Genomic DNA, 144,179 nt, shown 5'->3' on the forward strand with positions numbered 1-144,179 from the left:
ACAGCATCCAAGAAGAAATCTAGCCTGCTGGCACCTTGATTTTTGCCTGGTAAGATCCATACCAGACTCCTGACCTATGAGCTATTAGGTAATAAATTTGTGCTTAATTAAGTTGCTACATTTGTGATAATTTGTTACAGTAGTAATAGAAAACTAATATGGATTCTGATCACTCCATTTGCTTTAGAGACTCTGGGGAATCAGACCATACTACCGAAAGCTCTATTAGGAGGACCCCCTGGGCATCAGGGGAGGAAACTGTGGGCCTAATCCTCAGGTTAAGTATGTTAGCACCCCCACACAAAGAGGGAGGAGAGGAAATATAGCATAGGAGAAGGCAGAGATACTAGGCTGATAAAATATGTGCCTCATTTTGTGTCACTGAGCAATCATTACCAAGGAGCACATTTGCTGTGCTACCCTTGGGCTCTGGCAATCATGTTCAAAATTCCTAATTCAGCATTTGCAAGGAAAAAGCAGCCAAGCTGAGCCTTAGGGACCTAGAAAGCAGTCATCCATGATGAAGAAACTTCTCTCCAATGGCAAAGTTTCTGAGAGCGAGGGAAACTAGTGACAGGAAGAGAAAGCAATGAGAGTGTTGAATGAGAACCACAGGGACAGTAACACTGACAGGCCTAGAAAGATCTGGGCTTCTGTAGCAGCAAAGTTAGAGCAGCCACGGGAAAAGAACTTGAAGTCCCCAGAACCCTTGAAGGGAAAGTGGAAAGAAAGGAAAGAGTCAGGGTCCCACTGAGAATTCTGTGGAGGGGGCAGAGAAAATCAAGGAACGATGACTGGAATTTTTATACAACCCCTCAGTGCCCCCCAAAACTCCCTAGCCCAAATATATGGGTTACCACACACACTAGTTTATATTTACAGAAACTTAGAATATTCTAAATGATATCACGTCCTTTTTTTCCAACGATGTCCTTGCGTTCAGGATGACGCATTAGAGGCCCTCTCAAGGTCCATCATTCAAGGCTCTGTTAATAATGGTTTTATGCTGCCAGGGCAAGTCAGGCAGGATCCCAGCTTTCGACCCATTTGTGGGGATTTGATACAATGAGGAGAAGGCCTACGTACTTGTGGCAGGATGATTTTCCACTCTCAGGTTACCTGGCTTCAGATGTCTTCTGAAGAGAATTCATCAGGGAGTTATTTAGTCATAAATCTCTGAAGAAAGTACTTGAGAAAAAGACACAGAATTTATAAAATGAAGATCTTCAGAAATATTTTCTTCATTCAAAGAAAATAGTATTTGTTACTAAAGCATCCCAGCCAGCTTTCTCTCTTAGGTAAATCCTAATTTTATTTTCTTTCTTTTTTGTGATGTGCTACAATTATACTTAAAGTGAATGGTTATGTCATATGAAACAATATACTATATTTGAAAAATCCTAAGAATTTTGAATTCTTCATTTAACTTTTAAATTTTTTAAGTGTATTTATTTATTTTGAGAGAGACAGAGACAGTGTGAGCAGGGGAGGGGCAGAGAGAGAGAGAGAGAGAGAGAGAGAGAGAGAGAGAGAGAGAGAATCCCAAGCAAGCTCTGCACTGTCAGCACAGAGCCCAATAAGGGACTCTAACTCATGAAACCGTGAGATCATGACTGAGCTAAAACAGAGAGTTGGATGCTTAACCTACTGAGCCACCCAGGGGCCCTGAATTACTCATTTAACTTTTAAAAAGTACTAGAATCCTACCTAAAGACACTTCTAGCTATTTGGACTTAGATGTTGATGGGCCAAGAACAAAACAACAAAGAAATTAACAATAGTAATTGCAGCAAAAACTCGTTAGGGCCAGTGCTTACTATATGCTGAGGAATCATAAGGAATGCATAATGAGTTAAAACCATATTTTAAAAAGTCATAGCCTGGAGCTTTTATCCATGTAGTCTTTGGTTTATTTACTCATATGTAGCTACAATATCTTTATCCACTAATGACTCAATTGAGCTGATCTCAGATAATCTATGAAACGGGGACTAGTTGACCTCTTGATACCCAATGGAAGAAAACATTCTAGTTCATATTTCATACAGTAGTCTGAGCTTGGGAAATTTTAAAGACAACTGGAAAGCGTTTTTTCTCTAAAGCTATATTTAGTTTTGTTTATCTTCCTTGCTGCTTAATTGCAATGTGAACATAAGATAGTCTGATTTCTGATTTACCAATCTACATCTACTAAACAGAAAACAATGGCATGTCCTTTCTAACCTCCAGGGTTTTCTGCGCTGGGAAGGACAGTTAATTGCAACCATACAAATTACCCCATTGTAAAGAGAAGTGCACTGCCTTTCTTTAATCATTAGGATTAATTTTTCTTCATAATTCTCAGAAATAGCAATCCATAAGATTAATAATATAGAGTTACCCCATGCGGGTTTTTCTGTCCTTTGTTTTTCTTAACAAATAAGGGCAAGAATTTGAAGTAATATTAAGTAAGTGTTACTCATTAAACTCATGCACTCAATACAGTTGAACAAAACAAATAATTTTGTGGCTAAATCCTGATTGTCTATAAATCATTTTGATTCCTGGGTTTATAAGAAATCCTTCTATATTCTCAGGAAACTGGACTCTTTTTTTTTTAATTTTTTTAATGTTTATTTATTATTGAGAGACAGAGAGACACAGAGCATGAGCAGGGGAGGGGCAGAGTGAGGGAGACATAGAATCCAAAGCAGGCTCCAGGCTCTGAGCTGTCAGCACAGAGCCCAATACAGGGCTCAAACTCACAAACCACAATTTCATGACCTGAGCCGAAGTCGAAGTCGGACGCTTAACCGACTGAGCCACCCAAGCGCCCCAGGAAATTGGACTTTTAAAATATTTTTAGGAATTGTGTTCTTCTTACTAGTCAGGTGGGGTTTTTTTAATGTTTATTTTATTTATTTGTTTGTTTATTTATTTTTGAGAGAGACAGAGACAGCGCCAGCAGGGGAGGGCAGAGAGAGAGGGAGACAGAATCCAAGGCAGGCTCCAGGCTCCGAGCTGTCAGCACAGAGCCAGATGTGGGGCTTGAACTCAGGAACAACAAGTTCATGACCTGAGCTGAAGTCAGACACTTAACTGACTGAGCCATCCAGGCTCCCTACTAGTCAGTCTTAAAAAAAAACAAAACAAAACAAAACAAAACAAAAAAAAAAAACACAGAACAAAAACCAGGAATATAGTTTCCACGAAATCGTCTCTATTTGCTTTGCTTGAGTAATGGTAAACAAATGTCTAAGATAACTCAGAGAATTTAAGAGGTGGAAAGAATCTTGACATCATCTGCTCTGTGCTGTCTTCCTTCACCTCTCAGCCCTGCTCTGTGGGTGAGAAAGATGTCTGCTTTGCTCTCCACTGAACCCCATTTCAGAAAAGAAAGTTGAGGCCCAGAGAGTGGTGACCATTATCACTCCACTAGCCATTAAGACAACAGGACTCCTAGTTTCCTGTGCAGTTTTCATTTCCTGCACCCAGAGTCCCTGGAGGATGTGAAGGGTCAGAACAGTGATTCAAATATTGATGTTGATATCCTGTTAGGGCTATAAGGAATGCAGTCATGTAATCCTGCTTCCATATTTTCTAGATGAAAAATATGAGACCCAGACAGATTTTGATTTGTCTGAGGTCATATGCATTGTCAGAGGAAAAGCAGAACTGAGTGGTGTCGCTCCCCCACTCCCTCCATCTCAGAAGTGAACAAACTCTCTGTAGTGGGACCTGGCAAAGTAAGGCCAACTTCTGGGGACTTGATGGCTCTTTCACCTCTTTGTCTCTCTTAGATGAGTCGTGCCTCCAAATGAAGTGAGTAAAACTATTTCAGAATGAAGATTCTCAAGATATTCCTAAATTCCTTGAGCTAATAACAGTGGCCATATAATTGACCTTTCAAAGAAAACACACTAACCTACCTTTTACTTCTCCCTTCTTGTTGTACATCAAGGAACAGAGCCATTTTATGCCCTAATTTGGGGTTGAGCGTCATGATTACATTGTAGATACTCCAATAAAAAATAGAGGTTAGCAGGTGCCACTGACGCATGTTCTAATATGTTACTTTTTAGCTAAAAAAGAAAACATGTACTAGGGAAGGAGCAAGCAGTGCTTAATGGATCAAGAGAAAGAAACCATTGCTTTAGTTGCGTTTGTTACTTAACCTATTTGTAATGGACTGAATGTCTGTTTCCTCCAAAATTCCTATGTCAGTATCAATGTAATGGTATTAAGAGATGGTGCCTTTGGAAGGCAATTGGGTCATGAGGACATCTCACAAATGGACGAATGCCATTATACAAGGGACCCACAGAGCTTTCTTGCCTTCTTCACCATGTGAGGATACAGCAGAAAGAAAGCTGTCTGTGAACCAGGAAGTAAGCCCTCACCAGTCCTCGAATCTGCTGGCACCTTGATCTTGGATTTCCAAGTCTTTGGAACTGTGAGAAACAAATGTAGTCTATGGTATTTTTATCATAGCAGCCCAAACTAAGACACCTGAAGTCTACATTTTCAATAGAAAGAACCGTGAAATCCATATTAGCAGACTCTCAGACGTGCCAGGGCATTTGGAGACGATGGTGAGAAGAGCACTGAGTGGGTGTGATGGTGGTAGCTTTCCAACTGTGTGCTGAAAACAAATCTTGTCACAGCAGAGCCCTTGAAACTCCCTCTCACATTCACTTGATACTCCAGTCTAAGTATGTGTCTGCCACAATGCCTCTGAAAATTTTAACTCTTTCTCAATTCCTTGATAAGCCCTGATCTCTCTGAAGTAAAAACTGATAACAAAACTGTCATTACATGAGTGCCACTTATGTGTGAGGGGCTGTGCTATGTGCTTTAAATGCATTATCCCCAGTCTCATGACAAACTTAAAAGAGAGATTTCATGATGTTCCCTTTACAGAACATGGGTTTGAGAAGCCTAGAATTTGCCTAACAGGTCAGTGAACAGTTAACAGGTAGTTTAACAGGTCAGTTCAGGACAGAGCTTGCTTCCACTTGCAACCCTACAGATCCAGGTGTTCTTTGCAGATTCCTCTTCTCCTCCAATCCTACTCCGCTTCACAATCCCTATCCTCTGACCATATTACACCTGAACAGAAGGTTCAGAAATAATGCCCAACCCCAGAGAGACTGCCCCTGCTCTGGCAGTGAATATGACTTGCTCACTTCCCATTGTTAGAGTCTCAAGAATGAAGAAGAATTGGAGAGGGGCACCTGGGTGGCTCAGTTGGTTAAGTGTTGGACTTCAGCTCAGATCATGATCTCAAGGTTCGTGGGTTTGAGCATCGTGTCGGGCTCTGTGCTGACAGCTTGGAGCCTGGAGCCTGCTTCAGATTCTGTGTCTCCCTCTTTCTCTGCCCTCCCTTGTCTTTCTGGCCCTCAAAAATATATAAACATTAAAAAAAAAATAAAGAAGATTTGAGGAAGGCCAAAATGAGACTGTTGTTTTCAGTTGTGCTTTGTACTTGACCTACAGTCTACATTGTCAATAGGAAAAGTGGTGAAATCCACAGTACTAGACGCTCAAACTCAGCAGGGCATTTGGGGACCTTGGTGAGATAAGCATTTGAGTGGGCTTAAGGAGATGTTTGAGCAAAGGAAAATTTGGAGATTGAATCTTGACACTTCTTAATCAGAATAATATTCAAATCCAAGAAGTGGAGCAAAAATAAGTACTAACTATGGGATAGAGTGGGAGAAGGAAACAATAAGATTAGAAAGGTTTTAGAAATACTAAGTAAGAGAGAAAGAATGTAGGAGGTGATGAGGGTGATAGTGTGGTTGGCAGGGGTGGAGTTTTGGCATAATTTTAAGTGTATACCTAATAAGATTTAAACATGAGCTGTCAGAGGAATCATTTCTAGGTTAGAACAAGGTATAGACAGAGACTCAGAACATCAGAGATTTGTTACTATTTCTTAACTTTTGTAAAATATTACATAATTATGTTGACTCTTTGTGGTTGATTCCAGCAATAAAAACTGACCCACCCTTAACGTTAACATGGAAGGTAAATCTTGTCCAGGTTTGTTCTGAGTTGTCTTATATATTAAAGTTGTGTGAGAATAGTATTCTGAATCCAGTATCTTTTTCCTATTATGATGAATTAAACTCTCATCTTTACCCTGGTGGGAGTGGCATATTTATTCTCAGAGGGTATAATGGACCATAATGGAAAAAAGCTGATGAGTATATACATTGTAACCTGTAAGTAAAAAACGTATTATTGCTGTTACCCAGGACTCAACCGTGAAGCAACATATAAAGGAGGAAATATCATTGCTATTCACCTTATCCTTTACAGACCTCATTACTATTGTAATTATATTTTAAAAACATGCATTTTTAGCAACAAATATTCTGAAAAATTGCCATTTTCTATAGAACAATACATAGGTAGATAGGTAGATGATCAATACATACATAGATAGATAGATAGATAGATAGATGCAGGCAGACACATGCATGTCTGTAAGTATCTCTGTGTGATGCATGTATACTCTATTTTGATCGAATTTTTGTTAACTGAAAAATTTCTAGACTTCAGAATTTTTAAATACCCATTACTAGGCTCATATGTGACTATTTGTGGTCTTTGGGTTTTTTGGCATTCAAATATCTCATAAATGACAAAATTAATCTATGTTGCTGCAATCAGAAAAAAAAAAACCAATAAAAAGGGGAAAACGAATACCTCCTTCCAAGGGTCAAACCTACAGCCCATTCCTAGTCTGAAGTAACTTCTGTTTCTACTCACCTCTTTGTGTGGTAATCAGCTCAGGTTTAGGAGGAATTCCTTTTTCTTGATGCACCTGAGTTTTTAATGCTATTTCCTGGCCATCGGGTAACAGAAATGTGTCCCACATGGCCCAAGGTTTACATGCATGAATAAAGGTCTGAAATTTAACATCAAAGAGATGTCTTTCCCCTCAAGAAAGTCCTGTGAAAGCTTAGGTTTCTCTGTCACCAGGACAGTGGAATATCTAAGGAAATAGGTTCGTCAGATTTATGTCTTCATCCAATGACAAAATAGAGGATGAGGAGACTCTTCCAGCTAGAATCCAGGGAGGCACCAAAAAGAGAAACATTATAAACCCTTAGTTCTCATCCATCTTAACCTCTGTGGTTAGTAATGCGCTCAACTAGTCCAAACTAAGACATCTCTTTCTGACCATTACCCAGCAAGGTTGTGCTGTACTCACTTTCATCTTAGTGGTTTATATATATTTTAGATAAAGGATGAAACATAAGGTACCACTCCATGCTACATAGATTTTCCTTCTCTCATTATTGATTATTTTGTTGCCAGGCAATACACTTTTAAAATAACTAAAAGCACAATAGAAAATCCGTAAGTCTTTTATCCTTACCCCTTGGCATAATTTTCTGTTTTCCACAATGCCATTTTCTGGGCATTTTGCCCATTATGAAGACTCTCCTTTAATGAGCCCTGAAGCATCTACTTGTGCAGGAGCCGCAGTAAGACACAAGTTAGGTATCTTCTGAATAACTTCAGTATGTACATGAAATACCCAGAAGAAGTCCTAGAAAAGATCACAAACAATAAACTTTGGTCAGATGCTTGGAGAAGAACACCCTTCACAAAGCAACAGTTACTGAGCACAGTTAAGGAAGCAAGCCAGCTATGATTCCTGCCCCCCAGAGGTCATATCTATTATTTCTGCCTTATGAAGAGTTCAACAATAAGGTGGCAGTTGGTATGAGTGGGGATTAAGGATGAGCTGGGGAAGAATCAGTGAGAAGGAGTCGTATTTAAGGAAGTAATGTGGATAGAAATCTTCCCCATCCCAGAAGATAACTTGTTGGGCATTTCCACCTAAGTCAACAGTTAAAGAACATTTTTTTTTGTAAAGGGCAAAATATTAAATAATTTAGCCTTTGCAGTCCATACAGTCTCTGTCACAACTACTCAACTCTGCAATGTTCCAGTTGAATTTCAGACCCAGGTGGTAGCTGGGTTTGGCCTAAGGGTCATAGTTGTTGACCCCTGATATAAATGATCACAGTTTCAAACTTGGAAGTATGTTTAGAGGGTGATATAATTAATAGAAAAAGAAATAGAAGAAGATGTGGGTTTCATGGGAAAAAACAATGAGTTTGGCATTCAAAACTATTTAATTTAATACAACAAACATTTCCTAAGCACTTACTGTGTCTGAAGTGTGATACTGGGTAAAACAGATAAGGAAATGGATAAAATATGAGCTCTGCTCTCAAGGAGTTCACAGTCTATCATACAACGGATAAAAGCATGCCATGGAGTCACAGCTTTAGGGAAGTACTATGTCCTGAATTAAGCAAGCCATGTACACAGGCTCAATAAAGTGCCTCATTCGAATCCTATTAGTTCACAAAACACACTCATGGTTCAGTGAGCTGGACTGAGAAGGACAAGCAGAAAAAGTTCCAAGTTCACCTTGACAAAGGAAATAAGTTCTTTGGTTTTAGATACTGAAAAGTATGGTACGCTCAAAAGTGTGCCCCCTCCTGAAGATATCCACATCCTAATCCCTAGAAACCTGTGAATATGTTACTTTGCATGGCAAAGGGACTATGCTAATGTGATTAAATTAATGATCTATGACAGTGAGATTATCCTGGTAGGCCAAATAAAATCACAAGGATCCTTCTAAAAGGGATTTGGGGAGGGGCACCTGGGTGGTTCAGTTAGTTAAGCGTCTGACTTCAGCTCAGATCATGATCTCACAGCTTGTGGATTTGGGCCCCACGTCAGGCTCTGTGCTGACAGCTCGGAGCCTGGAGCCTGCTTCGGATTCTGTGTCTCCCTCTCTCTCTGCCCCTCCCTGCTCACACTCTGTCTCTCTCTCTCTTTCAAAAAAAATAAACATTATTTATTTATTTATTTATTTATTTATTTAATAAATAAAAGGGACTTGGAGAGGTCAGACAGAGAAGTTACTATGATGATAGAAATAGAAATTGGGGTGATTTGGCTGCCAGGCAAGGAATGTCAGCAAGCTCTAGAGACTGGAAGAGACAAGGAATAGATTCTCCCCTAGGGCCCCCAGAGGAACTGGCCTTGCCAATACCCTGATTTTAGCCCCATTAGTCTCCTTTTAGACTTCTAACCTCCAGAACGTAAGATTAAATTTGTGCGGTTTTCAGCTACTAAATTTGTGGTAATTTCTTAATATAGCAACTATAGAAACCAATACAAGAAGCAAAACCAAACTAAGTTGTACTGCAGTCAAATTTCATTTTTTTCCCGAGCTCCATGACAGCAAAAGTTTTATATTCCTAACACTTAGAATAGTGCCAGAAGCAGAGTATATGCTCAATTATAAAACAGTGAAACAATGAATGCCATAGTGGTACCATGATACTTCAGAAATATAGGAGAGTTTAAAACCTAGAGGAATGTTCCCATAGGGAGAAAAAAAAAATTATCTAAAATATGCTGTTGGGAACTATAAAAATAACTGTGTCTTAGCCACATGTTTATAGCTAAAGGATGCAGATGCAGAAGAATCATCTAAATTTTAAGGTAAATTATTGAGCCAAATTCTCCAATATACATTCCTCTTCTCATGTAACCTATTGTTCTTTTATAAATGAGGTGGTCTAAACTTCAATTCTATTTAATAAATGTTTTTCTCTATACTTCGGATTGTTCTGGCTATTCCTCTTGGAACTGGGCAGAGAAAGAATTTGGAAATCCCCGCTGTTTCAGGGAGGAGGCTAAAACTGATGATTCCTACAAGCCTTGAAGTTCATGTCTACATCCCTCAACATCACTATGACAAGGAAGGGTGACTATTCCACCTGTCTTAAAAAGAAAAGCCTTCACACTGATCTTCTATGGCCACTTTGCTTCTTTAAAGTTTTCCTAAGTTGAGGGGTGGTGGATGTAAGGTAAAGAATGAAGAAAAGAAAATGAACTCAAATATCAAATTCACTAAATGCCTTTTTTTCAAACCCCACCAACCACAAAGCTTTATTAGTGAGAGTCAATGATTACTGTAAGAAACTCCCAAATCTTGGTGGTTTAGCGTAGTTTACTGAATCTTGTGCTTACATAAAAAAAAAAAAAAAAAATCCAAAGTATATGTTCCTAATCAGTGGTTAGTCCCCTGTGTGGTTAGTCAGAGATCCAGGACTTCCCAGGGCCTTGTAGTCCTCCATAAGATCAATAGAAGAGAGAAAATCATACAGGAGCTATGGAACTAGGAAGTAGAAAAAATAGATTTGGTAAGAATAAAGACTCTACGTAAGCTGGCCTCTGGCCACTCCTACCAACTCATTTCCTGTTCTTCTTTCCCTCATTTCATGTATTCCAGCCATTTTAGTCTTCTTGCTGACCTTTAAATATACCAAGTCAAGGTCCTGCCTCAGAGCCTTTATTATCTGAAAAGCTATCTCGCTATTCACCAGACACACACAGCTTGCCCCCTAACTTCACTCTGCTCAAAACCACCTCTTGAGAGGATTTCTCTGATCACCTCCACCCATCTAAAATAGCACGCTGTCACTCCAGTCTCTTAACTCTTCTCTTCCCCTTTATGACATTCATCACTATCTGACATAACATATATTTGTTTATTCAGTTTTTATCTGTTTCCCTCAGCAGAGCGTAAGCTCCTGAAGTCAGAGACATTTGTCTGTTTTATTCATCCTTGTATTTGGAGCATCTAGAACATTGCCCAATACATAATATAACACTAAGTAAGCATTTTATTGACTGAACTATGTTTCTTAATAAGGACTTCAAATAGGTAAATACCACAGTGACTGTTTTCTAGTGACCTGTTTGGAGCACAGCACAGGATACTCTTAAACGTCTCTTATACATCCCTCTTCATCATCCCACTACCTCCTTTCCATCTTGAATTTAAGACTCATTACAAAGAACTCTTTCTCAAAACTGCAGTTTCCCTATGTTTCATAGTGTGTCATGTGTCGCTCGTGCCTATATGGAAATCAACTACTTATGCATCTGTCTCCCTCCCAGAACTATGAATTCCTCCTGGGCAGGGCTGTGTATTATTCAACTGTGTGTCCTCATTGCTTAGCATAGTGTCTGGCATATGGTAGAATCTTAACAAATATCTGCTTGTCAGAACAGTTTAATGATTTTGAAGACTTCTTGCTTCAGGAAAACTTTTCAAGAGAAAAAAAAAAAATCCACTCAAACTTCCCTAAGCAGTGCTAGTAAGAATTTGGCGAAACATTATTCCTCCCAACTCCTTCTGAATTGTAAGAATGCAAGCAAAACTATTCCTTGAATCATGTATAATTAGTGCAATGGTTGTTAGAACTGGCTTGTTTTCAGTGTCATTATGATACAGTAATCTAATATAGTTATAATATGTTGCTATGTATGTACATGGTAGTACATTGAGATCTCCTGAATAATGTACATATCCTATTTATGTAATTTTATAGAATTTAGAACATAATCTTATTTTAAATGATTGTAGAGATTTTAGTATTTGTTTTTAACTCTGAATCATTTTGTTGTTGAATTCATGACCAGAAAAATCAGACCTAATGGTAGCATTACTGCTATAGGGAAAAAGATCCATTTCATACTAATACGCTTTCTTTTTTTTTTAACGCCTATTTATTTATTTTGAGAGAAAGAAAGAGAGAGAGCGGGGGAGGGGCAGTGAGGGAGGGAGAGAGAGACTCCCAAGCAGGCTCTGTGCTGTCTGCACAGAGCCCAACTTTGGGCTCAATTCCATGGTTCCTGAGATCATGACCCGAGCCTGAGCCACCCAGGAACCTCCTAGTATGCTTTTTTTGTTGTTTATTTATTTATTTTGAGAGAGAGAGAGAGAGAGAGAGAGAGAGAGCGAGTGTAAGTTAGGAAGGGGCAGAGAGAGAGAATCCCAAGCAGGCTCCACACTGTCAGTGCAGAGCCCAATACGGGGCTCAAATCCACAAAGCATGAGATCATGACCTGAGCCGAAGTCAGACACTTAACTGACTGAGCCACCCAAGTGCCCCAATATGCTTTCTGACATAACTTCTAGAACTGTCTTATATAGAGAGAAACATAGAGATTCCTTATAGTAAATGAATAATTAGGGAGATAAGTCATCCTGGAAATTACAAAAAGAAGCAATAACCCATTTGGTGATTAGGAAAATCTAATAGTCTTCTTAACTAAAGAAGTCTTTTTGCATTCGTATTTCTTATGTATAAAAAGTTTCCACCAGTGCCTGGGTGGCTCATTCGGTTGAGCATCTGACTCAATTTTGGCTCAGGTCATGATCTCAGGGTGGTGGGATCAAGCCCCGCCTAGGGCTTTGCACTGAGCATGGAGACTGCTTAAGATTCTCTCTCCTCCTCTCTCTCTGCCCCTTCTCTCTCTCTCTCTCTCTAAAATAAAAAAAAAATTGTTTCCAGAAAATCTGATAATACTTAGAAGAATATTATCTCATCAGAGGTGCTTTCAATCTATAAAAAATTAAAACATACTATTGATATATCTAGGCTTTATGGATCCCCTCTGTAAATTCATATATTTTCTGATATATACACACATATATTCATATTTAGACACACATTGTATATAAATATATAATAACACTGTATATATATGTATGTGTGTGTATATATATGTATATGTGTATGTATATATGTATATGTGCATATATATGTACATATGCATATATATGTATACATGTATACATGTACATATATGTGTATATGTATGTGTATGTATACATGTACATGTATATGTATGTATATATTTACATATGTATGTATATGTATATGTATGTATATGTATATGTATGCATATGTTTACCATGGTCAATAACCATGTCTCCCAGGAAAGGGAATCATGTCTTTTAGAAATTCTGTTCCACCATATTATTTGCACTTTATGGACTGATTAGATGTTTGGTTCTGTCTTCACCCATGCAAAAGAGTCAATTTAGGATATAAGATATAGCAGCCAAACAGGATGTAAATCCGTAAAATGCATTTCACCCGTTTCTATTTGGATCCTTACCTAAAAATCAGTAATATCTAATCTACCACATCATGGTGAATATCAGCCATAGAAAATCAAGCCAACTAAATATTATAATGTTAATATAATTATCAATGAATATGAGTCTATAAATCCATAAGAACTAAATATAACCTAAATTTCTCTGGGATCTTAATAGGCATCAAACTGATTGACTTGACAATAAGGAGTGCTTTGGTGGCTTCAAGTTTCAGGAAGTAAAGTGGGACACCTAGTACAATTCTACCTTTAGGTGAGGTAAGGGGAAAGATAGGATAGGAAGACCCATTTTTCCTTTGATTTTCCAGGTTTCACTACCATTCTGGAAGAGCTGTTAGATAAATCAGATTTTCTGTTTTGCACAAATCCAGAAGACACCATTTACATAGAACACAATTTTATTCCTTGAGTTGTGCAATTTCATAACTACATCAACTTAACCAGTCTGGGAAAACTGAATATATTCATCAATCCACAAACAATATGATAACGTGAGTTTATTCATTCATTAATTCAGTCCTTATTAACGACTGATGCAGTGGTGATGCAAAATGCCAAATCACTGTTTATTTTTGCAACGGCTTCATATCCATTGCAGAAAACAAAATCAGGAACTATATCTTATTTTTTAAATTTATTTCTGCTCTATTTTTCTTTTGTGATATGATACTGCACATTTCCATCAGGAATCTTTACAGTTCCTCATTGAAAAAGAACATTCCATCCAATATATTGTAGGTTAGACCTGTCAAAAAGAAAGAGCAAGAGGCCAGCTAGCTGGCTGTCTGGTTGGCTATTTTAGACAGAGTCTCTTGGGGATGTAGTACCTGTATGAGGCTAACACAGGCCAGGTGTTTAGCTTTGCAGTTTGCTAAAATCCATTCTATCTGTTCACCATAAGTGTGATCAAACTCTGGGGAAATTATCTGGGCTAAAAAAGACTCACAAGAGATGGATATGCAAACCAAAGTATCAATTTATTTGCACAGGTTGACATATTTGCACAGGTTGACAGTATCATTGATCAGGATAATGCATTAAGGAAACAGACATGAAAAGGTTACTCGTGAGCTCATTCTTAGAATAACAGAAGTTGAGAACTTTAAAAAATATTCAATCGGACTTAAACTATCTGTTAAAATATTTTAAACAGCTTTATTAAGACATAATTAATGGGGTGCCAGTCTGTTAAGTATACCTGAGTCTTGATTTCAGCTCAGGTCATGATTTTGTAGCCATGAGATTGAGCCTCAGCACGAAGCCTGCTTAATATTCTCTCTCTCCCTCTGCCCCTCTCCTCTGCTCTCTCTCCAGTTCTCAAAAAAAAAAAAAAAAAAAAAAAAGATAAAATTCACATAGCATACAATTCACTATTTTATTTATTTTTTATTTTTTTTAACGTTTTTTTTTTTATTTTTGAGACAGAGAGAGACAGAGCATGAACAGGGGAGGGGCAGAGAGAGAGGGAGACACAGAATCTGAAACAGGCTCCAGGCTCTGAGCTGTCAGCACAGAGCCCGACGCGGGGCCTGAACTCACGGACCGTGAGATCATGACCTGAGCCGAAGTTGGACGCTTAACTGACCAAGCCACCCAGGCGCCCCAATTCACTATTTTAAATTGTACAATGTTTTTAAATATATTCACAGTGTCATGCAACCATCACCCCTATCTAATCTTAGAACATTTTCATCATCCCAAAAAGAAACCCCATACCCATTAGCAGTCACTCCACATTCTCTCCTTTTCCCTGCTTTACAGCCCTAATTAGGCAATCACTAATCTACTTTCCATTTCCATAGATTTTTGTATTCTGGACATTTTCTATCAATGGGATCCTACAAAATGTGATCTTTCGTGACTTCTTTCACTTTACCTGTTTTCAGAGTTTTTCCATGCTGTATCATGTATCAATACTTTTTTATTTCCAAATAAAATTCTATTTTATGGCTGTTTGTACTACAGTTGATGGATATTTGGGTTTTTCTACTTTTTAGCTGCTATGAATAATGCTGTTATGAACATTTGTGTACATATTCTTTTGTGGGCGTATGTTTTCATTTCTCTTGGGATATACTTAGGATACAATTGCTGGGTCATGTGGTAACTCCATGTTTAACCTTTTGGGGACCTACCAAACTGTTTCCCAAAGAAGCTGTACCATATCTAATTCCCTTTTGCAGTTATGAGCATTCCAATTTCTCCACATCTTTGCCAGCATTTATTTTCTGTTGTATGATAGTAGACATTCTAAAGGGTATGAGGTAGTATCTCATTGTGGTTTTGATTTGCATTCTCCTTCTGATTAATGATATTGAACATTTTTTCATGTGCTTATTGACCATTTGTATATCTTCTTTGGAGAAACGTCTATTCAGATCCTTTGACTGATTTTTAACTAGAACATATATAATTTTTTTATTGACAAGTAATATTACATTGTACAATATGCCATATTTTATGTATCCATTCATCAGTTGATGAGCACTGTTAAATAATTTTTTGTGTTTTGTGTTTTTATGGAGGATGTTGGTGATCTCAGCAGATGGAGAAGGCTGGGAATTTGGACTAGGGAAACTACCTTGGTTTATGGGCCTGACTCAGAAAAAAAGTAATAGTGTCTGAAAGAATGGGCAAATTTTTTTACATAGAGCTCACATCTTTAAAGTGGAGGGAAGGTAGAACAGACTTAGAAGTGAATGAGGCAAGGCAGTCTCTAGATGGTGGTTCTATTTGAATTTTTTTTTATTTGAGAGAGAAAGAGAGAGATAGAATGCATGAGTGGGGGAGAGTGGTAGAGAGAGAGAGAGAGAGAAAATCTTAATCAGGCTCCATGCTCAGTGCGATTCCATTGCATGACTGTGGGATCATGACCTGGGCCAAAATCAAAGTCAGATGCTCAACTGACTGAGGATGGTGGTTATATTTAAAACTACATGCTAGTTGCATTCTCTTTCCAGGAGATCTATCTAATTTAGAGCTGGACTCCACCCAATTACCAGAAAAAAATTGCACCTAAGTACCATCATCCCACTGCCATTGGATAAAATGGGCTGGCAAGAGCTAAGAAGGGTCAGTGTCTCAAACAAGCATGCTGGAGTGCCAGCAAATGCAGCTTTACTAAAAAACCAGGCAGAAGTAGGACCATATGAACGAAGAGAACATGATAGAGAACAGAGAGGAAGGTTAATCATCATTGCAGATATGGTGCTCATGGTCCCCCTTAGTCATTCCATGTCAAATGTGGAAATTCAGTGAGATTATTTCCACATGTCACCAGCTACAGGATGTGAGTCTATTGCCTGTCTTGGTCAGAGCTGGCTTCAGGACTAGAGAGCTGGAGGGTATGTAGTGAAAAGCCTGAGTTCTGTGGCAACATGGAGCAAGAAAAGGCAAAGACTTCAAACCTCTCCAGTCAAAATATATATTCGACACTAGCTTATCTGTCTATCAATAATCTTTTTTTTTTTTCATTAGAAGAAAGTTCTAACTCCTCCTTTGGTTCCCTTCTTCCAGCATTAGAACAGATTTCTGAGCCTTTGGTCTAATACCAAATGAAATGGTTAATTGATGTTTAGGCATCATTGTGTTTAGCGGTCATATGAAAAAAAGTACCTTCAAACATCAGAATCATCCCCGGTGATAATGACCCTGTTATGAGAGCTGCCATGAGGGAACAGCTCCCAGGTCAAATGCAAAATGGTGAAATGTCATGCCAAATGCATACTATATGCATTGTTATTTCTGTATCTCTCTCACTACCTCTCCCCAATACTATGTATTTATGTTGATGTAAATTAAATGTATATATGAACTGTTGGCACTCTACTGCTTTCGTTTCATTAGTTATATTCGAATTCCTTTTCCTGATGTTACACCCTAGATAAGTTAAGAGAACCAACTCTGGAGACCCATTGCTAGTTTGGTCAATGAGATTTTTACAATTTTTTTTTCAACGTTTATTTATTTTTGGGACAGAGAGAGACAGAGCATGAATGGGGGAGGGGCAGAGAGAGAGGGAGACACAGAATCGGAAACAGGCTCCAGGCTCTGAGCCATCAGCCCAGAGCCTGACGCGGGGCTCGAACTCCCAGACCGCGAGATCGTGACCTGGCTGAAGTCGGACGCTTAACCGACTGCGCCACCCAGGCGCCCCTGGTCAATGAGATTTTTAATAGAGACTTAGGATAGACCATAATCTCAATGGCAAATATTTTTTCAATACTTAGCCAATATTGTTTTTTGTATCTACCATGTGCTAGGAACTGTGCCAGGTGCTCAACATAAACCAAGAAAAAATTCCTGTTCAGAAAGAAATTACAGTCTAAGAGTGGTAAGTGGAGAGGCACACAAGTAAATAGGCAATGAAATATCAAGTGATGAACAGGAAGGTGTTTTATGAACACAAAGTAGAAGTACTTAACTCAATCCTGGGGACTCAAATAACCTTTCCAGGAGAAGTGGCTTTACCGGAGACATGAAAATTAAGTAAGTATTAGCCAAATGAAGGAGGTAGATATGGGGCAGTAAATCATGCCAGAGGGAACAACTTGTAAGAAAGCACTCCCTACACTTAAGGGACTATATCAAGCAGTCAGTGGAATGTATCAAGCAGTCGATCAAATTCTCTTTCCTGGGAAGTTTGAATGCTATTTGTGCAGAGGAAAAAAAAGGGTTCAGATAATAGTTGTGTAGGCAGAGAAGCAGAAAAGAAGCATTTAGAAAGTTCTTCAGAGTCTTCAGAAGGAGAAGCAACAGCAGATGGCTGCTTCTAAAGGGACAATGTGACCAAGTCACCAGAGAGCTTCACACTGGACCAGAAGCATCACTGTTGATCATAGGGTCTGCTGCTGTATCCTAAGCAATATATACCATTTTCCATGCAGCTATTACAAGAGCCTGTAAGAACTCTTCAGTTGTGGGAGGCAATCCCAACTTGAAAATAATTAACCAATGTAAAATTCAGTGGTGGAGCTTGAATTCAAGCATGGCTGAATGTAATGGTTTAAATTATATCACCAGAAAAAGAAGTCCTCACTTTCTCTCCATCTCCCAGCTCTGCTTTCCTTTCCTTTCCTTTGTCTTCATGTCTCCCTCATACAAACTGTCCACAAATGGCCTCCATTAACAGTTCCAGTTTTACATTATACCTAGTCAAGAGACCCATCTTTCCCAAGAGTTCTAGTAATAGTTTGAGTCTTGTACCCACCCATGAACCAATTACTGTGACCAGGAACAGGTGGTTCTCCTACTGCTCTAAGTAAGACATACTATTTACCCCTTGGTCAGGGTCAGCCCCACCTAGTCACATGGACTGAGTTATGTAGCTCTTCAATGGATAATTGAGATGTAGTCATTAGCAAGGGGTGAATGGAAGTCAAGAAGACGGAAACAGCAGGTGTCTTGCATAGATGGTTCCCTGAATCCTTATTTCCTGGTGCACTTTAAACAAGTTTTCAGTAGCTGAGGTGAACTGAGCATGATTTTTGTTCCTTATAGCCCAAAAGCACCTAGCAAAAATAACCACTGGAACACAGTCCTGTATGAAATAGACTTTCACATGTATGACATGCAGGTTTTAAATAGAAGGTGGCTATCCGCAAGTGTACATGGCTAAAATGGCCAGATGAAGAACCAAATCCTTCCACATTGCATACCCATGACAACAGTGTAGACACAACCCCAGTTTTCAGAGCCTGAAGCCATTTAGGACTCTTCCTTCGTCTTAAAGTTAGCTAGAAATCTTTTGTGATGAAATGATTGCTCCATCTTCTCTCACTTTAATTAGAGTAGTTGATTTTCAAAATGCCTAGCACAACAGCTGGAGCAGAGTCAGTTCTTTAAAAAACTGTTGGCCTTAAATTCCACAAATGTTAACAATCAACAGGTGGTGTGCTACGTTTGATAATAAAAAATGGTATAATACAAAGACTTGGTTCTCATGAAACTCTGAGTGTATTCAGGAGAAAAAACATGAATTGTAGTACAGTGTTTTATTAACTACAACAAGGATGGATACTTCATACAGATGTATCACAGAGGAGGAAGTAATTAAATAGAAGAATGGGTGGTTTTGGCAAGTGTTCCTGAAGGAAGCGAAAGCTACCTCAAATTTTGATAGGTGAATAGGAATTTGATAAGCGGCTATGAGGAAAGGGCACTTCCAGGGGAGGGTGGGTGGAGGGCACAATCAAAGCAACGTCATGGTGTCACAGAACAATCTACTAGTGATAAAAACTATTACAGAAATAGAAAATGTGAGTTTAGGGAGCAGCAAGAGATGATGTCAGTAGGACAAGCAGTGATCTGAGTGTCTCTTATGCAATCAATTGAACAAGCCTAGCTTAAGAATATTCCAGATAGAGATAATCTAAACATTTGGCAATAGGACATTGATTAAATATACAGTGGAATACTAAGTAGGCAAAAGCTGATGCTGCAGAAGGCTACTTAGCATCAGAAGAGGGGGAACAGGAAGTTGGGTAGGGAGGGACGGAAAGAGGAGAGGGGGGAGGGAGGGAGGAAAATAAGTAGGAACCTAACTTAAAATACGGCTTGCTATGGTCTTCCAGAAATCCAGATGCAGGCAGGGAACCTCCAAACAGACCTGAATGTGAGTCACAGTCACTTTCAGTGTCGGTGAAAGATATTGCTAAGGGATGATCCTAGGGCCGACCTTCCTTCTCCCTTACTAACAGAACCTCAATTTTGATTGGGGCACCAGGATGTCTAGCCTAGAAAAATCAAGGCAGGTCCATTCCTCCTTGCTAGGGGCTCATTTTCAGAGTCTTCCTGGGTGATTTGGTGACTGAATTCTGGCCAACTATTTGGGACTAGGAGAGTGGGTTCTGGAAAATGTTTTTCTTCCATGAAAAAAAATGGAGGTTCCCTTTTCCACAGGAATTCTTCTCTTCCTGTTGTAGAAGAGGAAAAAAATGTTTTCCTTCTATCCTCCTAACTTCTCCAGCTGAAGCCCTATAGACAGACAAAGACAAATTAAGACAGGAAAAAGAAACCGAATTTATTTACCTGTGCGTTGTGCATAGATCCAGTAGAAATTCAGTGATGTATGACTCAAATGGGTGGGTTTATCTTAATAAAGAGCAATCATTTTGTAGAGAAATGACCAAAGGAAAAGGGGGTATAGGCTTTTAGGGGCAGCAAACTGTGGCAAGGTAAATGTATGAGGGGAACCTAATGAAAGCCAAGGGTTATTTTAGTAAGATTGGTTCGAGGACCCATCTTGGAGCTGGCTCTCCATCTTTTTCGTGGCCACAAGACTTCCCAGGAAAGGGGCTTATAGCAGTCCTCATTTCTCAGAAGTTTTCTTTTAGTCAGATAAGGAAAGCTCCAAGAAGGCTTTCTTATGCATCTGTTGACTCCTATTTGCCTCCAGCTCAAAACAATCCTTAATGACAAAAATGGCATATTTTGCAGTGGCATATTCAGATCCCCTACATTGTTTTGAATGTGGTTTGTAATGATAGAATTTTTTTTTTAGTTTAGTTATTTTTAGAGAGAGAGTACATGTATGCGCACGAGCAGGGGAGGGGCAGAGGGAGAGGAAGACAGAGGATCCCAAGCAGGTTCCACACTGTCAGCACAGAGCCTGATGTGGGTCTCAGTCTGACAAACCTGTGAGATCATGACCTGAGCCAAGATGAAGAGTCGGATGCTTAAGAGACTGAGCCACCCTGGTGCCCTGTAATAAAATAATTTTTGTAGTGATGGCAGCCTTCTTGTAACCATGCAGTGGTAAGTCTATTTAGAACCCAGTACTGGGCAGAATGCAGGGATATAAAAGAAATAAGGGTGCCTGGGTGGCTCAGTCGGTTAAGTGTCTGATTTCAGCTCAGGTCATGATCTCATGGTTCATGGGTTTGAGCCCCACATTGGTCTCTTTGCTGACAGCTCAGAGCCTGGAGCCTACTTCATATTCTGTGTCTTCCTCTCTCTCTTTCCCTCCCCCACACGTGCTCTGTCTCTCTATCAAAAACAAACATTAAAAAAAGATTGTCTAATAAATAAATAAAAGAAATAGAAGTTATAGTCCCTGAGACCAAAAGCCTATAATCCAGAGTGTCAAGACATGTGCACATGAATTAACAGAACACTTACAAAACAACTTACAGTATTAGTCAGTGCTAACTAACATGGAATTGACGGCAGCCCTCCAGAATTCACTGTTGGTAACTCTGTCCTGCCAATGTTTCTTGCCAATCCAGCTAGATGGATGAAGCTTTTAGGAAAGATGTGACATTTAGAGAGGATTCTACTCTCAAATTCTTATCTTTTTAAAATACATTGCTGCCCCTGTTTAAACATGACTAACAGCTTTCACTCAGAAAGGGAATAGTCTATCAAAAAAAAAGCATCGGGACAGACATTGGGCTTCAGTCTTGGTAAAGGCACTTTTAGCTGTTGGACATCATGAAGGTCATTTAAACATCTGGGATTTTCGTTCCTGATTTCTAAACTGGAGATAATGATCCATCCGACAATATTTCCTGAGCACTTAATAAGTGTTGGACACTATTTTAGGCGATAAGGATATAGCAGTGAACTAGAGATGAAGTCCCTGCCCTCATAAACACTAGATATCAATAAACAAATATTTTTCTATCAAGATGCAGTAGTGGGCCCAATGGAGAAACATAGAGCAGGGGTAAGGAAGATAAAAGAATGGCAGCATGTAAGTGGGAAGGGGAGCTGCAATTTTACATAGAATGGTCAAGAACACCACTTTGATAAGAGACTTGCATTTCCTTCCTTGTGTGTTGCATGCGCATGCACAGGCCTGCTCTTCTGGGGGCTTATGGGAGGAAGTCAAGTGACTGAAAATACGTAAAAAGTGCTTGGTAAATTATTCTATGTGAACATAAGGTGTTATTATCAGTGTTATTATTGCAGGGGAAGTCTAAACTCCTTAGTTTGACATTTAAGATCCTAAGCAACACAACCTTTCCAACTTACCTTTCCAGTTTTGTATCTACTCTCCAGTATAAGTCTAACTTCCAGATTTATCTAATTCACTTGGCAATTAATCATATACCATCTCATGTTGCTTCTCCTATTATTTCTTCTGTTTAAATCCTTTATTATTTCACTTTTCAGAAATTCTGTGCCCCAATAAAATGATAAACTTCTCTATATCAGAGTTTTTCTATAAACGTCTTGAGCATAAATGGTGTTCAATAATTTTTATTGATTTTGTTTGACATAATGGTTTACTGTTTCTCATCACTTCAAAAACCATCACTTGGTTTGGAATTGAAGTTACACTCGATTTTGTCTGAGTTTTGAATTGCATTATTTATCCTAGAAGCAGATATTTGAGAAGCAGAATTTTGAAAAATTCTGTATTGTTAAAGAGGGCCTTTAACAGCAGTTAGGACTTCCCCTAAGTATTACCTCAGTGTCATTCAGACCAATAAGGTATGGTAGAAACTGTTAAGATAAGTACCAATCAAGGTTTCAGTAGGCATAATAATAATCCTCCAAAAATATCTACATCCTAATCTCTGGGACCTATGAATATGTTACCTTACATGACAAAAGGCCCTTCATGGATGTGATTAAGTTAAGGATCTTGAAATGGAGAGATTCTTCTGGATTATCTGGGTGTACCCAAGGTAATCACAGTGGTCACAAGCCAGGGAATATAGGCTGTCTCCAGAAGCTGGGACCAATAAGGAAGGAAAAAATTATCCCCTCAGAGACTCCAGAAGGAATGCATAGCCCTGCTGGTCCTTTGATTTTAGCCCTGTAAGACCTATTTTCAGACTTTCAATTTCCAGAACTGTAAGCTAATACATTTGTGTTATATCAAGCTACTGAATTTGTGGTAATTTGTTACAGCATCAGTAGGAACTACCCACGTGGTATAGTAAAAACAACCTTGAATTAGAGATCTGTCACAGTCTAGCCACTACTGCCTGCATATTAATTGTTAACCTCAGGAAACTCAGTCCACCTCAGTTTTCTTTCCTGTAACATGAAATTATTCTTGCCTTACAGTGTTGTTATAAAGACAGATAAAATTATTTATGTGCACGCTTTGTAAAGTGTTTTGTGTTACATACGTCAGGTGTCAAACTTTAAGCTTTTCTTAATGAGGGTGAGAACTGGAATGAAGATATCTGTCCTTGGTGCACCAACGCCTTCAATATTATACCATAGCCACCCCTGTTGTTTTGGAAGGGGACAGCCATCCAGCACATTGTCACAACCATCTCTCCACAACCAAATTGAACATGATGAACTGATTACAGTATTCTCTGACCAGGAGCCAAGACACAACCATAGAGTCCTTCTAAACCCACCTTCAGAGAGTTGCTATGGGGCGCCTGGGTGGCTCAGTCGGTTAGGCATCTGACTTCAGCTCAGGTCATGATTTCACGGTCCTTCGGTTCGAGCCCTGTGTCGGGCTCCGTGCTGACAGTTCATTGCCTGGTGCCTGTTGTGGATTCTGTGTCTCCCTCTCTCTCTGCCCCTCCCCTGCTTGTGCTCTGTCGTGCTCTGTCTCAAAAATAAAAAAGAATTTTAAAAAAGTTGTTATCAACCAACTAGAGCTAGGGTGAAATAATTTAATTCAAATCCCTGGTCTAGTAGGTTAGAAAGTTTGGTTCCTTGGCCAACAGCATGCACATCACTGTGAGGTTCTTAGCAATGCCCACATAAGACCTACATAATCAGAATCTTCATTACAACAAGATCCTTGGGTGAGTCCTGTGTACTAGTTCAGAGGACATATTTTGGAGTGGGTTGAATCCCACTCCTGAATTGTGCAGGTTACTAAGGTGTGGCCTCAACCAAAGTGTCTAAATCACGGAAGCCTGTTTTCTTGCCTATACGGTGGAGAACAATACCCACCCCCCCTGAGTTGCTGTGGAAATCAGAGAAGGCACATATAAGGCCTTTTACATAGTGCCTGCCAACAATATTCAGTTAATAACAGTTATTTTCCTTGTATCATTTGCAGCATCTCTAGCTGTTAACCATACCACACATCCATATAGTACTACTGGAGCCACTTGGCAGGGACGATTTTCAAAGCCATCCACGCCCATCAGTGGGGGTGGGGGAGAGGGAAGAAGGACAAGAAAACCGTCCGCAATGCCATCTCCAAATACGCAGGATACTGTCCGTTTTGCAACACATGTGAAACGTCGGGGAGTTCCTTGTTCTCAGATTTTCGCTGCACGTGGCTTTATTAGAAACCGTCTGCTAGAGTCTAGACACATACATGGAGTCTGGTGACCTGTGGGAAGGAGCAAGGGCCAGAATTCCTGCCCAGTCGCTCTGGGCCCTAGTCCTCTACCTTAGTCTCCTTAACTTTCCACCTGCCGCTGGTCACCTTGCAGCAGAACGCTGACCCTCCAGCCCCTGCCCCGCTACCCACCCCCCACCCCCCTGCCGGGCGGCAAGTAGCCGCTGCAAACCCTTCCCGGGGGACCTGGAAGGCTGGGCTGGGGTGCGGCGGGGGCGGAGCTCGGCGCCCTGCTGCCGCCGCCACCGCCGCCGCTGCCTGCGAAGCTACAGCCCCTTCCCCGGATGCTCCGGCCCGGCGGCGCTGCCCTCCGTGGACAGGTGGGCGCATCCCGGGCCTGACGGAGGAGCAGTCGGGCACGTGAACTCCCACCTCCAATTTGGCTCCGTGCCGGGCGGCGGCGGCTGCAGCCCCGCGGTGGGGGCGGCCCCCGCGGTCTCCGCCCGGCTCCTGCGCGCCGCCTCTGCTCTTTGCATAGTAATTTCAGTTCCTGCGAGCACCCAGCTAGCTCCCGGAACGGGGCGAAAAAGGACCGCCGCTCCGGAGCCCGCCGGAGCTATCCGTGTGGCGCCGAGAGCCGCCGCTTGGGATATGCGACGGGGAACCCCCGCCACAGCGCAAGCAGCGGCCCCGCGGCGCCGGGGAGAGCCCAGCGAGAGCAGGTAGGCGACCGGCGGCCGCGGGAGGAGACGCCCCCCTGCGCCACCTCTGCCCGGCGTCCAGCCCGGGAGACCCGAGCTTTGTGGTGTGCTCGGCACCGCCGGGGGTATGGATTCGGTCCCACATTTTGCCCGCTGATCGTTTGCCTGTTGCTCTTGTCCCCATCCCGTCCTGCGCTCCAGGAGGGGCCGTCTTTCTCGCAGGTGATGAATTTCTCTGCAAGGTCATTGCTCCTTTAGGCTCTGGCTTTGAAGGTAAATGGGAGACGAAGCCTGCTGTTCTTGTTCTTGGGCTGGGAGGCGTGGGGATTATAATCCATCAGGTCTGCACACTGTGAATATCCAAATAGGGGTGTGTGTGTGTGTGTGTGTGTGTGTGTGTGTGTGTGTGTTTGGCAATACTATACTTGTATTTTTCTCATTTTCCCATGTCTATTTTCTTTAGAGTCAAAACACTGTGGTTTTCATATATTTCATGTGTGTGTATAGACATGTATGTGTGCGTTTACCCACATACACACTCGCATATATAGTTTATCTTGAGAGAGGTGGAGAGAGAAGGAGGGGAGGCAGAGGCTGATAAAGGGAAATCATTGTAGAGACCTGTTCAGTATGTAGAGGTGAACTTTGGAACCACATTAAGTCAGGGTAGAGACTAGAGGCTATAAAGGTTCTGCAGAGACGGGTCTTAGGAAAAAATCTGAAGAACGCTGCCAGCCGATACACACACAACAGATTTTCACGCTATCCAGGCAGATCTAAAAGATAGATGCAAAATTTCAGACACAACAGTGGACTATAAAAGAGGAGGTGCAGGGGAAGAGGGGTTCTCGGACACTGGGAAGTGAATTTTGGGTGGTGGGAAGGCAGCAGACAGCCGTCGGGTTTGAAGGGCCTCCTGGAGAAGCAGTGGGAGAAATCTCTGCTTGGAGTGTAGGCAGTTCAAGGTTAAGATGATGTGAATGTCCAGAAAGCAGCAGAGGCGGTGGGGAAAAGGCAAGGGTTGGAGGAGGGGAGAAAGCAGCTCAGAGTCACCGAGAAGCAAGCACCTTTTATTAAGGGGATCTTCCTGTTAAAGCAAACCTGGATATGCTCCATCGCAATATTTTTCACAACACATTTGTGAAAGAACCATCAGTCCGTGTCTTCATTTTATTTTTGCGGGGAATCTGGGTCATGATGGGACTGAAAGAAACTGAAGTGTTTACAACCCCAGCAAGATTTGGGGAGAGAGTTGATTAAGGCTTAGTCTCATGAAATATTTACACATCTCTTGCGTGGGCTTTTGTTTGCTCTTGTTGGTGCTGCTGCATATTTTACTTTGATAATGCTTTGAGTGTACTTCTCTTGAATGTGCTTATTTTCCAGTTATAAACTATTCTTTCTTTTCCATTGTGTTCACCATTGGCCTGCCCTGAGCCTGGGAATAAAGACACATGAGTCACAGCATAAAGAAGAAAATCTGCTCTGTTGCTATCTGCGAATGACAGGAGTTTGTATTAGAGAATGTTCTTTAAATAGAATCACCAAGAGCACTTTTTAAGTTTTTATGTGTTGGGGGGGGGGGAGGAGATGGGTTGTTGATTCACAAACAGGAAAAAAGAGTAGTAATCGCCATTGCAAGTCTAGATGTTATATCACTGGGATTTATTTTGGAAACAGAGCAGAGGAACTCACGCTGAGCCACGTACAGTGTGTTGTGGTGTGGTGAGGCTTCACCTAATCATTAACTAGACTTTTATGAAAATGATGAGGGAAAAAAAAAAAAAAAGCATGGCTTCATATGGGAAGTGGAGGCCTGAAACATGACCTGAATCGGATCAGTCTCAACTGGAGGTCGGGGTGAGGTCCAACAAGCCATTTTGAAATTTGGGTATTTTTTAATTGCCTCAATACACTTGCCTTAATTATTTGTCCCTGCAACATTTTCTTGACTGTGCCTCAAATATATTTATGACATATAGGTCTCCTTCACTGTATGAATTCCAGTCAAAAAACCTACAACTTATGGGGAAGCATTAAAATGTCTGTCATGGAATCCAAAATCATAAAAGATTGGGAGTCAGGACACACAGTTCCAGCCCCAGCTCACGCGTGAGTTCTTTCAGTGCTAGCAATTTCTGCCCTCTGTGCACTCATTCATTGATTCATTCATGCAATCAACCTTGTTTATCTAGAACTCACCATGGTCCTCGTCTGTGGAATAGAAGACTGAGCGAGACATAGCCTCTGCTGGCAGAACTGGGCAGGGAGTGAGTACCACCTGGTTCAGTGCTCTGACAGGGCCTGTAGACCATGCTGCAGAAGTCAGGTCGTGGAGGTAGAGAGGACGAGGACTGTGTGCAGAGACCTGAAGAACAAGAGGAACTAGTTTGGTAAAGAGGAGAGAGAGGAGCAGTCCTGGTACAGGGGCCAAAACATGAAGAGGCCCAGGAATAACAGGTAGCTCTGGGTGGGTGAAAAACTGAGAGAAGATGGAGACGGAAAGATATGTGTGAAAGGAAGCAGACCCACCCTCACACTGAAGTCCGGCAGGGCCACTAACTCATCTGGTCATGACTGTAAACTGTTTGACCTGGGTAAGTTAGGTACATGCATATCTAGGGAGGCTCTATGTTGTTCACATCACCCAATGTTATACCCTTCAAATATCTAGAAACACTATTCACTAATTTTTTTTTAACGTTTATCTATTATTGAGAGACAGAGCGTGAGCGGGGGAGGAGCAGAGAGAAAGAGGGGGACATAGAATCTGAAGCAGGTTCCAGGACCAAGGTGTCAGCACAGAGCCCGACGCAGAGCTCGAACTCACAAACCACGAGATCATGACCTGAGCCGAAGTGAGACGCTTAACCGACTGAGCCACCCAGGTGCCCCCCTATTCGCTAATTTGTAATAACCTGATTAAAAAGGAGACGTACCCTTGAAAAAGTCATAATCCTCTATGTCTCAATTTCTTCATCCTTGAAATGTCTACCCCCTACTTTGCCTATTGTGAGAATAAAAGGGAATGAGAGAACGGAGATTGGAGTTTTATAGGAGGCAGGGGATCTTATTTTTATGACAACAGTGCTCAGGGCAAAAAGATGGAAAGTACTGTATATGCCAGGGATTAATTGTCCCCAATGACCCAAAAGGCAAAAGTATGATGGTTTGAAAAAGTGGATGAAAAAAAAAAAAAGTAACTCAGAAACATGTACTAAAGAGAGCCAAAAGGTCTCACACAATTCTTAAATTATGTCTTAAGTGAGGGAGATGTATATAGCAACCCCATGGCAATCAATAAGTGCCCTTCTAGAACTGGTCACAACCCATTGTGAAGTCAGTTTAGGGTCTGATGGCATTTTTATTTTCAAAACAATGAAGTAGAGTAAAACAGAATAGAAGGGTAAGTAAGTATGGTTCATGGAACTTTTTGATTAAATATATGTTTATATGTATATATACACATCCGACTATGATGTAGATTATATATCTTATTATGCATCGTGTTCCAAAAAGTCCAAAAGCCAGTGCTTTAAGTGACACAAAGAAGAGATGCTTCCCGTTTGTCAGACCCCAAGAGTCAACAGGAAATCTGATACACAAGCATTTACACAATATTCTGAAAGGCAGAACTGCCTTGAGAAAGGCAAGACATTATGACTTACCATTAATTCATGACACTAAAGTCAGATGAGAAGGAGATCCTTGGGGACTGCATTAATCTAGAAAGGCTTCAAGGAGAAGGTGGAATGTGAGCTAGTTTATGAAAGATGAATGGATCTGGGTGGGCAGTGTGGAAGGAGTGGTGATATAGAAGGAAGAAGTAAAGAATGAGGCAGGGTAGTGTGAGCTTTATTTAAGAAACATTTAGGGGGCGCCTGGGTGGCGCAGTCGGTTAAGCGTCCGACTTCAGCCAGGTCACGATCTCGCGGTCCGTGAGTTCGAGCCCCGTGTCAGTCTCTGGGCTGATGGCTCAGAGCCTGGAGCCTGTTTCCGATTCTGTGTCTCCCTCTCTCTCTGCCCCTCCCCCGTTCATGCTCTGTCTCTCTCTGTCCCCAAAATAAATAAACGTTGAAAAAAAAAATTTAAAAAAAAAAAAAAAAAAAAAGAAACATTTAGAAAAGAAAATGAGTATCGAGGTGGTGGGGGGGAGAGAATCACCACAGGATTTATGGTTAGACTAAAATATTAGCCAAGAGTTGTTATTTTGTATATAAGATTTCTTTTCCTAATACTACTCCATTAAGAAAATCTAGTCAGCATGGCCATAACATCATAAATCTGTCATTTCCTGCCTTTAAAAAACTCTCATTTGCAATAATTTACTGGCTAGGCCTTGTTTCAGTTGAATTCAATGAACTATTGAAATTACGCGATATACCACATTGTAGCATGAGCATTTCGTTTCCCAGAACACAAGTACCATCATTGGCACAGAGGGGCAAGGGTGATCAAGTGACTGTCACAAATCCAGCAAACCTTTCTATTCTCTCCTACAAGTCTCCTTTCCTGTGTGCCTCGTAGGTATAAACCCCCGTGTTAGAAACCAACAGCTTCTTGAAGATGAATCAGACCACTTGGTACTCATAACCCCAAAAGAAAGGGCAGAACCTGCCAGATTTTATTTTTCAGTTGCTCTATGACTTGTTCGGCATTTTAGTAAAATGTTTGAGTATGTTTGCATGCATTTTGAGAAATTAACATCAGTGTGTTTTGCTGCAACCCGAGCTATTAGGAGATAAAATCAGAGGAGAATGTCTTCACTTGTGTTTTTTAAAATGTTTGGTGGGCTTCTTTCAGCTCTTGCTACCTTTCCTATGGAATAGAACAACATTATGATATTAATACCCTTTTGAAAACAGGTATACCTTCAACCAGAAGAACAGTGCCAGTTAAAACAGAGACTCGGGTACCCAAATTAGTTGATTTGGAGTTCAGTCAAATATGGAGATTCGCTTTTCTATAAAGATGTCCTGGACTCCTTTTTCATCTTCCTTCATCAGAATCTTTAGATTAGTGATAAGCTAGCTTTGTTGCATAAGAGTCAAGTCCGGAATAACAAAAACACTTAGAGGCTGCATTTGAATTGAAAAGACTTTATTGAATTTCATGGGGGAAAATGTATATGAGCTTACAATTTAGATTACTTACTGTCTTGAATGCCAGTGAGAAAAATTTTCACAGCTTTTTATTTGGGCTTATTGGAGTTGCCAGCACAATAACAGCTTTCTGATTTTTCATGTCTATAATTAGATCGTCGGCTTTATTTTAAAGCTGGCAGCATAATTGGGGGCCTGAGTTATTATTACCAGGTAATAATAACGGACCCTTAGCTGGAAGGCTAAATGCTGTGACCTATTGAATCTGAATCCGAATCTAAATGTAGGGCTTGGAAATCTATATTTTATGATGGTCCTAAAATGATTCCAATAGCCGGGCTTGAACACCACTGTTCAGTCTTGCCTTTACTTGCAGGGGAGAAAAAAAGATAACAGGTGAGCCCCAGATGAGTGAATAATGTGTCCTCATGATTGTTAGAGCTGGGGCTAAAACCTAGACCTCTTCTTTCTAATTCTCTACCGATTCTCTGCTGAGGGGGGAAGGAATGGGGTCTGAAGAGAGGATATGAATGGCTCCAGAGTGGTGGGGGGAAGGGAATCTAATTATTCCTGCAGCCCTTCCTCCAAAATTGAGAGTCAATGCTGTGAGCCTTTCTAAGTGACAACGCAGTGATCTCTGTCCCAGAGGTCTGATGTGGCAGAAAAATTGTGGGCATCAGCTGTGCAATCTGAGGCAGGGAGCCTTCTTGGACTTACTTACACACCAGATTCCACTTAAACATGTTAATTCTTGGGTCTTAAACCCGGTGGATACCCAAGCCAACCCTACTGCTTTAGTCAGTAGTCACAGCTTGTGACACTTGCAGAACCAAGCAAACCTTGAAAATACTCAAGGCTAGAGAGTAACAGTTCACAGTCACAGGCACCTCCAGGGACCTCAGCACTCTTGCTAATTCAGTAACAGACAGCTGGACAGAGAGCTCCAGTGCTCCTTAAAAGATCACATTTCCATCTACTAATTTTCTGGAGAAAAGGAGTTGCAGAGGATCCTTTTTTAAGACTGAATTGCAAATGGTCCAGCAAAGTGGAAGATCTAGTTCAGGGGGAGTAATCAAGATGTTTTATGGGGATAGACTCTTGATTGTTTTTTCAGCATATTGATTTCTAAATAGTCTAAAATTAAAACAATCATATTGTGTCTATGGGAGACTCTTCTCTTTCTTTATAATGTACAGCTTTGGGTAAATTAAATGCTTGAGGGAGCTAAACATTTGTGTTCACTATATTTTCTGAGTAATCAGAGCATCTTTTTTTGTTTCAATTCTTGTTGACAATTTTTTTTTCTAAAATGTTATAGTCTGTGCCTATGTGTCTGCCTTAATAAGTACACTATAGCAGATATCATCAGGATTCAGAATTTTGCATCAGCTCCAGATTTTTATTCCAAATTATGTCTGTGTAGGACAGGGCTGCTGAATATAATATAGACATTTTTAATCATCTTTCTTCTTTTTTAGTCTGATATGAATTTGCTTTCTCCTGATACACTTCTCAAAAATTGTTGTTCAAGGGGCACCTGGGTGGCTCAGTCAATTAAGCATCCAACTTCAACTCAGGTCATGATCTCACAGTTCATGAGTTCAAGCTCCACAATCAGGTTCTCTGCTGTCAGAACAGAACCTGCTTCAGATCCTCTGTTCCCCTCTCTCTCTGCCCCTACCCCGCTCTCTCAAAAATAAACAATTTTTTTTAATTGTTCAAAATGCAAGATATAATTGATTCATCATGGAGTCCACTTTGTTGGACTTTGGTCATTGCCTTTGCCATTACATCATTTTGGAATGCTCAATCCTTCATCCTAAATTAGCTTCTCAATCCCCTCAAAACATGGTTTAGAGATCAATTATTTCAGTAAACCCTCCGTGATTCTTATGCCCTGTCTCTAACTACTTTCTTATACAGAGCATGAATTTTTAATTTACACTTGGTAATATTTTTTTTCTAAGCACGGCTTTCTTTGAATACTATAAATTATTTCTCCTTGAAAAATGCAGGTAAAAATGAAGCAACTAGAATTTTAATGCTAATGAGGATTTTAATCAGTGCGAAGGTTAATAAATGGATATGCATTTTCCCTTGCATCCTTGAATGAGTAGAAATTGCTTCTGACAAATGAGTGTGGAGGTTTGGTCTTGTTTTCATGTTGAACATGTTCCGAAAGCAGTCACCGAACAGAAATCTGTCAATGTCAGGGTTAGGGGCTGAGCTCTCATTAAGTGAAAATGCCTATGCAATCTCCTTTCACATGGGGATGATTTTGTGTCTACATGTATAGATACTCAGAGCAGAAGAATCCTTTGCCGTGAGCATCTGAGAGACCCGATACATTTCACTTAATGTGGCCAGACCTCAGGTTTGAAGATGTATGTACCAGGTCAGAAATTAAAAACTGGCACAGTTTGTGGGCCCAGCAGGAAGATCATGTTTTATTTGACTTGCAGGTATTTATTTTTCATTAAGGCAATATTTAAAACTTAAGAGATATATTATAAAAAATGAGACACTGATACATACTCTCTGGGTAGAAGCTAAGTAACAGTATGTGCTACATCTTTATTTCATTATAGTCTCCACTACTCCCTACTGTCTCTCTGACACTGAGGCTTCATAGAAGCCACTTGTGCTCAACAACTTCAGTTAATAGGGATTGAGTTTGTGATGTTTTCTAAGTATCCCCGGGCCCTCCAGTGCTGTGACTGTACTCATGAAACTGATGTGACTCTACAAAGTAGAGAGATCATTGTGGTCAATGTCATTGACTCCCGTCAACTATCACGAGAGTCTAAAAAGTTTCCATCATCAAAACATGCAGATGCTGCAAAAGGTTAATGAATACAAACTGGGTTGACGTGGTCTGTTAGTAAGAGAAGAGTGAATTTTTCAGTTTGCTTATTTTTTACCGTACCACTTTTGGCAGCAAGCAAACAAAATCAACCGTCCGTAGAACAGTTCATTTCTTCTTTAACCAATAACTACAATTTTACATCAGATTGCTTTATGTGTGTTTAAATACACCATATCTTTACGTTACATATGACTCTTTAGCTATATGCCAAACTTGCCTAGCCTCCTGAACGCCCAAAGCATATCTCAGTCTTTCAGGTAATGGTGAGGTCTATTTCGTAGGCTTGGCAATTGAGAACCAACTGTCAGAAGTAGTATCAACTCTTATCCCAGTTTGTGTCTGTGTCTGTACAGCTGAGAAATGTGCATCTAACAATGGCTGTTGGCTGTGCTTTTAACTCATCCCTGAGATCACTACATAGTGTGGCCACTGGATTGTGTGGAACTCGTCTGTTACTAGGGCTGACAATAAGCTGACTGTGTCACAGTTGATCATTCACATTAGAAGTAAAGACATATGCCCTTCTGACACAATAGGATGAAAACCTCAGGCAGATCTCGAAAATAAAGAAAGCTCTTAATTAATAGCTCTCTGAAATCACTTTCTTTCTCAACTACTGCTGCCACTTTCCTTCCTCGTGCACACTTTGCTGCGTACCACCCCCACACTGTGCCTCCCACCTCGCTTCTAAAAACATCCTCACATCAAATTATTAATCCCAAAGTGTCGGTGCTTCACCATCTTCACTCTAAGAAGACGGGGCTGAGAATAGTATCAGTGGAAGCCAACAGAGGACACGGGGCTACATTGACTCTGTGCTTTCTTTGGACAGAGCGCATTTCCATGTAGAATGATGTCCGCATCTTCATAACACCTAAAATGTATTGATAACATGTAAGAGACCATAGGTGTTAAAATTCTTTAGAGGTCAAGGTAATTTTTTTCTTAGTGATTTGAAATAACATAAACTTAGTTACACTAAAACTTTCAAGCTCTTATGAAGAACTGTTCTATTTCCCTGGCGGTTATTTGGATGTCTAAAATTGTAATGATGAGTTTTTAAAGATCATCCCTCACTACTTTTGAGTAGTGAGTCTAACTCTCAGAGAGGGATGATAAAAGTTAATAATGTGAGCTTGATGGATTGGGGATATGTCAGCTACTTCTGCTTTGCAAATGAAATAAAAGCATTCCTCAAACTGGAAATAGGATTTTATTTAGGAGATGAAGTATAGAATGTGAAAGGGGACCGGCTGAAGCTCTGATTTGAGGAAGATAGATGCTTGGATCATTTAATAAATTTGTGTCGAGTACTTGATATATATGTTAGGCCCTTTGCTATGTGCTAGGGATTCAAAAATGAATAAAACATAATCTGAACTCTCAAATAATTCCCAGACTCCTGGCCTACATAAACATATTAATAAATATGCTCAGCAGCATTAGAGTGGGTTCTTTTCCTGGTGAGGTTCCTTGGGAATTCCCCTACAGCCTAACAACCAGGCTTCTTTCTCTGTCCCAAACACACCTCTCTCTTCCTTCCTCTAGGCCCTAGCAATTCACTTAATTTCCGTTCCCCTTCAGAGCTTCGCCACCTGCTCACCACACCTGGGTTCCTTTCTTCCAGCCAGGCCAGCTTGAAAACTGGAGGAAGCCTTTCCCACACTACACTTCCTTAATGTTGTCAAAAATGAAATGGTAGACATATGTATTTTCAACTTCATCTTGTTAAAAACAACGAAGAAACAGAGGGGAGCAAATGTGACCAAGATAGGGAAGGTGTAAGATTAAGAAATCTTCCAGGTTTCTGTGGGCAGGTAGTTTATATACTGTAGGAAATTTCCTCCCCATGAAAATACCAGAACCTCAATGTAACTTCATCGCCCCTCATTTTTTTCTATTCAAGAAAACATCTACAAATGCAAGTGAGATAAATGAGAGTAACATTATTATAAAAATTACTTTATCATCGAGATCAACATAACTGACATTACAGAAAACTGCTCTAAATTAGTCTTTTAATAAATCATTTGCTGTCATTGGTACTTTACCATTGCTTATAAATGGTTTCTAATATGCTAGTGTATTTTAAGACAAGTGAAAGGCCGCCATTTGGGATTATTAGACTCGCAAGGATCACCTTCTCCCTTGGAAGATGATCTTGAATCAGAGCATTATTGGGTAATATACCCATTTCGGAGTACTGAAAACACTTGGGGTTTTCATAGTTGTTGGGTGAAATACCCCCTGCCTTCATGCTATCCTTTTTTCCTAACATGGTGCTTATCACTCTTCCCTGGTCTTCCTCTTCAGGGTTAAGACCCTAGAGTTTAAGTGGTAAATCACATCTCTGGATTGCCTGGTGAGTGATTCCATTTTTGTGGATTCACTCCTGCTGAGAAGAGAACTTTCTTGCTTTGCTGCCCAGAAGGTAGCAGCACAGGGGAAATAAGAGAAGAGGCAGTACCTAGATTTCAGAACTAAGGATGGTGAGTGAAAAAGGATGAAAAACCAACCAAACACGTGGGGAAGAGGAATCTAGTTGAGGTAAATGAGGATCAAGAGCCTAAGGGAACCACTCAGGCCACTTTTGCTATCGTGGTTCTAGGGCATAAGAGAACCCTAGTACATTTCTCTTCATCCATTTGCTTTCCACTGTAAGGAAATGGGTGATGAGTAGACTACAAATCTGTCCAGTTAATGAACTCAGATTCTTTCAAAACTTCATTCTTTAGCCTTTTCTGCTGGTGACATCCTGCTAAACCCATTTCTCATTTAAACAAATCTATGAGGTTTGTACTTTTACTTCCCCCATTTTAGAGATGAGGAAACAGATTAAAAACTTGCCAAAGGTCCCTCAGATAGTATCTGACTCAACTGTGTGTAGATTCAGAGTTGTCTAACTTCAAAGGTCACAAGCTTCACTTCACTACTATACCACACTGTAATGTATTAACATTATTATTATTACCACTGGGTCAAAAGCAGAGGAATAGGTTGGATTTTATAGCCTGATTTCTCCTATCTCAAATTTCATTTTGTGTTGCTGAAAAACCAAACTGAAAGCTTATAAATCAGAGATAAGACTTTTTTTTTTAAGCAAACAGAGTGAGTTCAAGGACAAACAAACATTTTAGGTTAAAACTTTATAAATCATTGTATAGGCGGTTAAATTGAAAAACAAAAATGTTTATCAAAATATCCAGATGACACATATGTTCAGCAAACAACATTTCTTTGTTTCTCAAGAGAAAACGAAATACCTATCAGATAGTCACGTGCATACACACGTGCGCACACACACACATAGAAGGAGAAAAACAAAGCATGTGTCTGTGTTTAGCCCTACCTGTGGACTTTGGACTTAGACACTATTTATAGAACTAGTGTTTCCGTGATTGATGTTTTAATCATAGATACTCGTTTACTTATGAAAGTTGAGCAATTCCTCATTTTAGCTGGCAGCTAAGTGTTCTAGTTCAAATTAAAGGCTGAAAAAAAGACAGTCTATGTACAGAAGGCTCATTTGAGACAAGCTCCTTCTTAAAACCATATTCCTAATAAATTAATGATAGTTGACAGGTAGATGAATATATATTATCTCTATCCATTTTAAAGACAAAAATCCACTAATTGTTATTAAAGCCATGACTTCTGCCTTAATTTATTTTTTTGTTCCTTAATAAGCAATTGATTTTTTTCTAGTTAAAAAAAAATAGGCAGAAGTCACCTGCAGGCATTGATCTTATTACTGGACTCTTGTCATCAATCTGGAATGTGTTTACCACAAACAACACTTCATGTTGTTTCAGAATCCAAATGCTTTGTTCCAGGGGATGGCATGGCAAAGTGCACTAGTTTTCAAAATGCAGAAGATTTTGATCAGTGACCTGTAAGATGATCTTAGATGGTATATAGGTTTACTTTTTATTTTAATAGTTACAAATTTGTTTTATTTCAGAAATGTATTGGGGCGCCTGGGTGGCTCAGTCAGTTAAGCATCTGACTTTGGCTCAGGTCATGATCTGGCGGCTTGTGGGTTTGAGCCCCGCATCGGGCTCTGTGCTGACAGCATGGAGCCTGGAGCCTGCTTCAGATTCTGTGTTTCCCTCTCTCTCTCTACCCCTCCTCATTCACAGTCTGTCTCTGTCTCTCTCAAAAATAAATAGACATTAAAAAAAATTTGAAATATACTAAGAATAAATTTAAAGTATATTTTAAAAATATAGCCTATAATGTATTTAGCACATGGTATATTTTTAAATTTATTTTAAAATAAATTTATATTTAATATTTTTTAAATATACCATATACGAAATACACCATATGCTGCTATATGTAAAATACATTACTAGCACATCAAAACTGTTACTTTGCAGAGAGAGCATTTCTTTTTTTTTTTCTTTTTTTTTTTTAATTTTTTTTTTTAACGTTTATTTATTTTTGAGACAGAGAGAAACACAGCATGAACGGGGGAGGGGCAGAGAGAGAGGGAGACACAGAATCGGAAACAGGCTCCAGGCTCTGAGCCATCAGCCCAGAGCCTGACGCGGGGCTCGAACTCCCGGACCGCGAGATCGTGACCTGGCTGAAGTCGGACGCTTAACTGACTGCGCCACCCAGGCGCCCCAAGAGAGCATTTCTTAAGACTAGGTTAATATTTTCAGCTAGTGCACCAATTAAAGTCAATTGAATAAAAAGCATTAAGTAAAAAATAGTTTAGATAAGAAGCACCATAAGGCGAAAATCATGAAAGTGACACACACATGTCACAATCTGTGAAAATGGTACTTGAAGTCATGTCATTGCCCAAGGGACCTCAGGTTCTTTCTAGAAATGAACAGTTTGGTCCAGAAATTCCTAAGAACAATTCTAGTTTTAATGTCCAGGTTTTTAAAAACGGTCTTTCATTTTTTTCTTCTCTCTTGGGCCTCTTTTTTTCTGGATTTGGGGTCTCTTCAGCCTTTTCTGGAACTTGGAGATGCCCTTCTTATCTCCCCCCTCTCCATTGCCACCAATTATTTATGCATTCAGTTGTTCACAAAAGTATTCATGGAACAAACATACTGTGGAGAATTTCCATAGTAGGTTTTGTTGTAGACACGCAAGAAAGCTACAGGTCTATACTCTCTGACTTCTGTGTAAATGAGTCTACATGTCTGTGGTTCCCATTAAAATGAAAGTCATTGAAAGCCCTGGACTTCTGCCATATTTTTTTCTTTGTATTTCCTAAATGATTAAGAGATCTTCGTTAGAAAGTCCCTTCATTGATAAAACACATTGTCAAGGCTCATATTACAAATTTATGGGCTATTTTGAATACAAAGGGAAAAATTAGTATGGTCACAATTTTTTTAAAAGTTTATTTTTGAGAAAGAGAGAGACAGAGAGAGTGTGAACAGGGGAGAGGCAGAGATAGAGGGAGACACAGAATCCGATGCAGGCTACAGGCTCTGAGCTGTCAGCCCAGAGACCAACACAGGGCTTGAACTCCCAAACCGTGAGATCATGACCTGAGCTGATCATGACACTTAACTAACTAAGCCACCCAGAAGCCCCAGTACTGATTTTTGAGTACAGGCTAATGCATCTTTGGTCAATTAGAAATTTTTACAAATTTGAGTGAAATGCAAAATTTTAGCACTTATCAGTTTTTTTTTTAAATCAGTTACTTCAAGGGAGGAGTTGAGTTTCAGCGGCATTTATTGTTTTTCTATATAGTTTACCCCCTGGCAAGTGGTTAAGGTATAACTATTATTATGCCTACTTTTCTCTGGAATTTGTCCTTGAGAAACATTGTGAAAATGTTGTAAAGCACCTGGATGTGGTGAGTACAAATTGTCACCACTATCTATGTAATGTCAATAGAGCTGTTTTATGCTTGCCAACAATTCATAAGATTTTTCTATACTGATGAAAAGGATATAGCTGTGGTTTCCTGCTGGAGTTTCTATATAATAGTGAGACAAGCATCGGAGGATGCAGTTGGTTGTGGTCGCTTGCTCACACACTGCTGTTCTTTTCTTTTCTGTAAAAAAACAGGAAGCTGAAATTTGCTCTTTACGTAGGTCAGCCAGTGTTTAATAAGGTCTTATCTATGTGCTAATATGTAAGGATGTAAAGATGAAAAGAGGCTTCTCCACCTTTAAAGACCATAACATCTTACTATTAAGAAATATTAAAGAGTTTGAAACACTTGGAACAGTATTTATCTGCTCTCAATACACATGCAGTGTGATAAAAATGGATTACTTGAAATCGTTTCCAGATTTGTAGTTTATGTTTTACTATGAGTAGATCCAACTTTCCAAGTGTCACATTAAAACGTATTTTGAAAAAACAACTAGTTGGCTCAGGTGGGGTTTTTTTTTTGTTGGTGGTGGTGTTGTTTTCAGAGACCATGCATGAGAACCAGGAGGAGGGGCGGAAGGGGAAAGAGAGAGAGAGAAAGAGAGAGAGAGAGAGAGAGAGAGAGAGAGAGAGAGTCTTAAACAGGCTCCAGGCTCAGTGCAGAGCCAACGTGAGGCTCCATCCCACGAACCTGGGATCATGATCTGAGCTGAAATCAAGAGTCATACCCTCAACCAACTAAACCACCCAGGCGCCCCATCATAATTTTTTTTTAATGTTTATTTATTTTTGAGACAATGCGAGAGACAGAGTGCAACCAGTGGAGGGGCAGACAGAGGGAGACACAGAATCTGAAGCAGGCTCCAGGCTCTGAGCTGTCAGCCCAGAGCCCGACGCGGGGCTCAAACTCACGAACCGTGAGATCATGAGATCATGACCCAAGCCGAAGTCTGATGCTTAACGGCTTAACCGACTGAGCCACTCAGGTGCCTCTATCATATTTTTTTTTTTTTTTAAGTCAGGCACAAAAAGACCATTTGTAACCAAGTGCATATTCTGAATAGAAACAATTTATGGAAGCGGTATCAGTTAGGAAAGCAGTAACGGTACGGTGGATGTAGAATAATGGATTTATCATAAGTGTTAGATCTTACATAATCATGGGAGCTTATAAAAAGGTCTATGGGAAGCAGTTGTTCTGCATCTGATATTGGGCCTGCGGTGATCGTAGGCTAACAGAGCCAGCAGTGGGAAAGAAAAGCTGGATGTGAAGTGGAGCAGGGACAATCTGGAACCCACAAGACAAACTGGAACACAGAAAGACAAAACAGAATCCCCACTGGACTCCTGTCTCCTCCAACCACAGCCACCTGGGAGAACCATGAAAGGGGCTCACCCTTCTCACTGCAGAGCTGTTGACAGACCTTGGGCAGAAGCTGAGAGAGAGGGTCTGGTGGGAGGTGCGGACCTGCAGCCTGGCTGCTGCCTGAGGTCACTGAGGTGAGCCAGGAGATCAGCACCCAGCCGCCCAGCCGCTGTTGCACCACAGGGCTCTTCCAAGCCGAATAATGCTAATGCCCCACTTCTGCCACCAAATATCACAGAGGTTTTCCTTGTAGCCAACTATACTGAAGGAGTATTTAGCGAAGGGAATCCCGGGAATGGATTTCCATCTGAGCTAAGCTTCATACGAAACCACCCCGGAAACTAGCCAATAGAAAGAGAAATGTCTAAGGTTAGAAAGCCCCTTGTTTTTGAGTTCTGCAAGAATGCTTTCCATTAAATGGCTCAGAGTCCAGTCTACTCATAGATTATACTTGACATTTTCTTCCATAGACTTATACAAATTTTCTTCTCTATGTACAACTGTAAGTTGTTGGTTTACTTCCATTCAAAAACTAAAGTTGCAGAAAGAGTGATATATAAAAACAGGTTCCAAAATTCATGTCGTTTACGCCTCTGAGTTCATCTCTTCAAAATATAAATCATCTTGCATTATAAAAGTTAATGAGATTAACTCTGCTCGTGGCTGGATGATGCAAGGTGAACATCTTTCTGCCACAATAGATTCCACACTCCATGTTTAGATTTCTGTAGGTGCTACGGAAAGTTAATATGATACAAAGTTACAGAAAAACAGAAGCTGGTTAGAAAGAAGCTGCTTTCCCAATGTTTTGTATTTATTTTGTTTTGAGACTCTTGCATGCAAGGATGTATGCACTGGTGCCATGTGAAGCGGTGAGCTTTCTAATGGTGCAACTATTCAACCAGATGTTATAGTCAGGATTCTGGCAATGACTGGGAGGTTGGCCCGTGGCACTTCAAAGACACATTCACTTTTGAAATTGAGTCTTTATCAGTGACTCTCAACCTCTTTTTTTTGCCCCAACTCACTTCATAAATGATGATTACAGTTTCCCCCTGTAATTCCAATTTTTCCTCTCACCTAAAAAGCACACTGAAGTGCAAGTAACTGACAAAAACAAAACAAAAACCCATTTTTAAAAAAATGGGCAGAGGGTCTGAAAAGACATTTTTCCAAGGAAGAGATACAGATGACTGACAGGTGCTAGTCATGACTAATCATTAGGGAAATACAAACCGCAATGAGATGACCTCACACCTGTTAGAATGGCTATTATCAAAAAAGACAAGCAATAACAAACATTGGTAAGGATGTAGAGAAAAGGAAACCCTTGTGCAGCATTGGTGAGAATGTAAACTGGTGCAGTCCCTGTGGAAAACACTATGGAGCTTCCTCAAAACTTTAAATTAAAAATAGAAGTACCATATGACCCAGCAATTCCACTTCTGAGTATTTATCTGAAGGAAATGAAAACACTTGAAAAGATATTTGCACTGCCATGGTCACTACAGCGTTATTCGCAATAGTCAAGGTAAGAAACTTAAGTGTCATTAATGGATGAATGGATAAAGCAAATGTGATTACACACACACACACACACACACACACAAACTTGTAGTTATGAAATAAATTGGCTCCAGGGGTATAATGTACAGCATGGTGACTATAGTGAATAACACTGTGTTGAATATTTGAAAGTTGGTGAGAGAGTAAGTATCTTAAAAGTTCTCATCACAAGAAAGAAATTGTAACAGTATGGCGATGGACGTTAACTAGACACTGTTGTGATCATTTTCACATTATATACAAAATATCGAATCATTTATGTTGTACATCTGAAATGATTATAATGATATATGTCAATTATAGCTCATTTTTTTAAAAAAAATGCAAGTAAGTGATATAACTTGTAAAATAAATAGGTCATAATCTCTTACTAAAGTACTAGTAAGAAAAATCTCGTTTTTCATGTTGGCACAAGAAATCTGTTACTCAAATATTTCACCATCCTAACCATATTTTCTAATTTGCCCTTTGATAAACTGAAATCCATAATTTAGACAAATATCCTCCAAAACAAATGAAAGTTTTGGGGGATATACAATATCTGTGAGAAGGGAGGAAAGTGCACAATTTTATTAAAATTCCTATGGCATAAAACAATTGATAAAATTGGGCAAATGATATTATGTTTTGGATACTTTAGTTGTGTCATTATGTGTTGATCAAATCTAATCATATAGGAGCATTTATTTAAGTAGCATGTGTTATTTCCTGTTGTTGCAAATCCCCACCCTTGGGGTGGGTTGGCAGCACATCATATATACGAAAATGGCTAAGTCTTGTTCCTTACCCACAAAGGAATCCTTAATCTAGTGGGAGGGATAATACAAAGATCCAAGTGAAGGGGGAGGAGGACATATTGAGTGTGGCCTTAGTGTGGAAGTGGAAATATTATGGTTCTAAAAGATGAAATCTTAAAATCCTATCTCACGCTATATAGATCTAGAAGGGCAAAGAAAAAAAAAAAGAAAAAAACAAGTCTTGAGAAAACCAAGCATTGGTAAGGATGTGAAGCAACTAGACCTCTGACTCATTCTGTGGAAAGCATTTTGGCAGTTTCTTATAAAATTGAACATTCACTTACCATGTGACCTGGTAATTTCACTCCCATTTACCTAAGCGATACGAAAACCTATGGTAACCCAAGAAAGTATTTTGTAGTGGCTTAATTCACAATCACCAAAACCAGAACATAACCGAAATGTCCCTCAGGGAGTGAATAAATAAACAGTGGCACACTTTTGCAATGGAATACCACTCTTCCATAAAAAGGAACAAACTATTAATAACACACAACAACACAGATGAATTGCAAGTATGTGACGCTAATTAAAGAAACCAGACCGAAACAACTATGTACTTTTATATTTATAGGACATCCTGGAAAAGGCAAAACTACAGGAGTGGAGAACAGATGAGTGGTTAAGAGCGGAGGAGGGTTTGATTACAAAGGAATAGTCAAGGGGTATGTCTCTAGGGGGATGATGAGACTGTTCTATATCTTGATTGTGGCGGCGGTCATACAACCATGCATTTGTAAAATTCCTAGAACTGTACCCCAGAAGAGTAAATATAACTGTACATGATTATTTTTAATTTTCATGAAACAAATTCAGCCTAGAATCATGGTCCAGAGTTTAGCAGCCTTCTGGTTCTGGAGTCGGAAAAACAGACCATATGGGGAAGATGCTAATCCTATTTCCTGCTTATTGACACAGAAAAATGTGCAGACTGAACAGATCTGCGCTCTGATGACCAGAAATCTTGAGTTAGTTTTGGTCTCAAAACTCTCTTTAAATGGATAAAGGCAAGTATCATGGGGCCCTGGATATCAGCTGACAATTCTGTTGACCAAAATAATGTTATGTTAACCATCTGGTGGGGGGGTGTGAGAGGAGTGTGAGCTTACTGTCCTCTCCTGACTGTGTGTGAATGGAGTGTGCTGCTCTCCCTGCCCAATCTCGTAGTCACAGACTCTGAGAGACATTGTTTATTCCAATATCATTTATTGAGGTCTTCTATGTGGAGCTCTGTACTATGTGCTATGAGGGCTAAATATTGAGCTACTTAGAGTCTCCATCAAAAATAAAGCTTACAACCTAGGGTGAGAGATAAGACTCAATAACTGTAATTCAATCAGATTATGATAAATCCTGCAATAGGTTTTCTCCCTGTGCTATGGCTGTTGGGAGGAGAAGTCATCACTTTCTGCCACGGGTATCAGGAAAGACATTTTGCAAAGAGTGTGGCATCTGTCCCGAAATTTAAGAACCCAGTAGATCCTAATGTCCCTGAGAAATGGATCCTTTCTAGCTTATTCACTAGCTTCCTCCCATGTCTAGCACAGACCCTGATACACTGTTGTTGATACATCAATGTTTTGGAATTAATGAATGAAAGAAAGAAAAGACAGCATTTTCAAAGGCAGGGAGCCCATTCCAAGAGGCCATAGCCTGAGCAGAGGAATGCAGGCAAATGCTTCAAGCATGTTTGAGACACTGAGAGTAGTTCCATTTGGCTGGAGAATAGAGGGGGTTGTGGGAAGCAGTATTCCAAAATTGTGTGGAAATCAAACCGGAGGATGTCTATGGTGCCAGGTTAAGTAATGAGAACATTTTTCAGTAGAGGAAGGCACTGAAGGATTTTGAGCTGAGCATGAGGTGATCAGATCTGTGTTTTAAAATGAGGTCATTTGTCAGTGATTATGAGGCAGTGACTATTAGTGCTTATATAAGCTGTGTTGGAACCAAGTAGAGAGACCGTGCCTGAGGCACCTGGACCAGCTCAAGCAGGGCCTGGAGACACAGTTGTTGTGATATTCCCCCCTTGGAAAAAACAGGAGTCAGAAACCCTGGGATCAAGTCCTAACTCCGCTTCGAAACTGTGGGACAAATCACATAAGTCTCTGTGTATTTTTAAAAGCTGTAGAAGGTGAGAGGTATGTTATTTGAGTCCCAGTTATTGGAAGGAAAGTTGCAAATATTTCTAGCCAGAGATGTGACAAGAATCGGGACTGCATAAACATAGGGGGTGAGGGAGTCAGAGCTGTCCAAATGACTCCAGGATTTTAAGCCAGACCTGACCCAGAGAACACTGGTGCCATTAAAAGAAATAGAGATGTAGGAAGGAGAAGTTCATTTTGACACAATGATGTCGAATCCCGGGTTGGGCGTTGTTTGGGATACCGGTCATGACATGCACATCAGATATCTGGCCTGCAGGTATGAAAGTGGAGGAGGATGGGAACATGGGGAGAGGCTGATGCCAGGACTTACAGCTACTAGATCAGCACCATTAGATATCCCAAGTGTGAAAGAGATTTCCAAGGACAGGAAAGAAGAGGACAGAGGAGGAAAATTCCTGATAAACTCAGATTTAGGGGTCAGAAAAAGAATAAGTTTGATCAAAGACTGCAAAAACACTGTCCAAAAGTAGAAAGGAAAGTCTCAGAGTGTCAGGCAGAGGGGATCAGTGGTGAAAACAAAGCTGGAGTTCAAGGGGGATGAGGAATAAAATTGAGTTTCCTCATTTTAAAATTGAGAAAATGATACCTTCCTTGCTGGTGTGTTGTGGAGAGTAAATAAGAGATAATACTTAATCTAATGTCTTAGGCTTAAAAATTGGAGCTATTATTAGCATTGTTATTGGAAATTAATTCTCATTTTCAATATCTTCTAGAATTTTTTTAAAATGTAACCCAAACCTTGTGGGTTTTGTATGTGTGTGATGCTGCCTTTCTAAAAGATAAATCATAGGCTCAATTTGCTGCATAATAATATCTCCTGACCTTTAAAGGGTAAAACGTAGCTCCATCCCAGTTTTAGAAGAGCTCCACACTGTTCTGACAAGAGCACATTGTTTTTCAGTAACTCTCATTAGGGATCCCTGCATGGAAACACAAAATTCTCCTCTCCAGGCCAATGTTGAATAATACCAGGTTACACAGAGTAAGAAGAACTTGCTCATCTGCTTCCTTCTGCCCTAATGTGGAATATATCATTTTTATGAAATTAATGCTAACTTTCAGTCTTAAGGGTGGCACTGAAAACTTAATTGACCCAGAAAATCATTAAGGAAGGGGGGAAAGAGCACTGCTCTGATATACACACTTTTACATCATCTTAGGAATAAGTAGTGCCCAAGACAACATTATACAATTATCAAACGTATTTGTATTGTGATTATTTTTTAGTTTTTTATCTAAGAGGCTGAGAATTTATGCTTTGATTCACATAAGAACCAGTTTGCTTTTTTTTTTTTAAGTTTATTTATTTATTTTGGCAGAGACAGAGAGAGCAGCAGGGAGGGACAGAGAGATAGGGAGAGAGAGAACCCCAGGCAGGCTCTGCACTGTCAGCTCAGAGCCCAGTGCAGGGCTTGAACTCAGGAATTGTGAGATCATGACCTGAGCTGAAACCAAGAGTCGGATGCTTAACTGACTGAGCCACCCAGGTGCCCCAGAACCAGTTGGCTTTTTAAAGGGGGAAAAAAAAACCCACCTCCCTTCCAGGATCATACCTTGTGTCTGACCTCAAATCAGCCACCTTGAAAATGTCTTCAGTTGGGGCGCCTGGTGGCTCAGTCGGTTAAGCGGCCGACTTCGGCTCTCAGGTCGTGATCTCGCGGTCCGTGAGTTCCAGCCCCGCGTCGGGCTCTGTGCTGACAGCTCAGAGCCTGGAGCCTGTTTCAGATTCTGTGTCTCCCTCTCTCTGACCCTTCCCCATTCATGCTCTGTCTCTCTCTGTCTCAAAAATAAATAAACGTTAAAAAAAAATTAAAAAAAAGAAAAAAGAAAATGTATTCAGTTAAGGACACACAGTGAAAAAGCAGAAAAGGCTCCGGGACCACAGCAGTTAGTTACTCTGGGGAAACCCATCCAAGGCACAGAGCAGGGTTCTGTGACCATTAAAGACCCGTGTGGCTCTGAAATTCGATGGCCCTTTATTCTGCGTGCTCAAATCATTAATCAAAAGTGTGGGATCTCCCAAGGAAATTGATAAAACTGTTTTCTTGTCATCAATTGATATATTTGCTGGCCCAACTCTGAAACCAGAGCAAACTTTCTTCCATGTTTGCAGCAATTACCAAAATTATCATGAAATATGCCTACCACATCTTTCTTACCTTCAGGCTTCATTATGATTTTCCTACAATTCAGAAACAGTTCAAAACACAACCATTTCTTTTTTCTCTTTCATTTCACATTTTAGCTGATGGAATCATTCATTTTTCACTCATTTCAAGGCATAGAACTTGGAAATAATTTCTGAAATAAAATTCAATTTCTTAACCTGGCATTGAAGTCTATTCGTAATAGGCTTGGGCCTAGAGCCATATCTCCCAGCAAGTATCTCAATCCGAACCCCATCTACACCCCTTCCCAGCCCTCCTCCTTCATACATTCTTAAGCTCCAGGTACAATGGACCATGATGGACAATAGTAAGTCTATGAGTTGCTGTCTGTGATTCTTTGTCTGGGCTCTCCTCCTCTGCCCCAAACGCTCAGCTTTTAAAACCCAACTCAAATTTTACTCCAAACTGGGAAACAGTACGTGGTCCAATTTGATTAGTTTGGATATAGTAACCACAGTAGCCTAACTTCTAATGATATAATAAACTCCAAACGTCCATGGCTTAAGGAAATAAAGTGTATGTATATAGTTTTAAAAAATCTTTACCACCTCCAAAAATTATTTTAAGTTCACCCTAGTGGTAATTGAACGTTTGCTCTCCTGCATTCCCACAGCCCTTTTCCTCTACATGATTCGTACAAGTTGTTTTTAGGGGTATATCTTTTCTAAAATGTTCAATTTTGAAACACATCAGCCAGCTTTTATAAATTTTTACATATCTTTGCATAGCCCCACAAAGCTTAGCGCAATGTCCAATACATGGCAATCCTCAGTACATGTTTATTGAATTCAGTTCAATTTTCCATTGAATTCAGTATTGAATTCTTTAAGAATTTGAGGTTGGAGTAGTAGATTTTAGAAATAATTTGCTTTGGGACCCCTGGGTGGCTCAGTCAGGTGAGCGTCCAGCCCTTGATTTCGGCTCAGGTTATGATCTCACAATTCTGTGGGTTTGAGCCTGGCATCAGACTCTATGATGATAGCACAGAGCCTGCTTGGGAGTCTCTCTCCCTCCTCTCTCTCTCTCTCTCTCTGTCTCTCTCTCTGTCTCTCTGTCTCTCTCCCTTCCCCTTCCCCACTCACTTGCATGTGCAGTCTCTCTCTCAAAATAAACTTAAAAAAAAAATAATTTGCTTTGTAAGTATTCGTGTGCTACTGCCTTCCAAATCCTTGTAAAGTTAAAAATTGTTTAAGTGTCTTTATTGTATTTAAGGTATTTATGTTATGTCATATCATGAGAGAAAGCACAGTTTTCCTGTGAGTGCTTAGTGACTTTTCTTCTTTGAGATTTTTGTTTTCTAATCATCCTGAAAGTCAAGAAGCTTCTAAAAGTAATGACAAAAAAAATACATGAAAAATAAGAAATTAATGTATAAGAAGCGATGTACATAGAGGGTGGAGATAAATTGAAATTGGAATCACATTTTTTAAAAGTTATTTATTTTGGGCGCCTGGTAGCTCATTGGTTAAGCGTCCGACTTTGGCTCAGGTCGTGATGTCACAGTTCATGAGTTCGAGCTCAGAGCCTGAAGCCCACTTCAGATTCTGTCTCCCTCTCTCTTTGCCCCTCCCCCACTTATGCTCTGTCTCTCTCTGCCTCTCAAAAACAAATAAATATTAAAAAAATTTTTTTAAAGTTATTTATTTTGTGGGAGAAAAAACACCACTGGGGGAGGGGCAGAGAGAGAGGGAGAAAGAGAATCCCAAGCAGGCTCTGCGTTGTCAGCACATAGCCTGACACAGGGCTCAATGCCACAAACCGTGAGATCATGACCTAAGGCAAAAGCAAAAGTTGGATGCTAACCCAATGGAGCCATCCAGGCACTCCTGAATTGGAGTCACATTTTAAAAACACAAAGACGAAAGATGAGAAAACTATAACATTTTTAAAGTAAGCTTTCTGAATATGAATGTGGATTCTCAGATGAAAACAAGGTATATCCGATGTGATTAAAACAGAATATAATAAAGCAACACTGAAAGGTAAATTTGGCTGAAAGGGAAATATCACAGCTGTTCTGAAGCAGGCCCCGGACAGAGGATAAGAAATAAAGTTGAGTACAAGATTTGGGGGATTATTATTATTATTCAGTGGTTATACTGAGCATCACCCACCTGACATTATCATCTGTACAACTTTAACAATATCAGCAAAAACCATACTTTTGTTGAGGCAAGTTGGCTTCTGAAGTGAACACTTTTATATTTTGCAAATTAGTGCTTCAGCTAACTTCTACTTCCTCCTAAAACATTCAGAGAATATGACAACTTCTCAAGCATTGTGTTCCCTTAATTTTTATGTCTGTGTGCATAAGGAAAACATTCCTTCTATCTAAGAAGAAATAAGTGTAGTCAAGCAACCTCTAGAAAAAGGGAAATGTCTAAAAGTTAAGGGGAAAATTATGGTCTGAAAAAGAAAAAGGGAGAGAGGGAGAATATGAGCAACTGATGAAGTCAGGCAGAAAATGATGAATTTAACTGAAAAACTAGTGTATTACTTCTTTTTCCATTGGATATAAATTAAGCGGTTGGGACAGCAGAGTTACGGATTTAGGTAAAGAGTGGACATTCTAACAAGCTTCTTGTCCATAATGGTCTCCGCCCAAACACCCAGTCCTCTGTTGTTCTTCTTGGATACACTGATTTCCTTCACCTGTCTCTTCCCCATCAGCATCAATTTTGGTTTGCATACAGGTGAATCTTGAGTAGCTTGTTTTAGGAATGTCTATAGAGAAAGGAGATAGTTATATTTAAGAAAGATAGAAAGAAGTGAATTGTATGACAGGGTAGAGAATTGAGATTTTCACAATGCAGCCCAAGGTTTCCAACACATTTTTTCTTTCAGAATTAAAATTTTAAGTTATGGACCTTTGATTATTCCATAGCTATGACGTGGATGGGATGAGAAGAGGGGTATAGCAGGGGCAGGAGACTTGCAAGGTGGAGCTGGTGGTAAGTTTGTATTAGTAAGAAAAGCCAAGTTTTCTACTACCACTATCACCAATGCTACCGCTGCCTGCTAGCCAACACTGGGTGCCAAGCTTTCTTCTGAGTGCCTACAGCAACCCTATGAAGTAGATGCTGTTTTCATCTCTGTGTTGCAAGTGTTACATGCGGTAGGCACTGAGGAGTTAAGTAATTTCCCCAAGGCCACGCAGCTGGTAAGTGGCAAGCCAGGTGTGAATCCAAACCATCTGATCCTAGAAGCACACTTTAACCACCTGTCAATATATAGCCTGTCACACAGAGAAATGTTTCCAGAAGGTAAGGGACATAGGAATTCTGCACTGCTGATCATTCTCTGATGTATTGTTTTCAGTCTCCTGCCTCTGTTTGTGCTGTTTCCCTTGCCTTGGGTGGCCTCCTTTCCTCCACCCTTTCCTTCTGATGTGTTACTCCACATCCTTCAGATCTCAGCTCAGGGGTCATTTTTCTCAGCACAGCTTCCCAAAACTCTCCTCAAGGTGGTCTGGGTCCCTTCCCTCACTGACTTATGTTGGGTACTGTGTAAATACCTCTATTGTTACACTGATCACAGCATCCTGTTACCTTCCTGCCTCATCTTGAAGCCTTGGATATTCCCTCTGTCTCATCCTTTACATTCAGTCAATCACAGTGCACAGGTGATTTGATCTCTTCAGTATTTCTAGATTCATCCCTTCCTGTCTATTCCTATGATCACTGCCCTGGTTCTCACAGTACCTCCTGCAGTAGCCTTCCCATAGGTCCTTCTTTCTCAGGCTTCCACACACCTGCCCCATCAAGCCCTCAGTGACTGCCCATGACCTGGGGAAAAGACATACTCGGCCCAGCACAGCCTCACTCGGTTGCTGCCCTTAGCCCCATCGCTTGACAGATGGCTGCTTTATGCTGTCAGCCTTGCATCTGGAGCTTTAGCGGTGCTCACTTATTGTCCCAACCCCACCCCACCCTCAACCACTCCTCCCAACAGGCTGTCTCTTGCTTCTGCACAGCTGCTCACACGTTGTTGTTCATGTGCACCTGAAATGCTCTGTCCTTCTCACTGGCAAACTCCTACTAGATTTTCAAGGCTGCTTTGCTGTCGCTTACACTCAGAGGCCTTGGGTGGCTCCTCTGTCAGATGTACTAACACTGAGCTTTCCTGACACCTGTACCTCCCTCTTTCAAGAGGCTCACTAATTTGTTTCCAATCAGTCCTTTAGGTTTCTGCCTCCCTGACTGGATAAGAACTTCCTGGGGTGGAGGGGCAGCACGCCTGGCTGACTCAGTCGGTTAAGCGTCCAACTCTTGCTTTGGGCTCAGGTCATGATCTCCTGGTGTGTGAGTTTGAGCCCAGCATGAGGCTCTGTGCTGCCAATATAGAGCCTGCTTGGGATTCTCTCTCTCTCTCTCTCTCTCTCTCTCTCTCTCTCTCTCTCTCTCTCTCAAAATTAAACCTAAAAAAAGAACTTCCTGAAGGGGAAGACTGGTATATTGACCATTATAGCCTCAGTGCCTGGAACATACCAACCACTCAATGTTTAATGAGTGAATTAAGGAGTTAGTTATATAGATAATATTATCTCCACGTTTGGGGCCTGACGCCTTACTATTTCTCCTCCCTCCTCACTCTTCATTAAACTCGGAGCTGTTCCCAAAGCCCATCTTGTGTGTCCCACGATCTGTGTGATTATTTACCTTGTTTCTGATGAATTTTCCTTCTCAGCACTGCAGCAGATCACAGCTTCCCCAGGAAGCCTTCCCTGACTACACAAGATGGAATGAGTCAGCCTCCTCTTACGTTACTGTTGAAATTTCTGGCACTGAAATTGCCTTTGTCTTCAGCAGACGCCAGCCTCTGAAGGCAGGGATTGAATCTTGCTCATCTTTGTGGCTCTCTTGTACCTACCACAGGCCCAGCACCTGTCTGTGTTAAACAATTTGACATAGCCACAAAGTGTAACATGTTTGTTTCATGGTGCTTCAGTCCTTTTGCTTAGCTGCATAACAGTTGAGTGAATAAGAAAAATAATCATTGTAAAGGCCCTGTTTTAATCTCATCTCATAGCCTTCAATAAGGCAAGATCTTCTGCAGTCAAAATGCTAAAGCCCTTGGCAACTTTTGTTAATTTTAATAACAGGTGGTCTTCTGAGGCCTGAGTGGATGTGGCTACTATTGTTACCACTTTTAGAAACAATGGCCTGTGTTACCATCTGAGGGGAATATAATTGTATGTATGGCAAACAATTAATGAATTCTTAAAAGGAAACAAGTTCATTTTTTTATAGCTTAATTAGGCAGATTTCCACATGTTGGTGAGATCTTTAACATAAACACTGAGACTGTTTTATAATTCCCATAATAGTGAAGAGGGTACAGCCCACTAAGCCACTTCAGGCCATGAAGAGGTTATTTTTAGTGAATAAAGTGCCAACACTTCTGACAAGTGAGTTTCAGGCTAACATCCTACACACTTTGGATTGATCCTTCCCTAATGAGCTCCTACAAACCTGTGGAAGTTTACCCAATAAAGAATGAACGCCACGGGAGCAAGTGAGAGATCACAGCTGCCCAATGGTCAGGCATAATGTAAACTTCCCTGACTTCCATTTATTTTATTGTTTGTGAAGGATATTTCTATTACTTCGATACTCATATGATACATTTTTCATTATGAGCTGGTAGTCAGAACTTCTAGTAAAAAAAAATGCAAAGCAAACAATTCATAATTTGGGACAGCGTGCACACAATTCTCATCAGCACTAGTGAATAAAATTAACCTCAGTAATCCAAACAGCTCTTCTTTTATTTTAAAGTAGTTTCATTGTCAGCGCATTGCACATTGTTGGCCTAATGTGAGATCTTATTTTTCCCATTTACTTATCTCCTCTCTACCTGATGGTTTGTGATATTCCATTTGAAAGAAATAAAATCACACGTCTTTTGAGGCATGCTAACATTCACTGAATGTTAACTGCACATGCAGGATCCTGACACTGTCAGGTAGGCACCCTCTCAACAGTCTTAGAGCTTATCACCCGACAAAGAAAACACAAAGAACAGAAATCTACTGATGACAGCATAGCACTGCATTTTAATAAGAGATACATACAGATGCAATGGGAAAACAGAAGAAGGGCATCCAAGGCCGGAGGGTGGGGAAGCACCAGGAAGGCTTGCCAGAGAGATGCTAAGCTGAATTCACGTTAGCAAGGGAAAAGAGTAGGAAGGGTATATTAGTTTCCGAGAGCCACCATTATAAAATACCATAAACTGTGTGGCTCACAAAACAGGAAGTCTGAAACCAACATGTCAGCAGGGTTGGTTTTTTCCAGTGGCTCTGGGGAAGAAACTTCCACATCCTTCTCCTTGCTTCTGATGGTTTTCAGCAATCCTCAGTATTCCTTGTTTTTAGATGTGCCACTCTAATCTCTGCTTGTGTCTTCACAGGACCTTCTCCCCTGTGTGTGTATGTCTATGTCCAAATTTCCTTCTTATGACACCAGTATATTGGACTTAGGGCCCACCCTAACCCAGTATGACCTCACTTTCACATGATTATATGTGACTATATATGACATATATATATGTCCCTATATATATGTGATTATATATGACCCTATTTATAGGTTAGGTCACATTCCCAGGTTCCAGGTGGACCTAAATTTTAGGAGACAGTATGCACCCCAGTATAGAGGGCATTCAAGAAACACAAAGCACTATGGATGAAGGTGAAGAGACTTGACATGTTTGGGTAACCACAGATCCTTCTTAATGGCTGGACTGAAACACTCTGGGGATCCTACCAAGCTATGTGTCTGAAGAGGTAACAGGAGTCTCATCACAAGGAACCTGTGTGCTAAGCTCAGGAATTTGAATTTTCTCATGAAGCGTGTGGCTGTCATTGAAGGATTTTAATTCTGGAAGCTACATGATCATATTTGCATTTTAGAAAAATCTCTGTGGCAGCAGTGTGGAAAACTGAAGAAGGTACAGATTGGAAGCAGAGAGATTATATAGGAAGTCCTTGAAATAATTCTGGCAAGAAATGGTAAGTGCCTACATTATACCAGCGGTAGGGAAACTAGAGAAGAGGTGGTAGACAGAGAAGATATTAAAAAAGAATTGTCTACAAGACAAATCTCACTGGTTAGTGAGATGTGAGAAAGGAGAAGAGAGAAGCAAGAGTGGTTTTGAAGTATCTGGCTCAAGTGAGAAATGGAGGTAACACTGGCTGAGATAATTAAGAGGGAGGAGTGTATTTAGAGGTAAGAGTGGATGAGTTTTGGTCCATATCCAATTAGAGGCATCAGTAACACTTCTAAGAGGAGAGCTGCTCTTTTGGAGACTGGTACAGTTCTGGCTGGGGATGCATTTGAGATTGATGAATATATAAGTAATTGGTTCCCCAGGTTGAATGTATAAAGTGAGAAGAGCAGAACTTCTAGAAATGCCAACATTTTGAAAGGAACTGAGGAAAAAAGAGCCAAAGAGTGGTATTAAGAAGAACTTCTGTAGAGAAAAGAGGAAAACCAAGTGAGCATATCATAAGAGAGCTTCTAGAAGGACAGAGTGCTCAGAATGCAAAATGCTGCATGCAGAGAAGTCAAGATAAGAAGGGAGGGCGGTTATTTGTTTTGGCAAAATCCAGTCATTGGTGACTTTAGCAAGGGCAGTGTTAGTAGAATGCAGGAATGACAGAAGAAAATAGATGATAGTAGATTGGGGAGTAACTGTGCAGAAAGGGAGATGCAGGGACTGTAGACTGTCTTTTTAAGAAGTTAGACTATGAGGGAAGCACAGCTGTGTAAGAATTAGATAGGCATCAATAGCTATATGGGGTCAGGGAAGAGTGTTTCAATGATGATAGATATTTGTGCATGCTGTGATCCAACTCAAGTGGGAAAACATGGACTCTACAGAGAGGGCTTGGAGTGGAGTTAGTAGCAGGAAAGGGGTACAGATATCTCTTCCAACTAAAGTTGTCTACTGAGTGCATGTTCTTAAAGCAGTTGAGAGATCTCTCACACAAATGTCACTGTGAACATTTTGTTAATATGAATAAAAATATTTCCTTCATGCTCCATATAGTGGGCATTGTTTTGCTGCCCACTCCTTCCAAATTCCCTTCCTTTTATAACAACACTTCCATTTCCTCTTAGGGAATTGATTTTTTCCCTTTGCATGCAGCCTTAGTAGAACTTCAGTTAAGGTGCCCTGCCCTCTCCTATGTAAGGACTAATTGGGCCTGTCTCCCAGGACTTTGAATCTGGAGCCTTTAAGTGAGACAGGTGTTTGAGGGGTGATTAGAATTCATTTATCCCTGATTAGGGATACCCTGGTTTCTAACCTCTTCTGAACCTGCCTTTGTAGCCTTCCCTTTCATTTTATGACTTCCCCATAATCTTAGATATGCTGTAGTGTCTAAGACTCTGGAGCCACAGAGCTTGGATTCAAATCCAGGTTTGGCAACATCCTAACTGTGTGATCTGGGACAACTTACTTAATATCTCTGTGCCTCAGTTTCTACGTCTGTAAAGTGCCTACATATAGGGTTTCCCAGGAATTAATTAGCCCAATGCTTAGAGCAGTGCCTAATCAGAGTAAATGCTATAGGTGTTTGTTATTATTACTCCAACAAAGTCCTCTTCTCTATAAATTATCCTAGATCATTTGTTGCTATGTGCCACCCAGGAATCCTAATGGATACCTCCTTTATCCCAAATGAGTACCATTTTATTATACCGAACTTGAAAATGTAGATATGATGAATCATTTCATAGGGATTGGCCATTTACAATAATTTGAAGAGAGAAGAGGAGAATTTGAATATATTATAGTTGTGGCAAATGGACGAAAGTTCTCATTTAAGAATTAAATAAGGAACATTAACAAGAGACATTAAAGGCATATTTGTACAGAATTTTGGAGAACTAAAATATGGGAGAGTTTTTAAAAAATTATTTTGAAACGTGATTGTTCTGCAATGGCTCCTGATAGAAATGAGGTGGCTATAATGGTTCCTGTCTTTCTGAGTTCTTAATACAGTGGAAAATGCAATAACCTAGGAATCAGGTTTAGAGGCTCATGTCACTTATGTCATCTAGAAGTTAATTTTTTTCATGGAGGCTCAATTTTCTCACTCTGAAATTACTCACTGCTACCTGACACTGAATTACATAGCAATATTGCAGCAATAGGTAACTGATAAGGTGGGCTATAAAGCTGTAGGATTAGGTATGATCACCCAGGGGGGAAGGAGGTACTGAAAAAGGCAGGGGAATAAATCTGCTCAACTCTGGCATTCTGAGCTGAGGACAAAAAGCTACCCAAGATGGGTAGGCAGAAAGAAGAAAACAAATAGATTGTGGGTCATGGAAGCCAAGAAAGGCATGTATTTCAAAAAGGAAACCAGGCATGTGTTGAATATGGCTAAGAAGTCAACTAAGATAAAAGCAGAAAGAAAGTCTTTTGGATTCATCCACATCAAGGTTACCAATGATCGCAGCATGACACTGGGTGGAATCCAGTGATGAAGGCTGGGCCTTATGAGTCAAATAATGGGCATCAGGTGACAAGATAATATATCCTAGGGCCTCAGACACCCAAGGGCAGATGATGGAAGAAGATATTTGGAATGACTCAGATGTCCATGTCAGGTGGCCCCAGAGTCGGTGGACAGGACAGACATGACAATCTCCTTCTTGCAGACAAGTAATCTGAAGGTCAGTATTGTTGACTAACTCTACAAGGTTTCATGATAAAGGGAGCAAAGCGAAGCTGTAGATCTGATGAGAGGAGTAAGAATGGGCAGGCAGCCATATGGAGTGACATCTGGCTCAGCACAAGCAAAGCACAGTGGTTCTGAAGCAAAAAAGAGTCCAGTACCAATTCCTCCAGGGGCCCCTGAGGCCCCAATACTCCCATTAAATTTAATGGCTCTAGGAGAAATATTCTTTGTTTGAGCTGAGGGTCCATCCCAAGATGTGTGAGAAACTCATGTATTAGAATGAATTGTTGAACAGAAAAAAAAGACATTAAAAATTGTTATAATGGAAAATTTTTATATTTAGGTCCATCTAAACAAGCTTATTGGACACATAGCCTTATGAGCTGTCATTTCATAAACATATTCTCCCTGACATGGGAATATTAATTATGAGTTCCATTTAGAGCTTCAGGAGCCCATCTTCTGGATTTTCAGTAGGCAGAGCGCTGCCCAGCCAACATGCCCAATTTACAAATGAGGGTAGGAGAAATGACACTTCTGCCTTTGAACTCCCATCATGGGAATAATAGAGAAGAAGCTGGGAACACTGCACAATGTCAATATGCCTGACAATAATAATCTGTAACTTTTTCCTCATTTCTTTACACTTTGCAGTGCACTCACATTATCTTTTAATGCATTTCTATTTCTTTGCTTTTATTTTTAAAGGCTTTGGGGTGGGTGAAGGGAGGATATACTACATGTATAGCAGATTAGTGTGATTTCTGTAAAGGAACATAAGACAGATGTCTAGCCTTTTTTTTTTTTTTTTAATTTAAATCCAAGTTAGTTAACATATAGTGTAGTAACGGTTTCAGGAATAGAATTTAGTGATTCATCACTACATATCACACCCAGTGCTCATCCCAGCAAGTGCCCTCCTTAATGCCCAGCACCCCACCCACCTCCCCTCCAGGAACCCTCAGTTTGTTCTTTGTATTTCAGAGTCTCTTATGGTTTGCCTCCCTCTTTGTTTTTATCTTATTTTTCCTTCCCTTCCCCTATGTTCATCTGTTGTGTTTCTTAAATTCCACATATGAATAAAGCCCTATAATATTTGTCTTTCTCTGACTGACATCTCGCTTAGCATAATACACTCTAATTCCATCCATGTTGTTGAAAATGGCAAGATTTCATTCTTTTTGGTCTTCAAGTAATATTCTATTGTGTGTGTGTGTATATATATATATATATATATATATATATATATATATATATATATCTTCTTTATCCATTCATCAGTCTATGGACATTTGGGTTCTTTCTATAATTTGGCTATAGATGTGTATCTTTTTAAAAGAAATTAACGGCCATTTACATTAGCACCCCAAATAAGTGAAATAACTTAGTGAAATACTTAAGTGAAATCTAACAAAATATGTAGAATATCTATATGTAGAAAACTAAAAAATTGATGAGCAAAATCCAAGAACTAAATAAAAGGAGAGATAGTCCGTATTCATGGATAGGAAGACTTAACATCGTCAAGATGTCAGTTCTCAATCTGATCTATAGATACAATGTAATCCCAATCAAAATCTCAGCAAGTTATTGTGTGGATATTGACAAACTGATTCTAAAGTTTATATGGAGAGGTAAAAGACCTAGAAAAACCAACACAGTATTGAGGGAGAACAAATTTGGAGGACTAACTCTACCCAAATTTAAGACTTACTACAGTAATCAAGATAGTCTGATATTGGTGACTGAATAGACAGATCAATGAAAAATTGTTATGTTGTCAGAGTCTAGAAATAGGCCCACATAATTATAGTCAGCTGATCTTTGACAAAAGAACAAAGGAAATACAGTAGAGCAAAGATAGTCTTTTCAACAAATGATGCTGGAACAGCTGGACATCCATGTGCAAAGGAAGGAGAAGGAGAAAAGAAAAGAAATTATACACAGACCTTTCACCCTTTACAAAAATTAACTTAAAATAGGGCATAGACCTAAATGTTAAATGCAAAGCTACAAAATTCCTAGAAGAAAACCTAGGCGACGTTGGGTATAACAATGACATTTTAGGTACAACACCAAAGGCATCATCTATGAAAAAATTGATAAGCTGAACCTCATTAAAATTAAAAACTTCTGCTATGCAAAACACAATGTCAAAGGAACTAGAAGACAAGCTACAGACTGGCAAAATATATTTAGAAAGATGCATTTGATAAAATACTGTTGTTCAAAATATACAAAGAATTCTTAAAGACTCAACAATAAGGAAACAAACAACCAGATTAAAAAAAAAAAATTGGCCAAATAGTTGAACAGACACTTCCCCAAAGATATACAGAGAGCAAAAAAGCTATGAGAAGATGCCCCCCATTGTATGTCATCAGGAAAATGCAAATTAAAACAAAAATGAGATACCACCGTATACTAATTAGAATGGCTAAATCCAAAACAATGCAACACTATATGCTGACAAGGATATGGAGCAGTGAGACCTTATTCATTGTTGGTAACACAAAATGGTACAGCCACTTTGAAAGACAATTTGGCAGATTTTTACCATACAATCTAGCAGTTGCACTGCTTGGTATTTCCCCAAAGGAGTTGGAAATTTGTATCCACAGAAAACCTGCACGTGGATGTTTATAGAAATTTTATTCATGATTACCAAAACTTGGAAGAAACCAAAACACCTTTCAACAGGTAGATGGATAAATAAACCCTGGTATATCTAGACAATAGAGTGTTATTCAGTGCTAAGAAGAAATGAAATCGCATGAAAGTCAGATGAATTTTAAATGCATACTACTAAGTGAAAGAAGCCAATTTGAAGAGGACACCTACTGTGTGATTTTGACCATATGACATTTTGGGAAAAACAAAATAATGGAAAAAGTAAAAAGATCAGTTGTTTTCTAGGAGTTGGTGGGGCAGAGGAGAGGTAAAGAGGGAGATGAAGAGATGGAGCACAGATCTTTAGGGCAGTGAAAATACCCTGTATTTTGATATTTGTATTATGATACCATAATGATGGATATATGTCTTTATACATTTGTCCAAACCCATAGAATGTACAACACCAAGAATGAACCCTTATGTAAACTATTGTCATTGAGTAATTTCGATGCGTCAATTTAGCTTCATCAGCTGTAACAAATGTACCACTCTGGTGGGTAATGTTAATAGTGGGGGAGGCTGTGGGGCACCTGGGTGGCTCAGTCAGTTAGGCATCCAACTTCAGCTCAGGTCATGATCTCCCCGTCTATGAGTTCAGGCCCCACGTCAGGCTCTGTGCTGACAGATCAGAGCCTGGAGCCTGCTTGAGATTCTGTGTTTCCCTCTCTCTCTGCCCTTTCCCTGCTCACGCTCTGTCTCTCTCTGTCTTTGAAAAACAAATAAGCCTTAATTTTTTCTTTTTTTTTTAAATAGTGGGGGAGGCTGTGCATGTGTGGGGCAGGAGCATATGGGAAATCTCCGAACCGTCCCCTCATTTTGCTGAGGGTTGAATTAGTCATATTTCTCAACTAAGTTTATGAGTACTGCTCTATAAAGGACCCTATATGTTTAGTTAATTAAATAATAATTTCTCCTTATCCGTCTACTCACTTCTATCCCTCTTCTGATGGGCCACCATGGCTAGTGCAATACTAATTAATGAAGGGGATCTATAATTAAGAAAGATTGCATTAAAATATGAATTAGAATACAATTAGCAAAAGCTACAATAAAAGAAACAAAATAAATACTCCAAAGGGTTCTAAAGATCAGAGTATAGACAATTCATAGAATAAATAAGAGTAAAAGTTGTATAAAATACAATTCTACATGATCATACCTGGTGCATAGTAGGTGACCAGTAAATATTTGTGAAACAATGGTTGGTGTTTTCAAAATTCATTGACAGTATCAAAAAATATCCTCTATTATTTTCTATGTGGCCAAGGGAAAAGATAGTTTTAAGCGTCAAAACAGGGCGCACTTTATATCCTGTTCTACTAATTTAAGCAAGAATTTCCTGGAATCAATTCTGTTGAGGCAGGTATGGCTGCCAGAACTTTCCCTTGAAATTGTCTGCCTGGCCTAGGTTAACTGTAGACATTATTCATTATAGAACTGAGAGCTCTACATAAAACTGGCCCACTGTTAAGATCAGTTAGGCAGATCGGGGTTTTGTTTTTCTTTCTTCTTTATGAAATGTATCGGCAAATATTAACCAGTCTGATTAGGATCCCATATTGCATTAGAGTGACGATGTTACAGTTCGTCATTACTGGTGACGTGGACAAGGAGGCAAACAAAGGTCTATTTCATTAAGGAAGGAATAAATAACAACCAAGGAAGGGTTTGCACATGTTTTCTGCAGCTCTTTGCAGAGCTGGTAGGAAATGAGTGGAGAGGAAGGAGGGCTACATTTTGCTCCTCCTCCAAAAGTGGAGGCAATTATTATCATGTTAGCTGGGGCAGAAAACTGCCAGAGCAAATCTGCTCCAACTGTCACAGAATCTGTTCTGAAGAAGGAAGAGGAAAGTTGTCCTTTAGTCTCTTATCTCTCTTTTGCTTCCTTTTTTCTACTGATTCCAAGATACTCAAATACAACCAAAGGTCAAAGAATGTGCTAATTCCATCTAGCATTAAGTGGCTGCTGGCTGTAAGCAGGATGTTATTATTTTATTAAACGTAGACATCACTGGTAAAAATTGAAAATTAGATATCCAGCTTCTGTTCTAATTTCAAATCAGAGGGCCAACCCTATCTTGTATTCAAGCTCTCTTCTTAGACAAAGGCACTGTTTCACTCTTAGATGAGTTGCCCCTACAGCCCCAAGTATGAGTGCTCACCACACAGTGCACATGCATGTACGAGCACCCATGCACACACAAACACACATACGCACAGTTTGCCTGGTCTCTTACTGAAATGTGGCAGTCACCAGGACGTGGTGCTTGCCAGAGAGCTACAGCTCCTATAGCCACATCTATAACTCCCATGCTGCCCGTAACCTTCTGGAGATTTAAAGCTCAATGTGTAGTGATTGTTGGATTAATGGTAAAATTGAGATTATCCATTAACTTGAATTTAAAACTCGGGAACAAATTTACTAAATTTGTAGATGAAATAAACTGAGTAAAATTGCCATGTAATGGATTTACCAAATCTTTTTTAAATTGAGAAAAATAAATGACCTACCAAAAAGATGTGATTCCCTCCCTCTTTCTTGTTTTCAGCATTTCTAAAGCTCTACATGTTAGATTCTGTGCTAGGTACCAGAGGCCCAAGTTAACCACCTGGTTATCTTTTCTATGGATCTCTGAGTTAATCTCCCTGTTTTTCAGTCTGTTCCTCACCATGGGTACCATTTGGTAGGTTTTAGTTAGCATTTTTAAATGTAATGGAATTGAACAGAAAATATCAAAAGATAAGCATCGTTTTTAGTAACATTTTATTTTAGTAGACTAAACAGTTGGATATGAATGGGTTGTGATATGAATGGATATGTCCTGAGTTGTGATGTAATTTTTTATACACCGGAATGTGTCCGAAAAGCTTGAAATCCACTGGTATAGCTGATATATTTACAGGAAAAAAAAAAGTGATACACTAAATATTCCATTGAAGCAAAATTCCCACTAACCACAATTATTTTTTTTTTAATTTTTTTTTTAACGTTTATTTATTTTTGAGACAGAGAGAGACAGAGCATGAACAGGGGAGGGTCAGAGAGAGAGAGGGAGACACAGAATCTGAAACAGGCTCCGGGCTCTGAGCTGTCAGCACAGAGCCCGACGTGGGGCTCAAACTCACGGACCGCGAGATCACGACCTGAGCCGAAGTCGGCCGCCTAACCGACTGAGCCACCCAGGCGCCCCTAACCACACTTATTTTAAAATAATTACAAACATGCCATCAGAAAAGTACCAAACAAAATCAGAGAAAATGGAAGTTTGAGTTGAATACCCCAAAAATAATTGCGAATGTGAAAAGAGAATTTCATTCTTACAAATCTTAAAATAGTAAGTGCTATCATTACCATGACCACCATAACAGCTCATATCATGAACACCATATACATAAGATGTCTGTGGTATGGTACAGTATGACCCATCTCAGTACCCAACACCAGCAATTTCCATTTTGTGACTTTACTGCCTTCTCTTCTCCACCCACTTCTTGCAAACTTCCATTAAAAACAACTTTTGCAGCCTTCCCACCAACATTCAGGCCCAGGCTCCAGGTCGGTTTTTTCTCCATCATCCTCCCTAACCGGTTACAGTCCCACTCCCTTACCCTTTTTTATGGTGAATAAATTGACCACCTCCCTTTCTTCACTTTTTTAATACTCTTTAATGTCACTGTCTGTTCTGTTTTGGTAATTTTAAAATGATAATCAGTCAACAAATCTTGCTAAATACTTTTCCCCAAGTGAGAAATAAAGATACTCAAGATGACTAAGAGAATGAATAAATGCTCAAGATTCACATGCTATTGATTAAATTTATCTGACAATTCTAAAATAATATTTCAAGCAAAAGGGACCTTTATTCCTTTAGTGCCTCAAATATTTATTTAAAGTTTACTGCAGTGGAGCCCTACTGCTACCGAAACAATATTCCTTTCTTTCCAGAAGCATTTTTGAGCACCAATTATGTTTCAAACCACATAGCAAGAGACTGGATTCTTTTGTAGAGCCTAATAATTGCCATGAGAATAACATGGGAATCTCTGTTGCACAATCTATAGTTTTTTCCAATACATGAGTAGGCTTGAAGAGATGTATTTTGCTCTGTATAGGAGACTATATCTCTCAATAATGGGTATCTTAACCTTAATCCAACCAAAATGTCATTCAGGCATAATCACTTCTTCTATCCTGCCTGCTCTAGTTAACAATTTCTGTAATAAATTTCACAGTTGAGGGATTAAGCCTTAGAAATGATTCATTATAAAAAGAGTGAATACAAACTACAGTGGCATTTTGGAGAAGGGAGGAGAAGATCCGGCAAATGAGGTTGTATTGGGGTGGGGTTGACATTTGACCACAGACATAGTTCCAGAAAGGTGCCCTGAAAAAGTTTAGTGGCCTACAGTATTGAGGGGATTTGCTCTTTAAAAACTGTTTCACACATTCAGCATGCTAGCCTGATGAAAAAATTTATTATCACTCAGTTGAATTGTTAACCAAATTTGTAGAGGAAATCCAGCAGGACCGTTGCACCAGGGAGCATGAAAGCAGGAACCACCCACAGTGGTCATTTTGAAAAACATAATTTGTGCCAGAGTACTTTAAGCAGTATTTCATACTGTTTGAAAAATCAGAAGTTTGTCCCTCAAGGAACCAACAAGTAACTTAGAAATGTTTAGAGATCCCCCTGGGTGGAAAAAAATCTTGCCATCCCACCTGTCTTGAATCTTGATAGCCATGTGTAACAAGTGTACCTCAAAATCGTACGTGCTGCTCTTCCTTCTCCTTCCAACTGATATTGTTAAATGTTGCTTCATAATCATTCAAGAGCTTTTATCAAATTTCACTTCTTTAAAATTTTCATAGCCAGTTTCCTAAGAGAGGTATAAATATTCAACAACAGGTTCTCTGGGAGAAAAACATCCATATTCGCAGAGTTTGCCTATTTCTGTGGTGTAAATATTCCCACCACCATGGCCAATTTCAGGCTACCTACATGATGTTCCTGATCACAGAGTAGGGAAGAGATGAACACAACCAGCCATGTGAGCCAGCTCCCGCACACTCTGGCTGTAAGCCTACAATTTCCATCATTCACTACTCATACACCTTAGTAATGGTTCCAGAATTTTTATATAAAAGAGAGTTGCAGGACCAACATAATTAGAAAAATGGAGGCTGGATATTAAGTGCACTATTTTTATTGGATTAAATGTTTATTGGGAGTGAGTTGGACACAGAGAGAGAGAGAGATGGCAGTGGCAGGAGTAGCTACAGCTCCTCATCCATGCCATTGCCCCACCCTCAGCACAGACACCCACTAGGAATCTAGTCCAGCTTTGTTTCCCATTCTTGTTCTTGAGTCATCTTGACAGCCTCCCCCAAAAAATCACTCTGATTTGAAATCTTGGAATCGTCCTTGATTTTTTCCCCCAGCCTTGCTCCCTACATTGGAGCACATTAGACGCTCCAGTACCACCTCAGCCATAGTTTTCATGTCCCTTTTTTCTTTATATTCTTTATACTGACAACATCGATGGATTCCTCCTTACCTGCTATGTAGCAGTAGCCTCATAACTGATCTACCTACCTGTGGATTCTTCCCTGCTAGTCAGTACAGATTAAAACCTGCTTCCTTTATAAACTTCTTAATTGTTTCACTGGCTTGTTGGAAATCAGGTAGTAGCTTCCTACTGCCTACCAGAAAGCCCAAATTTGTTAACAACACCATTAAGACTTTCCTTTCTCAGCCAGTGTACCATCTCAGCTTTTGGTTCCCAGTAGCCACTTTTATGTAACTACATACCAGAATCAGTTGTTTTACAAGTAGCATCCAAACTGATAAAGTCAAGCACATCCAGGTGTGTACTAGCTGATAAACATTTTCAGTGATACCCCTGCTTATGAGTACACTATGTGTAAACTTCCAGGACAACCCACCCTTCCCTGAGTGAATAGTATATTCTCCCTATATCTTCACCTTTCTCTTTGTGAGTTTCTCTGAATTCCTTCCCCCTGTACAGCTGAAATATTCCCAGTCATTCAAGGTCAAAGCTTGTAGCATTTATAGGCATTAAAAAAGCAGAAAGAAAAGATAATACTTCTTAAAGCCAGAAGTAGAAAAGAAATGACTGTGGCATTTAAATGGCTTAAACCAGATGCCAGAGACTGACTGGGGCCCAGATAGAAAAGAATGTCAAGGACCAATGAGAAGCAATGATAAGCAACTCCCAGAAAAGGCATGTTAATGCTCTTGAATCAGAGCCATCATGTGCTTCTAGGTCAGGGTGATTGTTGACCTTCTAAATCTGGTTGAGTACTCTAAAGCAGCACCATATAGGACTACCTCAGCTGGGCAAGCTTAACCCCAGATTTCTTCCCACATACCTGGTGGAGTCTAATCATGTACTTGGGACTCACTGTGCAGAGCTGATTTAGGCAAAGAACTGGTGTAATATCTGAAAACTGAGACAGAGCATTGAGATAAAACAAAATCTAGAAGTGCAGCTTCATAGAGAAACACCCTTCCCACTTTCTGCACTATAAATATGCTTAGCATGGGGAAATGCAGAGATTTAACATGAATTATAAAATGGGAAACCTTGGAGCTTTGGGGTTCAATTTGGTAGGAATCTTGTTTCCCCATTCTTAATCTTCCTCACATTTTTTTTGCTACATTTTACATTGTTAAAATAAGCCTACATTTACAAGGTTTTAAAAATAAAAAAGAATAGGAGGGCACCTTTTGGGAAGAGCACTGGGTGTTGTATGGAAACCAACTTGACAATAAACTTCATATATTGAAAAAAAACTAAAAACCACTCAAAAGAGAACTTTAAAAAATAATAAAAATAAAAAAATAAAAAAGAATAAAGAATAAAATTTTTAAAATCACCCATAATCCCACCATATATCGACCCTGTATATTTTAGTACATTTCCTTCTAATATTTTTTTTCTACGTATATATTTCCTACATACTATGTTAGATGTATATTTCTTGCAGCCTATAGCATCATAATTTGTTGAATCAATTGATAAAAAGTTAGAGAAAACAAGGAATTATAAAATGATACATATATTCTTAAGATTTTTCTTCCAACTGAAAACATTTGAATTTGCATCGTTCACTAGCCTTGTGATACAGGGCAGGTGTTTTCTTTGAGAATGGAACCCCTGGTTGAACTTTTGCATCCTCTTTCTTACATAAATTCATCACGGACCCTCAATATTTTCCTACTTCACTTTTGTTACACTGAAGCAAAGCATCCCTAATTAAGAATAAGAATGTTGGGGCGCCTGGGTGGCTCAGTCGGTTAAGCGTCCAACTTCAGCCAGGTCACGATCTCGCAGTCTGTGAGTTCGAGCCCCGCGTCGGGCTCTGGGCTGATGGCTCAGAGCCTGGAGCCTGTTTCCTATTCTGTGTCTCCCTCTCTCTCTGCCCCTCGCCCATTCATGCTCTCTCTCTGTCCCAAAAATAAATAAACGTTGAAAAAAAAAATTTTTTTTAAATAAAAAAATAAAAAAAAAGAATAAGAATGTTAAGTGTTTATAATTATTTTCCTCTTTGACAGCTGTCTCACACACTTCTCATTCAATAACTACATTTTTTTAGGGACCCACCTTCGTCAGGGCTTATCAAAGCATTCAACTTAGTTTCAAAGAAACAAAAACACGTTTGCACTCAAGTTTCATCTTTTTTTATGTAATATAGTTAAATTATGCAGTGACAAGAACAAAGACAACTGGCGTGAACAAGTTCAGAAGGAGCCACTGACTCTTGGTTTTCGTACTGCGTGAGTAACAGGAGCAAACCAGGCAGGCTTACCAGCTGCCAAGGTTCCATGAGTCATGGGTTCCATCAGTAAATCTTACACTGGGAGTGGAAAGCTCATCAGCTAGGTGGAGGTTATGTAGAGAGCTTACAACCCTATGATGAAACCCACTGGTCATAAACCCTTACCAGTTATTTTGTTTGCTTTCTTAGGCTCAGTTCCCAGAAGTAGAATTATTGGTTCAAAAGGTATAGATATTTATAGTTTTCTTCATCAATTTGTGCACCTATAACATGACCGAGAATGCCATTCTCACCCCACCCTTGCAAATGTTGACCATTATTTTTAATCTCTGCCACAGAAATAAGCAAATATGGTGTTTTATTAATTTATCTGAAGATGGTTTTATATAATATGGTGGTTCTCAACTCTGTGGACTTGTCAGCTTCACCTAGGAAACTTCTGAAAACTTTTCATATCTTATAATTTTAGCTGCAAAGTATATAAAATGGTTACAATATAAGTAATGAAAAGCAGCATATCAATTTATGTTCATGCTTTACAATTTATTATGAAGTATTGGCAAATAAATCATATTAGGCTTATACCAACTAAAAAAAGGTGGGAGGGGGAAGAAGAGGAGAGAAAAAGGGAAGGAAGGAAGGAAGGAAGGAAGGAAGGAAGGAAGGAAGGAAGGAAGGTTCAACGAAAGTATAGTAAATAAACATCAGCTGAAATGTTATTGGAAATCAAACAACATTTTAATGTTTAGACTCGTACCAAATCATAGTAATCTGGGATTTTAGTGTTAGTGTATGTTCCTAGCCACTATTACCTTGATGAATTCATCGCTTCTCGGCCTTTTGGCTAAGATCAAGTGTAGTACCTTGATGAATTCATCACAAAGTTTTAAAATGTTTTAAATGTTCCAAAAAAGATAGTAAGAGCAGAGAGAAGAATTTCCTAGGTTGGAAAGACATATCTGAAACAATTTTGTTTAATGCTTGGTATTTTTCTATAAATTTATTTATATATTATAAGTTCTCCTAAGTATTTTAAGCAAAAAGAGACATTGCAATCAGTTATTTACAAGCCGCTGGATAAGATGAACCCCTTCTAGGGATGGAATTAGAAGTTGCCCATCTCCATACATAGCAGATGTCTTTGGAGGAATAGAATCTGTTGTCTAAATTAGCCAATAGGAAAAAAGAACAAAAGACATATACGTGTGTGTGTGTGTGTGTGTGTGTGTGTGTGTCCCTTTCTGTTAGGACCACATCTTAAATGAAAATTGAGGCATGTATGGAATATTTATGGTGGAAATATAACTCAGTATCTTTAAAATATACTCCTCCCCAAAACATCCAGAATATATGGTTACCTTGGCTATATATGTATGTCCTCAAGGAAAAATCGATCTTCAAATGCCAGTAAAAACTAAATGAAAATCATAGAAACTATGGCATATGATGAAAGTAGGCTAAAATGCAAAAGGCAACATTCATTCATTCAACACATGGTTGCTGTGAGCTTTTTATAGGCCATTCATTTCACTAGGCACTTGGGGTATATAAATGAGTAAAAGTAGATAAAAGCTGCCCTCTTAGAGCCTGCATTCCAGCAGGGGAAGATAATCAATATCTAATACTCATAATAAGTGGGTAAATGTTGCAGTATTTTAGTCACTAAAAGGTGATCACCTTTTAATCACTAAAAGGTGATTAGTCCTATGGAAAAACAAATAAGCATAATAGAACGTTTGAAGTGACAGAGAGTAGAAGTCAGAAGACTTGCAATTTAACAGTAGCCTCGTCTAGAGGGACCTCACTCCTGCACAAAGACCTCAAGAAGCCCTGTGTGATCACCTTACTTCTCTAACCTCCCCTCCTACTCAGCTCCAGCTGTGAAGCTGAACTCTTCACTCTTCTCCCCAAGCTCCTGCCTTTGCCCGGGCTGTGCCCTCTGCCTGGAGAATCAAGAATGAGGCAAAATGTTCCAAGTGCCCTGAGGTCGGTAAAACAAAAAACAAGTTGGGGCAGGAGATGAGAGACTGCACAGTGGCTTTTGGTTAATGTTATCAGGGACGGTCTTAGGGAGGAATTACCTTTCAAAAATGCTTTTCAGATGTACTCACTAGCTGTCTTTTATCTGCATACATAATGAGTTCATCTGTACCTCCCATTCTCGTGCTCTGAGAGGCAGTAGAATTTGGGAATCAGACTCACTTGGTTTTGAATTCTAGCTCTTCCACTTATTGAACATGAACCTTGGGCATCCTGCATTTTTCTGAGTGTCAGTTTTCTCATCTGTAAAAATGAAGATAAACCTTCTTTGAGGCTTGTAAGAAAAGTGACATACAGGTGTAGCAAATGATAATGAAGACAGGACACCAGTCTTGACAGGGAAACGAATGAGATAATGAAGCACATTTTTTAAACTGTGCTAAGGAGAGTGTATCTTATTTTACAGGTAATGGAGAACCATTAAATTGTTTGGCACAGAGAAGTGTCATACCTATATGTTTGTTTTAGGAAGATAACATTAGCGGCAAGTGGAGGGTAAGTTTTTGGAATCGATGAATCAAGAGCAGGTACGGTAGTGTGATAATGCACTGCTGTGAAATACGATTAATTCAGGAAAGCCTGAAGAGGTGGCTTTGATAATTGGCAATTAAAATATGTATTCTAAATTTTATATCTTTACATTTAGCTAATTCTCATCATATAGACAAAATTAATTAATTAATCATTTTCATCGATGTTTGACCCAGTTTCATAGATTTGGCTTTGGCCACCCTTGGATTTATTGTTGGAGGGATGTATATAATATGAGGACCAGCTGGTAGAGCTACCAGGAATAGGAAAGGGGAGGGGGAGAGAAATCAGCTGATAAACAGGAGTCAGAGAGTCTGGGAAAAGAAACTTAAGTAAACTTTTTTTTTAGTGGCCCAACAGACATCACTTTAGAAAGCATTTTTCAGCTGCTGACTTTGAAAAATGATTACATTGCCTAGCTCGGAGCTTGTAGATAACCAACATGGATAAGGAAATTATGGTTTCCTTTATCTAATTTCATGGCCAGGCTAACCTCTTGCATAGCAAAGAGCAGATGGAAAGAGTGTAGAAGGATAAATCAGCATAAATCCATCATCACTGATAGAAAAGCTTCAGCACATGTGAATGTTCAGTTTTGCCTAGTTGAGGGGCACCAGCTTTTAATTTCTTGATTACTTGTGAATAGTTAATACATTTACAGAGTTTAAAATTCAGAAAGTACAAAAAGGCTATAGAGTGAAAAGTCTTCCATCCATCCAGTCCCCCAAACACCCAGTTCCCCTCCTCTGATAGTAATTTCTTATTTATTGTTGCAGAGATAGTGTATGTATATACAAGCAAAAGGCTTTTAATACAAATGCATGTTAAACATACTGCTTTGCATCTTAAGACTTTATAAATAATTGCTGACTTTTTGTTGTTTAATTGTTGTTTTACTTAATATATTTTGGAGATTGTTTCATATCAATACATAAAGATTTTCTCCTTATTAAATATGGGTGCTTAGTACACCATTATATGAAAGTACCATAAGTTTTATAACTGACCCTCTCCCTTCTAGTGGACATTTAGATTGTTTCTAATCTTTTATTTCATGCTGTGAATAACCTTGCACATATATCAATGAGTACATTTATTTATTTTACTCATAAGGTTGGTGCCTAACATGGAATTGCTGAGTCAAGGTGTATGTGACCTTATATTTTTGACAAGTATTGGCAAAGTGTTCTCTATAGACGTTGTACCAATTTGCATTTTCACAGGCAGAATATGAAGAGCACTATCTCTAACAGGAGAACAGAAAACTATATCATTAATTCCTACCTAGCTGGAGTAAGTCCAAAGTCTCTTCCATCAATTCACAGGTATTCATTCTAAAGATGTTCCCTACTATCAAAGGTGAATATGCTCATCTCCTAGATCATTGGTTCTCACCTGGCAACAGTTTTGCCTCCCAGGAGCCATTGGCAATGGAGGGTGATGATGTTGCTGACATCTTGTGGGTAGAGGCCAGAGATGCTGTGAAATATCTTACAGTGCACAAGACAGTCCACTCCCCTTTCCCTCCCCCACAAAGTTACCTGGTCTAAAAAAGTCAGTGGTGCCAAGGTAAGAAACTCTGATCTACTTCTTGTCGATCACATTAAATACGTCTTATAAACCTTAGGATTCTTCACTCTCTCTAACCTAAGGTCTATGCCAAATAAAATGATGTGCTTCCATCATGCATTTGTTTTTTATTTTTGGTTTCTGTTACATCTATTGTATTGAAATTAATGATTTTCAGGAACCTTAAGCTCCTCAAAACCATGACTATATCTTATTTATATTTGTATCCTGAATATCTGTCACAAAGAAGGCACTCAGCTTATTAAATGAGTGAATGAATTTAACAGTACTTCCTAATTATCTCAGTATGACTTAAGAGATTATTATCTTTTCAATCAAAGACCATTCTTTTTTACTCTTACTTGCTTCACCTTTCTCTTAATTTCTAAATGTCCATTTTTTTTCTTTAGACTTAACAAGCAGTATTTTCTAGCCTACAAAAAAAAAAAAAACTACCAGGAAATGTCAATTGAATAAAAAATATTGGCCTTTCCCCTGATTTGAAGCACTGTATGGTTTATTACCACAGCATTAGTCACTTAATTATATAGTATCTTGCTCATTTTTAACTTCTGACTGAATTGTCCTTATCTCCTCAAATGTATTAAAATCTCCTTAGGCCAAAATTAAAATTTTAAGTACCTCATGATACCTGAAACAGTGTTTTACAGACTGTAAAGCAGGAGAGTGACCCATTGTTTATTTCTTTTTTGTTTTTTATGTGGCTTTTTGTTTTTTGTTTTTTGTTTTTTGTTTTTTGAGAAAGTGTGTGCCTGCGCCTGTGCTTACCAGCAGGGGGCGGGGCAGAGACAGAGGGAAACCCAGAATCCCAAGCAGGTTCCAGGCTCTGAGCTGTCAGCACAGAGGCCCATGCAGGGCTGAACCTAGGAAGCTAGAGATCAAGACCTGAGCAGATGTCCCGGGGTCGTTTAAGCGACTGAGCCACCCAGGCGCCCCCAAAGAATGTGTATGATTCCTTCAGCAGAAAGGCAGCACTGTGCACAAGGTCCAGATGCCAGGCCCTGAGGAATCTATCTACTTCCTAATTTGCCTTCTCCGGGGTTTCCCTGCTCTCTAGGAGCAGAACAGCCCCAACTGACCGGCTCCACGTACGGCTTTTTTCCTGTTTCCTTCACCACAGGTACTGCCACCAGGCACGTTCCCATCGTTCAAAATGATTAAAGAAGCAAGTGTGCAAGGAGAGGTTCCTGGCCCGTGTCTGACGTGAGCTAAAAGCAGAAATCACTAAAAGCTTTCCGCCTGCAGCTTGGCAGCCAGGGTCTCCGTTTAGGCCCCCACTCGCCTTTGCCGGAGGGAAAGCAGGTGGAGCGGAGGCCTGGTTTTAATGAGCTCGACTTGGCGTGTGAGGGGAAGTGCGGCAGCCAGGGGAAAAGGCGGCCGGCTATCAGCAAGGTCAGGGAGGAACCGAGCAAGGACAAGAATACTTGTTTGTAAGGCTGAGTGGCGCTAAATATATCCTGAGAAAATTGGGATGCGGGCAGCTTAGATCATATCTCACCCAGGATTTTAAAATGCAAATGCAGAGCTCTTATTTTATTGCTAATAGGGTGTTGTTTAACCATTAGTTAGCCCAGAGATCCTGTTGCATTCTCTTTGCAATTAAAATACGCTCGCAATTGAAATCCTTCAGAGCCGAGTTGCGAAAGAAGAGGAAAACATTCAGATCAGAATATCCATCAGGCAAACAGAGTAAATGAGAAGAGCCAGCTTGATTAGACAAGGGAGGAAGTAACAAAACAATTATTTTATTCATGTTTCCCCAGAAGAGTTCAAATTAAAAAAAAAAACTTATTTTAAGCATTTTTAAATAGAAACGTTGATATTTAGCTATGAGTTATCTCCACAGGCAGGAAAATGGTGCTTTTGAGGGGTTAATTTTTCAAGGTCATTAAAACCTGAGTCTTGATTTTGCCGAGAAAGAACCCAGAAGTTCATGTGTCACCCATGACCTAAAAAGAATAGACCTCATTTTTGTGCTAATTTTTGAATTAGCTAAAAGTTTCCTCTTCAAATAATAGTCTTTAGATGGGTTGGGGAGAATATAAAAAGTAAACATTTCTGCTGGACCACTTAAGACAGAGTCATTTTGAAATATATCGCATAATGCGTGCCTCCTCGGGTAAATGATGCCAAAATAATTTTTTTAAATAATAATAATTCATGATTATCTGTTATCTTCCCAAAACTATGCTAAGTATTTAGCTTATTTCCCTTAAATGCTATAACAACAATGTGAGGCAGATAAATTTAATTTTGTGGCAATGTTGCAGGGGTTGGTTTGTTTGTTGTTGTTATCTCAATACCCGGATTCGTTGTCTAGCGCTTCAAAGAACAAAGAGGTGGACACAAAATAAAATGAGCAGCAGGCAAAAGTTTATCAGAGTATAAGATCAAAATGTAAGAAGAATAGTATGAAAGCTCTCTTTATAGAGAGGGGACATTAGAAAGTGAATGCCCACAACAATAGGCAAAGGACTTTGTTCTGTAAAATTCTGATCACCCCCACCTTCCTTTCCCGCTTGCTCCTTCTCAGGTCCTACCCTTATTGGCTGGATCACTCTGGGAGCTGGGTTGTCCATTCCCCATTGGCTCGATGCCATTGTATGAGGGGTGGTCTATGGCCATACTGAAGTTGTTTTTATGGTCTACTAATTTTTAGTTAGGTCTTTTGTCAAATTACTGAGGGGAACCTGAAGGGGAGTAGGTGGTGTCTGCTATGGTCTTAAGAGGAACCTTACTCCAAGGGGATTTGCTGTGGTCAGAAGCTCCCGGCTTTGTTCCCAAATACCTGTTTTGCCCCACCCCGGGACCTCAGGTCTTAACCTTTCCCTCTTTGCCTACTGAATCCTATCTTTTCCTATCATAAAATTTTTTTCGTAGATAAAAGGATATTAATGGATGGTCTGGGAATGGTTTCCAGGCAGGAACCCCCTAAAGTTATCTGCAAACACATGTGTGTGCAAGTTTGTGTTTCTAGAGAGAAGGTCCCTAGTTTTCATCAGCTTCCCAGAAAAGTCTGTGACCCTTAAAATGTCCAAATTGGATTAATCATTATGAAGAACAGGAATTTTTGTGTAGTCTAGTTTACCTCTGTTCATTCGAATCAGTGAGAGGGGTTTAAGGCTATGTAGGTTTTTTTTTTGTTTTTGTTTTTTGTGTTTTTTTTTAGTTTTCCATTGTTTCCTATATTGTCTGATGAGGCTTCCTGTGCAGGTCATTGAGCTTACCTCCATGAAAAGTGCCCTATTTCTCCCCTGTGTAAAACTGGTTAACAACATGGACTCTGTACTCAGAGGGTCTGGATTTAAATTGGGTCTTTAACCTTGATTGCTTGTGTGGTCTTGCCGCAGCTTCCAGATCTGCAAAGTGGAACTCATAGTAGGTTCATCCTTATGGAGTTATTCTGAGGATTAACTAAGTTCACCTGCAGAACTGTGTCTGGAATGCAGAAAGTAAAAACGTAAGCGCTCGCTGAGCCGTGTGATTCTATCTGTGGTGAATTTAGAAGCCGCCTGTTCACATTTTGTGTTTGACAAAAGATGGGGATCTGCTTGGGGTTTCATGCTTCTTAAAGCCCTTTTTTACTTCTTAAGAGATTTTTACCTGGCCCTACTTACAGTGGAAATCAATGAGATAATAAACCATGCATTTGTTTTTCTAGAATAGCATGGAACAAATGACTTGAATGGGGAGAAGGATGCGGCTTGTTTCTCCTGTGCCTTTATTAAAGTAACCATTAGGGTTAAGTCTACCGGGCACTGTCAGTGGCACTGAGCAAAACAGCCTTCTTGTCTCTTCAGCCATTCTGATTTGCTTTAGATGCAGTTCGAAGGGAAGAACCAATTTTCCAGCGAGTATCTTTGAAGTGCATTTGAGGCAGCTGTTACTGCGAAGGTATGAATTTTTAAAGAAAGAACGAACTGCTTTTCCTGGCTTGTGGGTGTTTCTTGGGATTGAATCACCTCTCCTTAAAACTGTGCACTGGCACAATCTGCTGGGCTCAGAATGCAAATATCTAGGCAAAGTTTCTCGATTAAAGGGAGCAAAAAAAAGTCAGGTTGAATAGGATGCCAGATGACATTTTTTTTTCTTTATCCTTTTCTTAAGGATTAATAGTCTCTTACCTCTTGCCTCACTGTTCTTCAAGGGTCTTTGCATCATCCATCTGAAGGCTAAAAACTGCTGTCAGATATCTGCAGATAGAGGTATCACTGAGGTCCCTGTAACACTTACCTAGAATGTCACTAAAAGAGATGCGATGACATCCTGAAGTCCTTGTTCTAGCAATGCGGCAGTTCTGAAGTAGGCAAAGGTAATTGCTGTGCACAAAATTATCGCCATGACCTGCAATGTACTAGCATCCTGCTGGTCCAGGACTGCCAAGCCTCTCTCTGTTCTTTCTGTCTAATGCTCTTCCCACCAGAGCAGCTCTGGAGCAAATCACAAAGGGCTGAGGTTCCCTGCTGCTTGTCTTATTAAGCGTGGGTGTCTGTTATGAAAATAGGCAGCGTGGCATAGTAGTGGAACCCACTATTTTCAGGATGAATGGTGGCAGTGTCAGCCTTCGGCAAGGCAGGCTTTTCATAAAGTGACCAGTTATGAATGTCATGGTAGTCTGTGTTAATGCCATGCAGGCTGCCCTTGGGTTGCAGATCACTTGCAAAAAGAAGTGTCTGTCTCTCTCCTCTAGATAGATAGATAGATAGATAGATAGATAGATAGATAGATAGATTTCTCTTGCTTTGCATTTTCTTTCCAGAGTTACAGATAATAAGGAAGCTCACAGAAAGAGCCCAGGCATTTGCACCCATAAAAATTCAGTTCAATAGGAATTATAGGTATTCAGCTGTGAGTAGGTTACTTAACCTCTGGACCTCAGTTTCCTTCCCTGTAAAAGGTGGATAATATTTACCTTGCAGGCTTGCTGCGTTGCTGCAATAAGGCCTTAAATCCTTGCTCATGATTTTAAGGGCAGAAGGACCAAAGACACCTGCTACTAAGAATCTAGTTCCTATCAAACTAAAAGACAAAATCAGAGATACCATTAGCTCCTGTGCAATTTATGGCCAATTCAGAAAGAATTCATATTGCTGCAGAGAGTATTATAAGAAAATCCATATTCACCAGTGCATATGACAAAGACTCTCTCTTTGACCAACCTTAGTCAGGCTCCTCTGAGCCCTCTTATTGACTAGGCCTCGGTCTTGGGCTTCCATGCCTGTTCTTGTAGAGTCCAGTTTTAGCAAGAATCCTGCTAAGCCAGTTTAGAGTGAATCCTCCCACCCTTAATATCTGATATCCTCAATAACAGATTAAATTTCCCACTCTCCCACCATCCCCTAGTTGGTGTCTGATCACTTGGCCTGCATTCATCAAGAGTCCCTGTACCTTTGATTTCTCCTCTTAGTAATGTTTTATCCACTGACGCCCCCCCCTTAACTGCTCTTTAGTTAAAAATCCCCACTTATTACTGCAATTGTATTTGGAGTTGAACTTGATCGTTCTCTCTTTATGCAGTAGTCTTGACACGTATCCCAATAGTCCTAAGTAAAGTCTTCCTTACCATTTTCACAAGTGTCAGAATAGTTTTTTTCTTTAACACAGATCAAAGCCTAAATATCAAGGTTTTCAAAAGAAGCTAGTACTCATAAGATGTTTAATATATGCCAAGATGTTGTTTGTTCTAAATGTTAAATCTATTCCTCACAACATCCCACTGAGGCAGTACCATGATTATTATCCTCAATTTATAGATGAAATGGCTTCCATGAGCGGTTAAGTTAACTTGCCCAAGCACACAGAGTTAGCTAGTGGAACTGATACTGTAATGCAGGAATTCTGGCCCAGGGTCCATGTTCTTAAAGACAATGCTGAACTGCTCTCAGAGGACTAAAAATTAGGTTGGGAAGTCTACTCTGTCAGTATTCTTAGACCAAAGTTCTCAAATTTGACTGCCCACACAAGCCCAGGTAAGTAATAACAAACCAGGAAAGCAAGGTCATGGGGAATGGGCCATGTGGAAAGTCCATGCTCAACAAGGTAGCCAGCCCTCATCATCACTACCTGGTGGTTGCTGCCTAGAAATGCATACCTTCTGAGTTTTTAAAAATTAACAGAAAGAGGGAAATCTGGCTTTTTATGAAAGATCTCTTCAATTCATAAAACAAAAAAAGAAAGGAAAAGGAAGGGGGAAGGACGAAAGAGAGGAGGGGGAAGAAAGGGAGAGAAGAGAAGGGGAAACCATGCAGTTCTCTCTCTCTCTCACACACACACACGCACACACATATGCATGCACACACACACACACACACACACACACACACACACACACGCCTGCAGGGATTCATTCAGTCTGTCAACTACCTGTTAGCAATTTCATTTGTAGAAGTTATTAAATCTTATCATAATGGACTCAGCTTGATTTTAAAGATATACACTCCCCACTCTAAACCACCAAGTAATTACACTTTTAAAATACCCTATCTGTCTAACCTATTGGAGACTATAGATTTCTGCTTCTAGTTGGAGAGGGGAGGGGAAAATATTCCTGGACACATGGAGATGCTGTAACAATTACTTTAGCAGATATGATTGAGAAAAGTCTTGATTTCCTATCTATCCATGAATCAAGAGTTTCAGATCACAAGTATGAGCCAAGAATCTGTTTTTTCTTCTTGATTCTTTTTTTTTTAAGTTTATTTATTTTGAGAGAGAGTGGAAAAAAAAACACAAATGGGAGGGAAAGAGGGAGAGAGAATCCCAAGCAGACTCCACACTGTCAGCACAGAGTCCTACTCGGGGCTCAGTCTGAGGAACATGGAGACCATGACCTGAGGCAAAATCAAGAATCGACTCAACCTGCTGAGCCTCCCAGGGGCCCCTTTCTTCTTGATTCTTGAATTGATGGATTTTTGCCTCTATTAACAAAGTAAACAAAAGGAAACACCTTTTAAAGTTAAACTAGTATAATCAACTAGGTATCTGTGGAAAATGGAAGTAAACACAGCGAATTCTGAGAGCTTTATTAAATGTTGTCTTTTTCTAAGTCTTTAAGCTTCAGTTGCTGAACTTTGAGCTGCTTGTATTTCACAGTCCTCTTTGCAAACCAGGTTTCTTGGCTCCAGCTATATAACACAGGAGATGTTCTATACTCCTGGCTTTATGAAACCTTCCCGCTTTTGTAGCAGGTGTCCAATGTACTTGTTTTTAATTGCCTAACACTGAATTACAGATAAAGTTTCATAAATAAGATACAACCTTTTTTTTTTACTTTTAAAAATAGCACTCTTTTAAATTGTGTGTTTTGATTAATATTCCATGTCATGGGTTAACATTTCCTATTATTTTGACGTTTGGCAAGGCTTTAATAATAGCCATTTGGGAGGGAAGTTGGGATCAATTAACACCTTTTTATGCACAAGACTTTGCACTGTCTCCTGTGGAGTGAACAGAAAAGAATCAATAAGCTTGTCCCCTTCCCTCCTGGAACTTGAAGTACTTTTGGAGAAATAAGACATTTACACGAGTAACAAAGGTACAAAAACAGCACATGAGAAGGACCCAGATGACCACAGCTGTACGATTTTTAAAAGAAAGACTTTATGACTTGAAAGCTTTAGAGGCCTTCAGAAAGGAAATGAGATTTAAGTGGAGCCTTGAAGAATGGGTAGGCTTTTTGAGGATGAGGAGGGCAGAGAGCGGGAGGAAAGGCATAATAAAGGCAGATGAGAAAGGGGCAGAGGGGAAGACAGGCTCGGTGCCCCGTAAGTGACTGCAACTGAAAACTCCAATAAGGAAGAAATGGAATATACACCTGGACAAAGGGTTTTAGCAGAAAACAGTCAAGACCAAGGATGGGAAGGGGCGCCTGGGTGGCTCAGTCTGTTGAACATCCATCTCTTGATTTCGGTTCAGGTCATGATCCTAGGGGTCATGGGGTAGAGCCCTGTGTCTGACTCCACACTGAGCATGGAGCCTGCTTAAGATTCTCTTGCTCTCCCTTTGCCCCTCCCTCCCATGCTTGCTTGCTCTCTCTCTCTCAAATAAAAATATAAGTAAATAAAGTTCAGATTTAAAAAATTAAGTTTTTTCCCACCGTTCAGTACCTCCATCTCTCTTTTACTGTCTTCTACTCCTCACATTCCCTCCATTTAAGACCTAATATGTCTCAGTCTAAATATTTTTAGAATTTATATAATCATATACAAACATGTCTGTACACATACACAGTCTGTTTTCGGTCATTGTGTGTTTAGGTCACTGTGTGTTTTAGGTCACTGTTTCACAAAAAGGAAAATGTATATATTCTTTTCTCTACCTTGTTTTTCTCACTCAGCCATACCTTGGAGAAATCCCTCCCAAGTGAAAAGTTACAGCCCAATTAACTGTTTGTTTTGATGGTTGCATTATGCTCTACAGTAGAGATATGTCTTGATCTATTCTACTACTCCCCCTTTTCATGGAAATCAGTTTGCATCCAGTTTTTCTGCCCCTACAAATAGTACTTCAGTAAACATACTTGTATCCCTATCTATATATGCTGGTATTTTACATCTGTTGATAGAGTTAGGATCACAGAGTCGAGGACATGTGTATTTTTAGCTTTAAAAACTAAACTGCTTCCCTAAGAAAGCTGTAACAATACACAATATGCACCTACAATTAATAAAAATACTTCCTTTTGGTAGGTCTCCCCAGGCCATAATGTTACAGCTCTTTTTAAAAAAAGTTTTTGCAGGTGGAAGTATTGTAAACTAAAATCTCGTTGTTACTTGATTTGCATTTTCTTTGACTACAGGTGAATTTGATCGTTTTTCCAAAAGCTTGTTGACTGTCATGTTTCCTATGTTGCAGGCTGCATTTTCATGTTCTGTGTCCATTTTTCCAAAGACCTATTTTCTTTCCCTGAAAATTTTTAAGAGCTTCTGCTATATGATAGATATTTTTGCCTGTCCTCTAGGATTTTAAACATTTGTTTTTCAAATCTATTGTATTTGTTTATGGTATCTTTTGCCATACAAAACTTTTGGGTTTTATTCAATCCCTTATGTTTTTCTTAGTTTGTGTGTTTTCTCCCTTGCCAAGAGAAGCCTACCATCTCTGCCCCTAGATTATATTTATGGTTCCTAGATTTTCTTACAGGATTTTATTTATTTAATTACTTATTTTACATTTTTAACCTTTAATCTATCTAAATCCATCTAGGATTTATTTTTGGAGTTGGTATAAGATAAAGATCTAGCTTTATTTTCTTCCAGATGCATAAACAGTTTGCCAGCTCCTTATATTAAATAATCCATCATTTTGCCACTAAATTGAAATGCCTCTCTTGTCATATATTAAATCTTCATTTATATGTGGATCTATTTCTAGATATTCTATTTCACGTATCTGTTTAGGCCTATTTCAATACTTACTGATTTGATTACAGTAGCTTTATAGGATTTTCGGATATCTGGTAAATCAGACTACACAAATGACTTTTGGGTAGTTATCAAATGCTTAGGTAAATACATTAAAAACCTATTTGCAGACAGAAATGGGATGCAAGCAGAAACTAATGTACCAAATAATACTTGTATAATTAAAATATTTTTTTCAAAGTCTTTCTTCCCAAGATCTATGTTTTATAGCAACGAATACGCAAGGAAAAGGTTTAGTGTGCTTATAAGATCTTGTACAAATTAGTTTGCTGTATTTTCAACCCCTAAATGCTGTACCGGGTTAATCATACTATTTCCTTGATTCACAGATTGATCCTTCAGAGGAATCGTCCCTGACTCCGTCCCTACACTGAGCTAAAACTGCTTCCCAGGTGGAACACTGTTCCGGGGAGAGCTCTGAGGATTTCCTGAAGAAGAATTCCATGGGGACTGTACCTGACCCTTTGAGATCAGCTAAAACTTCCTTGATCACAGCTTCTGGAAAAGAAGAGGATCTAGGAGAAGTGCAGCCTGCCTCCCCTCGGTCTCCACCAGCCGTCTTGTGTGAGAACACCAATGGCCTTTCCAGCACTCCTGCAGAGCCAGACCTCAGCCCCAGTGCAGCTGCTGAGGTCCTGATGCAGGCCTTTGAGCATGAGACCACCCAGCCAGACATGTCTTCTCCTGGTGTCTTCAATGAGGTGGAAAAAGTGTCTCCTCCATGCAGTTCTGACAATACCCAGCTGCCAGGAAGCAGTGAGCCCACAGCACCAGCCCCATGTTCTGCAGCAGGAAAGGATCTCATAGATGAAGCATTTACAATGCCAGCCAACCAACACACCCACCAGGCGACCCCAAGTGACCAGCTCAATGCCAGCCCCTTATCAGGACCTGAAGATACTCTGCTGAAAACACAGAGAACCTCGGATGGGGAGATTCTTGAAAAACCTGAAAAGTCACATTGCCCTGTGGGAAGCACCCAGAGCAACAGCCAAGACCAAGTGCCCTGTGATTTTTCTTCTCAAAAAACAATCCAGGGAATGCTGCAGACCGCAAATACAGCAGCCAAGGTGTTCAGTCACCCCTCGTCTCCTGTAGGCCAACCCAAAGGGGCAAGGCCAGGAGCCATATGCGACTCCCAGACAAGGTCCTGTGACTCTCCCGCAAAAGAAGGATGTTCAGGGAACAAACAGCCCTCAGCCACCACCTCAGACAGCCAGTCCGTGACTTCTGTGACACCCCAACCACCCCACCTCACTAGCAAAGTCTCCACACGTCCTCCAGATCAGGTGTCAAGGTTCAAAGAAGCAAGTACAATGACCAACGAAGCTGCAAGTGAGGTCACGGAAGCTCCCGACAGGGCTCGGCAAGATGCTGGGGTGCAGGCAGTGGCAAGTGTGGAGAGCAGATCGGTCTCCACCAGCCCCAGCATCCTCGCTGCATTCTTAAAGGAAACCCCAATTCCTGAGCGTTTGGAACAAGAGCAGTTGTGTGTCATTTGCAATGGCAGCGGCAGTGGGAGCCACACGCTGGAGCTATCTGACAACATCCACTCCCCCCAAGGGTCAGGTCCGTGCCCCGGCATCATGCCAGAAGTGCACATCCAGGCAGCTGTTTCCACAGCTCTCCAAGGGGAATGCAAATTGGTGAGCTTACCGAGTGAGGTCCTTAAGATCTCATCCATCACCGTGGCATCCGGTAATACTCAGGATCTGTGTAAGGAAGATACAGGGTCTGCGGGAATGACCCCAGCAAGGGAAGAGCCCACCTCTAAACAGCTTTCAGGTGTGAATTCCAGGTCCCTGAAAGCCAGCCCCACTGACCAGATTTCTTTCAGTGCGGGAAGTCAAACCGAAACAAATCATGAATTGAGGAAAGTTGAAACCAAGCCATCTGAGTTTGCAGTGAAAACCACAGATGGTCACGAAACAAACCCAGACTGCCAACTCTCTGACTCTTGTGGTCCTGCCAACAAAGCCGACCAGCCCGGGAGCCTGGATCCCACTGACAAAGGAGATGCAAGAGAGAAGCAGCCGGCATCTCCTCAGATAGTAAAACAAGAATGTAGAGGCACCGATATCCTTGATGCCAGGGCCAGGGCAGAGGCCAAAACCCTGCTGCTCAATCCTAAATCTCAAGAAAGTGGAGGCACTGGGTCAGCTGCTAGTCCTACGCCCTCCCCAGTGAGGAAGAACCAGGAGGGTACCCTGGAGGAAAATAGACAGACCAAGACAGCCACCAGCCTGAGTCTCCCATCCGATTCCATGGGTGACTCCAGTCCAGGTTCTGGCAAGAGGACCCCTTCTCGCCTGGTCAAAGCCAGCCCACGGCGGGCCAGCCGAGTCAGCGAGTTCCTCAAGGAGCAAAAGTTAAATGTGACCGCGGCTGCCGCCCAGGTGGGACTCACCCCAGGAGAGAAGAAAAAGCAGCTGGGCGCCGACTCCAAGCTGCAGTTGAAACAGTCCAAGCGTGTCAGGGACGTCGTGTGGGATGAGCAGGGCATGACCTGGGAAGTGTATGGTGCCTCCCTGGACCCAGAGTCCCTGGGTATCGCAATCCAGAACCATCTACAAAGACAAATCAGGGAACATGAGAAATTAATCAAAGCTCAAAACAGCCAGACCCGGAGATCCATTTCCTCAGATACTTCTTCAAATAAAAAGCTCAAAGGAAGGCAGCACAGTGTTTTACAGTCCATGCTGCAGAACTTTCGACGCCCCAACTGCTGTGTTCGTCCTGCCCCTTCTTCTGTGCTAGACTGAAAGAGAATGTGTATGGGAACCCTTGTGTATATTTATGGTATTCCTAAGTGTCTCTATTTGTCAAAGCTTACTTAGTTTTGGTTTTTGGTTTTTGGTTTTTTTTGGAGAGACCAGGAAGACAAGCAAGAATTAACTATTGGAAGTTGCTATTAAGAATTGTTGGGTCCTTTGGGACTCCATAAATAAAAATATCATTTCAATTTGAAAGAACAAAAGAAAAGAAGAAAGCTCCACTGAAGGTTAATGACCCTAATTAAGAGGAAATAACATTCACTGGATTTTTTAATATGATGTTACTTATAGAACTAGCACTGTCATTAAATACGTGTCACTTTGTATTACTGCCTCGACATATCACACTGTGGTGTTTCCACTAAAATCCCTGCTTAATATTAAAACTAGCAAAAATACTGTTATACTTTCTAGTCATATTGCAATAAGAATGCTATTACCACACAGAATTTAAGTAGACGATAAGAACTATAATGTAAAACTGTGAAATAAATTCGACTTGCTCTTCAGCCAGATGACATTAAGGAAAAGCATTTAAATGCATACAATACCAAATGAATTAATATTTGTCAACATCTGCAGATAACTGTTTTGGTAAACCTTGTTATATCGTCAATAAATGTAAGAAAGTTATGTTAGGAAAATTAGCTGAGCTTTTGAATATGAATACTGCCCACATAAAACTTGAATTTATATCTACAGATTTTCCTGCACTCAAGGCAAGGGGCATCTCTATGATTCTGATGAGATGAAATTCCTATTTCTTTAGAGGAAGTACATGCAACTGAATTCTTGGAAAGAGTCATCAAGTTATTAAGTATACTAAAGTTTATGTCGTACAGGTGTTCTCCAAAAACATTCTGCTGAATGTGTTAAGGTTTCTGTGTTGAAACCTTTTCTGTGTCAAAAAAAGGAAGTAACAAAAGCAATGGGTCTAATTTCAACTCCTATAAACAGGATGCAGTTTGTGTTTTCCTTTTGACTTGCTTGTGCAGTAGCTTCTAATAGAAAATGTAGTGAACACCAAATAGAACACAAACTTCCTCATGTTTTTGTAGGTAGACTAATATCATCTAGTTGCTTAAATTTCTCATCTGTAGTAAAAAGGTAGCCTCTGTCAACTTACTGATTTTAACAGAAATACCATTGTGTCTCATCCTTCAAACCCAGTTTAAAAAAAAAAAAAAAAAGAGGCCCTTACTAAAACCTGGTTTGAGCTTCCAGTGGGCTATAGATTTTGAAACCATAGGCACCTGTTTGAGCTCAGTGCTCACCTGCCTCCAGAAGAGGAGGTTTTCATTTGTACCCATGAGTGTCTTGCAGGGCACTGGGCTGGGATGACCAGTAGTGGCTTGAGAGTTGGAGGGGTGTGGAAAAGGGAGATGAGGCAGGGCCCTGGAAAAGTTTCCCCTCCTAGATTCATGCAGAGAGATTGCTCGTCTCCACCTTGCATTTAGAAAGTCAGATTATTAAACGTGGAAGGGGTGCTCCCTGGTTGCCTTCTCTGAGCTCATTCCTCTCGATGAGCCAGAAAAGAGCGTCTATCCATGTATTCTCTCTCTCTGGTGACGCATAAATGGCGTTTGTGCAGTAAACTCAAAACCTCTGTTTTGGCTTCTATTTTTGTTAATTCTCTTTTGCAGATTCTGAGCATGTAGGGAAAAATCTTTTGTGCCTGAGCTTTAACACCACATGCTAAACAGAGCACAACCCAAATTAGTAAATAGCCCCTGGTTTCTTTGAAAGCAATAGGACTGTAGATGACAACTGCATAAATGGACTGCAGCCCCAGTACTCTTAGAGCCTAAGAATGGTAAAATCACAGTGGTTACATTTGGAGCCACCCTTTGAATTTTTTAATTAGGCACATTTTCCCATTTCTTACCAACTGGCCCCTATTAAGAATACTACCTACAGTAGAAATTGCCATCAGATTATCAATCAAATTACTGTTAAGGATCAGAGATGTAGTCTAAAACTCTCTTTGGCCTCGAATACCCGTTTGTAGCAGTGTTCGTGTGGCTTCTGTTGGAGATGCTTTTGCCAGGGTGCCGTGTCCCTCCTACCCCTTCCTCACTGCCTGTCTCCCTCACACGTTGGCATACGTGCTGTGTACACACAGAGAACACCCTGTGTACACAGCAGCAGCTGTCAGCAGCGCCCGCTCCAGATGGGTGGGCCCCAGGTAATCCTCTGCTGTGTAGGGGCCAGAACAGGCTGTTCCTGCATTAAAATAGGGGGAAAGGAAGAATTTCGCATCTGGTAGTAATATTTATTCTTATGAGGTTAGAGTAACCACGTGAATTAGAAATACTGAAATTAGAAATGTATAATTATACATTTATAAATTAGAAATGTAAGCTTATAAATTGTAAATAGCTCAAGTTAAAAATGAGGCAGAGGCCTAAGAGAGTTGTAGACCTTTGTCGCACATTAAATTAAAAGAAAATCACATTAAGTTACTTAAAACTAAATGTAGTGTCGCGGTGTGCCTCTCATAGTAAAACTTAAGATCTGAGTTAGTAACTTTGGTTTTCTTTGGTACTGGAAATAGCCTTTCCTTCTTAATCTTTATTTTTTTTTTTTTTTTTTACTTTTCACCTTTACTTCTGCCACACTCTAGAGCTTGTCACAAAATAGTATAAAACTTTTCTCGTTTAGTTGTGTATTGAATCTTAAAGAAGGAACAGCTTTTCAAAACAGTAATGAAAAGACCACCGAGTGGGTAAATAATGAACCCTCCTGAAGACAAGCCATGCGTTTGCTTTATGACACTCCAAGTACTCACACCATAAAACCTTAACCTGAAAATTTTCCCTCACTTTGATCTGTGACACAACATTGACATGCAGCACATCATTCGTGACTCCTTAGGTTGATTCAACAAAATGCAAGTGGAAAACAGGTTTCATAGCAGATTCTTTGAATTTGTTGGGCTATTTCTTAGCCTGGCTGCATGACAAAGCAGGTTGAAAATTGTTTTTGGCCTTAATTTCTTTTAGATGTTCTGTTCCTTTTAAATGTTTTTTAATCAGGGGTGCCTGGGTGGCTCAGTCGGTTAAGCGTCCGACTTCGGCTCAGGTCATGATCTCGAGGTCCGTGAGTTCGAGCCCCGCTCGAACAGTCGGGCTCTGTGCTGACAGCTCAGAGCCGGGAGCCTGTTTCAGATTCTGTGTCTCCCTCTCTCTGACCCTCCCCCGTTCATGCTCTGTCTCTCTCTGTCTCAAAAATAAATAAAACGTTAAAAAGAAAATTACAAAAAATGTTTTTTAATCATTGAAATATATGGAGGAAATATAAAATATTTCTTAAGCAAGTAGTATAAGAGAGATGAATTAGAACACAGTGTCTGGAAGATAATGAAATATTTACAATGTTAAGAGGCTTTATGGCTTACCCAGTGAATACTAGAATTTTTCATTTAAATGTTGATTTTTCTATTTTAATGACCACAAGAAAAATGGCACCGCTTGAGCTGTCATATGTTTATCTTCAGTGCTTTTCTAATTATGTCCTTCTGGATTACTGGCTTTGGTGCCACAGACCAACTGCTCTATGTTTATGTTTTGGACCAATGGCATAAGTTGAACATTTTGTTAGGTCGGAGAATCCTTTTTGTTTGCGTCCAAAATGAAATATTTATAAAATATATTAGTGTGTTTTCCTATCTTGACAAGTTCAGCTATGTCAATATAATTTGATTTTTGATGACTTCTTAATCTTCAGAATTGTCTGATAATTGGTACTTTGGATACCAGTATTCTTCACGTTATAGCTTACATCTCAAAATTTAAACAAACTGTAGTGAATATGCATGTGTAACATAGAGAATTTGGGGACCAAATCTCTAATAGGAGCTTGTCATTTTCAAGTAGAAAACAGAAGAAGGAAATGACTTTTGGTTGCATCCTGAGAGCACTGAGGTTTTATCGTTCCTAGCTTATTCTAATGTTATTTCTCTCATTTCTAGGAGTTCCCATCATTCTGAGAATACCTGTATATACCACATGAAGAATATAATATCCTGTGACTTTACACTTTGTTTACAGAGGATATATATGAGTATGCTGTTAATGTAAATTGTTTGGCCTTTGCTGTATCCACTGTTACTGTTTTGCTGCCAAAATGTGAGAAATTATCTTCTATTCCTCCTACATATTGTACAAGTGTTAAAAAAGTGGTCCATTTCTAGTACCAGATAATTCATCACATCTCTTGTCTACTTTTTAAGAATCAGTATAAAGAAAAACAATACATTAGGATAAGGTTTGCATATATGTATATGTGTTTTTACTGACACTTGGGCACTTGTAGCCTTGTGTGGGCCTCTTCCTGTCTGATTTACTAATCGGCTACGATGCTGCCATGGAGATGATACTGTTTACTCTCTCCTGCTTTGTCCTAAACGGTATTTGAGAAATGAAGCCTGTGAATTTCCCTTTGTGATGATAATACAGTGAACTCAGCAGTATCTTGGATAATTGAGCTGACCATCTTGTCCCCACCCCTGTTTTGTCTACACAGTGAATCAGAAGTCTTGTCCAGGTCTGCTTCAGTGTTTGCTATTTTATATTGATATTCGAGCATTTTGTTTTCTGTGAGCAACGTTCTTTGATGCTGTGTGTGGCCCTTTTGGTTGAATCTCTCCAAATGTGGGTCAGCTGCTGCCACCTGGCAGATAACAGGTGATACGCTAAATCTCCTGTCCATTCTTGTAACTATAGCCTTCTTAATGGAATTCTGCAACTGGATGAGTAATTATAAATGTCATCTTTGCAGACACACAGGCTTAAGGATGTCTACAAAATTTTAGACATTTTTGCAAAGGGGGAAAAAGTAGTCTTGTAAATACTGAAACATTTCCATGAAATTTATCCTGCTCTTGGGAAAAAAAAATTCTCCTTGGCTGCAGAAATAAGATAAACTTTATTTGCGATGACCAAGGACATAAATGAAGATGGATTGAGGTGGAAAAATTCTGTCTCACAAGTAATCAGTGACATCTGCCAGAGGTCATTACAGCTACTCTTAACTGTGAACACTCACCAGCTAAACTACTCACTTGCCACAACCAAATAACCTCTCAAAGTAAATCCGATACATTTGTATATATGTGTAGATAGAAACAACAAAAAATCCTGAAAAATTACTGTTGACTATTAGTTAAGTCAAGGTGAAGATAATTATAAAGAACATTTAAATAACCATGGGCCTTGGTGAAATGACTATGGAGGCCAGAATGGTGCAACAAGATGTTATTCACAAGTTTGTTATTTTTTTAAGACCCAGAAATCTCAGATACTCATCATGAGAATAAAGACTGTTGAAAATGAAATTAAAGCCAAGCAATAATGTGCCAAAAAGAGGCAGTTATACCAGCAAGCGCATCTATACGAGCACACCATTATGTAATATGGCTTGCTCCGTGAAGACTGACTGTAACCCACAGGATAAAACAAGCAAAGGCATAATTTCTGCTTTCTTGCTAGAAAAACGTGTTTAGGAGCTCTATAAAGAGATACAGCGCCGGTGGACTTTAGTAGAGATAAGGTAACATCTCTGTCTTAATGCTAGCCAAGACGAAAAAGGAGTCAAAAAGTCTTGCTAGCTTAAAATTCACGATAGATCCAACCAGAAACTTTGTTGAAACAGAGGGGTTAAATATATAGTAATTACTCTTCCTGGACACTTGCACGTAGCAAAGCAATTCAGTTAATTCTGCCTAGAGGATTACCAGCCTTAGCTATGAAAAAAATGTGTTCCCAAATGTAAAATAACTAAAACATGAGTACTCATATCAAAAAGGGCCTCAAATAATGCCTTACAGAAAATGATATTCCAGATGGGCGTTTCTAAATACTAGCCCTTTTTCAGTTCAAGCTCAAAATCAATTGGCTGCAAAAAAATAAGTCACTATTTTACATTTCATAAAATGATGCAAATCATCAACCAGCATGGTGAGAATTATGATGAGAAATAACCTAGTGATTTACATGTGTTAAGGAGAAATAAGTGGGAGAGAAATGCTAACTTCTTTCTTGATCTCTTATGATGCGGGGATGTCATCCACTGATTTGCAGGGCGAAAATTATGGCTTGCTTTTTAACATTACTACTAGCATTACTCTTTGTTACTTTAAAAAATTAGATTGCCTATTTTTTAGCAAAACTTCTAAGTGGATAAATGATTTTTCTGTTTTATATCATTGCTTTAATATCACGTGAAGACTGTACAAAGCAAACTGTGTTGAATGGGTAGAAGGAGCTTACGTTTATCAGGATCTCTTAATGATTTTAGCTGAGATTCCTTAACGCTTCTTTTAGGCCACATCTTTGAGTAAATTATTTTTCATAATGTTTTCCATCACATCTTAAACTGATGTTGGTAAATCAGAAGATTACAGTATTACAGTCATGCTCCTCAATCCCTAGAGGAGAGGAGAGACTAATTTTTATTTTAAGGACATCTGGACACAGCTTTCCTGAGGCTGAGAAAGGTCAACAGGGCCTGACCTGAAAACTCAAGAAAGAAATATATTAATAATTCCTAAATTCCTCAATGTATTTATCTCTGCTGTACTAACATGTGAACAATATGTTGTGCATAATACTGTAGCCGGTTGTGGTATGTCAATACATTTTGTAAGTGTGTATAGTCTGTGAGTGGTTGGTTTTCTCTTTCTATGTGTAGGAAAAAAAAAACATGCCGTGTCCCATTTCAAAACCAAGTTCTGTCATCGGGTAGGCACATGTATGAAAATGAATAAAGCCAACAGAAGTGTACATGTGTATTCAGTAACAGAATTTGTCCTTTCATTTCTGAAGGTCAGAAAGGGCTGGTGTGTGTGTGTGTGTGTGTGTGTGTGTGTGTGTTTTATCATTTCTGAGAGTAGGTAACATAATTATCACAAAGGCTGAATACATTGGCAATACACTGGCATGTTACTAAATATGCCAGGTTAATTAACCATGCCATTAGTCACAGGTAAGGTCAGTTCTTTGACCACCGGCATGATTTACATTCCTCACACATCCTCTCCGTGGTAAGTGTGTGACTAGGATGTACATGCTATGGGTGTGATTGTGTACATACCTTGTATGAATTAACCTAAATCCTCAAAGAGTTGTACGAAAGCAGGAAAACGAAACAGTTGTTCAAAAGCCTCAAAAGGGCTAATCAATGAGTATTTTCATTTTCTACACATAAAAATGTATACATGGCATAACTGTAAATAGCTTACCCACATATATATACACACATAAATGCATTTCATTCATACTGTTAATATTTAAATAAATCACAAATTAAAACAATTGAAAACTGCATCTTTCCATGACTGTTCTGTTTTCTATACATTAACATGGGATCAAACGCTCCCCGTTAAATGGTGTTATACTCCCAGGTAGCAGATTTGGTGCTTAGGAAAGCCCTGCCTCACTATGAAAATCTAGTTATTGTCATAGACTGGTACCTGAGCACTTTCAAAGGTTTAATGCTGTTCTTTAAGCGCCTAATTTTACATCTGGAAATGACAAACACTGAGGAAAATCAATTATGTTTTGTAGGCTCCATTTGTACATTTATTCGTGTGTTTATTTGCACAGGCTGATAAAAGCCCTACCTTTTTTTTAGAGATCTATCCATAGGTTTCAAAACAGTATATGATCCCTTGAAGAGGAAAATGATTGTACGCATTCTCTTGAGATGAGCAAAATGATGTTTAGCAACACCAAAGAGAAGTCAAAGAGTAAAAGGTTTTTTTTTTTTTTAAATTACAGATGATGTTGGCAGGATAATAGAATATGAGCATTTGGGAGTTCCATCAAGTGGACTCAAGTAAATTCCTATTATTGATAACAGGTAATACTGTGTGGACTAGATAACAAGATGAGAGACATTAGCCAGCAAATGTCAACACCGGACAACACTTGTCAACTTATCACAATTCTAATCAGTGAACTGATGTTTGAGTTTCTCTCATTTCTCCTAAAAGGAAATACTCTATTAGAGATCAAAAAGTCTGATCTGGTTCCTGAAATCTAATGTAATTTGACCCTGATTCCTTGACACTAAAAATTATGTTGCCTGGGTATTAGGTTGAAGATATAAATGGACATATAAGAGTTTCCATTAATAGAGAACTCCATGTGGCAAAGTGCAAATATAACCATTTCTCAGTAGAAAGTTAATAATATTTAATATGTATTTATGTTTTGGAGAATTAATGTGCCATCTTAGATAAAAATAAAAGGCTAACCAATCATAAGAACACTGTAACTATAGCTGGCTGTGTTTTTAAACTACTAAAACCATACTTGTTTATAAGAGCAGAATATGTGAAATCTTGATGTTTGTCAATATTTACTGTTGCTTAAAAGATAAATTCATGTAACTATTTTGGACGATGTATATTAATTTAAATGCCCCCCAGAAAAATTATAGCTGTCAATGTGAAAATCATTTGTGTGTGTTAATACTCAGCTGAGAGAGACCAAAAGTGTAGTGTAATGTTAAATCTCTGAAAAAAACAGTAGTACTCAAAGTGAAATTCCATTTATGAATGTATCAATATTAGAATCTAAATTTATATCTTTTCATGATGTCTATATATGAAAGTCATAAAATGGTTTATTCAAGAAAGTCCCCATCCTCCAGAAATTGACCTACCAATAAAATTTTATTTCCTAGAAAAAAAGATGGAATATTAGGATTTAAATAAGGATAGATCAAGATTTTGGAATTATATACACTTCTCTCATTTTGAATTTGACTTTTGAATGAAGGAAGGAAGGAAATTCGACGGATGACTTTGTTTTACCCTCAAAAAATTTTAAGTATGATTTTTTGCATTTCATTTTCCATAATAAACATAATAGAGATTCAAATTTGCTTTGTTCTTTTCGTTGTTGTTGTTGCTTTTGCACTGCTGTCAAAAGTGTTATTTTAGCCCTAGACGTTTAGAATCAATTGATTTTCAACGTGACACACTTCTGCTAGAAATCTACAGTGGAGCTGAAAGTATTTACAATGAAAGGGGTTTTTTTTCCTTTGATTAAAATAGAATTCCCATAGAATCAACAACACCTGCAGATGAGAAGCAGTGATTTTTTTTCCTGCTCTTGATGATATAGCGTGTGTGTGTGTGTGTGTGTGTGTGTGTGTGTGCGTGTGCGTGTGTGTGCATACTTTTGCTCTTGGCTTGGTGAAAGTGATAAGAGCTTGACATTCACGGAAATACAGGAGGGCATGGAGGTACAGGGCGCATCAGCTCTTGTGGTGGCATAGAGCACCTGTATTCAAGCTTATATTATGTCACATCTAGGCTTAGCAGCCTCCTGCCCAGGGCCATCCAGGTGTATGCTGTGTAGTTTCAGCCCTCTGCCTACTCCTGGGTAAATAAGTTGGGATCCTGCGGTCTAAGTTCCTAGAAGAAGATGGAAAGTCCAGCCATGTCCTCCAATCTAGCTTAATTATTATAAAACTAACACTATCATTGGATTTCTTTGTGCCTCCTTGAATCTGTCTTCATCAAGAAACTGTAGAGTGGGAGAGGTGTAAGATTTATGAACCCCAACTCTCAAAAATAACTCAGTAAAATTTCTATATACTTTAAACAGTGATTCTTTCAAAACTTCCAACTACTCTAGGGTGCCTGGATGGCTCAGTTGGTTAAGCATCCGACTCTTGATTTCGGCTCCGGTGTGAACTCAACAGTTCATGAGTTCAAGCCCCATACCATGCTCTACCCTGACACTGCAGAACCTGCTTGGGACTCTCTCTCTCTCTCCCTCTCTCTCTGCCCCTCCCCTGCTCGCTCTCTCTCTCTCTCTCTCTCTCAAAAAATAAATAAACTAAAAATTTTTTAAATAAAAAAAAACTTCCAACTACTGTGTATATAAGTACACACTATTTTGGCCTAAAATAGAGCTGCCATTAAAAGTTAAACTTCATGTGTTTCCAAAGATATAAATACTATTTGTGGAAAGTTAGATCACACAAAGGTCCTCAGGGGGCTGAGATAGTTTGTCTTTTTTTTTTTTTCAACGTTTATTTATTTTTGGGACAGAGAGAGACAGAGCTTGAACGGGGGAGGGGCAGAGAGAGAGGGAGACACAGAATCGGAAGCAGGCTCCAGGCTCCGAGCCATCAGCCCAGAGCCTGATGCGGGACTCGAACTCCCGGACGGCAAGATCGTGACCCGGCTGAAGTCGGACGCTTAACCGACTGCGCCACCCAGGCGCCCCTGAGATAGTTTGTCTTATGCCTGTAGCTGTTTCTGTTCCACTAACCAGACGCTTGTCTCCTTAGATGACATTTCCAGCCACTGTTCTCACCCATCCACATCTGTAATGCTGAGTAGTAAACACAAGAGCAACCTTCATAGCTTAATCTGGCTTCACTGGACTGATTGTGGACTCAAAATATTTCTTGTTTCCTGTGAAGTCTTTCTTTGTAAACCACATAGGATCACGTTCAGTCTACCACCCGTACTTAATGAACTCATGAATTCCAACATTGTTTAATTTTCCTCAACACCACCCTAGACTATCAGTCAGCTAATTTACAGAGTTCTAAACTCTTTAGACCCTTAGAACTATGTTAATGTTCTGCAGCCGGTTTTTCTAAATATAGCATAGAGGACTAAGATAGTTGAAATTCAAATTGTCAGGATAGAAGCTGAAAGTGCTTGAAAGATTTCTGGTGGGAGTACTGGCATCTCAAGGATGATTATTTCTCTACATCTTTTTTTTTTTTTTAATTCCCACTTGACACCTCTTAATCAAACAGCACAAGAACCTTGGCCTGCCATTAAAAAAAAAAAAAAAAAAAAAAAAAAACTAAGCAGGGGCGCCTGGGTGGATCTGTCCGTTGAGCTTCTGACTTCAGTTCAGGTCATGATCTCACGGTCTGTGAGTTCAAGCCCACGTTGGGCTCTGTGCTGACAGCTCAGAGCCTGGAGCCTGCTTCAGATTTTGTGTCTCCCTCTCTCTCTGACCCTCCCCAGTTCACACTCTGTCTCTCTCTGTCTCAAAAATAAATATGCATTAAAAATTTTTTTTAATAAAATTAAAAAAAAAATAAGCAGAATGTCATTGTCAAAGATACTACAGGTGTTTAGAAGCAAGGTAAGATTTCTTAAAGGCCTGGAAAGTATTTTCCTGTTACCTATGTTCTTTTTGCCCAAAGTCAATATAAAGGATAATAGCTATGTGCCAAACATTCCGCTGGGCACTTGCACGTATGTCTTCACTCTTGGGAGGTTTTGCATATAAATGCACACTGTTTTCAGTCAATTTTTTTTCAACGGTAGATACTTGAGACATATAAATTGGATGTTCAAAGGATATAGTAGTAAATACCCAGTCTTAGAACCAAGGAAAACTGGGTTCAAATTTCAGCTTTAAAGCCAAATTCCTTGTCCAAGTCATCTAGTCTTTTTGAGACTCAGCACATTCATCTGTGAGTTGAGGATAACAGTACATACTTTACAAAATTGTGTGAATCAAATAACATAGGCAAAACAAAATGTCATTTATCTCCCCTACTCCTTTGAGATTTGCTTTCTTCTTTGCTTGAACTTTATCACTCAATTACAAAAAGGCTGGCATTTTGCCATTTTCTTCTACTTAGCAAACTTTATATGTATGTGTGTGTGTGTGTGTATATATATATATGTATATATATATATATATTTCCCTACATCTTTTATGTGTATATATATGTATTTATGTATATATAGATGTATTTATGTGTGTGTATATATATATATATATGTGTGTGTGTGTATATATATATATATATATATATATATATACACACACAAAGCCAGATAAATAGTGGGGAGCCTGGGTGGCTCTGTCAGTTGAGTATCCAGCTCTTGATTTCAGCTCAGGTCATGATTTCACAATTCGTGGGTTCAAGCCCTGTGTAGGGCTCTGCACTGACAGCATGGAGTCTGCTTGAGATTCTCTCTCTCTTTCTCTCTCTCTCTGCCCCTCACCCCCCCCAAATTAATAAACATTTTTTTTAAAAAACTAGATAAGTACTAAAAATAATTTTAAATATTACTATGAAATACCTATGTGACTTTAAACGTATTTCCCTTTTTGTTTAAAGTATGAGGATAATACGTTCAAACAGAGTTGCCAGACCTTTAAGAATTAGGAAAATATTTTTGATTCAGTTTAACTTTGTCATATCAAATATGACTTTTATTTTTTTTAATTTTTAATGTTTGTTTATTTCTGAGACAGAGAGAGACAGAGCATGAGTGGGGAGGGGCAGAGAGAGAGGGGGACACAGAATATGAAGCAGACTCCAGGCTCCAAGCTGTCAGCGGGGCTCGAACTCACAGACCGCGAGATCATGTGCTGAGCTGAAGTCGGGTGCTCAACTGACTGAGCCACCCAGGCGCCCCAAATATGATTTTTAAAATATAAAGTTAAATGCTAATAAAAATATTACCAATTCAAAAAATGAGGAAAAAGGAAAACAATCGGTAACTTTACACTAAAATTTAAAACTTAAGTAACTAAGGTTTAAAGAGAAGTCATGTGGGGCACCTGGGTGGCTCAGTTGGTTGAGCGTCTGACTTTGGCTCAAGTCATGATCTCATTGGCTGTGGGTTTGAGCTCTGCATCAGGCTCTATGCTGACAATTCATACCCTGGAGCTGCTTCAGATTCTGTGACTCTCTCTCTCTCTCTCTCTCTCTCTGCCCCTCCCCTGCTTGTGCTCTGTGTCTCTCTCTTAAAAATAAATATTAAAAATTTTTTTAATTAAAAAAAAGAAGTCATGTAACTGACAAAATATTAGAATTTAGAAAAATCGGAAGAACATCTACAAATCAGTTACAAAGGATGAACAATACAACAGAGAAATTTGTCAAACTCTATCAGCAAGCATCATAAATGTATAAAATTATGCTCAACTTCACTAATCTCTTTCCACCACAGCTGAATGCTGTTGGAGGAAACCTTCCAAATTCACAGGGACTGAATTAGGAGCTTTATGCCCAAGAGCTGGAGGACAATACTGAGATCTGTAAGTTGGAGATCCCTGGTGATGTGTGTAAGGGAGGGAGGAAGGGAGAGAGTGTACACTTGAACACCGGCACACAAACCTGTGAGCAGAACCCGTGCACATTTAAAGGAGGAGGGGAGACTGGAGGGGAAAGGTTCTGTAAAGAATCTAAACAGGACCACCTGGGTGGATCAGTGGGTTAAGCAACCAACTCCTGGTTTTAGCTCAGGTCATGATCTCACGGCTCCTGAGTTCAAGCCCAGCCCCTCGTTGGGCTCAGCTCTGACAGCACAGAGCCTGCTTGGGATTCTCTTCTCTCTCTCTCTCTCTCTCTCTCTCTCTCTCTCTCTCTCTCTCAAAAATAAATAAATAAACTTTAAAAGAAAAGAATCTACAGAAAGCCAATGAGAGCAGTTTAGACGTAAACACCTGCCTAGAGCACCAGGGCATGCAACACTTAGAAGATTATAACCTTTCCAGATGTCCTGTTTCCCTCTCTCTCTCTGGCCTTCAACCAGACTATTTGGCAGAATTAGAATCCCAAAGGGGTGGAGGGGCACCTGAGTAGTTGGTTAAGTGCCTGACCCTTGATTTCAGCTCAGGTGGTGATCTTGCGGTTCATGGGTTCGAGCCCCACCCACACTGGGCTCCATGCTGACAGTGCAGAGTCTGCTTGTTATTCTCTCTCTCTCCCTCCCTCCCTCCCTCTCTGCCCTGCCCCCACTCATGCTCTCTGTCTCTCAAAATAAATAAATAAACTTGGGGGGAAAAAAAGGAATCTCTAAGGGGTGGAAAGAAACAAGAATCCAAATCACAACCCCCTTCTTCATGTGAGTCTGTGGAGCTGATAAGACAGAACTTTCAATTATAAACAAAATAAGGATTATTGCATGAGACTGGACATTTTAAATCACAATTGGGATTGCATCTACAATTTTGAGTGGCATGTTTCTGCTGAATCGAGGGGGTGTCCCCCAGACTGAAATAAACGATGTCATTGATGATGACCTTGCCACCTGACATGAAGATTCGTGTGAATAGAAAATACTGGAAATTCATGTGACTGAGCCATGCTACCTGTTTGGTCCCTGAATGCATCCGCATTTGCAGCTCTTGCTAGTCTACAGACCCCAGATTACCATACATTTTAGACCTTGCAGAGGTTGTGGGAGGAGAGTCCCAGGTGACTCCACTTTGGTTTATTCAGGCCCACTGTGGTAGACAATATTCGAGGATGGTCCTCAAGGTTCTCTGCCTCTGATGTACACACACCTTCCTCCAGTCATTCAATCAATCACTGCCGTGAAGTGATTTTGTAAATGTAATTCAGGTCCCAAATCAGGTGACCTTAAAATAGAGCGATTGGGGCACCTGGGTGGCTCAGTCGGCTAAGGGTCAGACTCTTTCGGCTCAGGTCATGATCTCACTGTTTGTGAGTTCGAGCCACTGACAGCACAGAGCAGAGCCTGCTTGGGATTCTCTCACTCCCTCTCTCTCTGCCCCTTCCCTTCTCACTCGTGCACCCTCTCTCTCCCTCAAAATGAATGAATAAACTTAAAAAAAAAAATTATCTGCATGTACCAGACCAAATCCCGTGAGCCCATTAAAAGGAGAGTTTTCTCCAGCTGGTCCCAGAAGTCAGAGAGATACACTCCAGCAGGCCTGTAAGAAAACAATCTATGTTGTCAACTGCAAATGGAGAAGGCACGTGGCAAGGAGGTGTGGACACTCTCTAGGAGCTGAGAGAAGTCTCCAGCTGACAGCCTGAAGAGAAACAGCAGCTTGGCTCTACAAACACAAAGAAATAAATGCTGCCAACTACCAGTGTGCTCGGATAGAGGAGCCCCAAACTCAGGTGAGAACCATAGCCCTTAACCAACACCTTGATTTCTGTCAGGCAAGACCCAACGCCTGGATTTTGGAGAATCCAGAAATGCTGCACCCATAATTCTGACCACAGAAATTGTGAGATAGCAAATATGTACTGCTTAAATTTGCTGAGTTTCTGGTCATTAGTTACACAGCAAAAGAAAACTAATACAGCACTGAGTTGGGGGTTTGAAATTGCCAAAGATCAACTTTTCAGTCAGGAACTTATTTCTGTGCTCCCGCTCCCCAAACCAGCACCCGAACCTTTTCATCCTGAAGAATCACTTTTCCTGAAACATGAGATGGCAGTTTTAATGGGTAAGTACTTAAGTCGCTTTAATATTGAAGCAAATATCAAATATAAATGTATATAGATGTGCTGGAATCTTCCATGTGCTCTTGTCTATCCACCCTGTACCGTTGCATATCTTGCTCTGTGCTCTTGCAGGCTGACTTGTACAGACAGGTCCCACAGGCCCCCTGGCCATGCTGCTACCCTCTGCTTTCAGCCCTAGCAGAGGGCTGGAGATGGGTGGCAGAGAGGGGGAAGGGTAAGACGTTTATTTCCCGGATACCCCCCTTAGGGTGCTTTGTGTCGTCTGTGTCATGTTCAACAAAGCCAGAGCCCCTACCAGGCAGACGTTTCCATTCGGCTGGGTTCTGGTTGCTCCTCCTTTCCTGGACTCCTCAGGCCTAGGAGTGATATTCTTGACCCCAACCTGTCACTAGATCCCGTGGTACTGCACTCCTAATTTGTGGTCACCCTAAAACCTACCTGCACCTTTATACACAATCTCTTTATAAAATTCTTCTCAATTACCCAGGTTGAAAGTGCCAGCTGTTTCCTACCAAAATCCAATTGAAAGAAAAATCAAAAGACACATTCACCATTTTTAAATGATAAAACATGAGATTTCAGATAAATTTCTCTCTTTTGGCTGGCTTCTTCTAGCTATGCCCCTTTGGCTGCCAGTATTATTAGTTTATTGTTCTCACCTACCATTAGGGACAGTGCTCTATAATTTGAAAAACATTTCCTGGAGTACATAATGTAGATGATATGCATATAAGATTTTCTTTACTGCATGATACAGGTGCCATCTTCGGTAAAGGAGAAGCCTTCTCATATGAAATAGGCACTAGGTTGTTTTGTCTCCAGGCATAAGCTCTTATCTCAAGGCTCTTAGGATAAACATTTAATGAAATTATATACCTCAGTCTCCCCATTCATAAAATGGGATCAGTAAAATTATTTGCCCCTTGTTCACAATCAAACTTATATATAAATGATTATACCTTAGTATTCGAGACTGTTACTATTAACAATAATAGCTAAGGTATATTGAATGTTTACTATATACCAGTCATTATTCTAAGTTTCTTACATACATTATCTATTGCTGTTTACAATAACCCTATGATGTAAGCATTATTGTTATTAACCTTCCCATTTTACAAATGAAAGTTGAAACGCAGAAGGCTAATTACATATAGCTTGTTGAGGTGGCACCATGGCCAAAGCCCACTCAAGCCTGTCATCGTCTACTTACCTAACTAGTTCACTCCGGCTGCTTTACTGCACATGAAATGCTAATGACAGGATGTCAGATACTGCTTCAATAAAACATAATGGTTTTCTCATTATGACCTGACTCATTCTTCCATTAGCCCTTACTAAGTTTTATTAACTCCAGCTACTAGAGTATTTTTTGCTGCATCACAAATAAAGTAACAAATCTTCCCAAATCGAGGGTGGAGTAAAAAAAAAAAAAAAGGAAACAATTACTTCTAGAAGAAAATGAAGTTTTCTCAAATATATTTCCTCTAAATAGTATGTATGATGGGAGGAAGGAAGAAAAAAACAAGTTATGCTATCAAAATATCCATTTTCTATGCAAATCTCATGTTCATGATAACCACAATTAGTTGTATGCCAAGGATGCAAAACAATAAGACTACTTATGGAAACTATAAAATTACTTGCCCTTTTCAGGGGAAAAGAAAAAAAAGATCTTGATGTATTAAGACATTGTTTTATGTGTCACCTGAAATACTGTTGCACAAATTGAGTAAAAGCTGTTTCTTGTTTGGAGGGAGTTTGTTTGTTTGTTTGTTTGTTTGTTTGTTTGTTTGTTTTGCTGGCCAATATTCTTTATTCTGCAAAATGCTTGGCAATGCTTCATCCTTCTCCAGTATTTTATTAATAATATACTTATTAACTTAATTTATTGTTTGTTATAAAGATACTACCTTGCAAATTAGCCATTACATCTGTCAATATCTGTAACCAGTTATTAAACCACTTCACAGAGGAAAAATATGAGATTCATATGGAGGAAATGTTTACACATAAACAGAATTATATGTCATAGGCAATGAATATTGCTTGCTTTGTTTTGAGCCTGTGATTTGCTTGAAATTGATATTCTCAAGTTCAAAACTTCTGTACTCCTATCTGGAAGTGAGAATTACCACTTTATTACAGAGTCCTATGTTTCCTTATTGATCTTTGTTCTAGTTTTTCTATTCATTATTGAAAGTGGGATATTGAAGTTTCTAAATATTATTATGGAACTGTCTATCAATTGTATAATTTTTCTTCATATATTTTGGACTGCTTTACTACACACATATAAATTTACAATTGTGGGGTGCCTGGGTGGCTCAGTTGGTTAAGCGTTCACCTTCAGCTCAGGTAGTGATCTCACAGTTCATGGGTTCAAGTCCCACATTGGGCTCTGTGCTGACAGCTCAGAGCCTGGAGCCTGCTTCAGATTCTGTGTCTCCTTCTCTGCCCCCCGTCCCCACCCCCCACTTGTGCTCTGCCTCACTCTCTCTTTATCTCTCAAAAATAAATGTTTTTAAAATTTTTTTAATTAAAATTTACAATTGCTATATCTTTGTGAGTTTTTTTTTAATATATTTTTATTTATTTTTGAGAGAGAGACTGACAGAGTGAGAGCAGGGGAGGGGCAGAGAGAGGGAGACACAGAATGTGAAGCAGGTTCCAGGCTCTGAGCTGTCGGCACAGAGCCCAATGCGGGGCTCAAACTCACAAACTGTGAGATCATGACCTGAGCCGAAGTTAGGCATTCAACCAAATGAGCCACCCAGGTACCCCAAATTGCTGTATCTTCTTGATGAATTTTCCAGTTTCTCAGAATACAATGTCCTTTTTTATCACTTTAATTTCTTTTTGATGTATAGTTGACACACAACGACACACAATTTGTTTCATGTGTACAACATAGTGAATAACGCTATGCTCACAAGTGTAGCTACAATCTCCTCATAACACTATTACAATACCATTGACTATATCCCCTATGCTGTACTTTTTATCCCATAACTTATATATTCCATAACTGGAAGCCTGTACCCCCCACTACTCTTTACCCATTTTGCCCATCCCCCACCCTCTGGCCTCTGACAAATACCAGTTTGTTCTTTTTGTTTATGAGTCTGTTTCTACTTTTTTTGTTTGGTTTGTTTTTTTAGATTCCACATATAAGTGAAATCATACAGCATTTGCCTCCGTCTGACTTATTTCACTTAGCATAATACCCTGTAGGCTCAGTCACGTTGTCACAAGTGACAAGATTTCACTCTTTTTTATGGCTGAGTAATAGTCTATTGTATATGTACACCACATCTTCTTTATCCTTTTATCTCATTAGACCCTTGGTTGGCTTCCACGTGTTGGCTACTGTAAATAATGCTGCAATGAATGTAACGGTGCAAATATCTCTTTGAACTAGTGTTTTCATTTTCTTCAGATAAATACCCAGAAGTGGAATTGCTAGATCATGTGGTATTTCTATTTTTAATTTGAGGGGGAACCTCCATCGTGGTTGCACCAATTTACATTTCCACCAACAGTGTACAATGTTTCTTAACATTCTAGCAAACACCTGTTATTTTTTGTCTTTTGGGTAAAAGTCAATCTGATCAATGTGGGGTGATATCTCATTGTGGCTTTGATTTGTATTTTCAAGATGATTAGTGAAGTTTAGCACCTTTTCATATACCTGTTGGCCATCTGTATGTGTCCTTTGGGAAAATGTCTATTCAAGCCTTTTTTTATTATTTTGTTTTTTTTATTTTTTTTTTTAATTTTTATAGGGTTGTTTGGATTTTTATATTAATTTGCGTGAGTTCTTTATATATTTTGGATATTAACCCCTTACTGGACATATGATTTACAAATATATTCTCCCATTCAATAGATTGCCTTTTAATTTTGTCGATGGTTTCTATCACAAGGCAAAAGCTTTTCACTTTTAAACCCCATTCAATTCCATTTGTTTATCTTTGTTTTTGCTGCCCTTGCCTGAGGAGATTGATCCAGAAAAATATTGCTAAAGCTATATTGTCAGAGTTTACTGCCTATTTTCCCAGAAGTTTTATGGTTTCATGTCTTACATTCAAGTCCTTAACCATTTGAATTTATTTTTGTGTATGGTGTAAGTGTCCAGTTTTATTCTTCATGTAGCATCCAGTTTTCCCATTACAATTTGTTGAAGGGACTGTCTTCTCCCATCTGTATATTGTTGCCTCCTTTGTCATAGATTAATTGACCATTATATGCATGGGTTTATTTCTAGGCTCTCTATTCTATTCCACATCCAAGTGTCTGCTTTGCTACCAGTACCATACTAGTTTGATTACTATAGCTTTGTAGTATAATTTGAAATCAAGGAACATGATACCTCTAGCTTTGTTTTTTTCTCAAGATTGCTTTGGCTATTCAGGGTCTTTTGTGGTCCCATAGAAATTTTAGGATTCTTTTCTCTAGAGTTGGTATTATGATGGGGATTTCATTGAACCTGTAGGTTGCTTTGGGTAGTATGGACATGTTAACAATATTAATTCTTCCAATCTATGGGCATGATATATCTTTCCACTTATTTGTGTCATTTCAGTTTCTTTCACCAATAACATAGTTTTCAGAGTACAAGTCTTTTACCTCCTTAGTTAAATTTTTTCCTAGGTATTTTATGCTTTTTGATGCAGTTGTAAATGGGATTTTTTTCTTTATTTCTCTTCTCTTAATGCTCCTTATTAGTGTATAGAAATGCAACAGATTTCTGTTTGTTAATTTTGTATCCTGTAACTTTACTGAATTCATTTATTAGTTTTAACACTTTTCTGGTGGAGTCATTAGGGTTTTCTGTATATAGTATCATGTTTTTGCAAATAGTAACAGTTTTACTTCTTTCTTTTCAATTTGGATGCACTTTATTTTTCTTGCCTAATTTCTGTGGCCAGGACTTCCAATACTATGTTGCATGAAAGTGGCAAGAGTGGGATCCATGTCTTTATCCTTTGGTTAATGTGATGTACCACACTGATTGATTTGCAGGTGTTGAACTCTACCTGCATCCCTGGAATAAATCCTATTTGGTCATGGTGAATGATCCTTTTAATTTGTTTTTCAAAAGAATTTGATAATATTTTATTGAGAATTTCTGCATGTATGTTCATTAGGGATTTGGGCCTGTAATTTTCTTTTTTGGTGGTACCTTCATCTGGTTTTGGTATCAAGGTAGTGCTGGTGTCCTAAAATGACCTTGGAAGCATTCCTTTCTCATCATTTTTTTTTTTTGGGTGGGGGGAATAATTTGAGAAGGATATGCACTAACTCTTAATGTTTGATATAATTCAACTGTGAAACTGTCTGCTCTTAGACTTTTTTGGGGATGAGTTTTTAAATTACTGATTTAATTTCACTACTTATAATCAATATTCATATTTTCTACTTCTTCATGATTCAGTCTTAGAAGATTATATATTCCTAGCAATTTTTCCATTTCTCCTAGGTTTTCTGATTTGTTGACATATAATTGTTTGTAGTAGACTCTTATCATCCTTTGTATTTTTGTGATGTCAGTTATAACTTCTCTTTCATTCTAATCTTATTTCTTTGGGCCCTCTCTCTATTTTCTTGATGTGTCTAGCTGAAGGTTTACCAATTTCTTATCTAATTCATCAATTATCTTTTCAAGGAACTAGCTTCTAATTCAGTAATCTTTTGTTTTGAGGGTTATTTGTTTTTGTTTTTGTTTTTTGTTTTTAGGGGTTTTTTTAGTTCTTATTTCATTTAGTCTCTATATCATTTCATTTTGACCCTGATCTTTATTATTTCCTTCCTTCTACTAACTTTGGGCTTTGTGCTTCTTCTTCTAGTTCCTTTAGGTGTAAAGTTGGATTATTTTTTTAGATTTTTGTCATTTTTGAGGTAGGTCTGTATCACTATCAACTTCCTTCTTAGAGCTGCTTTTCTTGTATCCCAAAGATTTTGAAAAGTTGTGTTTTTGTTTTTGTCTCATGGTATTTTTTTTATTTCCTCTTTGATTTCTTTGACTTTTGAACTATTGGTTGTTTAGTGGCATGTTGTTTAGTCTCCACATTTGTGAGGGGGTTTTTTCCAGTTTTCTTTTGGTAATTGATTTCTGGTTTCATATCATTATGGTCAGAAAAGATGCCTTATATAATCTCCATCTTCTTAAATTTATTGGTACTTGTTTTGCGGCCTAACGTGTGATCTGTCCTGGAGAATGTTTTATGTGCATTTGAAAAGAATTTGTATTCTGCAGTTTTGGATAGCATGTCCTGTATGTATCTCTTAAGTTCATCTGGTCTAATATGTCATTTAAGGCCAATATTTTCTTGTTGATTATCTGTCTGGATGACCAATCCATTGATATAAGTAGGGTTGTAAAGTCCCCTACTATTATTGTGTTACTGTCAATTTCTCATTTTATATCTGTTAACTTTTTAGTATATATTTAGGTGTTTTCATGTTGGGTGCATAAATATTTATAAATGTTATAGCTTTTTATTGTATTGACTCCTTTATAAATATGTAATGCCCATTCTCTTTTGTTACAGACTCTGTTCTAAAGTCTGTTTTGTCAGATAAGAATATTGCTATTCCAGCTTTCTTTTCATTTCCATTTTCGTGGAATGTCTTTTCCCATCCCTTCACTTTCAGTCTGTGTGTGTTTAGATCTGAAGTGAGTCTCTTGGTCTTGTTTTGTGGTGTGCTTGGGTTGTTGCTTTTTGTTTTTGTTTTGTTTTTTTATCCATTTAGTCATCCTATGTCTTTTGATTGGAGCATTTAGTTCATTTACACTTAAAGTAGTTATTTATAGGTCATTTAGTTCATTTACACTTAAAGTAGGTATTTATAGGTATGTATTTATTGCCATTTTGTTCATTGTTTCCAGTTGCTTTTATAGTTCTTCTCTGTTCATTTCTTCTCTGTCACTTCCCTTGTGGTTTGATGATTGTCTTTAGTGTTATGTTTGGATTTCTTTTTCTTTATTTTATGTGTGTCTGTTGTAGGTTTGGGGCTGTGGCTATCATGAGGTTCATATATGTATCCATATATATTGAAATTAAACATATATAATATATAATAATGTATAATAAAGTAAAATAATATATAACAATATAATATGTAATAAGGTATTATGTATTATAATAATATATATAGTATTATATTTTAAATGTGATAATATATGTAGCACTATATAAATATATTTAATATATAAATATATAATATATTTAATATATTTACTTACATATGATATAAATACATATAAAATATTTAATATATATAAATAAATAATATATGTAACACTATATTTATAGTTACTTAAGGTCAAATGAATTCCAAAAGCAGTACCTTTTTACTCCCCCACCAATGTTTTATGTTATGGACATCATATTTTACATCTTTTTTACTTTGTGTATCCCTTAAGTACTTATGTTAATTATAGCTGATTTTATTATTGTTTGGCTTTTAACCTACATACTAGCTTCTTAAGTGGCCGACCCATTGCCTTTACTATGTGTTTGCCTTTACCAGTGAGATTTTTTTCTTCCATATATTTTCTTATTTCTAGTTAAGGCCTTTTCTTTTTCTGCTTAAAGAAGTCCCTTTAATATTTCCTATAGAGCTGATTTAGTGGTGATAAACTCCTTTAGCTTCTTCTTGTCTGGGAAATCCTTTATCTCTCCAATTCTGAATGATAATTTTGTTGGGTACAGTATTCTTTGTTGTAAGTTTCTCCCTTTCATTACTTTAAATATATCATGTCCCTCTCTTCTGGCCTGCAAAGTTTCTGTTGAAAAAAATAGCTGATAGTTTTATAGAGTTTCCCTTATATATGATTATTTATTTTTCCCTTGCTGCCTTTAAGATTCTCTCTTTCACTTTGTTATTTTAATTGTGACATGTCTCCATGTAGATCTCTTTAGATTCATCTTGTTTGGGACTCTCAGTACTTCCTGGACCTGGATGTCTGTTTCCTTCTCCAACTTAGGGAAGTTTTCAGCCTATTACTTGTTCAAATAAGTTTTTTTCTTCTTTCTCTCTCTAGTCTCTTTTGGGGACCTCTAAATGAGAATTTTAGTGCACTTAATGTTGTTCTAGAGGTCCTTTAAACTATCTTCACTTTATTAATTAATTTTCTCATTGCTGTTCTAATTGGGTGATTTTTACTGTTCTGTCTCCAGATCATGGATTTATTCTTTTATTCCTCTAATGTGCTGTTGATTCCCTCTAGTGTATTTTTCTTTTCATTTATTGTATTCTTCAGCTCTGAGTGGTTCTTTTTAATATTTTATATCCCTTTATTGAAGTTCTCACTATATTCCTCCCCTATTCTCCCAAGTTCAGTGAGCATCCTTATGACTATTACTCTGATAAGTAAATCACTTATCTCCATTTCATTATGGTGTTTTTTCTGGCATTTTATCTTATTCTTTCACATGGCACATATTCTTTGTCTCCTCATTGTGTTGACTTCCTGTGTTTGTTTCCATGAATTAGGCAGAACAGCTACTTCTCCCAGTCTTGAAGGAGCAGCCTTGTGTAGCCTGCCTGTGTCTGGCAGCTTTGGCAAGCCAACTGGAGCTGGAATGGGCCCAGGTCAGGGGGCCCCCAGGTGTGCTGTACTGGGGCTGCCCTGGCAAAGTGGCTGGAGTCAAAGAAGATGTGGTCTGGAGGGGTCCTAGAACCTATCACCACTGCCTTAGTAAGACAACTGGGTCCAGAGCAGGTGTGGACTGGAAGTGTCCCAAGGCAACTCCAGGGGTCACCTGGCAAGAGGACTGGAGCTGAAGGGGGCTTGGGCAGGGTAGACCAGGACATGTGTGCTATCATGGTGGAGGGAGAATATAAAAACGATACTGAACAAAACCCAGAGAGAATTCCAACAGTTCTCCATTCATTTGGCAGACACTGTAGGGTTAATAAATGGATTTCCTTCACTTATAATCTAGTTGCCCTTTAGGCTGCTGTGTTTTCAGTGTTCCTTAGGGAAAACAAGTATGTGTGTAGACCCCCAGTGATATTCCTCCCTGCCACAGGTCATAGCATTAGGGTTGGGGTTCCAGTCATTACTCCATTTCTCCTCCTTTCTATGTGGGCCCTCTGTTGTTTGTTATGCAGAAGTTGTTGAATCAGCCTTCGGTTCTTTTTTAGGAAAATTTGCTCTATATGCAGGTGTAGATTCAGTGTCTGTGGGAGGAGGTGAGTTCCGTCTTTCTATACCACCATATTGGACCCACCTTCCTAAAAGTTATTTGTAGAAATGAGATTGTTTTCTACCCTCAAAAGTATTTTAATAAATAATTATTACATTTTTTGAACTTTCTAAATGTAACTATGAAATACATGAATAAGCCTCGAGCATGTTTTAAGATAATTAATAAAATTGGAAGGTATACATTTTTAATTATAGCTTCCTTTATGAAAGAACCAAAGCTTGGTATAACATTTTTCCCCCTTAAGGTGAAATGCTCATCTAAAGACACTAATCCTCATACTAATGGCCAAATGTATGGACTGAGATATTTAAAAAAAAATTTTTTTTTTCAACGTTTATTTATTTTTGGGAGAGAGCGAGACAGAGCATGAACGGGGGAGGGGCAGAGAGAGAGGGAGACACAGAATCAGAAACAGGCTCCAGGCTCTGAGCCATCAGCCCTGAGCCTGACGCGGGGCTCGAACTCCCGGACCGCGAGATCGTGACCTGGCTGAAGTCGGACGCTTAACCGACTGCGCCACCCAGGCGCCCCTGGACTGAGATATTTAAAGTAATTATGAATTTACACATGATATAATCATTTAATTTCAATAAGGTTTTAGATTTATCTTCCAAGGAGTTACATTGTAATAAAACAGGAACTGTCAACATGTTTGTGGATAAATAAGGAAAGGAAGCCACCGACAATGTATTAATACTTCCTCTCTGAGAAAAATAATAGAAATACTGAAGAAATAAGCACAGACACAGATGACCTGGCAGATAAATTCTCAATTTTGTAAAAGTAGAAACAGTGTATATCTATTTCTGAGAACTTTACAGGACATACCAACTCTGCCTGTAATTGGGAGAAGTTTTCTACACTAGGTTAAATCTCAACCAGAATCTTAATCCAAGAACCCAAAATAGATTTAAACATAATGACACCTAAAGAACCATGCTTTCATTTGGTAGACCTAAATTAAGCATCTGCACCAAGCACATATGTGACATGTAGGTGTTAGAAACATGAATGATCCATAGACCTTACCTTTCAGAGGTTCCCAGATATGTAAACCATAAAACACAGCAGTATCAAAACACACACACACACACACACACACACACACACACACACAAGCAATTATCAGTTACTATAGGAGCTCAGAAGATGAACTGCTGACCCTTGCTTATAGAGTTCAGTCAAGAAGATAAAAAATGGAATTAGGAAAACACAGTGTATAGAATGTGAGAGTGTATATTTGCACTACTGTGTACTTAGAGTATCTTGTTTTAACATGTCACAAATTATTTGTCACTAGATATACAATATCACCATATCAGTAAATTTTAATGTACATTAATTGGTGAGCCATAATAGTTTCAAGCGATAGTACCACAAAAAATCATTGTGTGAATGCTGAGAAGAAAAATAGTATAATATATATACTGTGTAAAATATGTGGGGCCTATTGTTTTCTTTCGCTCTTACCTATTATGTTTGTAATCACTGGAACATAAGCATAACAAAGAATGCCAGATGTCAGTGCAGGATTACAAAACTACAAAATTACCAGTGTTCAGTGTTATTAATACAAAAACAATGAATCACATGATGTTCTTGAGCAGAGAAGCCATGTGGGTCAGCACAAAATTAGTGTGAAACAGAAATGTTTACTTCTCATTGTGCTCAGCTTTAGGGTTCTCTAGTATAATATACGCCAAGGTGCTCAGTATTCCCCCTAGGAATTACAATATATTGTGGACCTCCTCAGTATACCTCCTGTCCACATATAGCCATCAGGAATTTGGTACGTGACGACTTAAGGCATAAGCAATTTAATGACTGTACTCATGTAATAAAAGACACCAGTACATGTTAGCAGCCTGTTCAGATGACAGGACTCCTCATTTTCTGTGTCTTGCCTGTCAATAACCCTCAAAATGAATTTCCAAGAAGCAACAGGAATAAATAAAAAAGTATGCCGTTAATCAAAACCTCTCTAGCATGTCCTTTCAAATTCTTAGGAGACATCACAGTTGTTTTCTGACCTTGAACTAAATGGTCAATGGTTGGGCAATTCTCTCTCATGAAGCTTATCTCCTGTGTATCAAATGTTTTAGTCCCTGAGAAAGATAAGGTTATTGTGGTCTGGGTTTTTTTTCTCAGTCTCTACTTCCACTCTTGGGATACTAGAAAGTCTTCTAAGTGAAAACTCTCTCAGTTTAACTTAAAAGGGAGAAGCAAACCTCCTCCTTTCACTATTTGACTAACCTGTAGATTTCAGAGAGTTTTTGCCCTCATAATATGAATAGGATTAATATCAAATTTCTTTGAGCCCATATGATACCTACAGTATAAATTGGTACCTCAAAGTGTTGGAATTTTTAGCTATCAATACCACTCCTTTCTCAACCACCTATACCTGAGCATACAACTCCTATATTCCTCCAGGAGAGAGAGAGAAAGAAACTGCATCCTTTTTATAACTTAGCATTAGAAATCGCATAGCATCCCTTCTGAGATATTCCATTAGTCAAGGTAATCATAGCCCTGCCTGGATTCAAGGGGAGGGAGCATAAACCCCATTGAGATTAGTGTTAATCACCTTGTAAGAAAAGCCTCAGATTGAATATAATCTGTAATCTGCCACACACTACCTCCAAGGTAAGGAGGACCCAGTCCCTAGAAGTATAATGGCCTTTCTCCCCTACTCAAGGGTAGGAAATTTAATCATATTCATCCTCTTACAAGAATGAACAAAATGTTTCCTCTAAAAAAAAAAAAAATAGAAACTGTATATTTATATCCAGCTGGAGGAATATGAACTTATTTCTGACAAATAAATCCATCAATGGGAATCTTTAAACCAAAGTTAATGCTAGGAATTGCCAGAGTTAGGACATAGATTGTGGACTCAAATTTCTAACTGGGTTATTGTGGTATTATGATTTATAATAAGGAATATATACAGTTGAGCTTTAAACAACATGGGATTGAGCTGCTTGGATCCACTTATACATGGATTTTTTTTCAATAAATACAGTACTGTAAATGTATTTTCTTTTATGAATTTTAATAGCATTTTCTTTTCTCCAGCCTACTTTATCGTAAGAATACAGTATATGATACATATAACATGCAAAATATATGTCAGTTGACTGTTTATATTATCAGTAAACCTTCTAGCCAATAGTAGGTCATTGGTAGTTAATTTTCTGGGGAGTCAAAAGTTGTATGCAGATTTTTAACTGTGCAGGGGATGGACACCCCTAACCCCCAGTGTTATACAAGGGTCAACTGTATTTTTCCCTCATCCTATTTCTGACACAGAGCTCCTAAAACTCTCAAATATTTCCTAAGTGATGAGAGCTGTAGGGTGTCTTTTATTATGTTAATGAGGACTTTTGGACTCAACAGTTTAGGGTAGGGACTGGTTACCAGGGGAGCCAATCATGTAATTAGGGGGTTGAAATTTTCAGACCAACTCCCTGACCACTCAAGAAGGAAGGGGGTCTGGAATTTGGATCAATCAATGGCCAATGATTTAATCAATCATCCCTAAGTAATGAAGCCTTCATAAAAACCCAAAAGGACCCTTCAGAGAGCTTTCTGGTTGGTGAACACATGAAGTTCTAAGGAGAGATGTACACTTGGAAAGGAATGAAATCTCTCCACCCTTTCCCCTTTCTTTTCCCCATATATCTCTAGCATCTGGTTGTTCCTGAATTGTATCCATTTATAATAAACTGGCATAGTAAGTAAAATGTTTCTGTGAGCCACTCTACTAAATTAATCAAACCCAAGGAGAGGGTATTTGGAACCTCTGATGTACAGTCACTTGGTCAGAAGCACAGGTGGCAACCTGGACTTGCAATTGGTGCCTGAAAGGTGAGGGAGCAGTCTTGTAGGGCTGAGCCCCTAAACCTGTGGGATCTGATGCTATCTGCAGGTGGATAGTGTCAGAATTGTGTTGAGTTACAGAACACCCAGCTGGAATCCCTGTTGCTTGGTGGTTTGGAGAACACACATTGTAACTGGATGTAGAACCCCTGAGATATATTACAACTTGGAACCAAAGAGTTATTCTACTCTGTTGCAAAATCAGTAACTAGTAACTTTATATACATCATGTAAGTATGGCAAGAATAAGATGCAATAGTTAAGACTTGATGATAAACTGATTGGCAGTTTATCGGGAGATGAGTCTCTTGAATTAATTTCCCTTTAGAATCAGAAAAAGGAGATTGAATAATTTGGCTAAAATACACACTGAATCCTAAATTCAAATTTTTTAAAAAAGGAAGTAATTGAAACATTTTATTCTTCATAATAACCTAAAACCCAGTTAGTGCTAAGAATAGTGTAACATTTCATTTTCTTATGTTTAAATGCAAAGTTAATTAACAAAGTTGTAGAGTGTAGACTTAAATAAATTATTGTAGGGAAGGAAACATAATATTCCCTCTATGTTTCTGAATTCTTAGCTGAGACTCCTTTAGCAGTAGATCAACAAGAAAAAAACAGAAAGTTATTAACACATATACCTCATGTGTACATGAGAGAAACCCAGGAAAAAATGAGTAACTCTCTGAAGTGACCTAAAATTCAGGCTTATATCATCTTAATAAGAAAAGAAAAAGGTAGAAGTAGACTTTTTAGGGGAGAGTATATAAATAACTTACAGGAAATATGGATGATCCCTTAGAAGAACAGATGGGAGATCTGATAGTTTGTGAGAAAGTTGGTTTGGGAATGGTATGGACTTCTAGCCTCCTCTCATGTGATGAGACTCCTGGGGAGGTGATGTATGATAATTGAGTTCCTTTTAGAGGATCTGTCTTCAGGCAAATAAGGGGAGTGCAGAGACTGCCTTTCCCTGCATTTGTTATTTTTCAAGTGTCTACAGCTCAAAATAACCAATATACTAAAAGTGACATGTTTTGAAATAGCATTTTCTGCTACCCTTCATTATCAAGAATAATAAGCAAAATAGTTATTTAAATAAATGCCTTCTGGGTGTTTTTGTAAATAGGTAGGTTCCCCCCCACCCCATACATTTCTTAAATCTGTTAAATACCTTAAAATTTCCACCTTCAAACATCTCTGTATTTTTCTCCATTGCAAGAAACTTTTAGTTAAGCAATCATACCTTTGGTCAGGCCTTTGTCTAAAACATACCGTATTCTGAATGGACATATTCCCAATAGAGAGCTGATCAAACTCGAAGCAGACAAGCAAAAAGAAAATCTATATGGATTGACTCTCAGTTCTATGCCCTGCACAAGACAGTGTAGCTGCATTTCCACCCAGGTCCTCTCTGGAATTTGAGACCTCAATAAAAATCTTTTTCCCTCTCTATAGACAAGGGAAGCTATCCTCCATCATGAGCTAGGACTCCAGAGTTCGCTCAGAGTTGGCAGTAAAAGCCAAGGAATGAAACCAGGAACTGCCTGAGAAAAACCAAGCTGTGACTGCCCTCTGCTGGAATGGCCTGGATGACCAGCCTCTGAGACTGGTAGACCCAGATGCCAGTTCCCCTCCACTCTCCCTCAACCAACTGAACCTGTAAACATTCTCTCTAGCCTAGTTACTATAGGTTCTACTCTCTCTGCTCCAACACCGTGCTGGTTCTTTGTTCTCCCAAGATCTGTACTTGGCTTCTTAAGTAGTACTAAGTAAGTAAATCTTGGATTTTTGCTTTACCCAATTACTAATCTTGGTGACATTCTGCCATAAGCCGACACATCTCTCCCTCCCCTAGATCCATCCACAGCAACAAAACACTCATCTGAGATGAGTGAAATGGGCTACCTGCATATCTGACTGTTGTACAATTCACTAATTCCTCTATACATTTGCTGAGTTACTTACTTGAAACATGGCTATGGGTTATGGGTATTAAAATATTAGAAGAGGGGGTACCTGGGTGTCTCAGTCAGTTGAGTGTTGGACTCTTTGTTTTGGCTCAGGTCATGGTCTCACAATTTATGAGATAGAGGCCTAAGTCAGTATCTGTGCTGACAGTGCAGAGCTTGCTTGGGATTCCTCTCTCTCCCTCCCTCTCTCTCTCTCTCTCTCTCTCTCTCTCTCATTGCCCCTCCCTCATGTATGCTCTCTTTTTTCCCCAAAATAAATAAACTTCTAAAAAAAGGATTAGAAAAAACAAAGTGCAAGACTAAAAAAAAAAAAAAAAAAAACACTAACTTAGAAAAAGAAACCTTAGTTCTAATATCAGCTTTATCACTTCCTCATTTATCCATCTGAATAGAAAGAGATGACCTATATCACCATTCCCAATTTAAAGTCCTTAGACCCCTAGAGATTCTAGAATGTGATTAAAAGATCTATGAAATACAGGGGCCTATGCCTGAATGACAATGCATATGCTAACTAATACATTATAATTCTAAAGACTTTAATTATAATTATATAATTTTTAGTAAAAAATATATAATTAAAATAATTTTGTCCTAGATTAATACATTTGGTTATTTTTGTTTTAATTTGTGAATTATTATTTAAATGACTCAAAAATCTTGGAACTTCATCTCCCTGGGGATTTAAATAATTTTACATTATCATTTAAGCCAAAAATTATCTGATTCATCACCCTCATCTGTATAGCTATCAGCTACCTCCTTAACCATCTCTCCCATAGTTACTTCTGAGAATACCTGGGGAGTTACCCTAATGCCCACAAGCGAGTGAAATTCTTGTCTTCCTGTCAACTGTATGGTGTCTGTGGTCTGCAAATCCATCTGTAATTGCAAAAACCACCACCCTGGTTGCAGACACCTTCTAGGGATGCCTGCCAAGCCCATGAAGTTATCTCCTTGACATTCCAGTGCTACAGATCCTTGAATTGCTGACAAGCTCATATGCCCTGTAGATTTTACTGTACCTAGGCTAAGCCAGATTCAGTACAAAAGGAGGAAGAATGGCTTCTCTGAATAAATCTCAGGTGGAGCCATGGACCCTAGCCAAGATGAGATCTAGAGAAGAGTCCACATGCTTTCCGTAGTCTCTGAGTAGTCTCTGAGTCCCTACCCCACCCCTTCTTCATTCTCTGGAGAGGAGAAAGGGGAAAAAATCCTTCTTCTCTCTAGACTCTGTTCACTCACACAAATTAGTTAATTCACTAGCACATCAGATCTCTTGGCGAACAGATTTCCTCAGTGGAGTCTGGGGGCGGGGGGAGGAAAGCAATAAAAGATAATCTTGGTAAGGTGATAAAATTTGATATTTCTGAGCTAGATAATGCTTAAGCCCCTTCCAGGACCTTCTTGATGGTACAGTCCTTCTGATCAACTTGTCCTCACCAGGAAGTGGGAGTTTTCCTGATCTGGCTTTCCTGAAATACTTCTTCCCTATCACCATTCCTACCACCACCACCTCCCACCATCTAATAGTTGTTCTCAATTCTTCCCTCTCTTGTCCTAACAAGCATTACATATCTTATCTATGAAGTGCAGTCTTTCTTGTCTACACTGTATTTATTTTTCCTACTCTCCAATGTCACCAAAGAACAATTTGAGGGCTTGATATTGTTGATAAGCTTCTTTAATATTATAAAATGATACTATCCACAAATTTACTGATGCTTATACTAGGTGTTGAGAAATATCTTTTTATGTCATACAGTGATACCCTCTTATTTTGTGTCATGCTATGATAAACACATTCCTATCCCCATTTACAGGATAAAGAAAATAGATTTATTTGTTCATGGCCAATAAAATGGCAGTGCAAGAATTCAAAACCAAATTCAACTTCAAACCTATACTCTGAAATCTGTCAGAAAAAAAGCTAAGAACAAAGAAGGAAACAAAAAGAGACCTCAGCAATGAAAATATTTCACATAATCCATGCACTAAAGCTCCTTAACTCATCTTCAAAGGAATCCCCCAGGCTCTTAATCAGAGCCTAAATATTGAATCTAAATCTAGATTATCTGTTTTTTAAATCTGTTAGATAAGAAACAGCATGTTGAAAGCGTGAGAGAAATGAAAGATGCAATGATCAGATTCCGAGAAAAAAAAAAGAGACAAGAAAACTAGAAAAAATTAGTCTCACAAGCTCAAAAGTTCCCAGGAGGATAGGACAATTTAGAAGCAACTAGCTCTACATTCTAATAACAATTAGAATTAGTGCAATAGTTGATGTTCATAAATTCTGGGGGCATCTTTTTGTCACTCTTATACCTCACTTATAATAACTCAGTTAAATCTTCTAGAAACAAGAATCAGCTGCTACATGTTCTCATTCATACTATTTTTTCACTTAAGAATAATTTTCTGTGTTAACTATTCTAGTACCACTGTTGGGAAAACAATTGGTTTTACCCAACAAGAAAATCGAATTATGAGAATATTCAAGTTTCTATTCACGAAGACTATACACAATATAAATCCATTTTTTAAGACTTAAGAAGAAGCCAAACAATGTTTTGTTTAGGATTACCTAATAAAACAATTTTTTAAGTGCAATGAATTATGAAAACAATTTTTTAGATGCAAAGAAATAATGGCCCTAAAATTTGAAATAGGGCCTTCCTCCAGAAGGAGGCAGGAAGGTGGAATAAGCAAATAACCCAACTGTAAAATAGAAAAAGGGTTTGAATAGACACAGAACCAAAGAAGCTATACTTGATAAGCCAATAGGAACATGAGAAGATGCTCAACATGATTACTCATTAGGGAAGTGAATATCAAAACTATAATGAGATACCATTTCTCACCCAATAGGATGAGTATACAAAAAACCCAAACAGGGGCACCTGGGTGGCTCAGCTGGTTGAACGTCTGACTTCAGCTCAGGTCATGATCTCACAGTCCATGAGTTTGAGCCCCGCGTTGGGCTCTGTGCTGACAGCTTAGAGCCTGGAGCCTGCTTTGGATTCTGTGTCACCCTCTCTCTGCTCCTCCCCTGCTCATGCTCTGTCTCTCTCTGTCTCAAAAATAAATAAAAACACTAAAAAATTAAAAACAAAAACAAAAAACAAGAACCCAAACAACAAGAAGTGTTGCCAGAGATGTACAGAAACTAAAATCCTCACACATTGCTACTAAGAATGTAAAACGAGGTAGCCACTTTGGAAAACAGCTTGATAGGTTCCTCAAAAAGTTAGACTTGCCATTTAACTAACCTAGCAAATCCACTCTTATATGCCTACCCAAAAGAAATAAAAACATGTCCACACAAAAAAACGTGTACATAAATATTCATAACAGCATGATGTACAATAGAGAAAAAGTGGAAAGAGCTCAGATATCCATCAAGTTGGTGAATAGATAAACAAAATCCTGTAAATCATAGAATGGAAAACTATTCAGAAATAAAAAGAAACAAAGTTTTGATGTGTGCTACAACAGGCATGGAACTCAAAAAACACTCAGCAATAGAAGCCAGACACACAAGAATATCAATATGTATGATTCTATATATATAAAATGTCCTAGAAAGGCAAATATATAGAGAAAGTAAACTGGTAGTTTGCTAAGGGCTGAAGGTGGCAAAATGGAGTCACTAAATGAGCACAAAGTGTTTTTTTAGAGTGATGGAAATGTTCCAAATTTAGGTTCTGGAATATGATTGTATAATACCATAAACATATTAATATTCATTGGATTATGTACTTAAAAAGGGTGAATTCTATGATATGTAAATTATATCTCAATAAAACTCTTTTTGAAAGCATAACAGATTTCAACTCTTTCCTCTTTAACATTCTAATGGACTACCCACATTATTCCGTCTTCATGAAATTTTTAATTGAAGCAATACATGACTATGCTGTTCATGTCCTTGTAGTTTGCATAACTGACAGGTGGAAAAGAGAGGCTTAATTACCCACAAATTACTCTCATTATCATTCCTTCCAATTTAAACAACCATAGTGTGGTTATGAGTAATGTCACTAAAAATGTCCCAGTTTGCAATTTCACCAAGAACGGCAAGTAGGGATGTCTGGTGACCTTGAATCATTATCCATGATAACGTGGACACATCTAGCTTACAGCCCTGCCTCTGTATTGGATCATGTCAGGTATATCACACATTTTAAAGTCAAAGAAGGGAAGTTGACAGTACCCTTTTATTTAAAAAATAAAATTTTCTTGATTCATTATATAAATCAATGATCCATCTACAGGGCGAGATGGAAAAATAGGTAAACATGGCTGAAATACATCAAATCCATTAAGAAAAAAGGAAGTCAACTTGGAGACATATTTGCTATCTCTCTGAGAAAGTACTCTTTTGGTTCTTCACCTAGAACTTGGCAAAGTTAAAAGGTCCTATCATGCATATATTCCCAGAAACTTAGGTGACTGTTTCTGTCATAGTTGTTTTCAATGGAAACATTCTCTTTAAATTTATGTCCAGGATATTACTGTTCTATGGAGCTTGTAGTTGTTTTTTTAATATGCCTGTTTTTGAAAGCCTTTTAGAAGACCTACAATGAACTTAATAGCTTTGTTTATCCTTTTTTGTAGAGTAGGTTCTTTCTACTCTGCAAAATGAAAAAGTTATTTGGGGAAACACAGCATACACTGGCATATTTTTCTCAGATCTGTGGTATGTTGTGATGAAGCCAGAACTGTCAGACCGAGACAGAAAAGCCATTGAGAGTGCATTAGCACTGAAATGTGCACAGCCTAATTTTCTATTACTGGTGATGCAAAAGGAAAATACAACAGAGCAGCAAGGGAATAACACAAATTATTTTCCTCTTTATTTATCACTTTAGGTTCAGCCAGGCAGAGCTGATGGACAGGAAGAAAAACAGCAATGGGGAATTCTCCACTTCCTAGTATAGTCATTTAGATTTAATAAATGTTACTGATCATCTTAGAGGAAGTACCCTTAGTTTTCATTATTCCTGGGACTTCTCTTTTCCTGGAATATTTTCCTCTTCCATCTTCTCCGGATACAATTCTATTCCTTGGAGCCTGGAACAGAAAGAGGACATTAGTGGGAAAAATCTGAATGAAGTATGTAGTTTAGTAATTAGTATTGTATCAGTATTAACTGTGGGGAATAAGCTTAGGAATTCCCTGAGCTTACACCCATGGGTTAACAAGGCATAAAGAATTAGAAAGCCACAGGATGAACACACACAAGTTTGGGTAAACAAGATTAGGTAAACAGCAAAGACCCCCTGTATAGGACAAATGTACAGGAATAGAAAAGCTTCAGGATAAAAACATCAAAATGAGGTAAACAAGATTAGATATTCAGGGCAGAAACACCCCCCAACTTAGTACAATAGCAGAAAGTTGCTTTCACAAGAAGGAAGGACAAAAACAGGAAAACAGGACTTCAGACAGCAGCAGGGCAAAGTTGCCCAGAGTGGAGCTAATTAGCAAAAGAAAGGTACCTTGTTGACCCTGAGGAAGCATGCTCTGTCTTTCTTGTCCCCAGGGCCAGTTTAGGTAAACAGATGTGGAGCCTCATGCCTGTTGTAAACAACCTTCCTTCCAGTCAGGATTTTGTTTTGTATTAACCCAAACCCCTAACACAGCATATCTTCAAAACTCCTTTTCCCCACACCCATGAGTTAATGTTCATGGTTTCATTGTCTCTTTGTGCATGCCCATCACGTTTGTAAGACTTCTAATCTTAATAAAAACAGAACAGGGACACTTATTTGTGGCTCTTGTCTCTTCCTGGACATTAGCCTCTCTCCCATTTTAATCCTATGTCCCTCTCTCTTGCTGGACAAGAGAGAACTCCAGACCCAGACTCTACGACAATTAACTTACTAGTTTTGATCATTGTTTCAAGGATTTGTAAGATGTTAACATGGCAGAAAATTGAGTAAATTGTACCGGGGAACTTTCTGTACTATCTTTGTAACTCTTCTGTAAATTCAAATATATTTCATAATAAAACCACAAAAGAAAAAAAAATCTTGAGTACAGTTACTAAACAACAACAAAATTCTACTCCTCATGTAGAAAGTGAAGCAGATATCTTCCCCCTGGTGTCTACTTTTATCCCCTCCTTGGCTCCCAACACCTGACCCACAGTGAGAGGTAAAACTTGACACTATATATTCTTGTAGCCTTTGTTTCCTTAAAGCACATATCACTTTCTAATTTTTATCACTGATGTACATTTTAATATACCCTATTAGGAAGGCAGAATGGGTTAGAACAACAATAATAACAAAAATAGAAATTTAGTTCTACCAAACTTGGGCAAATGACTTAATCTCCCTGAGCCTTAGTTTCTTCATCTAAAAGAGTGAAAATAATTAGTTAACCATAGATTAGATGCCATATATGAATAAAGATCTTTGGACAAAACCTATCACATAGTAGATGCTCAAAATAGCTATATATGCTATTGTTCCCATTACCATTATTACTAGGCTAAGTTTCTTGGTATCAGGGACTTTCTTGTTCAAGTTCACAGAAACTTGAAATGCAGATGCTCAGATATGGGCTAGTGAATTGTAATGGCCTCAGAATGTGTTTTTTTCAGATTGATATATTTGTCATTCTGGTTTTAATTAATTTTATTTTCTAAATTGTTATTGTCTTCTTTACATTGTTTTCAATTCTCAAAAGTACACGTTTATGGTCTATTATATCTAGCCAACTCACTGAAGTTTCTCATCAAACTACAGTAAGTAGGAGAAAATGGATTTTTTTTGTACAAAGTTCTTGAGTAAACCTTAAACGTTTCCCTTTTCTATTTCTGTCTTTGAAGAAACTTTACCTCACTGCCACCTAACTAGCTTGTGTATTCTTGGGCTTGTCAGTGACCTCTTTGAAGAGACCCAAAATCTGCTGTGTTTGCATTGGTTTCTGAATACTTTCATTCCAAATTATAAAGCAAATTTTATGAACTCTAACCCTAGTCATGCCTATGTGCTTTGAGATTTAACAAAAAAAAAAAAAAATGGAGAGTACTGGAATAAAATAGGATGAGATTTTCCCTTTAATGTGAATATTATTCTGAAAATGTTTGTTAACATTAGTTGTTTTCTCATTCGTTCGTTCATAAAGAGTGATTGATTGTTTAGTACCTACCAGCCATTAAGCTGAATACTGAAAATATAAATCTGAAAAAAAATACAGTCCCTACCCTAAAGGAGCTCATATTCTTTAGGGAGACAAACTTGTAAACAGCTCATTATAATGCATTGTGAAATGTGCAATAATAGAGATGTTACAGAACATTATGAGATCGTAAAAGAGCATTTCAATCTGGGGAAAACAGAAGCATCCTGACTCTAAATCATTTTTCTCAGCCTTAGCTGCCACAGAAATTACATGGGGAACTTTTAAAAATATACGTTCCTGGGAGCCATCACATAAATTCTATTGTAATTGGTCTGGGGTATTGCCTAGGCATTAGGACTTTTTCAAGTGCTACTGTTCTAAAGAATAAGGAGAAATTAACCAGGATGAAAACAAAGATGGTGGAGAAAGCCATGGAGACAAGGTATGTTGAGCAGAGAACAGCACAAGCAAAGGCACTGAGGCAAGAAAGAGTTTGGTATGTGATGTGTAAGTAAGATACATGTTGCTGTTTTGTGAGAGAGCAGTGTCAAAAGAATGATTTTAGTGTTCTGAGTGCAGTGGTGGGAAATGAAGCAAGAGGGGAGAGTAAGGAGGCCATGCTGCTATCAGGATAACAGATTTGACAAAGAAATGACACGGTCAGATTTACATCATGGATAGCTTTCTCTGCTAGCTGAGTAGAGGAAGTGTTTGAAGTAGACAATAGTGGAGGCAGGGAGATAAATCAGATCTAAATGAGACATGATTAAGACCACAACCTTGAAACATTAGGAAGAGATTCCTAAAAACTTAAGAAAGTTATATTAGCCATTCTCAGATACTGTTTGGATGTCACAAGAGTGGTAGAAGGAGAAATCTGGTGAACAGGTGGATGGAGATTAATATCTACTGAGACAGAGAAGATAGTAATGGCAGTAGGTTTAGGAGGAAATGTGATATGCTCAGTTTGGAACACAATGTGTTTGAGATGCCTGTGGTGTGTTCAGGTGGAGATATTATACTAGGCCACCTGGTCAAAGTTTAAGGATGAATGAGAATACTGACTTGGACACATTCAAGACTGCTTTTGCTTTGGCTTGCTCTTAAAGGAGCCAATAAGCAATGCAAAAGTAAAGATTGAAATGGCTGATACAATTCCTCAATGTCTCCTTTTTAACTCAAGGAGATGCAATGTAAATGCAGTGTCTTAGTCTATATGGACACTTTGTGCATAAGAACAGAAGAATTCTAGATCTCTGGGCTTACTGACGTTTTTACTCCCAGCCATGTCAGCACCCCATAACTCAAGGTAACATTTGAAGCTATAATTCTGCTATTCCACAAATTATATTGCACAGGCCTGATTAGGTTCTGAGCCTTGAAATTCTTGCTCTGTTAGCACTGATGAAAATGTCTTATCTCCCCAAGTCTATTTGGTCACATGTAACACTTAGGTTCTTTTTGTTATATCTCAATAGCCAACAATAGTTGGAGGTAGGTGGATAAGGGCTAAGTTTCCCCACTACTTCAACACAAGTTTATAAAGAAAACAAGTCTCAGACCAAATTCTGATGTAAACATAGACGTTAATCTTAGTCTCTCAATTCTCATAATGTCTCTAAAACTTAGTGGGCTGAAAAACAATTTTACTATTAATCTCTCACTGTCCTGAGGTATGAATGATCTCAATTGGGTGGTTTTTTCTTCCAGTCTCTCAGGAGTAATGTCTTCTGGGTTTCTGGAGACAGATAGATTGAACATCCAAGATGGCTCTTCACAGGGCTGGTTTTAATGCTGGCTTTGGGTGGGAGCTCAGCCAGGACCAGAACATCTGTGCATATCCTCTTTATGTGGTGTGGGCTTCCCACACCATGGAGTCTAAAAGAAGAGCAACTAAGGGCTGTACTCATAACTGACAGTCATTTCTGCCATAGTCTGCCACCAGTGCTGCCACTGGGCCTATCCATATTGAAGGGGGTGAAGAAACAAACTCCTATAACCAGACAGGAGAGTGACAAGGTCACATTAGAGGTCATTTAGTCTTCCATGGAAAACACAATCTACCACTAATGAGCAAGCCAGCACAGCACAGTCATGCAACCTGTTCTTTAAGAATTATGAAGTGTCAGCTCTATGTCTTTTTTGTTGCTCCAAAAATACTTTTCATAAATAGCTTCACCTGAGGCAAGAGAAGTACCATTCCAGAGATAGGTTTTGGCTAATTATTATTTTTTTTTAATATGTGGTGTCAAAGAATCTGGACTACCTGAGATACTTTAGAGATTAAACTTAGAACACCATCCCAAAGTTTACAGTTTATAGGGCTCATTAAACTCATATGCTCTGTTTATGAAAGTCTGATGATCTCTAAAATATTCGGTATGTTTAGGCTTTCAGAGTATCCATGACATAGTATTTTAAAGTAATATGCAAATATCATCATAAGGCACTAGGAATGTGCCACATAGAGGTTTGGATATTTTAATTTAAAAGACATTAGATATAAATTTTTAAACCATCTTTTACCTATTTCAAAAAATATATATGAGGATGGATGAAATCACCCAGGAAGAGTGAGTACAATGAGAAAAGCCGTGATTCTTGGCCAATTCCTGGGACTCACCACCATGTTAGGGTCCCCAGAGGAAGACAAGCTGGCAATGTGGTCAAAGAAAGATTATGGGTATAAGTAGAAACAGTACAGGCAATTTCCAGAAAAAGTGCTAATCCACAATTTCCATTGCAGTGAAGTAGTATAATCAAATCGGGATTAAAATATTTTCACTGGCATTGGAAACTGGAAGTCACAAGTGACCTTAGCAACTGCACCATCAGTGAATTGTGGTCAGAAGACACCTGGTATTAAGGAGTGAATGCAAATGCAAGGAAGTGAAGACTGACTCTTTGAGGATGTTTTGATATAAGAAGTGGACAATGCTCAAAAGGGACATGCAGCTGAAGGGCAATTTTTAGATAGGCTGAGATTTAGGCATGTTTCTAGGTTGAACAAAGAAGAATCATTCCTGATCAAGCTTTTCTGAGAGAGAAAAAGAAATAAGATAAAAGTCAGGGTTAATAAATTACCTAAACCTAAACCCTGAAGAAAGGAAAGCAGGATGGATGTAGATGCAATTAAGAGTGGCAAAACAAACAACTAAGTTATAAATTTGTGCCTTGTTCTTACTAGATTTTTCTTCTTTCCAAAGAGGTGGCCTCATTTTTATATTTCTTTTCCTTTTTAAATATAATATATTCTGTTCCTGAAATAAAAGAATCATAATGGAATACAAATATATAGCCTCAAAATGAATTTGCAACAAAGAGTAGAGAACAATGTATTTTTCTAATACTTATAAGTAAAACTTTTACAATAATTTGAAAAATAATTCATACAAATGAATGGCATGCATTAGAGTATGGGCTAAATTGTGATAATAAAGAAGCCCTAATGTGAAGCAGCTCAAACCAGACAGCATGTTAATTCTCTCTGGTTTTTTTTTTTTTAAGATAAAACTAACCTATAACATTACAGTAGTTTCAGATACACAACAAAATGATTCAATATTTGTATTTGTACTTGTTAAGTGATCACCACAATAAGTCTGGTTTATATCCATCACCACACAGAGTTACAAATTTTTTCTCGTGAAGGAACTTTTAAGATCTACTCTTGTAGCAACTTTCAAATACAGTCAACAGTATTATTAACTACACCATGTTGTATGTTACATCCCCGTGATTTTATAACTAAAAATTTGTACCTTTTGATTCTCTTGGCCATTCTGCCTCACGCTACTCCTGTCTCCAGCAACACCAGTCTGTTCTATCTATGAGTTCTACGTATGTATGTATGTATGTATGGGAGTGGGTGGCAGTTTGATTCCACATACAAGTGAGAACATACGGTATTTTTTTTTTCTCTGATTTATTTCACTTAACATAATGCCCTCAAGGTCTATCCATATTGTGCAAATGGAAAGATTCTTTTTTATGGCTTTATATTATATATATGTAGCACTTTCTCTTTACCCATTTATTCACTAGTGGATATTTTGGTTGCTTCTATATCTGGGCTACTGTAAATAATGTGGCAGTGAACATGGGAGTTCCTGTATCTTTTTGAAGTGGTGATTTTTTTTCTTCAAATAAATATCCAGAAGTGGAATTGCTGATCATATGGTGGCTCTATTTTTAATTTTTTGTGGAACTCTATATTGTTTTCAATAGTGGCTTCACCAATTAACACTTCCCCAATGGTGCACAATGGTTCCCTATGCAACATCCCTGTCAAGACCTACTATTTCTTATATTTATAACAATAGCCATTCTAACAGGTGTGGAGTTATGTCATTGTGGTTTTGATTTACATTGTCCTGATGATTAGTATCATTGAGCACATTTTCATGTGCCTATTAGCCATCTGTATATCTTCTTTGGAAAAATGTTTATTCGTATACTCTGCCCATTTGTTACTTGAATTATTTGATTCCTTTGCTATGAATTGTATGAGTTTTGGGTTTGTTTTTTGTTTTTTGTTTTTTGTTTTGAGAGAGAGAGAGAGAGAGTGCACAAGAGGGGAGAGGGACAAAGGAAAGAGGGAAAGAGAGAAATAATCTTAAGCAGGTTCCATAGTCAATGTGAAGCCCGATGCAGGGCTCAACCCCATGACCCTGGCATCATCATGATCTGAGCCAAAGTCAGGAGTTGTATGCTCCATTGACTGAGCTACCCAGGTGCCCCAGTTGTATGAATTCTTTACATATTTTGCATATTAACCCCTTCTCAGATATATGATTTACAAATATTTTCTTTCATTCAGTAGGTTGCCTTTTTTTTCTCAATTTCTATATTTATTACTTGAGCTGACGATTGAATTCTAAGCAAGGCAGGAGGGAAAAAACTCAAATGCCAAGTCATTCTTTTTTATTATTTTTAAATTCCAGTATATTTAATATACAGTATTATCTTAGTTTCATGTGTATAATATTACAATGCAACAATTCCTTACATTACTCAGTGCTCATCAAAATTAGTGTACTTTTAATTCCCTTCACCTATTTCACCCATCCTCTACCCACCTCCTCTAGTAACAATCAGACATTTGGACAGCTTCTATGTTATGGGTATTATAAATAATTCTATAAAAAAAACAGGAGTACCTGTATCTTTTTGAAGTAGTTAGTGGTTTTGTTTTCTTCAGATACAAGTGGAACTGCTGGATCATATTGTTTTATTTTCAAATTTTTTAGGGACTTTCATACTATTTTCCAAAGTGGCTGTACCAGTATGCATTCATGTCAACAGTACACAATCTCCACATCCTTGCCAATACCTGTTGTTTCTTGTGTTATTGATATTAGCCATTCTGACAGGTGTGAGGTGATATCTCATTGTGGCTTTGATTTGAATTTCCCTGATGATGAGTGATATTGAACATCTTTTCATGTGTCTGTTGATCATTTGGATGTCTTCTTTGGAGAAATGTCTATTCATGTCTTCTGCCCATTTTTTAATTGGATTATTTGTTTTTTGTGTGTTCAGTTGTATAAGTTCTTTATATATTTTGGATACTAATCCTTTATCATATATGTCATTTATAAATATCTTCTCCCACTCAGTAGGTTGTCTATTAGAATAATTTGTTGTTTCCTTTGCTGTACAGAAGCTTTATGTTTTGATGTAGTCCCAATAGTTTATTTTTGCTTTTGTTTACCTTGCCTTGAGAGACATATCTAGAAAAATGTTGCTATGACCAATGTCAGAAAAATTATTGCCTGTGCTCTCTTTTAGGATTTTATGGTTTCAGGTCTCACATTTAGGTCTTTAATCCATTTGAGTTTATTTTTGTGTATGGTGTAAGAAAGTGATTCAGTTTCACTATTTGGTATGTTGCTGTCCAGTTTTCCCAACACCAGGGAAACAGGCTCCATTTGTTTGTTGAAGAGATTGTCTTTTTCCCTTTGTATGTTCTTTCCTCTTTGTCATGAATTAATTGATCATATAAATGTGGGTTTATTTCTGGGCTCTCTATTCTGTTGATCTAAGTGTCTTTTTTGTGCCAGTACCATACTGTTTTGATTACTAAAGCTTTATAGCATATCTTGAAATCTGAAATTATGATACCTCCAGTTTTGTTCTTTTTCAAGATTGCTTTGGCTATTCAGGGTTTTTTTTATGGGTACATACAAATTTTAGTACTAGTTGTTCTAGATCTGTAAAAAATGCTGTTGGTATTTCTATTTCATTGTTGCAGTTATGTTTGGGTGATCTGTCCATTGATTTAAGTGGGTATCAAAGTCCCCTAATATTATTGTATTATTATCAATTATTTCCTTTATGTGTGTTAAATAGCTGCTTTTTGTGTTTGGGTACTTCCATTTTGGGTACATAAATGTTTATAATTGTTATATCTTATTTCTGGATTGTTCCCCTCTGGTTATGTAGTGTTCTTGTCTCTTGTGTCAGTCTTTGTTTTAATGTCCATTTTGTCAGATGTAAGTATTGCTACTTCAGCTTTCTTTTCACTTCCATTTGCATGATAAATACTTTTTTTTTAATTTTCTTTTTAATTTTTTAAAATTTACATCCAAATTAATTAGCATATAGTGAAACAATGATTTTAGGAGTAGATTCATTAATGCCCCTTACCCATTTAGCCCATCCCCCCCTCCCACAACCCCTCCAGTAACCCTCAGTTTATTCTCCATATTTAGGAGTCTCCTCTGTTTTGTCCTCCTCCCTGTTTTTATATTATTTTTGTTTCCCCTCCCTTATGTTCATCTGTTTTGTCTCTTAAAGTCCTCATATGAGTGAAGTCATATGATTTTTGTCTTTCTCTCACTGACTAATTTCACTTAACATAATACCCTCTACTTCCATCCACGTAGTTGCAAATGGCAGGATTTCATTCTTTTTGATTGCTGAGTAATACTCCATTGTGTATGTATGTATATATATATATATATATATATATATATATACACATACATATATGTATATATATATGTATGTGTGTATATATATATATATATATATATATATACACACACCACATCTTCTTTATCCATTCATCCATCGATGGACATTTGGGCTCTTGCCATACTTTGGCTATTGTTGATAGTGCTACTATAAACATGGGGATACATGTGTCCCTTCGAAACAGCATACCTGTATCCTGTGGATAAATGCCTAGTAGTGCAATTGCTGGGTCGTAGGGTAGTTCTATTTTTAGCTTTTTGAGGAACCTCCATACTGTTTTCCAGAGTGACTGCACCAGCTTGCATTGCCACCAACAATGCAAAAGAGATCCTCTTTCTCCACATCCTTGCCAACGTCTGTTGTTGCCTGGGTTATTAATGTTTGCCATTCTGACAGGTATAAGGTAGTATCTCACTGTGGTTTTGATTTGTATTTCCCTGATGATGAGTGATGTTGAGTATTTTTTCATGTGTCGGTTGGCCATCTGGATGTCTTCCTGGGAGAAGTGTCTATTCATGTCTTTTCCCCATTTCTTCACTGGATTCTTTGTTTTTTGGGTGTTGAGTTTGAGAAGTTCTTTATTGATTTTGGATACTAACCCTTTATCTGATATGTCATTTGTAAATATCTTCTCCCATTCTGTCGGTTGCCTTTTAGTTTTGTTGATTGTTCCTTTGCTGTGCAGAAGCTTTTTATTTTGATAAGTTCCCAGTAGTTCATTTTTGGTTTTCTTTCCCTCACCTCAGGAGACGTGTTGAGTATGAAGTTGCTGCAAGCAAGATCAAAGAGGTTTTTGCCTGCTTTTTCCTTGAGGATTTTAATGGCTTCCTGTCTTACATTTAGGTCTTTCATCCATTTTGAGTTTATTTTGGTGTATGGTGTAAGAAAGTGGTCCAGGTTCATTCTTCTGCATGTTGCTGTCCAGTTTTCCCAGCACCACTTGCTGAAGAGACTGTCTTTATTCCATTGGATATTCTTTCCTGCTTTGTCAAGACTAGTTGGCCATACGTTTGTGGGTTCATTTGTGGGCTCTCTATTCTGTTCCATGGATCTGCATGTCTGTTCTTGTGCCAGTACCATACTGTCTTGATGATTACAGCTTTATAGTATAGCTTGAAGTCTGGGATTGTGATGCCTCCTGCTTCGGTTTTCTTTTTCAGGATCGCTTTGGCTATTCAGAGTCATTCCTGATTCCATACAAATTTTAGGATTATTTGGTCTAGCTCTGTGAAGAATGCTGGTGTTACTTTGATAGGGATTGCATTGAGTATGTAGATTGCTTTGGGTAGTATCGACATTTTAACAATATTTGTTCTTCCTATCCAGGAGCATGGAATCTTTTTCATTTCTTTATGTCTTCTTCAATTTCTTTCATAAGCTTTCTATAGTTTTCAGTGTATAGATTTTTCACCTCTTTGGTTAGATTTATTCCTAGGTATTTTATGGTTTTTGGTGCAACTGTAAATGGGATCGATTCCTTGATTTCTCTTTCTGTCACTTTATTGTTGGTATATAGGAATGCAACCGATTTCTGTGCATTGATTTTATATCCTGCAACTTTGCTGAATTCATGGATCAGTTCTAGCAGTTTTTTGATGGAATCTTTTTGGTTTTCCATATAGAGTATCATGTCATCTGCGAAGAGTAAAAGTTTGACCTATTCCTGGACAATTTGGATGCCTTTTATTTCTTTGTGTTGTCTGATTGCAGAGGCTAAGACTTCCAATACTATGTTGAATAACAGTGGTGAGAGTGGACATCCCTGTCTTGTTCCTGACCTTAGGGGGAAAGCTCTCAGTTGTTCCCCATTGAGGATGATATTAGCGTCGGGTAGTTCATATATGGCTTTTATGATCTCGAGTTATGCTCCTTCTATCCCTACTTTCTTGAGGTTTTTATCAAGAAACGTTGCTGTATTTTGTCAAATGCTTTCTCTGCATCTATTGAGAGCATCATATGGTTCTTATCCTTTCTTTTATTGATGTGATGAATCATGTTAAATGTTTTGCAGATATTAAACCAGCCCTGCATCCCAGGTATAAATCCCACTTGGTCGTGGTGAATAAATTTTTTAACGTATTGTTAGATCCAGTTGGCTAATATCTTGTTGAAGATTTTTGCATCCATGTTCATCAGGGAAATTGGTCTATGGTTCTCCTTTTTACTGGGGTCTCTGTCTGGTTTTGGAATCAAGGTAATTTTGGCTTCATAGAAAAAAATTGGAAGTTTTCCTTCCATTTCTATTTTTTGGAACAGTTTCAAGAGAATAGGTGTTAACTCTTCCTTAAATGTTTGGTAGAATTCTCTTGGAAAGCCATCTGACCCTGGACTTTTGTTTTTTGGCAGATTTTTGATTACTAATTCTATTTCCTTACTGGTTATGGGTCTGTTCAAATTTTCTAAACTTCCTGTTTTGGTTTTGGTAGTGTATATGTTTCTAGAAATTTGTCCATGTCTTCCAGATTGCCCATTTTATTGGCATATAATTGCTCATAATATTCTCTTATTATTGTTTTTATTTCTGTTGTGTTGGTTGTGATCTCTCCTCTTTTATTCTTGATTTTATTTATTTGTGTCCTTTTCTTTTTCTTCTTAATCAAACTGGCTAGTGGTTTATCAATTTTGTTCATTCTTTCAAAGAATTGGCTTCTGGTTTCATTGATCTGCTCTAGTGTTTTTTGTTTTGTTTTTTGGTTTTTGTTTTTGGTGTTTTTTTTTTTTTGTTTCGATAGCATTAATTTCTGCTCTAATCTTTATTATTTCCTGTCTTCTGCTGGTTTTGGGTTTTATTTGCTGTTCTTTTTCCAGCTCCTTATGGTGTAAGGTTAGGTCGTGTATCTAAGATCTTTCTTCCTTCTTTAGGAAGGCCTGGATTGCTATATACTTTCCTCTTATGACCGCCTTTGCTGCGTCCCAGAGGTTTTGGGTTGTGGTCCTATCATCTTGATTGACTTCCATATATTTTTTGATTTCCTCTTTAACTACTTGGTTAGCCCATTAATTCCTTAGTAGGATGTTATTGAGTCCCCAAGTATTTGTTACATTTCCAAATTTTTTCTTGTGGTTGATGTAGAGTTTCATAGTGTTTTGGTCTCAAAATAAGCACGGTATGATCTTGATCTTTTTGTACTTACCTAGGGCTGATTTGTGTCCCAGTATATGGTCTATTCTGGAGAACATTCCATGTGCACTGGAGAAGAATGTATATTCTGCTTTAGGATGAGATGTTCTGAATGTATCTGTTAAGTCCATCTGGTCCAATGTGTCATTCAAAGCCATTGTTTCCTTGTTGATTTTTTGATTAGATGATCTGTCCATTGTTGTGAGTGGGGTGTTGAGGTCTCCTACTATTAAGGTATTACTATCGATGAATTTCTTTATGTTTGTGATTAATTAATTTATATATTTGGGTGCTCCACATTTGGCACATAAATGTTTACAATTGTTAGGTCTTCTTGGTCCATAGACCCCTTGATTATGATATAATGCCTTTCTGCATCCCTTGATACAGTCTTTATTTTAAAGTCTAGATTGTCTGATATAAGTATGGATACTCTGGCTTTCTTTTGTTGACCATTAGCATGATAGATGGTTCTCCATCCCCTTACTTTCAATCTGAAGGTGTCTTTAGGTCTAAAGTGGGTCTCTTGTAAACAGTATATAGATGGACTTGTTATTTTATCCATTCTGTTACCCTATGTCTTTTGATTGGAGCATTGAGTCCATTGACATTTAGAGTGAGTACTGAAAGATATGAATTTTTGCCATTATGATGCTTGTAGAGTTGGAGTTTCTGGTGATGTTCTCTGGTCCTTTCTAATTTTTTGTTGCTTTTGGTATATATATATATATATATATATATATATATATATATATATATAATCATTTCTGCCCTCAGAAAGTTCCCCTTAATATTTCTTGCAGGACTGGTGTAGTGGTCACAAACTCTTTTAATTTTTGTTTCTCTGGGAAACTTTTTATCTCTCCTTCTATTTTGAATGACGGCCTTGCTGGATAAAGAATTCTTGGCTGCATATTTTTCTGATTCAGCACACTGAATATATCCTGCCACTCCCTTCTGGCCTGCCAAGTATCTGTGGATAGGTCTGCTGCAAACCTGATCTGTCTTCCCTTGTAAGTTAGGGACTTTTTTTCCCTTGCTACTTTCATGATTCTCTCCTTGCCTGATTATTTTGTGAATTTGACTATGATATGCCTTGTTGATGGTAGGTTTTTGTTGAATCTAATGGGGGTCCTCTGTGCTTCCTAGATTTTGATGTCTGTGTCTTTCCCCAGGTTAGGAAAATTTTCTGCTATGATTTGCTCACATAATCCTTCTACCTGTTTTTCTCTCTCTTCCTCTTCTGGGACCCCTATGATTCTGATGTTGTTCCTTTTTAATGAGTCACTGATTTCTCTAATTCTTAAATCATGCTCTTTTGCCTTAATCTCCCTCTTTTTTTCTGCTTTGTTATTCTCTATAAGTTTGTCCTCTATATAGCTGATTCTCTGTTCTGCCTCGTCCATCCTTGCTGCCACTGCATCCATCCATGATTGCAGCTCAGTTATAGCATTTTAAATTTCATTCTGGTTATTTTTTACTTCTTTTATTTCTGCAGAAAGGGATTCTAATCTGTTTTCGACTCCAGCTAGTATTCTTATTATCGTGGTTCTAAATTCTGGTTCAGACATCTTGCTTGTATCTGTGCTGGTTAAGTCTCTGGCTGGCATTTCTTCGTGCTCTTCCTTTTGGGGTGGATTCCTTTGTTTTGTCATTTTGAAGGGAGAAAAGGAATTAATGAGGTAGAAAAATTGAAATTTAAAAAAAATTAAAATTAAGAAACATATTAAAATTAAAAATTAAACACACACACACACATAAAAAATCAAATAGATGATGCTAGATCCTAGGTGTGTTTTGGTCTGGGTGTTGAAAGTGGTTTGACAGATTAGAGAAAAAAAAGTTGGGGGGAGAGAAAAAAAAGGAAATCATTTGAAAATTTGAAAAAATGAATACACTGAAGTAGACTAAAATAAGATGATGGGGGTAAAATAGAATTTGAAAAAATATACATAAAAGTAAAGAATATAGTAGAAAAAATTAAAGAAAAATATTTTAATAGAAATTAAAAATAAATTAATTTTTTTCATTTTCTGTATTTAAGAATAAAGGGAAAAAACTAAAAAGAGAAAAAAAAAAGAATAAAAGAAAAAAATCGTTTGAAAATTTGAAAAAGTGAATACACTGTAGTAGACTAAAATAAAATGATGGAAGTAGAATAGAATTTGAAAAAAATTACATAACAGCAAAAAATATAGTAATAAAAATTAAATAAAAATATTTTTAATAGAAATTGAAAGTAGAAATGACGTTTTTCTCTTTCTGCATTCAAGAAAAAGAAAATAAATGAAAAAGAGGAAAAAAGAAAAAGAAAGGAAAAGAAATTGTTCAAAAATTTGAAAAGGTGAGTACACTGAAGTAGACTAAAATAAAATGATGGAAGTAAAGTACAATTTGAAAAAATTTACAGAAAAGTAAAAAATATAGTAATAAAAATTAAAGAAAGGTATTTTTAATAAAAATTGAAAATAAAAATGGGTTATCTTTCTGTATTCAAGAAAAAGGAAAGAATTGTAAAAGAGAAAAAGGAAAAAGAAAAAAAAAAGAAAGAAAATTGAACAGATGAACCTACCAACAGATTGAAGTAGGACTGAAATTGTTTCATTTTCCCCTAGAAGTCAGTCTATGTAGCTCTCTATAGTCCATAAACCAAGCCAGAAGTAAGACTTGTGTTCCTGAAGAGCAATGTTGGCCCAGTTGGGGCCAGTGTAACCGCTCCGCTCTCCACTAGATGGCGCTGCTAGCCTACTGGGGTGGATTGTTGCAGGGTTTATAGGTGCGTATGCGCATGCACGGGAGCGGTGAAAATGGCACCACCCAGCCACCCAGTCTGTTCTCCCAGATCAGCAATCATGCACCTGTTCTCCATCTTCAGCTCTCATCCACTCCCGCTTCTTCGCTCTCCGTGACCAGGCCCCAGGCAGTACCTCTCTCCCAAGTTTTGTCTCAGATGCGGCTGTTTTCCCTATCCCCTTACTTCCAAAGGACTGTGGCTTTGACTCGATCCACCCCTCTGTGGGAGGGTCTCACTGAGCAATGGCCAAATGAGCAATGGCCAAATATCAGCTGTATCCAGGTACTCCCACTGGCCCCTGTTGTTGCCGGTACCCCGAGACTGCAGCCAGGTGCCAGCCTGTCCCAAAAAAGTTCGTGAGACAGTGTAGCAGCAGTGTCTCCGGGATTATGGAAAATCACAACACACATCTGGCACCAGGCTTCACCCTTAACGACCTTGCCCCAGCACCAGAGAATGTGGCTGCCTTCTGGGGTCTGCTGGGACCAGGTTGCTTCAACAATCTCTACCAAATGTCCTTCCAGCAGTGGAACCACTTTTCCCCTTGTGGCCCGAGAACCTCCCAGACCCCACTCTGTTCCTGGGGATTCACCCTTCCCACCAGAGCACCACCAGGTATCGAGCTGCGGAGTTGCAGCCTTTGCACTCCCCTTGTTTACAGTCTTAATGGAATTTAAACCCTCTCCTTTCTCCTTTCTCCCCTTTTAGTTTAGTCCCTGCAGCTGTTTCCAATTTTCCACTTTCTCTCCAGCTGCTTTTGGGGAGGGGTGATTTCCCCATATTCTTCCCACCTCCCCAGTCTCTGTCCTCTCTCCTCCCTCAAAAGCGGTTCCCTACCTTTTGTGGCTTCTTGCTCACCAAGTTCACCTCTCCGTGCCGCATACCTGTTGAATTCTGTGGTTCAGATTGTGCAGATTGTTGTGTTAATCCTCCAATCAGTTTTCTAGGTGTGTAGGATGGTTTAGTGTTGGTCTGGCTGTATTTCATGGACATGAGACACACAAAAAGCTTCCATGCTGTTCCGCCATCTTGGATCCTCCTCTGATAAATGCTTTTCTAATCCCTTCACTCTCAATCTGCATGTGTCTTTAGGTCTGATATGGTGTCTTGTAGGCAACATATAGATGAGTCTTGCTTTTTTATCCATTCTGTCGCCCTAGGTCTTCTAATTCAGGCATTTAGTCCACTACATTCAAAGTAATTATTGATAGGTATTATACTTATTGATTTGATTTGTGGTTACCATTCAGTTTATATATAACATTTTATGTATACATCAGTCTATATTAAGTTGATGGTCACTTAAGTTTGAACCCATTCTTTACTTTTCTCTCCTCCATGTTTTAGATATATGATGTCATACTTTACATCCTTTTGTTTTGTGATCCCTTGACTGATTTTTTTTTAAGTTTATTTATTTGAGGGAGAGAAAGAGAAAGAATAAGTGGGGGAGGGACAGAGAAAGAGGGAGAGAGAATCTCAAGCAGGCTCCATGCTGTCACGCAGAGCCCAACATGGGGCTTGATCCCAAAACCATGAGATCATGATCTGTGCTGAAATCAAGAGTTGGATGCTTAACTGACCGAGCCACCCAGGCACCCCTCCTTGACTGAGTTTTATAGATATACTTAGTTTTGCTGCTTTTGTGCTTCCTACTTTCCTTACTCCTACTTATGGTCTTTCTTTTCCACTCAGAGTCCCCTTTAACATTTCCTGTAGGACTGGTTTAGTGGTGATGAATTCTTTTAATCTGTGTTTCTCTAAGAAACTGTATCTCTCCTTATGCTCTGAATAATAGCCTTGCTGGATAGAATAGTCTTGGTTGCAATTTTTTTTTTCTTTCGGCATGCTGCCTATGTCATGCCATTCCTTTCTGGCCTGCAAAGTCTGCTGAAAAATCAGTTGATAGCCAGATAGGGTTTTCCTTGTATGTGACTGTTTTCTTTCTCTTTCTGCTTTTAAAATTCTCTCTTTATGATTATTTTTTGCCATTTTAATTATTATGTGTCTTGGTGTGGACCTCTTTGGGTTGATTCTGTTGGGGACACTGTTCTTCCTGGATCTGGATTTCTATTTCCTTCCCCAGGTTCAAGAAGTTTTCAGCTATTATTTTTTCAAATAAACTTTCTGTTCCATTTTTTCTCTCTTCTCCTTCTGGGGTCTCTATAATGTGACTGTTATTATACTTGATGGTGTTGCTGAGTTCCCAAAGTCTATTTTTATTTTGTATTGGTTTTTCCTCTCTCTCTTTTCAACTTGATTACTTTTCATTATTCTATCTTCCAGATGACTGATTCATTCTTCTGCTTCCTCTAGTCTACTATTTTTTCATCCTAATGTATTTTTAATTTCATTTATTGTGTCCATGTCTGATTACTTCTTTTTTATGTTTTGTATCTCTTTATTGAGGGTCTCACTGATGTCCTCCACTCTTTTCTCAATTCCAGTGAATATCTTTATAACCATTACTTTCAATTTTCTATCAGGCATATTTCTTATCTCTATTTTGTTTAGCTCTCTTACTATGATTTTTGTCATGTCCTTTCATTCAAGACATATTCCTGTGTCTCCTCATTTTAACTCTCTGTGTCTGTTTCTATGTGTTAGGAAAGTCAGCTACATCTCCTGCTCTTAAAAGTCGTGACCTCGATCTCGCGGTCCGTGAGTTCGAGCCCCGCGTCAGGCTCTGGGCTGTTGGCTCGGAGCCTGGAGCCTGTTTCCGATTCTGTGTCTCCCTCTCTCTCTGCCCCTCCCCCGTTCATGCTCTGTCTTTCTCTGTCCCAAAAATAAATAAACGTTGAAAAAAAAATTAAAAAAAAAAAAGTCGTGACCTTATGAAGAAGAGTTCCTGTAGTGTCCTACAGTGCAATGTCCCCTTTGATTACAGCCTGGTGCTTTAATGGTGTCTCCTATGTGTGTTGCATGCACCCTACTGTTGTGGCTAGGCTGCTTTCTCCTTCAGTCACCTGCAAAGGCTTTCTTTGCTTTATGTGGGCAAGATTTAGTCCCTGTGTTATTAGTGGGCCAGTCGGTGGCTATCTTGGGCTTGAGATGAGTCAAACTAAACATTTGTCAGAGGTGCAGAAGCATGGAACTCCAGGGCACTCTCCCTATGTTGTCCCCTGAGAGACTTTCATTGGTGTGTGGGGACTGCAGTCAGACCAGATTCTTCCCTCAGCCTATTGCTGAGACTTCATTCAGACTGAGGTGTATGATATCTTCCCTCTCTCCAGGGAAGGAGTTACTTTAGAGTCCTCCTGGCCTGTTAGGGTTGCTTGCGCACTCCTAGGCTTTTGGCAGCTCTTTGGATGGGGTCTGGTTGAGGGCATATTGGAATTGGAAGAAGCAAGTCTACAGGAGAACACAGGGCTGGGAATGTGGTGTTAGCAAGGTGTGCATAGGTCTGCTGTGTGAGGGTAATTGGACCCACTTTAGAAGACATCCACCACAGGGCTGGAGGGAGTGAGTCAACAAGAGAGTGTGGGGATGGGGCCTGCAGTGCCATAGTGAGAGGGGAACTGCAGTTATGTGGGAAAACTTCTCCCCAGGCCACCGGGTTGGAGGGGGCAGATCTGCAGAAGCATGTGAGAGTGGGACAGGCTGTGAGCAAGCTAGGTGGACAGTGTTGGTGCTGTGCTAAGATTGTTCCCACAGGTGTCCCTGTATCTAGGCTGGTGGTCAGGGAGAGAAACAGTGCCTGCCAGCTCTTTTATTCTTAGGGAATTCTCCCAAAGATTCCTGCCCATCCAGCACATGCTCTGATATTAGTAAATAAATCCCCTTCCTCATATACCCCAGGCATTTTTCAAACTGCTGCTTTTATGCTGTATCTCTGCACAGCTGCCTGTTGTGCTATCTCTTTAAACATAGGGACTCGGTTTCCTCTCACCCTCTGTATATCCCAGAGTCAAGCCCATTAATTTTTAAAGCTTCAGATGTTAAGCCCTGATGATTGTAAGAACTCATGAAATTCATCTCCTCTGGCTTTCAAAGACAAATGTTATAAGGATTTGTCTTCCCAGTGCTGGTCCACCTGCCTGGGGTGCCTGGGGTGAATGCCTATTTCTCTTTTCTCTCCATGCCTACAGCATCCCTCCCTCCTTCAGTCTCAAGGGTGTGTTTACCTCCTGAGCATGTCTCTGTCCTTTCAAACTTCCTTGGTGTGGGCTCTTCTCTATATTTAGCTGTGGAGAATCTATGCTGCCAATCTTTGGGCACTTTTTTGGGTTATTTACACTAATGTCTGTGTTATTTAATTGTATCCATGGGACAAGGTGAGCTTAGGATCCTGCTGCTCTGCCATATTCCCTGGATGTCCATTACCTTTCCTTTTTGTTGATTGTTCTTTTTGCTGTGCAGAGGATTTTTGTTTAATGTAGTCCCACTTGTTTATTGTTATTTCTGTTGCCTTTCTTTCAGAGTCAAGTTCAAAATGTCATCATCAATACCAATATCAAGGAGATTACCACCTATGTTTTCTTCTAGAAGTTTTATGGCTTTAGGCCTTACATTTCACTGTTTAGTCTATTTTGAGTTTATTTCTGTGTATGGTGTGATAAAGTAGTCCAGTTTCATTCTTTTGCATGTGGCTGTCCAGTTTTTCCCACCACCATATTAAGCAGACTCTTTTCCCCAGTGTATATTCTGTCTCTTTTATCATATGTCAATTGACCATATAAATGTGAATTTATTTCTGTGCTCTCTATTCTGTTCTATTTATCTATGTGTCTGTCTTTGTGCCAATACCATGCTGTTTTGATTACTAGAGCTTTGTAATATAGTTTGAAATTAAGGAGCATGATAGCAATGCTTTGTCCTTTCTCAAGGTAGCTTTCGCTATCTGGAATATTTTGTGGTTCCATAGAAATTTTAGGGCTCTTTGCTCTTGTTCTGTGAAAAATACCACTGGTATTTTGGTAGGAGTTGCATTGAGTCCATAGGTTGCTTTGAGCAGTATGGACATTTTAACAATGTTAATTATGCCAGTCCATGAGTATGGCACACCTTTTCCTTTATTTGTGTCATCTCAGTTCTTTTCATCAGTGTCATAGTTTTCAGGGTATAGGTGTTTCACCTTCCTTGATTTAAGTTATCCCTTGGTATTTTATTATTTTTGATGCAGTCCTAAATGGGATTGTTTTCTTATTTTTTCTTTCTGATAGTTCTTTATTAGTGTATAAAAACACAACAGATTTTTGTATATTGATTTTGTATCCTGCATACATACTGAATTAATTTATTCTAACACTTTTTTGGTGGAGTTGTTAGGATTTTCTATATGTAATATCATGTCATCTGCAAATAATGAAAGTTTTATTTCTTCCTTTATGATTTAGATATCTTTTATTTCTTTTTTTTCCCTAATTGTTCAGGCTAAGACTTCCAATACTTTGTTAAACAAAAGTGGCAAGAGTAGACATCCTTGTTTTGTTCTTGATATTAAAGAAAAAGCTTTCAGCTCTTCATCATTGAGTATACAGTTAGCTGTGGGTCATATATAATCTTTATGATGTTGAGGTACATTCCCCTCTATACCTGTTTTGTTGAGAATTTTTATCACAAGTGTTTGTTGAATTTTGTCAAGTGCTTCTTCTGCATCTATTGAGATGATCATGTGATTTTTGTTCTTCATTTTGTTAATGTGGTGTATTACAGAGTTTAATTTGTAATGTTGAACAATTCTTGCATCCCTGGAATAAATCCCACTTGATTATTGTGTATGGTCCTTTTAATCCATTGTTGAATTAGCTTTGCTAAAATTGTGGAGGATCTTACATGTATGTTCATCAGGGATATTGGCCTATAATATTTTTTTCTTGTGGTGTCCATGTCTGGTTTTCATATCAGGATAAAATGCTGGCTTCATAAAATAAATTTGGAAGTGTTCTTCATTCTTCTATTTTTTGGAAAAGTTTGAGAAAGATTAGTATTATTTTTTCTTTAAATGTGTGATAACATTCACCAGTGAAGGCATCTGGTCCTAAACTTTTGTTTGTTAAGAGGTGTTTGATTACTGATTGAATCTTCTCACCAGTAATTAATCTGTTCACATTTTCTCTTTCTTCATCATTCAGTCTTGGCAGAATGTATGTTTCTAAAAATTTATCCATTTCTTCTAGGTTGTCAAGCACAAATTTCTTGAAGACAGAATGCCCCCAGGTTTTTGTGTTTGAAAACTGAAAGACATTGAAGTGATTATGCTAGATCATCCTATTGGGGAATGGAGTGAGAGCTGAGTAACTTTAAGAAGAGATACTGAAGTAGTCAGAGAATCAAAGACATAGAATTTTCTTCAATTAAAAATAAATGAAGGTCTTGATATGTTTTGAGAGACACTGTGACAAGGGTCCCCAGTCTCTGAAAGCATCTCAGGGGACGGCCAAAACTCAGAGGGAAATTAGATATGGTCATATACAAATGCTGGACACTAGGCACAGAAATGCCTCACCTCTGAGAGAACAAGTGGAAAATAGGCACTCATTCTTTAGGTGGGCCCACAGGTTTGGACTCTGAAATATCACCATGATTCCCATAAGAGATGGGTCCCAGAGGCCTTTTCCCCGTGTACCAGACCCCACACAAGCCCCCAGGATCCTTGTAGACTTCAGGATAAGCTGGAAATTGAATGTCTCACAACCTGCTAAGTTGGGACTCAAAGGCAGGCTTAATTTGTAATTTAGCTTAGAAAAACAAAGGGGAAAATGTGGGGGGGAAATCATCCCTTCTATCTCATGTCTCTCTTGAGTACTATCCAAAATTTTATAGTTAAAGGAAGTTACAGGGAGATCTGTCTAGAGATTTATTTCATTTAAAGAAATAAGGTTTCTGCTATTTGACATAAGGACTGAGTAGAGGGTATATGGAAACTGGTGAATTTGGGAAAGGTTTTTGAAGTGACCAAGTAGAGTTGGATCCAGGACTTCTAGGAGATGCTAAAGGCCTAGTTGAGAATGGAAATTATGACTCTTTGGTGGTATTACTCAGACAAATGGTGTGTTGTTCAGCAGTGCCTAGCCATTCTACTATAAGAGTAGAAAAAATGGATTGCTGAATTTCTCCAAAGTTGAGGTTTTGCTGAGAAGGCACAGCAGAAGAGTACACAAAGCAAATAAAGGTGTAGAAAAGAGCGTGTTTCTAATGATCAGCTGTAAGTTGCAAACTGGCTTGGGAATGAAAATGGCTAAGAGGGGCTCATAGCCTGGTGGGGATAAAAGCAGAAATTAAAAGCCTGGACTTTTGTTGATGTTTTTTGTTTGTTTTGTTTTGTTTAAGTGGAAGAGCAGTGTTTCAGTCACTGTTATCACAGTCCAGTGTGATAGAAACAACAGTCCTTTAAGAGCTTCTTCCAAAAGTGACTTAGGGGCTGGAAATGCTTCTATCTTGTATCTTTGCCATCCTGTGGATCTTTATATCCAACCAACAGAAGAAAAGAGAGAGAGTGTGTGTGCAGAACCCACCCGACCTTTAACTGTCTCAGATGGAGGTGGCATATTATGTCCATTCATATTTCTGTTGACAAGGACTCAATTTCAACCTAAATACAAGGGAAAGGTAACTTTGTCCCAAGAAAGAGAAAATTGTGTTACAAACATATATTAACTCAGCCACAGCAGTGAGAATGAGGACATAAAGATTTCTAAAATGAAGCAAGTCCACACAGTAAAAAAAGTACCCCAGAATGTTTTGAAGCTATTAAAAGAATAATGTTTGAAGAACTAAGGGCTAAATGGTTGGATAGATATTGGTAAGAGATGCTATAGTGTGCCACCTAGATTCCCCTAGCTGCTGATAGATAGCTCTCAGCTGTAGACTGTCTTTGGAATTTCCTTGGCTGGAGAGAGTCAGCCTCCCAAGGCTGTGCTGCCCTCTTGGGGAATCTCACATCTGGTGACAGTTAACAGTTAAATAGAAGCCTGGCTCCCTTGCCTCAAGTTAGGACGACCCTAAAAGCCACTCTAGTATCAGAGTTGCCTGTGGGGTTGAAGAGGTCTTCATCTAGACTGCATCAGAACCAAGCTTCTTCCCCTGCCCAGTGGTGACACCAACAGCAATCCCCATAAACCTCTCTGCTAATCTGCATCTCCGAATCTGCTTCCTGGGAAACCTAGGTTGTAACAGAAGTCAGTCCTGCCTATAAAGTTTGCAAGGCCGAGGACAAAATGAAACTTGTTCAAAACTTAAGAGCTTTAAGGTAGCAGTAGCAGATCATTTAACCAAGTGTTGGGCCCTTCTAAGTGTGGAGCTCTATGTAACAACACAGGCTGAACATCCATGAAGCTGGTCGTACAATGGTCTAAATACTGTTTGAGTATTGGGGATCCCAAGGTCCCTAGGTAGGTCCCAAGATGTTGAATAAATAAGAGGAAGAGGTAAGGAGGTCAGATCATTGACAGAAAGGGGACTATGAAGGCTTTTTAGATGCCTAAGCTTCACAAATGTAGAATTGCCAAAGACTGGAAGCAGTGGATAGCCAGAAGAGTGTCAGCCCTACTCATGACCCTTTGGAACATGAGATCTGGAAAAACAAATTGTTGCATAGAAAGCAGTTTCCTCCATCAAGAATCAAATTCTAGTTAAGGCAATGAATAGTTGAGTGAGTTAGGTGCCTTTTTAAAAAAATGTATAGACCTTACCTCGGAAGATAACTGGCTAAAACATGGTTAATTTTGTTCAACCACATGGTGTCTATTTTCTACAGATTCCTCTGTAATAATTGCAATGTACCTCCTCAACCCCGCAACAAAGCTTTGACACTTGGGACTGAGATTCTCTCCTCTGATAGACCTTGGCCCATTCATCTTATAAACTACTCTTGTACTAAAGACTCATTAATTTTTCTTAATAAAAAAAGGGGGGGCTTCATCTTAATTACAGGAGTATATTTAAGATGGTAAATTTTTAATTGTAGGAGAGATTTTGGAGATAAGTGTTTTATTTTCTCTTGAGGATATGCTTGCTCCAGTCTCATCTGTTGCTTACTTTTTTAGTAAATGTACAATATATTGAAATTGCAGTTTCCAAGGAATACTAATTATGGAAACAGTCTGTATAATACTAGAGTGTTGCTTCTCTGTATGTCTTTCATTTCAATTACAAAATTGGTAGCCCCTTTAATACCTTTTCTTGGCCCAGAACCCCAGAACCTTTGTGAGAGAGATTAGGTAAGCAGCAAGCATGATTTTCCCTCCTTTTGAAAATCAGAAAGGTGACCAACAGCTAAATAAGTTGTCCAAGAACAATAATGACAGGAACTGTTGCAGTGCTCAGAATCTCAGATTTATAATTCTCTTAGCTAACATTTGCAGTGTCTGCCTGGTAAATTTTTCCATTTTCTGCCACCAGAGGAGACAGGAAACAATTGACCTTACCTCTTCCAAAAGAAAAGATCTACTTGTTAATATGCTACCTAAAATGCATGCAAGTTTTTTTAAGAACTGACATCATCAGTGAGATTAATGCACAGCAGTATATGAATCCCTATTAACTGCACTCTTGCTAAGCCTGGAGTTAGTTGCTATTTACTTTGGGACAGACTGACATTATGTACCCCTCATATCATGCACTCAGGATGCAATACCAATTAGATAATATTTCTGCAAAAAGCATTGCAATTGACTGAATGTGACCCCTAGAATTCATATGTTGAAATCCTAAACACAATGTGATGATCCTTGGAGGTAGGGCCTTTGGGACATGAGTAGGTCATGAGGACAGAGCCCTGATAAATGAGATTAGGCCCCTTCTAAAAGAGGCCCCAGAGAGCTACTTTGTTCCTTCTGCCATGTGAGGACACAATGAGAGGACAGCTCTATATGAACCAGGAAGCAGGTCCTCACTAGATTTGAATCTGCCAGCACCTTAATCTTGGACTTAGAGCCTCCAGATCTATGAGAAACTAGAAGAAAGGTTTTGCCGTTCATAAGCTACCCAGTCTATGGCACTTTTGTTATAGTAGCCTGAACAGACTAAGACATTGATCAACCTGAATATAACAATAAAGAAGCATTCAGACAAATCCTAATAGAGAGACATCATACAAAGCAATTCACCTGGACTTTCAAAAATGTCAGTGTCATGAAAGAGATAAAAAAGGGGTGGGAGACTGCTTTAGATGAAAGGAGACTGGAGAGGTATGACAAGTATAAGCAATCTATAATCCTTGATTACATCTTCAGTTAAGAGAGATACTGATAAAGGGTGTGGTTGGGATGGGGGTGCCTGGGTGGCTCAGTCAGTTAAACATCCAGCTCTTGACTTTGTCTCGGGTCATGATCTCACGGTTCATGGGTCTGAGCCCAACATTGAGCTCTGCATTGATGGTGTAGTGCCTGCTTGGGATTCTCTCTCTCTCTCTCCCTCCCTCTCTCTGCCCCTGCTGGCGCTCTCTCTCTCTCTCTCTCTCTCTCTCTCTCTCAAAATAAATAAACAAAAAAAAAGAACATAGTTGGTACAACTAGTGAAGTTTGAATATGGGCCATATGTTACATAACAGCATCATATTAATGATAAATTATCTGAGTGTGGGTTTGAATAA

General features: G+C 38.9%; 1 protein-coding gene, 1 long non-coding RNA gene and 1 pseudogene across 4 annotated transcripts; all 3 read left to right on the forward strand.

Annotated features, from left to right (window-relative positions):
* Positions 1-24,743: 24,743 nt before the first annotated feature.
* On the forward strand, positions 24,744-84,535 carry GPRIN3 (GPRIN family member 3). Of its 3 annotated transcripts, none has more exons than XM_003985177.4 (2): positions 24,744-24,930; positions 80,867-84,535. In XM_003985177.4, the coding sequence occupies exon 2, from the start codon at positions 80,981-80,983 to the stop codon at positions 83,297-83,299; it is 2,319 nt and encodes a 772-aa protein (XP_003985226.2). In that variant the 5' UTR covers positions 24,744-24,930; positions 80,867-80,980; the 3' UTR covers positions 83,300-84,535. The 3 variants fall into 3 exon arrangements, with proteins under 3 accessions (XP_003985226.2, XP_019684806.2, XP_044912034.1); XM_019829247.2 differs by lacking the exon at positions 24,744-24,930 and adding an exon at positions 24,940-25,182; XM_045056099.1 differs by lacking the exon at positions 24,744-24,930 and adding an exon at positions 74,426-75,009.
* LOC111560372 lies at positions 67,779-67,860 on the forward strand (annotated as a pseudogene).
* A 1,962-nt stretch (positions 84,536-86,497) lies between the features above and the next one.
* LOC123385016 lies at positions 86,498-92,196 on the forward strand. Its single transcript, XR_006596954.1, has 2 exons — positions 86,498-87,996; positions 91,090-92,196. It is a non-coding gene; the product is annotated as an uncharacterized LOC123385016 (long non-coding RNA).
* The last annotated feature ends 51,983 nt before the right edge of the window (positions 92,197-144,179 follow it).

This window comes from Felis catus, chromosome B1, assembly GCF_018350175.1.
Source record: "Felis catus isolate Fca126 chromosome B1, F.catus_Fca126_mat1.0, whole genome shotgun sequence".
Lineage (NCBI taxonomy): Eukaryota > Metazoa > Chordata > Mammalia > Carnivora > Felidae > Felis > Felis catus.

Coding starts and splice junctions, on each gene's coding strand:
- GPRIN3 (XM_003985177.4), top strand. CDS start 80,981: ATGGGGACTGTACCTGACCCTTTGAGATCAGCTAAAACTTCCTTGATC.